Source organism: Seriola aureovittata, chromosome 12 (assembly GCF_021018895.1).
Source record: "Seriola aureovittata isolate HTS-2021-v1 ecotype China chromosome 12, ASM2101889v1, whole genome shotgun sequence".
NCBI lineage: Eukaryota > Metazoa > Chordata > Actinopteri > Carangiformes > Carangidae > Seriola > Seriola aureovittata.
The window spans coordinates 11485666-11607053 of NC_079375.1; the positions used below are offsets into that span (position 1 = coordinate 11485666).

The window sequence follows — 121388 nt, forward strand, 5'->3', positions numbered from 1 at the left end:
TGGCATTCCTCTGCCACACCACCTCCCCTGACCCACCTTCTCTTCATCTCTCCTGCCCCCCCCCCCGTCAGCCCCACCATCCGTCCGTCGCCTTGGGTCCTGCTCTCTGTCCCAGCAGCCCGTGCGGCCGACTGGTGTCTCATCCATTGGAGACAGCCTATCAGGGGCCTCACGTCATCTGTCTCCAGGACCTGACTGACAGGTTGACCTCAGAGATTACTAGCTACTATCGGTGGGGGGATGTCTGCCCTCCCTAAGTGGATGCTCCTTTCTCTCACCATACACACAGTGGTTGGGAACTGGAACCTGCTTTAGGTCTCTGCAAGTCTGATGTGGCATTTTATCTGTCTGGTAGCTGCCCTGTTGATTCGCTACAAGGTCTGCAGGGATGACGTGCCAGACAGTGACAGATATCATCTATCTTGGCCAGCGGAGACTCAGAAGGGAGAGAAAACTTCAAGCTTGTTGGGCTTTGGTGTAAACACATAGCCAGTTTCTGCTGTCCAACAGAGGAGTTTGGAATAACAGTACAGAAAAGTGCCCGGTATGCTATCAAGCTCCAGATGCTGCATTCCCAGGCTGCATGCTGAGACCTTCAGTAATATTAACAGGGTGTTTTTTTTGTTTTTTTTTGGGGAAGATTCTTCCAGTGCAGGTTGAAAATATTCCATGAAAATCAATATTTTCATCCCTTATCTCTTCTTGATTGAGACACAAAGCACAAAGTAGCTTATCATAAAAACAAAACTGATAATTGTGAACAAAAAGTAATTTATTATAGGAATAGTTTGACATTTTGGAGGATATGTTATTTTTTCACCCTATGAGTTATATAAGAAGATTATTCATCTTTGCAGTCTAAATAATTAAGCTACAACCAACAGCCTGCTATCTTAGTTTAGCTTATCTTAAAGACTGGAAATGGCTAGTCCGTCTCTGGCCAAAGGTAAGAAAATATCTTAACTCTTATTCAGTCATTTCAGCTAAATTAAAAGGCGCTACATGCTGTTCGTATAGTTGTTAACAACACTTTTCAAAGCATTAGCCGGAAGCTACAACTTCACATTGTGAAAACATGACAGGAGCTTTTGAAAGATAAAGTATTGGCTTTTTGCTCTCTATAAGACCCATGGATTTCAAGCTAGCAGTGCTCTTTCTACATGGACTGTCTTCCAGAAGCTTCTGGCCTTTATCATCATCAATAATCTGACAATTTAAAGCTTAATCGCTTATTCCTTGTCTGCTTTGCAGTCTTCAGTTTTTAGGCCTATGCTCAGATAACCGGCTGCTCGCTGTAGCTTCATGTTGACCATACAAATATGAGAGTGGTATCGATCTCTCAGTAAGAGAATTAATATATTTCCCAGAACGCCAAACTATTCTTTTAGCAGTTGTTTTCCAGGCAATTTATCCTGGTAGGTTACAACCTTCAAACTGTCAAAACATGACTTGAAACTGTTGAGTGTTGATAACATCTTGACTTTTGCTTTCTGTGGGAGCACTGACATATATTCTGGTCTCACATTTTCGACATTGAATCAACCAGAAGCTTCTGGCCTTTTAAAAAAAACAAAAAAAACCTCCCTCTGCCAGGTGGTGTGAAGCTGGCTAACTCTCAAGCACTCGTCATCGCTCTCTGTCTAGAACATGGAGCCCTGGGATATTTGTGTATCAAGTATTGATTTGGAGGTAGAACCCTTGGCTGTAAACCAAAGATAAAGAAGTTAGGCATTAACTATTTTTCCAGGGGTCACTCTGAGCCTGTTTCACATAGCTGGAACCCACCTGGAAAGAAAGAAAAAAAAAAAAACACACCAAAATGCCTGCTCGTGTGATGGACTCTGGAATATTGATTTTTCTCTTGGAACAAAAAAAGGCCTTTGCAGTCAGTATTTCCCTTTGAGCTCAGATAGGGCTGCAACATTCCTGTCTACTCCCTCCAAGGTTACTGCCTGCTCAGCGGAGGCGAGCACCTGTCAGATGTACGCTTGTTTTGTTATACAACGTGTCTTTGTAGCATTTGCTGTCTCCATAGAACCCCCTTCTTTTCCAGTAATGGAAAGAAACTGGAAGAAACAGAAAGGAGCGCTCAGGGGAATTCAGTAAACTCTGGCTTGGGGACTTTCCTTGTTGTCTCTATTTTACTTTACAAGGACTACAAACTGTTGAACTCTCTCATATGCGGCTTAAATACTGAATCCTAAAAGCAACCTGGTTTAAAAATCATTACCTGGCCCTGTGCAGGAGGACAGAGCCATCAACACTACCTTATTTGCTTAGTTGAGTGTGATGAATGTGATGAAGTTTGCACTTTTTGATTAAGTATGTCTACCTCATTGTTCTGCTCACTTGTAGTGGTGTGAAACTAATCACATCTGAAGAGAGCTCTAGTGCCACTATTGGTTAATTATTTGAAGAATTTACTAGTGGCTCTTCTGGCAGTAATTAGTGTTTTACTTTCAGAAAAAATCATCTAAAATGTGAAAATACTTCACAAGTTTTACTTTGTGTGTATGCTAATCAGTTCAATCACTAATTCTTTATGTATTTTTAAGCATTTTGGCTTCACGGGAAATTACTGGTCTGTTAGTGTTTGTAGTCTGCCCTGTAAAATTAATAGGTTGCAGTATTTCTAACCCTGTCAGGAATCTTTTCAATCTCTGCATCAAAAGCACTTGACAGTTTACTGCCCAGGCAAAGGTTGCACCTCCACCATTTTATAGAATTATTAAGTAAGCAATTATGATAACCCACTGTTTTAAAGATAATAGGATGATAAGGTTCTGCCAGACTCACTCTGTAGTTTGCCCTCACGCTGCTCTTCCTGAGGAGAAAATCAATATCTTTTACACTTCAGGCCAAGTCAGGCCACTTTGTCCTCTCGACATGCCAGGTGTTTATTTTACCTGTCGAGCATTAAAAGTTCCAGATGTTCCACAGAAAATAATCATAATTATAATCTAAAAATTCACCCCATAGCCACACATTGCAATGACCCTGCTTGGCTAGTGGCATTTTATCAAAGCTCATAAACCTTGAATGACTATATATTGATAAAGACTGTTTAAAGTGTCATTGGAACGATAACATTTGCACTGTAAATGTGGCTTGCAGGCTCCAGCCTCCAATCATGCCGGGATGATAAGGACAGCACAAGTGGGATACAACTAATAGGTCAAAAGCCACAAACAATTTGGCTTGAAGATGTTAAAAGAAAACTTTTACTTTGTTGAAATATATAGAATATAATTAAATTAACTTAGGATCCGTGGGCCTCTAAAACCACATGGTAATTTAACCATGATAATAATCAGCAAATAGATTGCGATTGACACAATATGTCCTTAAACAGTGAACTGGAAAATTATTAATATTGGATAAGGAATACTGGGTACGGCCAAGTGCACAACTTGCAACCACCCTCCTGTCGTGCCACACGTGCACATGATTTTATGTTTGCACAATGCAAAATGTGATAAAAAAAAAATTACAAAGGTATTAACTTTCAACATTATAAATTGGTATTAAATCACAAAAAAATATTGCTAAAAATATATATTGGTTACTTTTTGCTTGCTTTACTAGAATGGGAACCTTGTTCACAAACACATACAGGACTTGACTCCATTTCCATTTCAGTGTTGTTTGTGTTAACCTCCCTCCACATGCATAAATAACAACCACCCACCACTGAGAGAGTGATGGACGAGTGGTTTGACACTTTGCCCTGATCAATATCAATAAAGCAATCAGCACACCAGGAGCCTATATGTTTTGAGGAGAGATCTGTGAGGGAGGATAGCTGAGTTTATGGCTTTACTGTGGGAGGTGGGGCCGCTAATTTCAGGTACACTCACCTCACCCACCCACACAAACACACACAAACACATGTGTGGTTATATCACATTTAGAGTCATTTGAATTACTTATATTTGTTTTACCATAATGTTAAGAATGACTAATCTCTACTAAAGTTTACCGTGTAACTGTAAATGAACATCAACATGCAGACAGTTTAGCTTTTGCTGAATGTAACTGTGGTTGAAATGAGCCAGTTTTCGACTTTAGTTTGACAAACGTCCAACTGCCTTCGAATTCCCCAAACTGTACCCAAAATGTGACACACACAGAAAAAGGCTCGGGCCACACGTCAGGCCCATCCCTCCTCCTTCTTCTTCTTCTGGTCCTTGAAGAGTCCGTCCAGGCAGCCACAGTGCACTTTGCTCAGCCCGTCTATAAACTGAGACAATAAATCCAACCAGACTTCTGAACTGAATGACATGAGAGAGGGAGAGAGGGAGAGAGGGAGAGAGGGAGAGAGGGACCTTCAGACAGTCAGTGATCAATTCCTCCAACATGGCAGGAAAGCTCAAGTGGCCCAAATAGATGGGAAGAAATGTTTCTCCCTTTTTCTTTATCTGTGTGGTCTGACTAAATCCAGGATAGAATTGATTTCTGCAGCTCCATGTTTTTTTTAATTTAAGAAAAAAAAAAAAACAACAAAAACAAACACTGACACTGAAAATTTGAGGCCTGAAAATTCCAAATAATGTTGTGTAATAAGAAATGTGTTGCAGATGGAAATGATTTAAGGTCAAACATACTAACTCTACCCTCTTTTCTGTTGGTCAGAAGCATATCACACCTAAAATTCCTTTTCCATTGAGACCTTATAAATCAATATATACAATTTAAAAAAAAGAAGCATTTTATGCACTTTAAGTAAACTTTTTGTTTTCATAGTTTGATGCATGCAAATGATCTTTGTCTATGGTTTTCTTTTGCTCAGACAGTTTAGCAGGAACAAAGCACACCTGGGATCACAACACGGTAAGTTCAAGTTCTGTATCAAGATGTGGTAGTAAATTTATACAGTTGTATTTCTTGCTGGCAGCCAAGGCCGAGATTAACAACTCTGTTTCAAAGTAAGCCTGTTGCTCTGGAACAACTACAGGATAACCTCTACATGAACGATGGAGTCCATAACTACCTGTCACACCAAAATAGAATACATGAGTAAGTGTCTTATTGTAAATTTTGTTGATTTGTCCTCTGCACCACAAATGCAGTTACAGGAGAGACATACAGTGTTTAGTCATTGGATGTACTGCCACCTTGTGATGTGCTTTGAAACCTGCATGTCCAAACCCTGTAATCAGAGCGTCACTTCACATTAAATGTGGAGAGAATATATTCATTTCTGTCAGGTCATAACTTCAGAACTAGTGCCAAGGGCAAAGCCTCGGGGGGGGGGGGGGGACAGACCCCCTGTGGCATGCTGACTCCACCGGCAGATGGATGCCACTGACCCTGCTCAGTGATCACAGCAGAGACTTGAAGCAGGGTCAGAGACATTTTCCTGATCGTGGTTGCCCGTTCTTCTCTCCAGGGGTTCAATTCATCTCTATCTGCTGCTCAGTCAAGCCTGCTAGTGCCGGGCGACCATCACTCACACTCTGCGGGGCAGCCAGGGGATTAGCTGACCCCCCGGTGTGGGAGTTAACAACCCCTGCAGTCCAGTCAGCAAACGCTGCAGCCTTCAAGCGACTGAAACCAGCAGGCGTGGCGGTCAGGGATGCTCCCCAGGATCAGGCCATGGCCAGGGGAGAGATAGTGTCGTCTCCGGCACCCTGACAGTCAGTCGGCATGGCAGCGCGGGGGTCTGCAGTCGGTCAGAGTGATGGACAAGCAGCTCGGTCCTGACACTCACCTCTGAATGTCTTTTTTCTGTTTACACGGATGTCATGGTTTTATGATTCTGTCCTAAACCAAAAGCACGTGGATTGTTGAATGTCTCATTCCAAAACCATAGGCATCCACTATTCTGGGATTCCCTTCCTCAAGTGTTTGCCACAAGCCACAAGAGCATTTCAGAGGTTGGAGTCCTATGTTGGGCAATAAAGCCTGGTCAAAGGTGTTGAGGTTGGGGCTCTGCGCAGGCTAGTTCAACTTCTTCAACACCAAACTCTCATCATTTTCATGCTGAAACATGAAACGGGCCTTCCCCAACCTGTTGTTACAAAAGTTGGAAGCACATAATTGTCTGAACTATCTAATAACAATTTGACATGTATATAGATACAAGTCTTGTTACTTATCTCTATCTTGCTGTAAATTTGTTATCTGAAGTTGATTCTGAAAAGTTATTGCCTCAATTGCCCAAATTATAAAACAACTGCTTCAGAACCAAACATCCAAGTGACTGGTGTCCACATACTTTTGAACACACAGCAAATATATGTTCCCCCTACAGAAAAGGGTGACAAATCGGCCTGCTGTCACTGTCTGACATTCTTAACAGGTAAACCATATGAAAGCCCATTGTTTTCAAGACAGGTACTTGAATGTAATATGACAAAGCACAATCGACATGACACCAGACTATACACCAACTGTCTAGGCCTGATGCCAAGTCACCGAGATCTGCGGGAGCATAAAAAAGTGTCAGCGTCCGCGCCACAGTCAGTGTGCACTGACGTTGTGAGAGGATGACAGCATGATGAATGCCTTGTTATGAGCAGCTGCATGTGAGCCCAGTCCACAGATGTCCAGGTTATGAATGGATTCGTCAATGAGCTGGAGCACAACTGGCCTTTGGTCATAATTTGGTAGAGGTGGGGAGATGTCTTGTGAGATGTCCCGCTGTCACACCTCTCACTGGAGGAGATGCATCACTCTGTTCATCTTTCTCTCTCTCTCTCATCTCTCCTGTGTGGTTTTCCTTTATTGTTGCTCTACTCTGTCTCTCTGATTAGCATAGCTGACCTCTCACACGCTGGCGCTGAGTCATTATTAGGTGTTAGCATTTTCAATTACCCCACACCTCCCATCTCTGCCACCCTGTCTCCTCTGTGAGGCAGACGCTGCACAGCAGGACAAAAGCAACAAAATGCTAATTTTCTGTTTATAAGAAGCTCACTACATCTGAGCTCAACGTGATAAACAAAACAAAACACAAAGCTAATGAACAATTCAGTCAAAGTTAGAATAACAAACAGCACTTTTTAATGTCCCATGGTTCATTTAGAACTTTATTTCAGCTATATGGTTGTTTTAAAAGCACTTTTTAGCAATACAGACTGAACGGTTTTCATGAAACATGTCGTACTGCATGTCAAACATTCATGCCAAAGAAAATACTACTGATACATTTCCAACAGGACAATTACAGGTATTGAAAATGAAGTACAAAATAGGCTTTTTCATAACAACCATAACAAGACAACACTACCATAAAGCGTATTAGTGCTTCTAGCTTGAAGTGTTATCATGATCAGTGAAAAGAATTGAAACTGTACTCAAAAAAGTTGCTTTCAGACCTAAAAAGAGAAAAAAAGATGCTTGTATGCAAAATCCCACATTGCGGAGCAAGCTAGCCACCTTGCCGAGCCTCCGCATGGGCAACTGCCTTTTAAAAGAGGTAAGGCAAGTTCTCTCTTTAAAAAAAAACAAAAAAAAAAACATTAGCTTTCCTCCCAAATAAAACACTGGTGAAAAGATACTTGACACTTTTGACAACAAAATGTCTTTTTTTTCTCCATTTCACACAAACAAGTTAGGCTTACAGAGGCCTATTTCAGAGGAAAATGCTTCTATCTTTCTATCTAGAAAGCTACTGCCAACAAAAAGCAAACGAAAAGAACATCACAAACGTATTAACATTAATATCAAAGCAGAATGTTTTGAGAGATTTTGAGGCTACATATTAGGAAGGCAGTGATACCTATAAATCCTATTTTTTTGGGCAGCAATACAAAATAATTTATTCTACATTTTTATCTTTAGTGTTCTAATAGATTGTACTTTCTAGCTCAATAAATGTTGATTTTGAGAAAAGGAAATACACTTAAATAAAAAAAAAAAAAAAAAACAGTAATACAAGATAAAGAGCACCTTATCCCCATACAAGTTATTTAACCAGTAGATTTTTGGAAGCAAATGGCACAGTCATCAATAGTAAATTAGCAATGCTCATTGAATTGTACAATTTTTTTTATCAGACAATACCACCAAGTCTCAAAACAGTCGAACAATAAGTTGTGACAGCGGACTCTTGTTACAGAAACGTTTGCATCATGTGGGTTTGTGTGCACAACAAACAGTTACAACGGTGGCTGATCGCTGGACAGAAGTTGAATAAGTTTGTGTGTTTGTCTTGAATCCGCAGCCAAACAGGGTGTTGCAACACCGCCGTCGTTCTTGGTACAGCTTGGTAAACAGAGTACGGGGTGTGGTGTGCTACCTGGCAGTCAGACTACTCTATCTGCGTTTTATCACTGACCTGGAGTGGACCTCCAAAGTAAGTGTGGAAAGGAGTTTTTTTTTTTTTACCCTGACTCAGCTTTTCTAGTGCAAAACTGCCAACATCTGGTCTTCAACTGCGAGGACAGTCGGCATACGGTGTGTGTCACGACAGCCAAACTCAACACATGACATGACGCCAAAAACACTCACTCAACTTTTAAATGGTGCAAACAGTAATGTGTCACAAACTTGCCGTACTGTAATGAAAAATTAGCTTCCGATACCAATACACTTGCATAAAGATTTACAAATACAATAAAACTTGACTGCAGCTGGCGTTGACTGCGACAGATGCATGAGAACTTTACATCAACTTTACACCTCCTCTACACTTGTGAATTCGCTCTGATGCTAAGAGCTGTTCCAGGGGGGAAATCCAGGCACGGGATTGACCCCTTAAGTTCATATCCAAGACTGTGAGTCTGAATATGACTCCACAGACTCTGAAGAGAGAAAAGAAGTTTCACATATAAAGTAAAAACAGATTAAGGGATGAGGAGAGGATAGTAAGAAAGAGAGAAAAAGAGAGAGACACAATGAGAAACGAAGGCGATGTCCGAGAGGCAAACATCTTTCTGGCTGCATTGAGGAAACATGGTGACAAAGCAGCAGAATTGAGTCAAGTCAACTCATATTTTTTCCTTGTTTTGTAACAGAAATTCCACGTGAACACAGTCAGAACATTAAGAGAGCAATTGTTGTGTAGAAAAAGACATTTGAGGACGCCCTTGGCTGGCTGACTTGGGTGCTGTGAGGATGGTCGAGCAGCGGCAGCAGCTGGTGTGGTTGTGGCGTTGCGCGCGTGAACTTTGAGAGAAGCGACAGAGTCTGTGTGGAGATCTAGTAGAGGAGGATGCGGCGCTCGATGGCCTTGCGGCAGATGGGGCACTCGCTCATTCGGTCCCCGCACAGCTGGCAGGTGCCGTGGCCGCACATGAAGATCATGTTCTTCAGCCGATCCAGGCACACCGGACACATGGTCTGCAGACAGACGGAGAAAACAATCACAGTTCATGTTTTGTTGTGACGGAATCATTTCAACCTTCACAGAGAATCGCTACCTTGGCCAAGCTCTACATAAAAACTTCATGACATTTGATCACACAACATTTTACAGCAATGTTCATCACCTCCCAGCTCAGCTCAGTTCTTCATTGATAGTTCATGATCCACGCCTGCCTTGTGTCTGCATGAAATCAGGGTGAGTCCAGCTCAACTATATTATGGTAAAGCTATTTTTTTTAACAGAAATGGTGGTGTACTGAAGATCCTGTTGGTACTAGTTGCTATTATTCGAGCTCACACGATGATAGCTTAATTAACCAGTTTATCAACCGCAAATTAATCTGCAACAATGAATTCATAATTGTCAGAAGTTGTAAATTAATTGTCGTTGGTTTTGAACCGCTGGTCACACAAAAAAGTGAAGACATCATGTGTGAACTTGTGATTGGCATTTTTCACAACTTTAATATTACTATACTGTATTACTAATGTTTAAGGCTAAATACTAATATAATTCTTAACAGTGGCAGTTGCAGCTTTAAAACTCAGCTCAGATTAAAGATTTAAATATAATACTTAATGATGCATGATGTTCCCCATGGTGCATTCGTGGCTTTTTGGAAACCCTATAACACGTGAACCTGTTCCTGTTCTGCTGGATATTCATCACATATGTTTTGGTTTACACCCGCGCCACAGCCACCAAATGGGAGCAAACGTATCTCAAAGGATGTTGCAAAATGTTGCACACTATGCAAACTTAGGAGGAGTATCACACCTGCTGGCTCCTGTCCTTCAGTACACTTTGGGCTTACCTGCTCCTTGATGTCTTGAAGCTGTTGCTGTAACTTCTGTACATCAGCGTTGACGTTGGTGTTGTCCTTGTCTCTCTGCAGGGCTGGGATGTTTCCGCTGGCTGTTTGAACACAACAGAACAACACGTTGAGGAGGAAAAAAAAAAAAACACTGAATTCAATTACCAGCCAAGGGACTAAACAAATTAACAGTTTGCACCAGCGGCCACATCAGACTTCACCTCCTCATAATGATAAACTATATTGCCAATAAAACAGAAATGCAGCCACACCAACACTGGCATTCTGAAACAAGCTGGGAGCTCGATTATATTTAAAACATGAGCTCTGTAAACAAGCAAAGATCACAAACACATGCACTCAGAAATTTATTATGTTTGGCAGATCAAACTCAGGCTCTAGCAGTCTGTGTTGGCGGAGCGCTGACTTTTAAACGACTTGATTTCAGAAATGCATACTTTCTAATTGTCTACATTATAGAAACTGGCAAAACATCATGCAGTGTTTTTGGCATTGTACAATCCACTGGATGCGAGTGTATAATGATGCAAGTGTGAAACTGCCTGGATATATTATTTGAGTGCTCAACAAGAATTAGTTGGACTGAGGCCCTGTTGGGGACTCCATTCCAGACTGGCAAACATCTGCCAGAAATAGTGATCAGCAGTGTGATTCTTGGCATATGGATCATTTACAGTTTAGGGTGTATGTATAAATGAAAGAGAAAGGGAGGGGGGAGGGGGGGGGGGGTTATGGGGAGGGGACAGGGGCCAGGGCAGCACTGTGGGGAGCTCTTTAAAAACAAGGCTCTGATAACGGACAGGATCATGGAGGTATACTTACACCAACTTAGTGCCAGATTGTTGGGCTGGAGAAGATCCTGCGATCCCCCTGCCATAGTGTTAGAGCTCCCTGCTGGGAATAACCAGTCACATTGTTACAGCAGGAGCCGTCCTCACCAGCTCAACAGTTGGCATGAGGACCAAAACTACTCAACTACAGCCTCGAAGGGAGGTTCAGAGAAAAAATTTAAAGAGGAAACTAGAAAGCTGGAAACAGTGATCAGGGAAAGAAAGGGAAATAAGAGTCACTTCTATGTGGAGTTGATAGTTAAAATGCATAGTGGCGAGTGTTTCTGTCTTTTTCTGTAGAAGCAGAGTAGAAGTTTCTGGCACAACTTCACCTACTTCCAAGGTGCATGGAGAAAAGAAAACGTCTAAAGGAGGTCAAAAGTCCAGCAACACTTGTATCTAGAATTTGAATGTTAGACCAAAGCGTTTTGGCTTGTGGCCTTCACCAGGGTCATACTACAAGTCAGTGTTGCTGGAGTTTTAACCTCTTTATTCTTTCTCCTTCTGCCATTAGCCGATGCTTAAGCGTGAGTCTAATGCCTGTTCTCACTGGGTTAGAGGTACTTAATAAAACCAAGTACCAAACTAGAGATGTGGGAGCTGAAATAATCAAAGTGACAGATGAATTTTGCTTTCGTAACAGACATCAACTTTCATTGTTACTGGGATGCTGCCCCTTGCGTGAGTGTCTGCGTGTGTTTGGGTTTGCACGTCGGGTTGTGACTGCGTGTCAGATCTGCACGCCATTAAAACCAATACGTGGATATATATATTTATATAATATATGTAATGTGATGTAATTAATACAGGGGTAAACATGAAGTTAGTGAACTTACAACAGTTTCCCTTTTAACCCAACATAAAATGTGGAAAACATGATAGAAGTAACCACTAGTGAGATACACACCACTAAAATAAAGATATGGACAATAAAACGGTTTCAGTAAGAGACAGGAAGATGGATTGTGAGTGAAACCAGAAATAAATAAATGTATACTCTATATTACATTAAGACTCATGGAATAGTTAAATCCACTGATGACAACTCATGTTCTGCGTCCTTATTTAGAAACTCACAAGGGAGGAATTCTAATTCAGGTCTTTTACACATTCATGTATTAATATACATATATCATAAGGACTACAGGTTGTTTAGCATATGACTACAAATAAATTTTATGCAAATGTGATTAGTCAAACTTTTAGAGGCAAAAATAATGTAATCAGGTTTTCTATAAACTTTATGGCTTCAGAGATCTCATTAATAAAAAATAAAAAAGAGTACGGTTTGTAACACAACATCCTTTCTCTCTAGAAGATCTATGTGGCAAATACCAGTCAGGACAGCTTAACATTAGTGAGGCCACAACAGCTGCTATCTAAATAGAAGCTAGAACAAATGACACAATCAAAGTGGATGCAGTGATTTGAGTTTGGAAAGTAAGGTTGGCTGATTGAAATTTCGGCCTACATTTTTAAATATCTAATGCGTCTACTAGTATGGGGAGAAAAAAAAACAAAAAAAAAAACAGCAAAACAACTTATCAGTGATGCAAACATAGGAATAAAATGCATAAGCAAGGCAGCAACAAAGCAAAAGATAAAAGGAGCTAAAGAAGATATTTTGAAAAGAGTAAAGAAATAAGAAAAAGAAAGGAAAGAAAACTAAAAAATAAAGGGGGATAATTAAAAGGGAACGTGTGGAAGATTCACTCACTAAGGTCATCATCATCATCATCATCATCATCATCAGCGGCATCATCCTCCATACCTTTCCCTCCACAGCAAAGAACGAAGGGGGTGCGGCGTTCCACTACAGCCCGGCACTGTACGCACTTCTTCATGAGGCTGGCACAGTCTGGCGGGAGAGAAAACACACGTATTGGGTCAGACCTGAACCTAAATACAGTAAAGTTATTTCTACAGAAGCTGGCTTCAGATTGCGCAGCGGGTGCCAAAAGTAAAGGATGTGGAAATGTGTCTAACTTACTCTCACAAGCGCACATGTGACCACAGGGCTGGAACAACACGGCTGCCTTTTTGTCAGAGCACACTACGCACTCCTCAATCTGTGGAAAATTTAAAAAAAAAAAAAAAAAGGGAAAAAAAAGAAAGGGAATAAAAGTGTCTATGCACTCCATCTATTTCTGGGTAGGACAGATAGTAGTAGTGTCTCTGATACCTTGGTTCTTGACTGGACCTGATCCTTGCAGATGAGACACTTCTTGACACGTGGCGAGCAGAGGGAGCAGGTGGCGATGTGTCCGCAGGGCCCGAACAGGGTGTCTCGCTTCATGTCTGAGCACACCATACACTCCTCCAGTGACTCGATGTTGCTGTTCAGAGACGGGCTGCGGGTGCCCACCTGGCCACTGGAAGGGTGGAGAGTAAAACAACAGTGTGTGAGAGCAGCAGAGACTTCAAGCAAGAGAGGCTGACAGAGAACAAAGAAAATAGGGGGAGACAAGAAGAGACTAAAAAAAAAAAAAAACAACCCAAAAACAAACAGTAACAGAAGGAGGAAAGGGCAAGAAAAGGAAACAAAGCTCTACATGAAACCTATTTAGCAAAGACAATAACAAAAACCAAATGTAAAACATAACCTCTCAAAAATCCACATACTGTTATTTTTTTCACTTTTGTTTCTGTACAGATTAAAAAAACAGGTTAATTATTGAGCTTTAGAAGTGTTAGCAGATTTTCATTGTAGCTAAAGCTGAGCGTCTCCTGGCTGTAGCTCGATATTTACCCTACATACATGAGAGTGGTATTGATCTTCTCATCCAACTCTTGGCAAGAAAGCAAGTAAGTGTATTTCCTAAAATGTCAAACTATTCCTTTAAGGTATAATGTTTACCTGCTCTTTTCTTTGTGACATTTGGCCAGAGCTTTGCAGAGGCTGGGGTCAGGACACAGGTCTAGAGGGGACTGGCCCTTCTTGTTACGAATGGTCAAGTCCGCTCCGTTAGCTGCCAGGAAGCAGGCGATGGATGCTGCACTCTTCTTCTCTGCCCCCTGGGTGCCCAAGCCCATGATTAACTGCAGAGAGTCAGACAGACACACAAAAAACAGATGAAATCAGAGACACGTGAGGCTTTTTGTTTTGATGCACTGGCACTCAAATGATTAATGTGGAGAGCAAAGAGTAAGAGGAATGAGGAATCCTGGTTTTTATTTTATTCAGATGGCTTCAGAGTTAAATCCTGATGAACCATATCAAAGTACCATCACATCACCCCTAATGAGCCAATCAAAGACATGCCTTAAGATGGCTGTCAGGCAGTGTAACCCCCTCAACCCCCCACCCAAAATCCCATTAACTGTCCCATCTCTCTCCCTCCTCCAGCTCATCACCTCCCTCGGTCTACCCCTAAGTCAAAGCCTCTCTCTCTCTCAAGCAATTTGGGCCTTCCATGTCTGATTGTCTTCAAGCAGTAGCTTTTACATCTCTGCTGATGGAGCCATCGGGCCGACTAATTCAATTCTCATCTTGGGGGGGGGGGGGCTATGGGAGAGTGACCCAACTGCACATATCTCAATTAGGCCCGCTGTCTGTCTGTTCCGCTCCTTCGCTGGGGAACCGGGGAGGGCAAGACGAGGGGGGGTAGAAGAGAGGAGGCGGAGGAGGAGAGAAGAAAGAAGTGGGAGGGAGACAGAAGGTGACAGGTACGGTAAGCCTGTCGCTGCAGCTAGGCACTCCAGCCTTAAGCACATCCCTGTAGGGATTAGTGATGTGGTGTTAACACGGAAATGGTTCAGGTCTGACATGTTGGCCTCTACAGAGGGATGAACTCATTCACGCTGGTCAGGAGGTGGCAGCGAGCTGGTTGACTGCTCCCCACTCACGTCAGGTGCTGCTGTCTGAATGATAGCCCGCTGCAGACTGGGCTGTCCAGTGATGCAGATGACAGGGGACTGAGGAGCACTGAGCTTCCTGTCTAGGTGTGATCTGTCATCATTTTTCACACACAAGGCAGCGAACCCCACACGCACACACACGCACGCGCGCGCACGCACACACACACACACACACACACACACACACACACACACACACACACACACACACACACACACACACACACACACACACACACACACAGGTGTGTGTACAGACCCTGCAGAACACTGCCCTAATAATTACAATCTCCCATAATCACAGATACTGAAAGTCATGACACGATTACACTTCTCTCTCATCACTGGGTGGTGTTGTTGACAGAGCAAGCATACCCTATATATATATATATATATATATATATATATATATGAAGGCTTTAAAAAACTGTGTATTTTTCCTATTGAGTGTGGTTTGTGTGTTCTCTCCATGTTCGTACAGTGGACGCATTTTGGTGTCGGCCCAAAGACAAACAGATCATATGAGTTAGAGATTGCAATATGTCTTTTGTGTCTAATAAGTCTAACTGTTCAAATCAATTCAGTAAACAGAGGAAAAGCCCATGTTTGTTGTCAGTCAGCAGGGGTCACACTTAACACTGTTAGATCCCCCACAGTTACTGCTGAGTTTTTATGGGATTACTAGAACCACAGTAAGTACTGGTAATGACTTCTTGCTCTCTCAACCATTAACTTTATTCTTCATTCTCGAAAAGACATAATAAAATCTTCAGTGGAAATGTTGCAGCAAGTCACAACATGTTCATTATTCTGCCTCACACACAGGGTTTCTGTATGAAGGTAGCATAAACTGTCCCTAGGTCTGTGCATCAGCCCTGCAATACAGTGACGTCCTGTCTTGGGTGTTTCCCAAAAGCAGGTATAAAACCCAGACGGAATGAGTGACATTTTAAAGAGCCCTGAGTGATGGCTGGTAGTGTGTCATATTTCTTTTATTGTGCTGTAGTAGTGAGCATTCTGCTGCTAGACAATTATATTTGGGAATAAATAATTTCACATCAGCCTGTTAGATAATGAAGAGGCACATTTCCTTATTTTTGCAAGTGACCTCCAATAAATATTTATGAGGAACCTAGAAACATTACTCATTATTATGAACCAAAATTAAAGATTTTTTTTTTTTGTTGCTTTTTTTCTGCTCTTTGCTCTTCCACTACAGCCACATGTGATTCACCCTTTTTCCAGTTCGCTGATGTTTTTCTTATTGCGTCTCTTGGCTGTTAAGATTTGCACACAATGTTGTTTTCATTTTTATGTATGAACACCTCAATGATGTGACGCCTTACTGTGTTCTTGGAGGGTTCCCAGGGCTCCACTTTGCTGACATCCTGCATATCTTGGAGTTGTCGCAGTTGGGATAGTGTGTGGTGACGCAGTGCCTCGTGAAGCGGTGTGTCCCCGTCCTTGTCCTGCACATCGAGCTTGGCCTCTGCCCGTACCAACAGCTGTTAAGAGGAACATATAAACAAAGAGTTACGCGAGCAGGCGGTCAAACACGAACTCTAGCAACAACCATAAAACAACTTTAATTTTATGCTACGATGCAAATGCCACAGTGCTGATTTATAAGGCTGCTGCTCACAATGAACTGCCTCTGTGTTGTGGTCCCCAAATATAGAGTGCATTTTTTCGTCAGTCCACAAGATGGCAACGTGGCTATCTCAATCCAATACTACACCAAATGACTCTAACCAAGACACAGCCTCAGAGAGCATTTTCCCTTCACAGCATCAATCTGAAGCAGGACCTCATTCAACTGCAGGACATCCAACCGTGGAAATTAAATGCGGGGCTGCACTGACGTTATTCTACTCCCTTTTGTGTATGGTCCAGAATGAGGGACTGACACAGAGATAACTAGAGACAGGATGTTCAGTTTGTGCTGAGAAGTGAAAGAGGAAAAAGGAGGAGAACAAATGAGAAAAAGGATGATGAGAAAGAAGAAGAAGTCCCACTAACCCGGACTATCTGAGTGTGCTGGCGCTCCACTGCCAGGTGTAATGCCGTCTGCTGGTTGACATTCTGGATGTCTAAGCTGGCGTTGCCCTGGGAGGTGGGAACAAGGTAGAAGCAAACACACACAATTAACATATGGGAATTTTTGCATACATTAACAACCAACCATAAAGTGTCACTCACATGTGCACATAGAGATGAGAGACAAGTGATAAATATGGACAAATAAAATAAATGAAATAAAATGATTGTTCAGCACATGAAAGACTGTAACAAGCTTTCTGGCTTTATGTGCCTCAAACAACCTTCCTTCCTTCAACCCTGCCGACCAACAAAGTATCACCTAGGGGGCTGGAAAAAAACGCATCCCACAATAACGCCGCATGTGATTGTCATTTCCAATTGCGAATACCTCAGCTGAGGAGATGTGGAGGGAAGATAAGCATTGTGATCAGGCAGTGTGTGAAATCCCCAAGTAATAAGACTGACTGACTGACTGGCTGGCTGGCTGGCTGGCTGGCTGGTTGGCTGGCTGGCTGGCTGGCAGGGAATCTGCAGTGCACCTTGTAGTGTGGTGCAATTTCTGAATAGAAAGCTGAGCCATCACTGCAAACCAGCCCATTGCAGGGACTTGGGAAAAAGGCCGTCCCCGCTGAAAGGTACATGCGTTGGAATGCTGCAGCAACATTGCTGCCTTGCACCATATCCTAATTAACCCAGTTCCCGCTTGGTCAGGTGACTTTTGCCGTACACTCCTGCATGTGTTAGTCCTCAGGAAGTTAAATCTGCACTCTCAGAGGGAAAAGAGAGCACAAACCTATGACTGCAGGAGGAGGAGGATATGAGGGCCCAGCAGCACTAAAGATTACCTCTAGAGGCCTTGTGAACCGTATGGATTCAATAAAAAAAAAAGGGCAGTTATAGCTGCTTCAACTGGTCTACAGCTTGCTGGCTGCAGGGAGTGCAGTGGAAGCTGCTCTTAATGGTCTGTAGTGAGGGGAAAGCCGGGAGTGCAGTCTAAGCCGATGCAGCTATGCTTTGGGCTAATATTTGCAAAATGGTAAGAGTCTCTTACAGAGCATGAATAACTGCATTTGTTGTCAGTTTGAGTGCTAAAGTATGCATTAAAATGAGCTATTTGTTTGTCTGTGAGTGCTGCTGCGTTGTCACCTGGTGCACCAACAGCTCAGCCACCTCCACATGGTTGTTGAGGGCAGCCAGGTGCAGTGCTGTGTAACCGTCATCCTTCTTCTCATCTACGATCCAAGGCCTCGGCAGTTTGGATAGCAGCACGCGCATGGCACTGCACAGAGAGGAGAAAGCGAGGGAGGGAGAGAGTGAGTGGATTTTGGATTTGGACACATAAGAAAAAAAAAACCCTAAAAAAAAGTCAAGACAATGCAGTTAAATTGATGAAAGGTATACATCTGTGATGTAAAAGGCCAAAACTCATATATCTGTGAATGAATGCTTCATGCACTGCATGATATCGTGGGGTCAGACTCAAGCTGTTGGAGGCAAACACATCACAGTGTCTGTACTGCTGATACACAGCATATTCCAATACACTTTTTTTCTTTTTACAGCAGAGCAGATCCCATTTTCACACATGGGGACAAGAATACTAAATCAACTTAGGGAGGAGTTGCTTTCCCAAGCACAGTGTTATTTACATCAAGCTTTGAGCGGTACAAGTGCTGTGTGTTATTTTAGAGTACCCGTCCCTCTACCATCTCTTCGGTTAAAAGGGGAAGCCACTTTTCCCTTGATGATGCGCAAAAGCGCCTATCATTGGGAGGCAAAATGGTAATTACATGAGATTTAGCTGCATTCACTCAGGTCTTCTCCTGGGGAAGAAACAGACAGGGTGGGAAGGGGGAAAATCCATTGTTTAAACAGCGCTGTTTAACACAAGTGGCCTGGTGTGGTGAGAAGAGCCAGTCAGTTCTGTGCCATTGAAGGTCATTTGGAGGATGTGTGCCACCGAGAGATGTGGCTGCAAAGGCAACTGTACAAGAGGAAGGCTGAAAAGGAGTCACAGTGGGGATAAAGAGGGAGGCTGACTGTCACTCCCCACAGTGCCACTGAAGAAGAAGAAAAGAGACTTACTGGTAAAAGGAAGCCACAAACATATTTCCATTCTTTATTAACTTGACTGCAATTACACGGAAACGACAAAAGGAGGCAGCAGATTTTACCCTGACTTTGATATGGCTGAACAGCCCCCATCCATACACTGGAGTATTTACATACACAATAGTCAGGTAAATATGGTCTGAAACAGTACAGGGTGGGGGGGGGGAGGCCACAGCCTGCACAATCAATGAGAATGGTTAACTATTAAGACGGGGAAAAGAAAGCAAACCAACATGCTGGCAGGCTTTCAGACTGAAGGTAATCAGGATGACTGGTTCTCTGCAGGTTTTTGCTAAACCTACAGCTTGTCTCCCTCCTTCTGGAGTAATGAAAGAGAGCATCATCAGTACACCCTCTTGAGGAAAGCAGAGAGAGAGGGGCAGAGAGGCAGGGGGGCAGGCAGTCAGCACCTCTGTACGGACAGAGATCCGGGGCTGGTGTACTGCTGCAGTGATGAACAGCGCAGCACACTGATCCCAGGCTCCCTCGCTCTCTCTCTACCTCTCATTGCACAGAGGCTTACGCACATACACCTGCATTGCTTGCAGCCATCTTCAACCACTTAATGCAGAGGAGCGCTGCTTAAATGATATAGCAACCGCACCCACTCTGCCTAATCTCATATTCATAATGTGTCGCCTTTGTTACAAAGAACTATTTGCTTGCGTATTGTAGATTTACCATCTCATGGGGGACTTTTGAGTAATTTCATCCATTGCACTCCCACTGGGCAGGAGTTGAGACTTAAACAAGCAAATTATTCAAGAAAAGACCTTGCCACATCAGATTCTTGCCTGAAGCTATAACATAAAACTTATTCCCAGCGGTGAAGCATAACACTCTTTTAGCTTTCTTTCAAGAAAGACTGATAGACAATACAGGAATGCAGTTTTTTTTTTTTTTTAAACTACCAACAGAATCAAGGGCGTTTGTCCCACATAAAGCCTTTGTTCTTTTTGCGCCCATGTTCTTCCTCCTATTGGTGCAATATAGAACATTTGTGCGATCTGGATTGGCTGGAAATGTCTCCTATATGTAGAACAATTGGCCAATGATTGCATGCCTCATACAGGGGCAGACTGGCGCCTTCTAGTGTCAAACACAGGCACTTGAGTGCTGGGCAGGTGTTAGCTGGTGTAGGGAGCCCCTCCAATAGAAGTCTAGATTGACAGGCTCCCTGCCATGCTGGGCAAAATGGGCGGACATTAATATTAATGCCCCATACTGGCACTGCTGCATTGCAGTTAAGTTATTTGCTGTAAAGGCAGAAAAAAAAGAGAGTGAATTAAGAACCAAGAAATAAATCCAAGATGTTTTCTAAATTTTTTTTTATCTCTTGGGTAAGCGATGTTAGCGGTGACTGAGGGGTTATGAGAGGAACTGGCTCTTGACGTAGGATGTTGAGCAGGAGGGAGACAGAGGAAGAGAGCGAGTTTGGCCAGCTCAGGCTGCAGACCTTTTACTGAGCAGAAGGCACAGTGTCGATTTGAGAGTTTACATTTGGACACCTAAAAATTTGCTATGAGAAGGAAGCATACTTAGAGTGCAGTGAGGATTTCCTTATGACAGCTGAACCTTAAAACCAATGCAACGGTCTGTGTGAATGCAGGAGGATGTGCAGCTGAGGAGGGAGGATGGTGGAGGAGAGAGGGAGAAGGGGAGACGTGATGGAACTGGGTCACCCTGTGAGAGATTTCAAGAGTCCCTCAGGAGAGCTACACCGGGGCCTGTTGTCTTGGGCTGCAATTTGTCATTGACCAGGACGCTCTCTGACGCCCTCAGCTCTGTGTGTGTTGGCGTTTGTCATTGTATGTAAGACAGTGAACTAAAAGTGTGTGCGTACGCGCGGGTGTGTGTATGTGTAGGGGTCGACAGGGCCCTTCTGCTGCCCTCGCCTGGCTGACAGCCATCTGTGTGGTGGTCAGTCGCCGCTATTACAACAGGAAGTGAGAGTCGAGGGACAGTAACTTGGGTAGGACAGGGCAAAACGGGAACAGTCAACATCCAGCCTGAGATTAATGGCTGTGCACAAACATATGGTTACTCTGATGTAGGAGACGTGTTTGGCATACCATCAGCCATTAACTAAGGCTTCAAGCTCAAGACAGGAGATCCAAATTCTGCATGGGAAATTAGTCGCCAAAAGGTGCCACCTGCCAAAAAAGCTTTATAAAAGTGATAATGACAGTGATCAGTCTTACTGTCAGAGTGTTTATATGATCAAATATACAGATCAGATCTATTTCAGTGGTTAAAAATACTCCATGAACAAATACCTTAAACAAAATGTTTAGAACCTAAATTAATTCTTGACCTTGGAAAAAAACCAAACTAACTAATTTAGTAAGTTTTACTGGAGCTTTCAACTGTGTCACACAGTCTTCATCTACAGACGAGGAGAAGATTTTATCCACACCATTTTCAGGACTTTAGCAAAATGTTTAACAAGTTTAACGTATAAACAAACATGGACAAGAAATCCTGAAAGTGCTATGGATTACATTCTGCTACTTAGCAGACATGCCAACAACTCCATCTCCATGACAACAGTCTCTATCTGCCAATGAAACCATTTGATATGTTTGTAAGCCCTTGGGGAAAAAAAGCTATTAAGTGGGCCTTAAGTTCAAATAGTTTTGTCAAAAATGTGTTTAGTTGCCTTACGTTATCCAAACTGCCTTCGTCAAACTTAGTTAGTCACATGAAGTGTGTCTCTATATTCCTTACCCAAAACTGGCAGTATTTTCTTCCCTGATGCAGAGTCCTTATTGGAGCAGCCCTTCCAGATGATACGACTTCAGACGATACATGAGGTGTCAGCTCATCGGGGACAGAATCAATACTTTCAGGTCCTTTGAAATAGTGAACCCTGTTCCCAACAAATCATTCATAAATGCAACACACCAACTCCAAATGGACCCCCCCCCCCCTTGATGAAGGTGCTCTTCATCAAGTGTGAGAGGTTTGGAAGGCACAGAGTCCCTAACTCAGTGGCAGCTGGGAGGGTTATAGTCATAAAACTGTTGAGGATTTCACTGATCTTAAAACATGCTGCTCTGAATGGGGTTGTTGGCTCTCATATTGCATTTTTTTGAAAATATGTGTGTATGACAGCGAAACAGTCACAACTTCAACGCAAAAAAGGGTTCAAAAAGTTCCATTCACTGAAATAATTCAAGCAGCCTATAATACCCATGCAAATGTAACTGGTTGGAATTCAGACCCCTCAAACTTCCCCCTGGCTGTCACTCCACCCCCAGAAGCAATTAGTTACCAGTTAACTTAAGTCAGGGCCGTCCCACTGCTACTGGCTGTCCTGCTGTGGACAGAGTAAATAAACACAGGTAGCGTCCAGGCCAGCAGTGCAGCAGAGAGCTGAGGACAAGAACCTAACTGGCTCCGCTCGATAAAAAAAGGCTTTCATTACCATGCCGTGAGGAGAATAATTTCCCCTACAATGTGACCTTCCCCTGCTTGCCTGTACCTGAGGCCCCTGAGTGAGCATGCTTTTATTAAGGACTATTTGCATAAACCGGGAAGGGAAAGACAGGAAAGGGGTGCATTTCTATGATGTTTTGGTTATCACTATGGCTATTGCTTCTGGCTTGAAGGTTGTTTAGGAGACGCCAGGTGCATTTTCATATATTCTCAGGTATAGTTGTCTGTCCGTTTAGGAAGTAGGTGCAAGCCTATAAAGGCTTAGCTCTAATTAGCCTTAAATCACCCGGTATTATGGGGTGTCCTGATTCATAGCAATTTATGAAGAAGGAGGCAGCAAGACAGTCAGAGAAGCCCAATGGCGCGTTAATGTCCCATTGGTTCGAGATGACCCAATTATTTTCCCATGCTACTCTTCCTTTGCACTTTATTCTCCTCAGTACCTTGAAAAAGTCTCATTCTCATTTCTGCACCAGCCATAATAGCTATAATATACATCCTTTTACCTAAAAAGTGAGAAATGGCATAAAAGAAGAAGCAAGGACATGCAGATTATATTAGAATAAAGAGACGCCTAAATCATACGTACTCTATAGAAGAATTCCTCAATAGCATCATTACCCATAAAACAACCATGTAATTATTGAACATCACTTTGTGCGCAAGCCTGGAACATAACATAATATGTTCTACATTGGTTTTTAGTCTAACACGAATATGAATCTAAGGAGGGCTGAAAAAAAAAAAAAAAAACTGAACTGAAATTAACCTGCTGTATGAAAAGGACTTACAAGAAACTGACTTGACAGAGTGAATACACTTTGACAATGTGCAAATAACCAACTTGAAAAGTGACAAAACCACACGACAGGATTTGGTAATAGCATTTTCAATGGCTGACTTGACGTAGGACAAAAGTATACAAACCGGAGCGCAGAAAATGAAAACTGTAGCTCACATCACTTGTCAGCCAAACATACAAACAGACTGGAGTACGCTGTCACTGGAGCATCCAAACTCACTGGCCTCTCTTGCCTATTATTACAGTCATTGCTTCTCAAACAAGCTTCTAACAGAGCAAAGAAAATCATCTGTGACCCCTTAGACCTGCTCACTCCCTTTTCGACAAACTGCCCTCTGGTAAATGTTACGGATCAGTGCCCCCCCTCATATGACCTGCAACAAATACAGCTTTTCTATGTCCGTGATGCAGAATTTAAATCCATAAAAATGAAACCTACAGGTCGATACGTATGTATATGTAATATTTTTTTATTGATGAGTGTGATGTCTTTGTGTCCATCCTGTATCTGTTGTGAGAAACCTATTAAAATACTGTACTTAATGATGATGGTGATGACAAAGGCTTCAAAGCATCCCTCCAGGAGCCTATGGGTAACATCACACATGCTCCATCGGTGTTTTTCTACAGTGCAGAGATGCTGTTAATCAATACTTTTCGAAGCTATGTCACAGTCACTAGAAGGAACTCCTGTACTGAAGTTACAAGCTACAGCAAAACATTTTGGTGGCTTTGGGGTTGGTTTTTGTGCTAGTGGACTTCCTCTTATTTACCTACTTGTTATTTGAATGTTTTTCAGGTTTTCAGGCATGAGCTCACTCATCTAACATCATCTAAATAACCTCTGATCTGTGAAGCCAATGTGACTGACAATGACTCTTTTATTGGGACTGCGATACTGGCCATTTTGTGATTATATAGTTCCTTTCTTTGCAGCAAAACTAGACTTTTACTCCTGCCTGGTGAAATTAACTGCAGGTGTTTCCGCACAGAGGTACGGAGCGGTAAACAGAACCGAGGGATTGACTCTGGGCTTTGCAGAGCGGCAGAGAATTCAGCCGCTCTGAAGGTCCTTCGATCGACAGCCACTCAGCAGCCTGCCACACTGTCACCATATGGGCAGACAGTCTGAGAGGCTCCCGTGATCTACGATCTCACGGCAAATCTACCACTTTAAATCAACCCACACTCCCTGGACTGCCTCCCACCTTCCTGCCCCCACAAACACATTACGCTCACACACCAGCCTTAAATGTTCCATCTCTGTATGTTGCAACTGCGAGGGTCCCTTTACACACACAAAGCCAGCAGTAACAGTATCGCCCCTTAAACACAGCGGCAAAACGAGGATAACACATCATCAAATGCTCTGCCACAGTAATTGGCAGACCAGATCCAAAGTGACACAAACAAGCTGCCATATTGCAGCTGATGAGTCTGACTTCTTTGGCAGTGCACTTCTAGGCACATATGCAGAGGAAGAAGCTGTGGCTGAAAGAGCGATTTGGTAATTAAAATCCATTGTTTGCAGTGGGAAATAATGGGGATCAAAGGGCCTTGTATCAGCTACTGCCTCCTCTAAGCACTGAGACAACAGGCCATATGCCCCAGAGCTGAAGAGAAAATGTCTAACAGCCAACTTGTTAATGGTGGGGGAATGGAGCTTGTATGAATGTACTGTACATTACACAGATAAGGCTCCATAGAAACTTGAATGTATTCCACACGGACCCATGATTCTACAGATAGCACAATGAAGGTTTTCTCCTGCATATTTCCCACGTAAGCTATTCTGCCTAATCCCAATAATGTAATGGCTTTTTACAAAGCAAGTGCTTTGCTGTCGCCAACTTTCCTCAGTATTCTTTACATGTTTGTACACAAGAATCCACACACACTCGGGCATGAGCTCACCGACAGACACAAACACAAATCCTTAGCCTCTCTGACCTGTCATAACTCATTTACGTGGGAGCCATTGACATGGATGTCCGTACGGGTTACCAGGGCAACATGGCCTGCATTATTCAGCAGCATAGCTTGGTTTAGATGTGAACGTCGGCCTGAATGTGTCCCTCAAGTACATTAAGGTACTAATACCCCTTTCAGTGACAAAAATTGTAGATGACTGGACATGGGACAATAAGCATGGGTTCTGCCCACATTTGATCATACATATCACACAGTCTGAAGTCTGAAGCTGCCCTGGTCCCTTGGTCTGCTGCATTTTGACAGTACCAAAAAAGGATATCTGCACTGTTGTTCTTACAAATTCAAAACTGCTGAATCATCTGTGTGTGCAACCAAGTATTCCTTAAATTATTTTGTCACTGTATTAAAAATTTATTCAACTACTTGATATGTAAAGTCTGATTCATTTCCGATGGTTCTCTAAAGATTGCTTGCTCGACAATCTCATTTAAAAATATGACATCTCACTTGGTATTGATACTCAATATGTGGATTAGGATCACAAAAGCATGACGGCATGGGATCACAAAAGCATGGCGGGATCCCTAACAACCCAGGATGACATTAATACTTATATTATGCTATCAGTCTTAGATTGATATAATAGGAACAAAGCAGGAAAAAGGCGGTGATGTGAGAGTGATGTCATAAGTTTTGTGTTGAGTGAAACCATTTTAAGTATACTGCAAGGTTTGTAATGAGGTTTTACATGAGTTCACTCAGCTAAGAAATATGCAGCAAGCTTCTCAGTGTTAAAAAAAAAAAAACACAAACCCAACTGCCATCACTGACGTTAAAGTCCCATCCAAAGCCCAAACAAATTCTATTACTTATTCGAGTACATCAAGTAAATAGATAAACTACATTTGTTTTTAAATAGGGGGAGAAAATATTAAAGATGCCTGACAGCTGTGCTGTGGAAGTACATCACCTTGCTCTGTCATATTTATTACCTGCATTGCTGAGGCACTTAAAGTGCCACAAATAAATCCTGCTCTTTCTAGGTTTGGCAAGTGGGCGAAAAACATATTATCAGTGCGTATGGCGGCTTCACAATGCAAGCTTTTCTTTTTTGCATGCTATAGTCACTTTCCCAAAAGCTCTTTATGTCCTTGAGTCCCTTCAGTAAGGGATGCACCCCTCCCTCTCCCTCCCTTCATGCAGCCATCCCTCGATCCCTCGTTCCCTCTCTTCCCCCTCTATCCATCCATCCTTGCCTCCCTCTGCTACCCCCACCCCTCCCTCTCCCAACATGTGCTATAGCAACATAGCAGCCAGGACTCAATGTTTCAGCATGCCACAGGACAGACAGAGCATTACAGCATGGCTGAGCTTATCTATTGGCTCAGAGCCACTGTTGGCCCAGCCCTAGGAGGAAGTGTGGGCGTTCTGATTGGCCACAGGGGGATTGGGGCTTGTATCAGCTTGTCCTCTGGCTGATCTGTTGGACTGGTCCCAGCTCATAGAGAGGTGGACACTGGGAGGGATTCTAGGATTGGGGGACTTTTCAATTAAGTCACAGCGCATGCTGCAGCAAACTGGTACTCTGGCTCACTGAATGAACCTGTCACTGCACTACATCTTTAATGAGTGCACTCCTCAGTCAGTAATTTAACTAGAATAAGCTACAGCAACATAATGCAGAGTCTAATTGAACAACTGAAGATGATAACAACAAATAATACTAAGGAGACATGTAATAATAAATAATAAATCAGTGAGATAAATCTCTCCAGACTACATAGAGCATGTTATAATAACTGTCCAATATAAGGTTATTACCTCCCATTGTGGGCTACAGGAACTCTCTTAGTGAAGTTCATCTGGATTCCAAAGGTTACTTTGACATATCTCTGCGATCACTTATCTTTTAATGAATTACAACAGAGCACCTGTGTATACCATTTCCTCTCACCAAGTTTATCGTGTCCACCTTCCTGCCATCAGGAATTATCATATATTACTCAGTAAACATGGCGCGATCACACACAGTGGCTAAACACACAAAAACTAATAGCCAAATCACTCTGCCTAAGTGATGTCATTCCTCAGTTTTACCCTATAAAACCACAATATTCTACCATCACGTATTGTGCGAATGTGTGTGTACGGTGTGTATCTGCATATGAGCATATGGTGACAAGGAGGAACTCATACATTGTCCTCAGCAGCTACAAAACCTTTCCTGTCACCTCTCTTTATTTTATCGATAGGTTGCTGCTGGTCGGTGCATCTGGCTGTCCTCACCCATGTTAACTTCTAAAATCTGGAAAAATTAAAACTTCAAATCATAAAAGATTAATTCAGGTTAAGCATAATAATTAAATCTGTGCACGAGCATGCAGCCATTTACTTGAGTGGCATGTGAATAAACAGACTGCAAGCAGTGTGCTGCGGGTGTGTGTGCGCCTCTGAGAAAATGGTCTGGCACACACATACGCGCCCCTGCAGTGCATAGGTATTTGTGCAGTTTGGGAGTCACTTAATGGTAACATGCAGCGCCAGTAAGGCACGGTAAAAGATCAGAGGCAGCAGAGGCAGAGGAGCTTCCCCTGCAGTGAGGCTGGAGGGAACAATGGGCTGCTGGATCAGAGAGCCTGACAGCCACTGGCTTCCCCCTCCAGCACCCAGGTAGGCTGGCCCATTCATAAATCACTTTTATTCCTCCTAGTGCTCAACAGCCTCACCTCTTCAAATGATGCACTGTGTAAAGGGATGAGGAGAGAGGGGGCGGCGGCGAGGGGGGTGGGGTGGGCGAGGGACAGGAGAGTGGGGTGTGGGGGGAGGGAGAGGAAAGGAACTGACGAGAGAGATAAAGTAAGCACGAGGAATAGCCGGGCTGATGGAAGAGGAGCATGCAGATTTTCTCAAAAAAAAAAAAAAAAGCACAAACTGGACTCATTAGACGTAGCTCTAATCCCTCTATGATGTTGACTGGTGGGCAGGCACACAGAAAGGAGGAATTAAGACAAGCTGAAAGACCGACCAAGACTTTACCAGCAGGCTTGAAGCTCAAAGAAAAAACAGGGGTGTCATCACCATCTAAAGCTAACCAGAATTCCCTGAACAAACCTTTTACCTTTTCAATTCGAAAGGAGACTTACCTCTCAATTTAGTAAACTCAGAGGGACGAGCTCTCACTAGGACTGCTTATCAACCAAGAATATATAATGCTTCTTAAAAGATATCCTCCACGCCACACCTGGGCTTTCCCATATTTTACACTTATACAACTTCGAATCACAGCGGAAGCAATCAGGCTTTTTGAAATTAATTTAGAAATAAAAAGACAATTTAATGTCAAAGTGAAAACAAATCACTACAAATTCATCTTAATTAAGAACAAATAAAAAAAACAAAGTAATTGATTGTATTCACCCTTCTCAAGTCGATATTTAGTAGAGGCACCTCTGGCAGCAATTACAGCCTGAACTCTTTGCGAATTGCTCTGTGTGGACACTGCCTCCCCTCATCCCTGCCCATTCTCCTTTGCTAAACTGCCCAAGCTCTGTTATGCTGCATGAGATCCATGAGTAACAAGCCACTTTAAAGTCCTGCCACAAATGTTTGATTACAATCCTTCCAGAGGCTGCTGCAGACAATCATCGTCACAGCATAATGCTGCCACCATCGTGCTTTATGGAGTTGCTGCCTGTGTGAAGTGTTTGATTTCTACCGATCACAACATTCGCAGGTTGATTAACCAGTGCTGGGCCTTCTACATAGACTTGTGTTTGATCTAACATCACTTATCATACACTGATGAGAAATAAAAAAAAATCAAAAATTGGTGATCTCTATTTTCTTTTGTAAAACTTCTACAAAGAACTAGCTTCACCACTGATGGCTTAGAATCAGAAAAAACTGTATGTGGAGGGTGAATACTACTGCAATCAGTTGTTTTCTATTTGTACCTAATTCAGATCAGTTTGGAGGACAATTCCTAAATAACAACATGAAAAGAATAGCTTCAAATATTCTCCAAAAAACCTGAAATGAGCTGATTAATGTTGAATTTGTTTCCACCCACGATGCATCTTCTGAAGAAGATAAAACATCACAAAAACTTAATGGTTGATTTCACGCCAACCTGTATCATTTATTTATTTTTTTCATTTGAATGGGGGTACGTCTTAAGCAGCACTCATAGGGGAGAAACACCCATTCCACCCTTCCATCCAGTGAAACAATGCACATCCATTAGTAGACCCTTTTCTTATTGATCGATTAACTGCTCAGCTAAACATTCAGCCCCGCGCTATTCATCATGGAGGGAAGATGTAAGCCATGCTGCTGAGTTTCAGGGGCAGATGGGATGTCGGGTTGTAATTGAGATTAAACTGGTGGGTTGGGTGGCTGGAACAGTGAGGGTGGAGACCCACACAAAACACACAAGGGCATCCTCTATGCAGACAGTTGGTTATGGTTTCTGTGGCCTATAACAGAGTAGAGAATGAACACACAACAATTTCAAATGTGCATGCACAGTGAGTGCATCCGCTGTGTGTGTAAATTTACACACTACATGAAAAGACCAGGTTCAATTTTAAGCCGAGTGAAAATGTAGAGACTGTAGTGCAATAACAGGTGGACATTTACAGCTGCCATTTATGCAGCTGCAAATCTGCACTTTGATTGGCCATGTAAGGTCAAGTTTTGAGCAGACACATTAGCTGGGAATCCATTTTATCTCACAAATGGTCAATTCTTGTAACAGCCGTAAAGATAATGTAATCGAAAAGCTATAAATTGCAGTGACAATACATTAATTAAATTGCACACTTGAATCTATGCAGAATTATCTCCACCGCGAAGGCTTGAGATATAACTGTGAGTGAGGGCAGAATGACTGTGAGCTTCTTAAAAGGCTTATCAAATCAACGACCAGAGAAGTGCGTGACATTTTTCTGGCTCATGAAAATACACTTTGATAAATGTTCATGGTGCATTCAGGGTGTTTGTGAGTTTTCACAGTCTCATTCATTACAAGTGAAATGCCACAGTCTGGTTTCCACGTGATTACCTTATTAAAAAGCATATTTGGTGTGCAAAACCATAGGCTTACACATCCTGGGGCTTTCTGCAGTTAAAATGCAGGTGGGGTAAGTAAGAGGACTTGTGTGCTGTCATTGAGGTATAAGAGGAGAGAAGAGGAGAGAGTGAAAAAGAGAGGAGGGCACAGAGGACATTGCTTCCGTACAGTATAGATGTGCCCCGTGATGAGACCAACTAATTAAACAGATTCTTCAGTGGCCGCGCCTCGGGAAAGCTTGAAAAAGACACTTGAAAATTAATGAGAGCTCAAAAAGGAGAGAAAGCAGCCCAAACTTTTCAGTGCCTCAGAGGTGAGGCTGCCACTTGTCTCCCTGCATTGCCAGAAGCTGCATAAATAAATAAATAAATAAATGGGAAAACACAATAATATTTCCTGCTGTCTAACACCCTCCTTGCTTCTCTGCGCTACACATTCAGCCTTACTCTCTCCTCCCTTTCTCGCATATACAGTTATTCTAAGTATAGAGGTGAGCAGACGGAAGCTCTACCATAAGCAGCGTGTTCCAGCTCTATTTAAAAAGAAGAATGATAGAGATGGGGGGGGGGGTCAAAAGGACACAGAGAGTGAGGGGGTGGTATCAGAGGAGGTGGTGGAGTTGGTGGTGAAGGATGTAAAGCAGGGGAGGGGGGAATCAAGAATATACAAGTGGAAGCACGAGAGACCACTTTATTTGGAGCTACTAAAAATAGCGCAGCAAATGGTAACAGGGGCTAGCTGGCCTAACTCTCCTCTCTCCTTCCAGACCCGTGGAATCGATAGGCAGGGAGCCGTAGGGAAGGCTTCCCGGAGCCTGTAGCCAACAGTTGCTGAGGGGGGATATGGAAGAAGAGGGTGGGGGCGAGGCAAGGAGAGGAGAGGAGCAGAGTGGAGTGGAGCGGAGCGGGAACTATTTTTTGCACTGCTTGACTAAATATGGTCAGGGAGGTGGTGAGACAAGACACAGGAGCAGCCCGGCAACAGGGGCCTAGGCATGTTTCACATGCTTGGCTTCCCACAAAGTGCTAACCGTTTAGCTTAGCCCTCGCACTGTGGGGTGCGAAGCCGCTGGCTGGTTGGCCTCTTGTTCCTAATTTGCTGCCACTGTGTTTGTCCTGTGCTCTCTGCCCTCCCAACTGCAGCAGCATCTCTGCGTGATCTCTTCCGAGTAAAAAGGTGACCCTTGGTAGTGCAAGTCAAAGAATGCATAAACTGCATACTGAAGACGTACAAGTGCAAAAAAAAAACAAAACAATCTAAACACCAAAAATACCAAAACGATTTGCAATATCCTTCATCTCTAGTCCCTGACAATGGTAATCAAATTTGCATGGATCGCGAGGGACTATTAAAAGTACAGCTGTCTTCTACCGCAGAGGCACAGACACCTCTTTTTTTTTAAATACCTCTATCACAATTCTGCTCTCAAACATTCAGTAAACTCCCTCTTCTAAGCTGCTGTATAAAGTTCCACTGAATAATAAAAGCGCATTTTAGGAGCAGGATAAAGCTCTGGGGCTGCGTGTGTGTGTGTGTGTCGAGTGAATAAGAAAAAGGCAGGGTGGGAGGACGGTTGGTATACTTTCTGCCTCCTCCACCGACCAGGGCATCCTCCCAGCTCTCTCCCTCAGAATGCACATGATGGAGAGGAGAGTGCTGCAGAATTTTTTTTTACCCCTCCTTCTCTTCCTCTTCTCTCTCTGCCCCCCCCTTTTTTCAAATGGCAGCTCTTCATGTCAGCTCTACATCTTCCTCTTCTAAAGGTATGACTTGTGTTTGTGTGGGAATGTGTGGGAATGTGTGCGCATGTGTTGTGCGTGCATATGTGTGTGCGTGTGTGTGTGTGTGTGTATGTGTGTGTGTGTGTGTGTATGTATGCCCGCTTTCTCTCCTTTCCCCATCCTCCCCTCCCTGACTCTGGCACTCAACCCGCCCGCCACCACCCCTCCTCCCCCCAATCATAGAAGCTGATTCAGCGAGTCAGGCGTGCACCCGGCACACACGATGGCTGCAGCAGCTGGAGCGCTCTCTAGGTCATTATGGCTCTCTTCACTACGGGAAGAGGATGAGAGGAGGGGAGGAGCGGCTCAGATAAGAAACTGATCTGACAGGTAATATATGCTCTTCCTTGGCTTTCGGACGGAGTTTACCCCCTGACGGGCCTTGGCGTCTCCTGTCCCGTCTCTTCCCTCTCTCTTCTTCGGATGCGATCAGTTATTAACCGCATGGTTTGCCTGTGAGTCGCGTAGTCGAAAGGGGGAGTGGAATGTACTGTTCTGCAGCAGCAGCAGCAGCAGCAGCAGCAGCAGCAGCACTGGGACAGAACTTAACCAGAGAACACCTTTGGGCATTTTTTCCCTCCCTCTCTTGTTCCTCTTGTCTTAGAAGAAGGGAAGAAATAAAGGCTTTACAAAAAGAAAAAAAAAAGTATGGAGAGGAAGAGGATGCAGGAGGAGGTTGAACAGGGGAAAGGGAGGCTGGGGAGTTGCTATGGTCCACATGGATTTTAGCCCTGTTTTTTGCACTCTCCACTCTATCTCTCTCATCTTGTTCTTTCTCCCTCCCTCCCTCTCTTGTCTTGCTCTTGCTCTCTCTCTCTCTCTCTTGTGTTCCTGGCACTGGCCGGACATGCTGCAGCAGCAGAGCTCTTTGGCTCATTAGGCTTCATGGTTGCAGCCCTGCCGCTATCTAATGACGGACTCGTTAACTCAGACCTGCACTGGTGTGGAGCGACATTCCCTTATGCACAATTCGCCCTCTGCATCCAACCACTTCCGAGATGTTTTTTGCCACCATGACTAAGGATACTATAATTACTGGGACTTTTTAATGTGTTATTTTTGTCTTTTTTTTTAAATATCTTTTCCCTTCTTTCTTGGTCTTACCAGACCACTTTTCAATTAAACTGAGGGGCGGGGGAGGTCACTGGCATTCTTAATTGATGGGAGGTAAGTTTGAGGACACGTCGCACTTTTAAACTCAAGGCTGGCTGATTGGGGTGGAAGGACGGAATCTGGCGACCAGAGGGATGACGAAGCATCAGAATAATGAACAGCGGGCAGGTCGGGAGTTCTGAACAGGGGGAAAAGCGGATTGACGGCACACAGCTGTGAGAAGTGTATTAACACAGATGTGGGGTTGGGGGAAGGTGAGGATGGGTGGGGGGGGTGTTGGGCAGCAATGGTTGGCTGACTAGATGTGTGTCACTGGCTGAACCCACAGCACTTAGGGTAGTAACCCAGTTTCTTCTCTCTCTCTCTCTGTAACAGATTGCTATAGGCTAGGCAGGGCATGCAGGGCACACAGTACTGCAGTACTATCGCCCAAACCAGAACAGACACAACAACCACTGAGCTAATTCGCTGGTTCATGTTCCCCAACCTCCATTCCGCTAAGTCTAGGAAGGAATTTCACCCCCTCTCCGTCCTATTTGCTCACCCTCTCGGGTGGCTGTGACATTTCCTAAACAGGACGTCACACCTTTAGGACCCGGCTCATCCACCTGCCCAACCCTATCTTTGTGCTGAGAACAACTGTCACCTCCAGTTCAACCTCCCCTCATTACTATTCCAAACCCTTCCACTGCAAAAACATTGCACCACTTTTCCCATTTACTCAGTTCTCTGCCACCCAGTCTCCAAACTCAAACCTAAGCTGGTCTCCCCTAATCCATTTTTCGATTTACACCCGTTGCCTCAGCATTCAGCCTACTGGCTAGCTTAGCGTGGTTGGAAGCAGTGTGGACTTGTGGAATGTGTTGGTCTGGGGCAAAGATTCATTAGAGGCTTGCTGAATAATTCTCACTACCATGCAAATGGTTATTGATCTGTTCCACCCCCTCTGCAACAGAACAGCTGGCTTCACTGTAAACACAGACAGGTGAGGTTTGATCAGAGGAAAGAGGAAGTGAGAAAAGATGACCATAAAAACAGTGTGGGAAGCGAGAGAGAACGATGGTAGAGAGAGAGAGAGAGAGAGAGAGGGAGAGAGAGAGGTGGTTTTGATGGTGGGTGGGGGGTATGACCAGGACCAATCCACAAGTGCTGAGTGGGCATTAGCGCCTTCATGTGACCTATGGCCTGCCTCTGCGCCTAAAGCCCAAATCCTGCTCACAATAGCTTCCTGTTCCACTTGGATCACCCTCATTTTCAAACATCAGCAACCGCTCCAGCTAGCAACTGGGGACGTCGCTGACACAAGAGCAACAGGCAAGAGAGGGGTACATATTGGTCGAAGTGAGAGGTGGGAAAGGAGAAAGGATACAGGGGTGGGGGGTGGGGTGGGAGGTAGGGGGGTGGGGGGGGGTGAAATAAGAGAACGAGATGGTGTGAGGGAGACTCACTGAAAGAGCAGTGGGAGGAGTGAAGTGAAAATGTTTAGTATGTCAGCGGGGCCATTCAGCTTATAGGTGCACCTCTGCTCCCAGGACACAGCAAATGATCGTCACACAAGACGAGGTGCACACAGAGGCACCTTACACCAAGGACTTTCTATCAAGGAGAAAACTCTTCTCTTCTTTGCTGCTGTTTTTTGTCCAACCCCTTAATCTCAACGTTTTTCATGGAAAGAGAAAAAGACCACCTTCTAACTGCTGTAAAAAAAAAAAAAAAAAAAAAAAAAAAAAAGGGGAGCTGTATTCCTCCCCTGATCCTCCTGGTTTCTCCCAGTTGTCTGGAGGACAGCGGGGGTCATTGTAACAGTCGACTATGGTATGGACTGCAAAACTTTTGTTATGTTCAGGGGCGGGGGGACTGGCTGTTCAGCCTTACATGGCAACCAAAGGAAAGCCTTGAGTGTTGAACTGAATTTACACTCAAAGTCACCTTACGGTGCAGACTACCATACTTGGGAGAGAGAACGGTGAGGAAAAATGTTCTGCTCATAACTTCCTGACCTTGGCAAAAGGTGAGAAAATTTCATACCTAAGATTACCTCCTTGGTGTACATACTTCTTTATGTACCCATATGAACATATGATAGCTATGGAATGTAAAGAAGTATGTATTCTTGGTGAGGTGCGAGTCCTCGCTCTGGGAAAATGATGCTGGACAGCACTGTCTGAGGATATGTTTGTGCTTTGCAAATTGTTAATATGGCTGTGATCATGGTGTGAGAGAAAATAGCAAGCAAAGTAAAGAGAGAGAGGGAGGGAGAGAGAGAGAGAGGTAAAGGGAGCATGAATGTGAGTGGTGAAGCTCATACATTAGATATACTGTCTCTGGGCAGTCTCACTGCAGCAATAATCGCTGTAGGGAACTTACTGCTTTCTCAAATTGGCTGACTTGGCCAATAAAAATCTCTCATCCAAGATATGCCAGCAATTGAACAACAACAATTCAATCCAACAATTCATTGGACAATTATGTAAGTTAGCATAAATGATAACAATCATGTTTTGGGCTCGCTCTGAGCAGCATGAGTTTAGGACAGTACTTTCGCCACCTACACCAACTATGGGCAAAGGGGTCGCCTTGTGACATTGCCATATGAACAGGGCCTCCTTTCATTATTGGGTGATTTTACTGCATTACAGCCCTTGAAATTCAGCCAGCGGCAACTTAGCACCAACTTCAGCAAGCAGAGAGCGGTATGCTGGAGCTGCTCCTGTTCATTAATACCATAATCTTTTCCAGTACTTCCACATGGCTCAAGGGGAAAGGAAAGCAAAGTGAAGTGGACCAAAACTCTGCCACTGTTGCTGGCTTTTTTTTTTTTTTTTTTTTCTTTAAACATGCAACTGAAAGAGCAGGAAATAGTTGCTGAGTAGGCAGAATGAAGAGGCACTGAGGCTGCTGCTGCTGCTGCTGCTGCTGCTGCTGCTGCTGTTGCTGCTGCTGCTGCTGCTGCCACAAGCTGGCTCTATCCTACTGCTGTATCATATGGCTTCCGTGTTAACAATCTTGTGTGTTTAACTATGACTGCCCTGCCTTTATGCCGCTGTCCTTATCCGCACCCCCACCCCACATCAACCCGGCTGCCCCGTGCTCCCCTCCCTCCCCCTCGATTCCTGCTCTCATTGTTCACGTTTGCTATGCTTGCCAAATGCTTTGCTGGGCTGCATGGCAGTCAGATTAGACCATCAAAAAGTGACAATGCAGGATCAGGGTGAACTCTGGCATGTCAGCTGATTCCAATTGTCGACTGCTTCAAACAAATAAAGGCAACAGAATATGGACAGAGGCACAGAGCGAAATGAAGCCAGGGGGGAGGTGGGGAGCAGTTTGCATGGCGAGCTATTCATATCTAGCACTTTCACCTATTCTGACCCTCTCTCTGGCCTGACCATGGATCATAGATAAGGCCTGTACCAGTTTTAGCACAGGTTTACCTCTCTTTAAACCCCTTTAATATAGAATCACCGCTCTGCTAAAGGTAATTTCCCGACTCCAGCTTCAAAAAGCACACGGAAGAGATAATAAACATTAAACAAATGAGACTGTTAATACAAGCAAATAAGCTGCCAGTGTATTTTGATACTTCTACACAAATTAGCTCATCAGTGCCTTAACAATACTGAATACAAATTTATAACAGTAATTTCACTGTACACTAAACCTTGTAAGGATGATCAATGATATTGTGAAACGAAAACACATACAGTGCCTACATATATCAAGTGCTCCTTCATCAAATTAGATTTATTTTCCTAAATTACAATGAATGCTGTTAGCGGCTGCGGGCTGGAATGTATCCGTCCCTACAAAATTTCTCCCGCAGTGGAGCAATTAAAAAGTCTACGCATGCCACTCTCGTAGGACAGCTCTATTCTACTGAAATACAAGACACTTCGTTCTGGACTGATAAATGTGCCGAGTGTAGGGCTGACTTACTCCTTTTGCCTTGAATACAAGAAATATCTGAGCTGAGGTGACATTAGTGACACCAATACTGATTCGTTTTTTTTTTTTAAACCCAGTTTGCTGACATTGGTGAAAAACCTTCAAGTTGTAAACAAAAAAATAGTGTGTAACTTATAAATCCTGAATTCTCTAAAGAAGTCGTATTTGATATATGAAGAATAAAACAAAAGTCCTGCTGAAATGTTCTAAAGGGAAATACACTGGGCTTGAATCAAATTCCCAACAATTTACACAAGGCTGAATTGATGAGTTATTGATCCCTTAACAGCTGCTAAATAGGATCAAATCAGTTTATAATAATCCAGCTTTAAAAATAGACAAATAAGAAAAGGTCACCTCAGTTCAGATCTGAGGTGGAAAAATCTTTTTTTCCCTTTTTTTTTTTTTGAGAACATCAGAATGAAGCTCCATTTTTAGGCATCACTTCTTTCATTTTTTCCACCATTCAGACCCATCTGCATGATATTCTGTCTATCTATCTCTTTCCTGTCAAGACATAAGAGGCGTGTAGGAGTGAATGGCTTGCACTGCATGTTTCTCTCAGGCCCTCAATAGCAATGACCTGCTGTCTGAGTGACAAACACAGCAGATGCTGACATTATCAAATGCTCAGTGCCTGTCGTCCCCCTTTGCTTTTGCCCTGTTATGGCCCTTAGACGAGGTGAGCAGCCTGGCCACCTGACTCTGACTGACTGAGAGACTGTGCGTGTGTGTGTGTGTGTGTGTGTGTGTGTGTGTGTGTGTGTGTGTGTGTGTGTGTAAGTGAGCAAGCATGAATGTGCATGTGTATGTTACAAATAGACCTGCCTCTGGTGTGCCATATCAAGCTAGCCCTATGTTGACCTCCATCCTGTCTACAAGCAGTGCTGTATATCCCTCAGCTGTTGCTGGCCACTCTGAGAACCTCTTTCGTGCCTTGGCAGAAAAGAATTCAATAATTATAACAGCTGACTATGTTTCAAATCCCCCTTACAAAATAGTATCAAAAGAACATTTATTAAGATTAATTAGAAATGAAGGCTAAAAATAAATGTTACTTAACCGTCTCTTAATGCAAAGATCGACATCGCAGGACAGTTGCTTGAGAAGCTCACCGCTTTGTGGTAGCAATATAAAAATATTCCAGCAGTGAAATTAAAAAGAAAAAACTGTATAACAGCACTATGTATGGCTAAAATATAGGAAAGGTGGTTTGGATTTTTCTAATAGCTGAAATAGTTTAGTGATCTTATGATTGACTAAAACTACCATAAAAAAAAAATCATAATCACAATGTTTGTTACACGAGTGCTACTGTGATCATTTTTGTATTAGCACTGGTTGGATTTTTAGCAGAAAATGTTACAATAGTGTATTGCTGTAGAGCGCGGAAAGAGACATAAAATAATCTGCCCTCAGTCTCTGTTCAAACACTACCCTCTGCACTACAAATCAGTCTCCGGGACTTAAATGACTGGTTTAAATTAATGTTGTGCCTTGAAGCCCCAGAGTGCTACAGTAGGAGTATGAGTGAGAGGGCTTGTGTATGTGGTTGTGCCTCTGCATTTGTCTGTTGGCCGTCTCGGTGACCGGAGCAGCAGCGTGCTTGCAGCAGGGCCCATCTGTCAGAGCCTGTAATTGCTTCATGACTCCAGGACATTTGACTCAAGTGCACTGCCACAGATTATTATTATCCTTTTCTCAGGGAACAATTTTTCTCACTCTCCGGGAGGGGGGCAAGCATAAAACTTGAAAAGATAGCGAGGAGGATAAATAGGCTGCCTGGGAGGCAGCAAAGGAGAAAGTTAGGTAAGGTTGATCAACTGTACCTGTGTGTTATTGGTGTGGTGGTAAATGGGGTGTAGTGTGCTAAATGTACCTGCGTGTCTCACAGAGTGGGTGAAGGTGAACAGGCATAAGAAAAAAAGCAGCAGAGAGAAAAGAGATACAGCACTGTCTGTTTCAACTAGTGGGTGGACATGGTGTGATGGGCCACATCTCAGATTTTAATAAGACGTTCAAATGCAACATGGCCTTTCTCGCTTTTCTGTTGCTCTGGAGCTTTTTGGATAAAACTTTACTTCAGTACGGCCTTTCAGAAAACTCACTTCTCTTCAGCAGTTTTCCACGTTTGCCTCTGAAACAGTGATTCCAAAATGCTTTGCTAAAGCTGGTAAAATGGAACCAAATCACCTCTTGAATGGATTTGGTCCCCTTCAACCAGCTGTAGCTATGCTTTGATGACACCAGGAGCTGAGATGGAGATGCCTTCAACACAATCACTGCAACAACAGCACGCCACTACTTGATGAAGGCTGGCTTATGGCTTCCCTCTACCAACAACATCTGGAGTGGTTCGGAGATTGTCATGCTCAATGTTAAATATGTCTAATTTCTGACTAATAAAAAAACCAATCCCTGGTTCAAAACTTTGGTATGGTCCCCTTTCCTGACTGAGTGTTGCCTGTCTCTGCCTGTGGAGGGATTGATATTCTGACCACACTATCAATGGCTGTTTCAAAAATAGCAGGGGGTAGACTGCGTGCGCTATTTCAGAAACACAGCACTCACATGTCTGTGTGAGAATGTACGGCTGTCTTGCTACGACACCTCCTAAACTGACTGTCACTGGATGCTAACAGTCAATTACACTGTGGGTGGGAATAGGCAAAAATAAATAAATAAGGAGACAGCTAATGCAGCTCAGCAGGGGTAAAATGGCAATGTAAAGGATTTTAAAGAAGAAACACGACAATAAGAGTACAAGAAATAAATAAGGGGCAACATACAGTTGTTTAGAGTGCGCAATACACACAAACACACACTCAAACCCTTTTCGCCTCCTTCCCCTCAAGCCTCCTGCAGCGATGTTGGACAAGCCGGGGCAGATGAGAGCCAGATGCTCTGGAGGACAGGAGTTGAACGCACAAATCACAGGAGCAGACACTCGCAAACAGTTACAGCCTCACACATTCACTCGTCGTTACTGCGGAACAAGCAGGCAGATAAAAACCAAACTCCCTCTCCCCCACTCTCCCTCCCTCCCCCCCTCCTTCTCTACTCTCTCTTTTTCATTTGGCTTCCTAATTTGGCGCTTAATGCTATGTCATGATGACATGTTTTCAAACTCAGACAATATACAACATAACCACAAAAAACACACTCCTGAATTATGTGTTCCATAATTGGTCTAAATTTCTCTAATTACTCAAATAGATTTGAGGATGTGGGTGTAACATATAGAAATTGACTATCAAATTCATTGTGAACAGCTTGGTATTCTACATTTCTTTTGAATTTGAAGTGTTTTCCATTGGACCAACAACCATGAAATCTATTCACGTAATGTCTTACTCAATCACGGTAGTCTGACTTGATTAGCCTCGTCTGAAACGAACAAGAGAGAAGGTGAAAATTGAATGAATATATTGGCAAGCCCCTAGAAATGCAAACATCTGACCCATCTCACAGATTTATCCCCATGGACCCACAACACTGTTTTCTATCTAAGTGTGATCCCCATTAGGACACTGCCATTACGGTGCTGCCTATTAGTCCTGACATTATATTGGAAATACTTGTCTGCATACTGGAGGACAGTGTGAATGCTTGGAGAGCCCTCCGTCTGCCCAGGTGAGGCGATTAACATATGGGATTTGCCTGTATGTTGCCATATTAAAGGAAAGCTGAGCACTACATGAGAGAGGGAGGAGGGCAAATATTACAAGGAGGTGACACGTAAAAAGGATACAGACCGCCGCTGCAGGGCTTGTTTGGAGCTCGTTTATGAGTCATGGGCTATTAATCGTATTGTTTACAGTATTGTAGCAGCTACTGGCTTCTAGCAGCCCGAGGGTAAGACACAGAGACGAGCCAGGCTCTCCTTGCAGGCTGGGGCTGCAGTAAACACACACAGGGAGAACACACAGTGTGGATGGCCGAGAAAATCCTTTCCCGAAGATGTTACTGCTGGTTATACCAGCACTTTCAATTTACTGGCAATTGTAAAACATAACAACTAGGTCTAATTTACGAGGGAATGCCTTTACACGCGCTCTCTGTGGTGTGTGTGTGTGTGTGTGTGTGTGTGTGAGTAATGAACAAGGTGAAATATAGTAAAACTCCCCTGTTCCCGCTGCACCCCTGTTGGTAGAGTTGATTTTTCTCAGTGTTTGGGACTCCAAGTTGAAAGATTCATCTGTCACCCACAGCGCTCTTCCTATGCGTCTCCCTCAAACTCTCTACTTGAACCTGAAAGCTATTGACGTTGGTAACTTACATCACTTACAAAGAGAAAGCATAAAAGAACACAAAGTGGAAGCATTTGTTTTTTCCCTGTTGTTTTGTTATAGCGTCAATGAAAAATTATAGATTAGACTTGTTTAAGCCCCGAATGCCAGAACATTCTGTGCTGGTGCTCAATCTAAACACGAGGAGACAGAGCAGACCCAATTCTTAAAGTTACTATCAGGAAGCAATCGTAACATCGATCATTAACCAGAAAGACTTCATGTCACACTCTTCATCTGAGGGGCTTCTGATTAGCTTCCAACTTCAAGCACTTCTTCATGACAGTCATCAAGGGCACTTTTTTTTGAGAAATATGATTCTTTAGTGGGAATTCCTCTAAGCACTCAATCGAAATAACTGCCTCTCCACTAAAAACACACCAGACAAGGTACTTTCACTTCAACCTAGGGAGAGATTTTCGAGGGCTTTAGGACTTGTGGACTGTCTCCCTGATATTGCAGGAGCTCGAGCGTGAAATAAAAGTAAATGGGCAGACTGGAGAAGGCGACATATATCTTTGTTTCTGTGAAGGCAAGGGGACAGAGCGTGGACCGAAGCAAGCAACGCGCACACAACACGACAGGGGCCCGCGATACACAAAACACTGTGCTACAGCACTTTTTGCCTCTAAATCAATGAGTTATACAGTGGACCAGCTTTCTCCTCCCCTACATTCTGAATCCTGGTTTAATACATTACACACCCACTGCATTTTAATATTTATAATTTAGAATATTTAGAATAACAATTTTGTTTAAACTGCCAGTTTGTGACCTTCCCTAAATAGATTTACTATTATTCATTAAAGTTTAAAAGCTGTGTAATAAAAGACAACACAGTAGCCCTGTAATATTTCTTTTTTCCTCTCGGACTACAAAGTCAGGCTGGGACTGCTGACCATATGGCCATTTGTGTGTGTGTGTGTGTGTTCTACAAGTGATTTTTATTTATTTATGTAATTTAATGGTATAATTTGAAAAAGAGTCAACGTGGATTTCAATCAGATAGACCTACATCTATATAATTACATTTAATTAGAGAATGTCAGGCATCATCAACTCTGGAACGACCTTCCAAAGAGGATCGGACAAAATACTTTGGCATCTTATTGCAAATTTAATTATTTTATACTCTGCGTCTTTCTGCACATTTATAGATGTTCATACTTTGTCTTTATTTGTTAATTGTACACTGTATTCCCATCTGGTTCATTCAGTGTCATTTTGTCTTTTAAAGCAGCTGTATTTCTTTTACATAATTTGTTTTTGAAAAGTCCTAAATAATTACTGTTATTAATACCATCGTCATGACCCACAATCTATATGTTACTTAAATCTATCTGCCTATGAATTTTCATCAATCCCCAGACAACTGATTTTTAACCTTGATGAGCAATATTTTTTGCTTCTATATGTTACTCTTTATGTCTATTTCAATCTGCAAATCACTTGATCAGTGTACCATACAGGGAACAGGCCCTGGCCTATTCTGCATTGTGCCAGAGGTGGAGGGCTGGGTCTGGCCAGGCTTGTGGCAGGTGGCAGGTGTTCCAGAGCCCTCTGACCTCAATTCCATTTGTCCTTATGCCAAAGGAATGAATGCCAGTGAAGGGGAATGACATTTAGCCGAGGATAACCACGCTCATGTACAAACATACACATACACACCCAAAACGCACGGCAAAGGAAGCAGCTGTTAACTTTTCTAGAAATCGCTCCAGTCTATAACGCTGACCATGTAACGTCAATGTCCATCACCTTAAGAGATCCTGGATGATCAACCTGATACAGACAGCCGTCTCTCTGAGCCATCTTTAATGTGCTCATGGTTGAGAGACAAGAATAAAACAGCCAAAGTGCGGAGCAGCAAGCTGCGGCAGCCAGAAATAGCAGTGGCCAAGGACAAGGCGTGCTGCTGCTGCTGCTGCACGGGCCAGCAGCTGCACGCCAGCCTCTGCTCACAACACAAGGAGATGGACAAGCATAACAGTAAAAACAAACAACAAATGAACTTCAAAGGCTATTAAGTTTCACTAATAAAAAAAAGTCAACATAAAACAGATGCTTTCAGGGCCTCAAAGGTAGTCTAATGTCAGTTGAGACCATACCATCTGTTGGGGAGATGAAGCCTATGGGCCCTGCTTCAGACGTCAATCAATGTCAAACTAAATTAAGTGAAGATTATGGGTGGATAACATGTGTAGTTTTAACGACTTTTTTTCATTTAAGTGGAATCTGTGGAGGAAATATCCACATCAGGTGGTGAGTTCATTTTAGATATGCAACTCTTTTAAACTTGACAGGAGAATTTGAAGAGAAGGCACCACACAAGGCTGCAGTAGTGTATTACATAACATGGTTGGTAGATGCTGAATAGATGATTAATCCGTGAGTTTGATCTATAGGTTTTTGCATATTCATTTTAGGACACATGACTGAAAAATCTTTACAACAAATACAACAGCTTGTGAAATAAACACACGTCGTGAACTTGCCATGCTTTTAATTGTCTTTCGCCTCAATAGGATCCTCCGCCAGTTATCTAAAATGTTTCATTTTTTGTTTGTCAATGACTGAACATAGTCTGCCTCCAAGTTTAGACCTGTAGGTGGTGAGCCTGCATCTTTCATTCCAACGGGGGATGATTAAGTAATGGATTAGTAGCAGCAGATTAGTGCGTCTGCCATGGCCTCTGTCCTTTAGCTGCTAAGAAGCAGAATATAAAGCCTGGTGGTTCTGGTTTTGACAAATATTTTCAAAAGTTTAATATGGCTCAATCATAATCACACTCTGACATTCCCTTTTTTTCTCATGTTAAAGCTCTTTCAGTTGTGCTGCGGTGAATATTCAACACCAAATAATATATTAGTTAAAACATTATTCAGTTTAAATAAGCAAACTAAGGCGAGTACTGAATATATTTGTGGAATTACTACCAAATGTGCAACCTAATACAGTTTATCTGGTGCCCATTCATTATTAGGGCTGAGGAAAGCTAGGTTAGTCCAGTTTGGTTTTGATTAAGGGTGGTGAGATTCTCAGTGCAGCTCAATCTTTTGATTTCCATACTTTTGTTACTTGTTACTGAGTTCTGTGCATCAATGCTGAATCATTCAACGATCAGACTGCATAAAAAAAACCAATTATTTTTCCCACCTTACTCATTATCTATGAATTCAGAGTGTGGATAATAGAAATGTACACAGCTTTTTTGAGGCAAGAATTTAGGATTCAGCGTGTCTGTATCTAATATAAAAGGCTTTTCTCAAAGCATTCAGCAGACATTTATTGAGATCCTGAGGACACATTCTTCACAGATTCCACTTAAACATACCCTGGTCCCTCGTAGACACCAAATAAATAAGTGTGACAGCTAGCGGCGACAAGCGGGAAGTCGAGTGTCTCATACCTGGGATTTCCTCGCAAGGCAGCATGATGCAAGGCATTGAACCCGTTATTGTTGGTGATGGTAACGTCAGCGCCGGCCTCCAGCAGCACTGACAGCATGTCGTCTCGCTTCTTGCTTATGGCATCGTGCAGGGGTGTGTCACCCTCTGAATCCTACATGGGAAACTTTGTGTCACTTATTACTGTCTCACTAATCTGACCTCTCTACTAATGTATTATGACAAACAATAGCAGCAAAACTACAAAGTGTACAACAGTAATCAATGTGGACTGATCTTTGACAGCGCTGTTGTATATACTTGTTTCTGTTTTATTGTTTCTTCCTGAATTGCCATCATTTGTGTCACGAGATAGATAAATAAGACGTAGCGGCAGATACCTGGAGGCTGGGGTGGCATCCAAAGTCCAGCAGGGTTTTGACCACCTGCAGGTGGCCTTTGTTGACAGCTATATGTAATGGAGTCTGCCTTCGCTTGTTCCTGGCGTTCAAGTCGGCACCGCCCCTCTGCAGCACCTCAATGACAGAGCCCTCATCACCAAAGGCTGCGTGGTGCACCGCCCGGTCTCCATCTTTGTCCTGGGGACAGTAACACACCGTCATCATGGCTCAGTGTTGTGTCTGCTACTATATATTTACCTTTTGCTATATTGTGTGACATTCACTAAAATAAAGAGATGCATGTGTGATTGGGAAGAACGTGGATGAGAGAGATTTTTTAAAATCATACCAACCTCAGCCTCCAGGTCCACATTGTGTTTAAGCAGCAGCTTTAGGACATCCACGTGACCGTTCTGACTGGCTGCCTGCATAGCAGTGTGTCCAGCACACTGCCCGTTCACCTGCAAACACATCAAGAGTCAGAGTGAGACTATGAGTTCGCTACAATGTCGTGTTTCATGTTTAGCTCTGCATTTACTGAATTATCCGATCACCTGAGGGGGCTATGAGATCGGTGAGGGTGTGTTTAAGTGTTTGTATGTGTGGCTGTGCATGCGCTGCTCTGTGTGCATGTTTCATCACCAACTGCAGCACTGCAAAAACTTGGAGCATAAATATTAATGTGGACTCCTTTGGGAGTCTCGAGACATCTCTTGTCCTGGCAGGCGGATCACTTGGCCAGGCTTAGTGTGCTCAGCTTTAAGCAAATAATTCCACTGAAAGGCAGTAGGGCATCTGGCCAGCCTTCACCACTGACACACACACGCACACACCAGTCACACACACACACACACACACACACACACACACACACACACACACACACACACACCACAGACACACACACACACCAGACACACACACACACCAGACACACACACACACACGCTGTGAGTGAAGACAGTATTGCAGACTTGGTGTAACCAGCTCTCATAACCTCTACAAGGCACAGACTTCTGTCCTGTGGCCAACGGGTGTTTTCCCTGGCCTATAGCATGTGTCAGAACACAGTCTGTAACCATATGGGGTTTATGGATCTCCACTTGATTCTGAGAGTAAATTGGGTCTGTGCTGCAGTGCACACCAATGGTCCTTGGTGCCTCCTCTGGGCCCAGCTTTAATGCTTTTCAGATTGAGAGAGGTGCAGGAGTGGGAGGATCTCAGAGTCCTTTCCTATGAGACTCTCAGCCTCCTCAATATACTGAGAGCAGGGCAGAGCACAGCCGGGAGTATTCCAGCTCCAATTATCAATGTACTCAGATCATCTGTATATGTTTAAGGGCAAAATCATTTGGTGTTCATCAAGAACCCGTATCAAAATCCAGCAGGTGCTCTTATCAAAATACCAAAATGTTGGGGCACTTACGTCTACATCTGGTCTCTTAAGGATGTCCTCCACTTTGGCCAGGTCTCCATTGGCTGCTGCCTTGACCAGTTCCTCGTTGATGTCTCCGGACTCTTGTGTCTCAAACAGTTTCTTCAGCAACTGAGACAGACGCTCTGACCAAAGAAGGGGAGACAGTGTTTTGAGTGTGGGAGTCAGAAAAGAGGGAACAGTGGAGATAAAGAATTAAGATGACACTCTCTCTCTCAGCGGTGCGTTTTCACACATACCTCCAGAGGCGTTGCTGACAGCAGAGCCAGAGGGGGCGATCTTGGTGACAGCAGCAGGATTGTACGTCCAAGAAGTTCCACAAACCTCGACCTTCAGGTCACTGTCAGAGTAGATTTGCTGCACGCGACCCACCTTGCCTAAGGTCTGTTGATAAATGTTGCACAAACTCATTAGTATATGGGGGGTTGTTGTCTTTGAGCTATGTTTTGTGTAACGCAGTCTGTATGTGGCAGGGGAAAAACGGCGCAGTATTGCGAAAAACAGCAAAAAAAAAAAAAAAAAAAGCAGAGGTGGGAGGAAAGAATAAAGTGGAGAAAATACCCACAAAGCAGTTGTTGGACACGGAGAAGAAACAAAGCTCGTTGCGAAAATGAAAACTGACAGAAAAAACAAAATATTGTAGATTAAAGCCGCTTATTCAAAGGACATTCACTTGCACGAGAAGGAAGATGGATATGAAAGAAAGAGACCGCTCTGCTTGCTAGTCTATTCCTCATCTATACAAGCAATACAGAGAGCGCAGAGCAAAATGCTTTCCAATTTTGAATCATATCATCTCGATCCAGGCTATATGAGAAAGAGGCACTTTGAGTCTGTCGAGCCGGGTCTGGGGCTGTCCTGGAGGATGCCATCAATAATGGAGACTGCTGCAGTAGAATCAGCAGCGGGCGGCAAACAGCCGTGGTTAGTGATCAAAGCTACAACCCATCTCAGGGTTTTAAGGCTCATTAGTTGCTGAGGGGGGCCAGTTTGGCAGGGACAAGTGGCATATTGGAGTAGACTGGAGTTACATAACCTAAGGCGTGCTGGGCAGCAATGAATAAACTTCATAATAAGGAAAGAATAATGTCTTGTTGAGACTGAAAAAAGATAAATTAAAAAAAAAAAAAAAGAAACATTGGCAGCAAAACAGCCATGGACTGATTTGAGGGGTGAAATTGTGTCTCTGCATGTTAATAATAATAATACGGCAACGTTTCTTTAAAAGAAGATGAGGGACTGGCTCTGCCAAGTGTGAAGGGAACAGCAGAAAATTACACAGACAGTTAGATGAACTGAGCCTAATTCATAGAGGGTTCTTGCATACAAATTTTGTGCCTGCGATGAAGTGCAAGTGAAAATTCTGATTTTAAAAAATATGCCAATAACAGCTCTGATTTTCCAGGTAACAAACATTACACAGACTTCACTCATTGGGTTTAAATTAAACTATCTATCGGTGTGTAGTTTAGATTTGATGATGTTTTGTTACATACACACCTTTAGAGCCACAGTCCAGTGGATGTTTTGATCTGACAGAGGCACATTCTTTGAAAATCAGTAAAACCATCATGTTATTGAAAAAAGGCTATTTTTTAACATTTATAGACGTTTATGTAAGAATTAAATTTAAACTGACATCTACATAAATAAGACCCAGTGTGGTTACATTTGCACAAATCGGTGTGAACATATTTCAAACTCTTACAGGCAGCATCGCCTCAGCCCACTCTCCATGGCCTCTCTGTAGCAGCTTGATGCGGTCGATGTCGTAGCAGATCTGGACCAGGTCTCCCACTAGGAACTGGGAACTGCCTCCCTCTGCCCCGGCTGCAACTTCGCCGCTGCGCACTACATTGGCCTTTGTCAGCACTGCTGGATTAAATGTCCACCTGAGAATAGAAAAATGAACGGGTTACAGCAACACAGACTAATTTGTTCACAATTCATCAAACACAATATCTGACCAAGTATAGATTTTGGGCAGTGATATGGAATATTTGAGGATTTGCAAGTTGCGATAAAGGGGGATTTAAAAATAAATAAATAAATAAAATAAAGTAAAATGCTGTTTCGAAAATCCACCTTTAACAAATGTCAGACAAAGTGGTGAGATAAAATTTTTATGAACAGTGATAGTAGACTGAAAAATTTGCAGACTAAAAATATTTTACTACAAATGGACCACTAATTTTTAGAGAGTCTCTCCTGCCAAGTGTTACAAACTATAATTACATCTTATGGTGAAGATGTACTGTGAAGTGTTTTGTGGCTTTTGACTGAGCTGAGGTGAAAAGGGATGTATAAAACTTGACAGATGGGAATGTATGCTGAAGAGATGAAGCAGGCTCATTGGTCTTATTCACTGGAAGCCAGTAAATCTGAGCCAAATCTTTCGAGGGACTCACCTGTTCCCACTGGGGTACTGAACCACAATGTCGTGATCCTCGTCGATGCCACATACTGTGCCGGTGGTGGTGAGGGTCTCAAACATGCCGTCAGTCCACCCACCATGGCCATGTTGGAGTGACTGGACAATCTCCAGGTCTAAGTCAATGTTGACCAGATCTCCAATCTGTAGACCACCGGGATTTCTGTTGCCATTCTGCTCACCTGGGAGATAAAGGTCAAGTCTATTAATAAAGCTGTATTAGTACAAGTGTAATGAAAACTGTGCTCCTTTTGCACATCAAGATTTAGAGTCTGCAGGTGATTTTAAACTCGAGTACAGAGAGACAAATAGGAAAATATGTTTTAGATAAATACAGCCTAATAAATCTGATAAGTGCATATGTGTTTGCAATTTGCTAACAAAACACAGATGAAGCATTAGTACTTGGACTACACATAAAAAGTGCGTCTACCTATGAATAATGACTCTATTCAACCTAATGAGAGGCTTCCACTGCAGTGCTGAATCCAGAGAGACAAATAATTCCTGGAATTCTTGGAATACTGTAACTGCATGACCTGAGCCTGCGACTGGTTTTGGCAGCCTGGTGACTGGGCAGTGCTGCCATCTAGTGGCCTGACACGATTAACTGCAAGTGAAACTCCCCTAATGCCCTTGAATTCACTGCACCAGAACGGTAGGTGAGAGAATTGGTGCAATAATGACGGTGGACACAGATCACTGGCTTACTTACCTAAAACGGGACAGTGGTCTCTGTAAAACGAGCCTCCTTTGGCATCCTGGACACATTTCAGGTCCGACTGAGGGAGGAAAGAGGGAATGGGGTTAGATAATTACCCAGGGTGATTCCATTAGATGAGGGGCGCGATCATGAATAATGAAACTGAGAATTTACACACTTCAAGCTGCAGCGACGGTGGAGTTGTCTTGAATACCAACAATATCAGTGCCCTAAGGGTAAGGCAGGACAGCGAATCACTATACTGCTACAGAGAGGAAGCGCCATTTGTGATGACTCAGATGTGCAGAGTTAGAGGGCAGAGTGGAACGTGAGGCAGAGCAAACGTCCCTCTGAACTGATGGAAAACTTAAGTCCTGTCTACAACATGTCTCGACAAATTAAATAACTCTGGTCTATCCTACTGCACCCAGCCAGCAGGACATGTTTGATCTTATGATGGTTCGAGCAGAAAGCAGTCATTACGAAAAGGGAAAGGCGTTGACTTCTCGTTCTGCATTTGGAACATTCAGTAAGCTGGACTGCCTTTGTATTTGTTTGGAAGATTTGCCCAGTGTCCTAACAGGAAACAAAGCCAAAATAAAACAGTCAAGATGGGGGGTCTAATCCATGATTTATTTAATCCAGAGGCAGATGCCGTCTACCTTCCTTTCAACCTATTAGAATAACAAAGGACAAATCTGTTATGCAACCAAGACACCCGATTGGCCTCTTTCATAAAAAGGCAAGGGCAGTCTCCACCAATGAGGAAGATGCTTTTCATTTGAGACGCGTGTGTCGCTGCACTCGCAACAACCCCAAGACAATGTCCCCCTCCACTAAAGTTGACCTCCATGTTCACTCTCTCCCCCTAAAAAAGCAGAAAGAACAGATTGCCTTTATCATGCAGATACCTTCCCCTTCCAGCTGCCTGTACAATAGTGCCTTACTCATGCTGGCAGCGTGGCTCTCACAAAGGCCTGGCAGCCATAGAAAGAGCCTCAACCCTGCGGTCAAACACAAAAGCCACCTGACAACTGATCTTTTGTGAGGCTCTGTGTGTGTGCGTGTGTGTATGTGTGTGTGTATGTATGTGTGTGTGTGTATGTGTGTGAGTGACTGGGCTTTAGGGTCAGACTGGAAGTTTGCTCACCATTCCCTCAAAGCCAACTCTGTACAGGTTCTTGGCCCCATTGTCCCACAGTACGTAGGCAGCGCTGTGAGGGCTGGCTGCACTCCAGTCCTGGATCTCTGTCACCTGTGGAGCAGGAGGAATGAGATGAGAAACACACACACGCACACACACACACACAAAAAAAAAAAAAAAAAGGACACAGCATAGTGTTTTGAGGTTCACATCATATTTACATTTACATGAAAATAAAAGGTTTTAGCATACTGAATGTGAAAATATAATACTGAACAGCAGGAGTTTTTCCATCTTCAAACCTCATAATGATAGAAAATATGATACTTTATTGATCCCTGTTGGAAATTAACTTTTATCTCTCACTGGCTGCCTTCAAATGGAAGGTCAGAGTCAAGGGTGAACTACAGAACAGCAACCCTGGAGTCACGTAAGCTCTAAGACGAGGAGATGTCTCACACAAACACAAAACTTGAACTTGGGCTCATCTAGGTGAAGTGTCCAGTGACAGTAAAGGGTGCCAGTTTGCACTTTGAGGCTTAGAGTATTAGCTTTTTGTGGCACTTTTTTTTTTTTTTTTTTTAACATGGTGCATGTGACAGAGGAGAGCAAAAGTCACTGGCAAGAACATGTTGAGTAAACCTATACACTGTAGTATCAGATGCACCATCACAGTTTTATTATTTCTGCTGAGAAATATTAGGTGTGGGACTTATCAAGAACAAATTTGATTAGGTTTTGATTCCTGGGGTTTAATTCTCCCTGCGTTGCATTTTTACAGTCAATACTAAACCTTTTATTGTTTTACTTTTTTTTCTCACCAATTGGGAATACTTGTGCAATCCGCAAGAATGTTTTAATTAAACTTTTGCAACCATCACCGTGTTTATTTGCAAGGGGAAAACAAATAAATTAAAAAAAGACAAGCCTAGTTCAGCCAGACCACAGAGACAGAGCCTGTGGGAGATATTACTTATCAGAACAAGGAACCTTTGACACATAATGTTCCATCCCAAAAATGTACAACAGTTTTGTTCTGCTAAAGGTTTCAGGGGACTAACTCTTCTTCCCCCAATGAAAGGGAATTAGCTGCTTTTCCCCCATGTGCGTAATAAACAAAGCTCTGAGTATCCAAATTGGCCAGCAAAATCATCTTTGATGAATTCAGGAAGTTGCTAAAATCAAGAGCCATGTACTTTTCCACCACTGAAGGGCTGGAGACAAACAGTGGTTTGCAGTTATGCGGTATCCTTAAGTGAGTCTGGGAAGCATCTTCTCTTCATGATCGTGTCAATTAGGTCTCCAACATATATTTAGGACATACATTTTTACAGACTTTGCAAACACTCGAGAAACTGCTCTAGACACATTTAGAAGATAATTTAGAAAACACTCCTATCATCATGGAAACAGCAAAGATGATTAATTACTGTCACCGCCCTTCCTCCAAAGATACAAAAATTATTATTATATAAAAAGGTAAAGGGCTAGTAGCTGCTTTCTGTATTTATTTAGTTTTTTCATGGTGGTTTGGGCCATTAATCTTATTTAAACCACGGTTCTCACCTCGGCTCTATTGTACCCCTTAACAGTGCACAAACAAATCTGCCCCCAAGATTTTACACAGGTTTTTCTGGAGTTGGTACTTGTACTACATTATGACTAATGCCATACTTGACTTTTATAGTAAGTAGCAGCTCACAGCTTTTCTAAAAACTTTTGAAGGGCACTGTAAGCTGAGGAAAATGGTTATAGGGGTAAATAAGCAATGAGCTATGAATGGGGGACTGCTAAATCTATTTAAATTTGGAAGATAAGTTTGGGATTTTTTTACATTAGACAATTCTCTCATGATCACAAGCAGTGCAACACTTTCATAACATTGAGAAAGTGTCAAGAGAAGAGCTGTGGTGGAGTAAATTAATTCTTTAATTAAAAGCTGTGCCCTAAGTAAATACAGAAATCAAATTGTTAAATTATTTTCAGGTCCCTTCCAGAGGTAATTGATTAATGGGCCTTAGGAGCTAATATTCATGCTAAACTAAGGCAACATCTAAGCTGGAGGACATGTAATAGCAGTTTTCTGGAAAGCATATTGCTTACAGCATCATAAAACCGTAATGAGATATGCCATTAAATAACACAGCAAAATGAAGTCTTAAATTGCCTGGAGGGGCTCTTAAATTGAATACTCTGGGGTCTGGACCATAGTCAAAATAGAAGCACTTTACAGCACAGTTACAGTATAAATGTAAATAGGGTATGCTAAACAAATGCAACCTCATCAGACATTGTATTACTTTCTAATGAGGTATTCAAGCCTGGAATAACCTGCAGCAAGGAAATCTGTTAATAGCCTCAGTAAAGATGAATAGGGATCAGTGGAAAGCAACTAAGGAATAAAGGTTTTTCAGTTCATTTCAGTACAAATTTAGTAATTACATTTTGATAATTCCCTAAACTCTGTGCACAATATTAGGAATCCTCCTGCAGAGTATTTGGATTATTTGCCATAGCTGTATAAATTTAGCAAAACTGTGTTTGCTAGAGAGAATCACAATCAAGAAATATATTTTCAATTAGTCATTTAGGACAATGTGCTAATTTTGGTTAATGAATGCAATACAATGGATTACAGATAAATATAATTTACTTAACTTAAAAATGTCTGCAAAATGATAGATATGAGATAGTGCTGTACAGTGCAGCAGACCTAGCTGGGCTTTACAGGAGTGAATTGTTTGTGCACTCTTTCGCCTTTATATGTCCATACTACCAAAATGTTGTGTCAGGCAGTGCCCTTCCTGTTTTGGTCGAGGCTCCTGCACACTTCAAATCAAATCATATCCTGGGATGCAAGATTGTTTTTTCCTCCCTAGCACTGTTTAAGGCAAGGGATCCTTGTTTTTTCACTTATACACAACCCTCCCGGGTGGTCATGCTCCCGTCAGTGGCACACACGTGGTTCTGATTGCCTCTGGCACGCTCACCAAGCCTGCCTTACCTCCAAGGATTTATTATCCACTTAACTGTGCTGCTCTGAAATAAAGTTGGGACAAGTTTGGCCATATTTTTTCAGCAGTATCTTTCAGCAGCAATGTTCATTCAGCAAAATTTTGAAATGTATCTGCACGCTTAAAGCTCACTTGGGAATTGGGATTTATTGGAGACAAATGTTCTTTCTTTTTATTACCACTGAACCTTTGCATCAAGCGCCGTTTACTTTTACTTAACACACCTGGATGGGACTGGGACACAGACAAGCTCTTGGGTAATGTGAAAAGTTATTTGGAAAAAAATAATGGCAAAGCAGAATAGCAAAGATAATAAGCTAGAAACCACTGATGACTATCCACTGATGACACACACACACACAGACAGACACATATATATGTGTGTGTGTGCATGTGTGTGTGTGTGTGTGTGTGTATGTGTGTAGATGAATGGGACAGTGTTCGCTGTTGAGCATTTCATCATATCAATATTGTACATATTTACAGGTCACAACTGCAGGTTTTTGCTTGAGGGGCTGGTACCCTACCTTTCCTCTCCTCCCGTTGCCTCCATCCTGGTCCTCCCACTGCCAGTCCACGCCTCTCACCACCCGGCCACCAGTGAAGATCCCTCTGGCTGTGATTTTCTTTGACTTGCGCCGTGACTCCAAAAGTACTCTGCACAGATAAAAGGTTCAAATGCAAAGACAATTACTTTCATTTGGACTAAACTTTAATCACTCATATCACAGTGTCAGACAAAGGACTCAACAGCAGGTGTTTACAGGGGCTCTGTTTACATGGATCAATTGATTTGTTTTTTTTTTTAATTACAAGCAAATGTGGATTGCAGAGGGGATGCTTGTGCCTGCTCCACAATAATTTTTAACTGAAACTGATTAAAAATGATGCCCTCCCTCCTGCTACCTCGTGTCCTTAACTGCCCTTCCCTGTGTGCCTACTGTTCTGAAGTCATGGTGTAAATTTCTTTTAGAAAATGGGACATGGCTACAGATGAAAAATCTTACTGTGAGTGCTGGGTTTTACCAGCATCTAATCTGCTGTATCAACAACGTAGCCCCCGACAGTCATTATAACTGTCTCAGGATTGGGCAACTGATGACAGGAAAACAAATCAAACTAAAAATATTTGGTGTGTGTGTGTGTGAGCAACACATCATTACTGGCCTGTCTTTTCAGTTCTGTGAAATCACCATTTATGAGACACCATTTCAGAGTGGCCGGAGCACAGAGGATAGTTTTCTAAAAGGTCAAAATGAAGTTTTGGCTTTCTACTGCCTTTAGGAATGCCACTGTAATACAGTTAAAATCACTGAGTGTGTCATCGAGTTGCAGGTGTCAGGTCGTAACATTACGAATAACAATCATTTTTGGAACAGCACGGCTTTCACACCTTACTGACAATTCCTTCCCTTTTCATCCATACCTGACAATCATTGCACTGCAAATAAAAGCCACTGGATAAGTAGACAATTGGACATATCTGACTTTTTTTTTTTTTTTTTTTTTTTTTAAGTATATTTTTTGGGCTTTTATGCCTTTAATGGACAGCACAGTGGAGAGTGACAGGAAACAGGGAGGCAGAGAGAGGGGGAATGACATGCAGCGAAAGGTCGTCCGATGCGGGATTCGAACCGGGGCCGACTGCAGCGAGGACTGTAGCCTCTACACATGGGGCGCCTGCTTAAACCACTACGCTACACGACGCCCCCATATCTGACATTTTTAATTCACTACAAAACTGTGAGCTGCAGTCTAAACTCCAGCATAGCTGCAAGCCTAACCAATGACAAAGGTAATAGCAAATAAACCATCCAGCTGAGTTCTATATCAAACAATGTGAGCTTTGATGGTAGACGCGGCAGCTGGACAGTGTACGTCTAACCAGCGCAAACAGCTTGTGGCTTCCAACCACTCCCTCTTCAGCAGTTAGTGAAAGAATCTAATGTGGTGTAACAAAACACCCCACCACGCTGTCGGAGCAGTGCGGGCTGGGGAGACCTCCAGCACCCATTGTGCATTATGTAATGTCCGTCTCCGGGGAAATGAAGTCGTACTCGGTTGAAAAGGCTGCCAGCTGTTGGGCCATGTGTTCATTTAGTAAAATATGGTGTTTGGGTGAAATAGTCCTGAAATGGATGAAGTCTCATCACTTCATGCAAGTTGCGGAATTTAGCACGCATGCATACACACTATCCCAAATATTGCATTTAAAGTATTGATAGTAACCAATCAGTAAATTATTTGATTGCTTCTTTTTCCTACAACACATTAGCCAATAGCAACCTTAATCTCTCTGTAGAGCATCTCGGAATGCACAGACTAAAGCGTCCTTCATTTGACTTGATCTTGTCTGTACATGCAGTAATTGGTAACAATGTCTCCACTTACCACACCCCATGCCTGAAACATCGTTTCCATTAGTGATTCTTTCAAGAGTGCTCAGGAAGGAGGGGGTCATTGTTTGAAATTTTTTTTGACATTAGTTTGAAAGTTTTAAAATTGCTGAAAGCCAAAGTGAGCTGCCTCATGCAAATAAATCCATCTGTAAACACCTGCTAATTTATGTGATTTTTTTTACCTGAGGGACGGGATACATCAAATGCACATACTCTCATATGTTAAACACACACAGTTCCAGTGGTATTTTGCACAGATCTCTTGGTGTGCTTACCATTGATCATACCCCAGTTTGAAGTTTGCCCAAACTTTAAAAGCCGTAACCTGAAAACTCGAAAAATGTCTAATTCTAGTTTGATCTAAACTTTTATAATTTCCCCTTTTAGTAATGCCAGATAATTATGCTGACAATGTCAACACTTCCACAGGAGGCTTTACAGTAAACCTCCCATTGCCTTCACAGTTCAGCACCTACGCACTAAAATGCATTTATTGCTGGTCACATGTAGAAAGGGCTGATTTCCTGTAAGTGCTAATTTTACACATCAACATGAACTTCCAGCTGCAAATAAAGAGCAAACAAGAAAACAATGGGACTTCCACTATGACACTGCCATTTGAATGACAGCATGACTTCAGAAAAATAGTAATTAATAAAGCAGTATCAAGCAGAAGGAATTTCTGCAACTGAATGAAGCAACAACAGTGGGCTGTACATGTATAGTGTTATTCTTTTATATTATTTTTATATATTTATTAACTTCCAAGACAGATATTACACACTTATAAGTCTTTTCAATTAACAGTAAGGTGTCTTACATAATGCAAAATGTTCTCTGCAGAGTCAAAGCACTAAGTTCTGACTGTGAAAGTCAGCAGGAAAACAGACTTTTAAAACAAGCTGCAGGGTTGTTCCATAACCATGCCACCTTGTGAAGACATAAATAGAAAAACAAAAACAAAAAAAACTTGGAAATCTGCTTGAATAAATTCTATAAATAGGATGAACTGCATTAATAAAATTTTTAAAAAGGTCTGACTGGATCCTAAAACGAGGCTGAGTTGTTGCCTGGCAACTGAGGGCTGGGAGCACAGAGATAGATTCTGTCTGCCTGAGAGGCAGGGTGCACAAAAGACTTCTCAAATGTCACACACACACACACACACACACACACACACACACACACATATATATATATACACATATACACACACACATAAAGCAGCATAAAGCTAAACTATGGGAGTAAAAGAGTAAGCCAACCAATCACAGTGAAGTACAGTGATTACCTGGCTACCTTGTGTCTATGTCATCATTGGTGGGTTTAAGGTAAAGCACAATGGCATAATGGCAAATGTTGCTGGGTTAACTAACCTCTCACTGCCCGGGGTGGTGATCCTGTAGAACCGGTGTCTCAGGTGATGTTTGTCTCCATGGTAACAGGTTGTGCAGAGGTCGTAATTGGTGCACTCAGCACATTTCCAGCGAATACCAATGATGGGCTGTTGACGGCAGGTGTCACACATGGTTCCGTCATGCTTGATGCCTTGGGGGCAGCAGTATTAGTCAAAGTTAATATATCAGTGTGATAATACATGTACATTGTAACTCAGTGATGCTACTTGAATAACTGTTCAACATTTTGCGATCAACAATATGTATACAATCTGTGCAGAAAAATTACTCCACTTACTAAGCAGTCACAACTCTGCATATGGCACACTGAAATGTGTTCATATTCTCATTACCTATTAGGAAGGCTATATTAATTGTCATGAAATCCTACACCTGTTAATGTAAGCACTTTAGACTAACTTTGGCTTTATGGCCTATCACTCTCTTTCCAAGATAGGGTTGATACATCAGAATCATGAAAAGAACTACAAAAGATTCCTTCCTAATTTCATGCCTGCATCATCAAGTGGGCATGTAAAGTGTAACTGTACTGGTTTGTAATGATGTGACTAATACAGAGAAGGATCAAGCTAAAGGATGGTGAAGCAGTCCTTAATCATATATGTTACACAAATACTGTACAACCTACTACTGTTCTGAGCAAGGAAAATGTTTTTCCTCTTACTGGGCAATTTGGAGAAGCAAGTTATGTTGACATATTCTAACATGCATATCTTGTATGTCTCACACAGCTTTTTTCCATATCTTGCACACAATGCTGTCTGCTACACGCATCTGCTCAGACAGGATGCAATAAAATAGACATCTTGATTTTATGCAAATTGGGGAGAGCCATGCATATGTCGTCTGCATTCATTACACAGAATAAACTAGCCATAACTAATTTGCTGCCTCCAAGAATTTTCCACACTAAAAGTTTCTTTAGGAAAACAACTATTTTATAAGGCTGAGATTTTGCGTCACAGGCTCAATCTAATCTTTTAATTACAGCAACAATTTATTCTCGCTGTCTGGTTGTCTAAGCATTCTCACTGTATCCCCTCGAAACCCCCCAAATTACAGCCAACAAAACAACATCTTCTCTGTTGTGCGTAACCCTGTTGCATGGGAAGAAGCGTGTCATCAATTAATCTGAAAGTGCTGACAAACTAGCTGATGTGAAGTTACCTGTTGGTGCGCTGTCCAGTATCCTCACGTCGTATGCTCCGGAACAACGGTAGTTGGCAGCCGTTCCATTATCCCAGACCACCACCACCTCCTCTGGACTCTCAAAACTCCTAACCGTTCCAACGTGTCCCTCTCCACCATCCTGCTTCCCCCACTTCCAGTCTGGTCCGCGTACCACTCTTGCTCCCACTCCTTCCATCATCGCTCGGTTATTCCTGCCGGTGGTCATTTACGAAATATCTCACAATGCCACAACGATTCTTACAAGTTAGCAAGCTAGCAGTCTTTGCTAGCAAGCTATCGGTGCGCTGGTGGACAGTTTCCTAACGCAAGTGGGAGCAAGTCCTAACAGGAAAAGGACTGGAACAATCCACAAAGCTAGCCTGCTAGCTGAGTAGCTAAGTTAGCTACCTAAGGAGGCTGCTGGACAACTAACTACTCCCACAAGCTAACGTTAACGTAAGCCAGTGCCTCCTCAGTGTTGCCTGAGAATAAGAAATCGATCACCTTAAAAGCGTATTAAGTAGGCACATTGCCAGCTTAGCCAGATCTCGCTACTCAGCAAGCTCCCTGTTCCTCTCCTCCACTCCACACACAAGAATACCACCTCTTCAACTTAGCAAGCTAGCGAGCTGAGTTGCTAGCTATCGCAATGCTAGCAAGATAAACCTCTCTTGGCTAGCAAGTCGTTCTCGTGTTAAAAGAGTCGTTCTGAGGGTGTTTATCCTTAATGGTGTTGTGTATGGCGCCGACCTTCCATCCAAGATGTTCCCTGGAGTCAACTCAGTATGACCGCGTCGCCATTATTGTCAATCATCGTTCAGATCTCAGACGAGCAACAACTAGCTACGGAGGTAAACGATAATGCCCGAAGACGCGAGGCTTGGAAAACAAGCACAAGTTCGGCCCACGACGCGCGTGCGCATCTGGAACAAATTTATTTCCATAGAAAATGTGTATTTCGTGGGAATATTAACAAACCAACACTGGTGAAATGAATATATGACATATCCATAGGCCTACTGTAGCCTATACATAAGTATATATACTCACGTAAATGAATACATCCACATAGGCCTATACATTGTAGACATACTGTATTAGATAGATAGATAGATTTACAACAATTAGCAACTTGCTTTGTTGAAGTCTGTAATGTTTTGCGGTGGCAAATCCAAACTCCATACAAATAGGCTATAAAGGTAGGATACAGAATGACGACCATTGGTACATTAACAAATACTAGGGATGTTACAATGATTTGAAGCACTTATTACTTAATGGGAAGTGACTCCAAAGACCTGGCTGAAGGAGAGAAAGCCTCTTGTAATTTCATTTGTAGTCAGGATCAACAAATTATGTATAAATTATATTAATATTTACCTCAAATGCAAATCTTAATTGACTCACCAGAGACTGCATGTGCTTTAATCTGATAACACCAACACAAGTCTAAGGTAGACTGCTTTCGAAATAAGACTACATAAACCTCTGGTGGACCAGGAGTAGAATAGCCCACTACAGGGCCCTGGGGAAAAAATGTCCTGCGAGCCCCCATTGAGCCCCTCTTCATTGCTTTTTGTGCATTCTGTGAGTATTAAGTATTTACCTAAAATGCACCATGTAAGCAAAATATAAACTGTAATTTAAAAAGGACTTAAAGATACATTTTAACTCAGGGCCCCTCTCTACAAGATATGGCCCTAAGATTAGGTAATAATGTATATTAAGTGTTGCTTTAAGGCTGCAATTATTATTATATATAAGTTTGTGATGTGCATTAGTGGTGCACTGCATACCTAATACTATAAACAAAATGTTCAGTTAATTAAATTACCACAAACTAAATTCTACACTGTGAACTTGGATCCTTTGGGCCCCCTGTGGCTCTGTATGCAGGCTTTTCCTGGTGGTTAATGCAGTTTTACTGTGCACTACCACTGCAGTAAAACTATGATCATTTTTTAGAGGCTGAGGGTGTTCAGTGACGCTCATGTTTGCCTCTGCAAGTACTGTCTTTTGGCTGAGCTACTATATGCTGCTGGATGTACAGAGGGTAGAGACTTCCAGGCTCACATCAGCTCTTTTGACTGCAGGGGGCGACTGTGTGACTGTGAGCGGCTCCATTGATAACTGGTCAAAGAGCGCCACCGTTCGCTGCTACATTTATATGCCCACCCCCACCCCCCCACCCCCCAACACCCGGTCCCCTTGACTGTCTCCTTCACAGTGCGCTCACAGGCAGATACAGCTGAATTTCAACCGAGCTGGCCACTGTCCTTGCAGTACGGGGGAAAACAGGGACCTTGCAATGATCTCGCTGGACTTCAATTTCAACATTTTGACAAGGGACCTGTCATATTATCTGGAAAATCAAGTGAAAGTTGGGCTGTTCGGCTCGGGAGTAGGACTGTCTCTGGTGCTGGGCTTTAGCGCAGCGTACACCTGCTACTATTTGATTTCAGTAGCGAAGGTAAGTAACGTTGACACATGGTTTATGACCTGAGCGGCTGCTTGTGCAGGGACTCGTTGCGCCTTATAGCTCGCATGTTCAAGTTAAACCCGACGTGTGTGTTTTTCAGGCGGGGGCATCATCAACGCGTGTGATGATACCCGACCCGGTGCATTGGATGATGGAGGTTTCGATCGCGTTGCATCTGTGCACCGGTGGACTAAATCTTACACGCCTGCACATGTGGGACGGATCTCAGGCAGCAAGACGCGCTCTTAATCAGCATCCATACCTGATATGAATATTTTCTGCGTTCATGAGCAGCACTTATATAACTGCATTAAATCAACCGGCAGCAATACGGTTAGATGTCGGCATCGGCGAAGCTAAGCTAACGTTACTGTACGTTAGCTAAAAACGCCGGTATATGGTTGTATGTATTGCTGTTCAGTCGCTGTAATTTTTACTGGATGGCTAGGAGAGACTCAAAATGTGTGTTCCATAATTATGACTTACCTGTTGATTGAGTTCATCACGTGCGTGTTCAACATTTACAAGGTATGAATAAAGCGAAAACCGAGTTAGAAATGTTAAACGGCAAGGTGTTTGAATCGATCTCCAATGGCATGAACTCGATCGCATGCTACATGACCAGTAAGGCCAACATTTTCTCCAATGGGATGACTTAAAAACAAAATAAGTAGTTAATAGTCCAAATTAAGCAACACATGTATATTATTAAATCTACATCTCAATATATATAACATGTGTATGGCTGTTCATTTTAATTATGCAAAGCTAATGCATGCCAAGCGTTTATTCTCGGTCTATCCATGTGTAATAAAGGCCTAAACTGCAGGTCCATGCAGATGTGCTGTGTTTATCTCATATACTTCACACTCTGTGGTCAGGAGGCTGTTCTCAGCAACAACCCTGCTCCCCGCTATAGTTGGATGTTTTTAGATTTTAATCATAATATCCTCTGTCAAGTGTTATTTTTGCATGTTTAAACAGTTTTGATATATGCATCAGAAGAGTTGATGTTCAGTTTAAAGAAATCGATGTAACCATTTGAAAAAATGATTTAGATGTGTTAGGACACATGATGGAACAAAACATTGCTTAGAGCTAAAATAATGTTTTATCACAATGATGGATCTGTTGTGATTTTAAATAACATCACAGTAATTAAAAGACATTTTTTAACTCACAACCTGTGACACACTTCATTCACTCTTATTTTTCAGAAGCCACAGCTCATCTCAGGGGGTAAGAAGTTCTACCAGTTTCTGAGGGAGCAATGTCCGGTGGTGTCAGAGACCTACTACCCCACCTTTTGGTGCTGGGAGAGCCGCATCCAGACTCTGCTGAGACCCTTTGTCACAGCCAAACCTGGGGTGGTTTACAGAAAGTAAGTCCTCACCATGACTGACATACTGATTATCCATTACACAAGATGTTTCTTTTCCCAAACTGAAAAATGGGTTTCTCCCTGCGAGCAGACAGACATCACGTGCATTTGAACTCATAAAACGGATTAAGTCATAGAGGTCATATCCAGAGAGAGATAAACGTGAAGCATGCAAGCTAGAAAGTTCACCTTTGACACAGTGCAATAAATGTGTATTGAATATGACAGCTGTCTTGCTCTGCCACTCTAGAGTTAGTAATTGTGAGGGAAAACATTCAGATTTTTTCCATGCCCACTGTGCACAGCTTTGTTAAGAAACTTCTAAAACCTAGCCTGGCCTTTGAGAAACTGCCATTGTCTGTTCCCTGATTTCTTTCTTTCCAGTTTCACAACTGGAAACAAATCCCAGTCTTGTTCTAAACCAAGACTCAAAAGCTCAGAGGAGAAAGAGATCTTTTGTGCCACGATGCAGGCTTGGGCTGCCCGGCCTGCTGCTCGATAATGTACATTCTGTTGAAGATTAATTGGCGCTGCATTCTTTACCCCCTGCGTATAAAGGAGATTAAAATGAATTAAGAGAGCCTTATTTTTCATTATTACTATTTATTATTTATTTATTCTTGTTACATCCTCATGTAATTTGTTCAATGTGCATTCCCTGACATTCCCTAATTGACATGGCCATGCTTTTTGGCTAAGTGTGCGTGTGTCTGTATTTAATATAAATTGTACATATATTATGTGATGTGATTAAGTGTTATGTATCAGCCAACCATTTGGGGTTGGACTGAAATAAAAAATCAATTTCTGTAAATGTAGTTTTTGTTTTGTTCTGATGTGGCCCATCAAACTATTTGTAGTTCTTGCTTTGTTCACCCTTCACATACAAAAATAAATCTTAACCTATCATAAAAATAGGATTAATACATTTAAAATCAATTAAGACTCTAGTATTTATCATTAATATTGGTAATCAGTAGAAGAAATCAGTTATTTGGCAGTTTTGAATTCTTAAGTTGAATTATTAGTCCCGTAATTTGCCTGTCCCAAGGACCTTCACGCTGCCTTTGACTGTCTGGTGTCCCCCTGAGTCAAGGAGATAAATATTCCCATAATGCACAGCAACTATATCCAACCCAGTCCAACTCTGTTATCAAACATGGTAAGACTGATGGTCACGATGGCTGAAGTTATTATCACATTTCCTCTGGGGACAACAGGACATCCACCCCCACCCCCCACCCCCCATAATGAAGTTACACAAGGTCGACCCAAGGACAAACGCCATGAAAACTGTCCTATTTGTCGTACGCTGTCTGGGGTGAAATTTCACTCATCTTCTTGTCCCAGCAGAGGACTGGCAAGAAAGTCCCCTCCTACTTTGAGCGCTGGACACTCTGGATTGGCCCTCCCTGACTTTAAAGGCTAGCCTCAGGTGCATATTTCATGGCGGTTCTGTAATTTCATGCTGATGTCTTTACCACTGGTCGGGCCAAGTCGGCTCACGGGCTGCTGCGTGTGTCTGTGTGCAGTGCAGGTTTTCAAATACACTGGCACTGGGAATGAATTACCTCATCTGCCAGGCTGGGGTTGTACAGCCCAGAAATTGATTGACCATAAGAACCCACTGGTGCAGTGCCCTCCTCCTTATCTTAACTTGCTGTGTGTTGCAAAGCATACTGACAAGATGATCACAAGGGAAATGAGGGAGCTGTCAGTGAGCATTCTACTCACATATCCAGTCCCCCTTTGGCAGCGTGTGTGATGGATACAATGACACAGTTTACCTGGAGCTGAGCAGAAAGTATTAATTGTGCAGAGAATTGAGTATTGTATCCTTTTTAAATGACCATTTAGTAAGAAGATGTGAACTTAAACCCAAATCTAATATTGATTTTAGTACTTTTTCTCATCAATAATGTGTGTGTACTTGAGTGTGTGCACACGTTTGAAACAAACAAATCAGAGAAATAAATAAATAGACACATAGAGATACAGAGAGAAGATAATGTTCAGAAAGACCCGTGTTGCTGAGTTGCGTGTCCCGCTCGTCTCTGCAGTGAACTTATTAAGGCAGCAGATGGAGGACAGATCTCTTTGGATTGGTTTGACAACGACGACAGCCTCTCTCATCCCGACCCCGCCACCAGGCCCACAGTCCTCCTTCTCCCCGGTCTGACCGGCACCAGCCGAGAGTCCTACATCCTGCACATGGTCCAACAGAGCCGGGATCTGGGCTATAGGTGGGTGGTCTTGGCTGGATACCCTGGCTGAGGTCCAGCGCTGAGCACACATTCAGGACACTGAATCACAAAACTGACGTTGTATGTGCTTCATGTTCTAATTTGATATTCATCTAGAATACAGATTTCTTGTCCAATCAGAAACGAAATACCTTCCGCAGTCATACCAATATTGATTAAATTGTCTTGTAGTGATTTTACAACTTTTATATAATGGGTGCATGAGAGAGAGGGGCTAGGGGTTATTTCAGGCGAAGTGCACAAATAAAGTTAGACAGCTAAACTCTGTGTCAAGAGCTGCTTTTGTAAATAGCCAAACGTAGCACAAGCTTGAAGAGTTGCAGAGGAAGCAAGTTTTTTTTTTCCCCTCCTCTTTTCTCCCTCTGCAATAGGTCCTCTCTGTATTCTCTGCACTCATTCTTTCACCCAGATTTGGGAAGGCATGGGAAGAGAGCCGGCAAACTCAGCATCTTCCACCCCTCACCCCTGTCTGTGTAGCTTAATGAATTACAGCTTATCCCGGTACAAGCTTTGCAGCTTAGCCCAGACCAGCTTCCGAGTATATGCTGCAGTGTGTGTTTAAGCACCCCACCACCACCAGATTCCCCCCTCCTCTTGCCCAACACCACATCTAGCCCCTCCCTGCTGCTGAGTTACACAGATAAAAACAGCAGGTCTGACTCCACCAGATAATAGATGACTTGCGGTGTGGGGCGAGGAGGGGATGCTGATGCCTTTGCTCTACAGTACAAACAGAATGGTCCTCACACAGCTGTGCCTCTCTGCACGTCTCATCATATTCTCACTTCTGCTTTTTTTTTTTTTTTTTTTTTAAGCACGAAACATTTGGGCCACTGTGTTCCTTTGTGCATGGGGGTTGATAACTTGTAGTGACAAGAAAAAAACAAGCATAAGCCTACTGGAGCTTTTACCAGAGCTTTGAAATGTTGTTGTTTAGGGCTGCAGTCAAATATTTTCATCACTGCTTAACCTGCCAGTCGTTTTCTCGATAAACTGTTTGATATGTAAAAAAAAAAAAAAGATTATTCCAGAGCCTAAGGTGACAACTTTAGATGCCACCATCCAAAAAAAAAAAAAAAATCTAAACTGATTTACATGTGAGAAGCTGGAACTAATGATTTTTTTTCTCCATTTATGCTTAAAATTGTTTTTAAAATGTTGGGATAAATTTTCTGTTGTTCAAACACTTGATTAATTGACCTGCTGTGTCAGCTCTTCTTGACTTTGTTTCAGTTAAAATCAACAGATGATGTGATTAAAGGAGTCATTAATGAGACTATAATAATTTAATAGCGTATATGATTTGTGTATTTCAGATGTGTGGTATTTAACAACAGAGGGGTTTCCGGTGAAACGCTACTGGTAAGAATCTACAGTATCACAGGTTTCAACCTGACATTTCATTTCGTTATTTGTTTTTGTCCATATTCAGGAAGTCAGACATGTAAACAGGGTAAACAGGACTGTTAAGGACGAACAGTTTTCCCATTTGTTTCGTATGAAAGCTTCCCAAGCAGAGTTGTCCTTTTCTTTGCTTCAGCCAGCCCAGAGTATGTCAGTTGCACACGTGTCACGGAGCCTGCAGGGAGTCCGAGCAGACGCCGCACAGACAATGTTGTTGCACAGCAGGGATTAAGTTGCAGGCAGATACTGTATTTTAATGCAGATCCACAGAAATATGACCTCGTTGAGCACGTGCTGTTCTGACACCTGGCTTAATCTGTCCTCTTGCACCCGGGTATATTTAGCCAACAAAATGGGCTGTGATAGTGCTTAGCATGCCCACTGTGTTTTATGTGTCCCCTCTCTGTCTGTATATGTCTGCGCTTTGGAACAGGAGGCACGTTCTTTATGGACGACCGTATCACCCTGATCTAATCATGCCATCACTACCATACAGAGATCTCATCCAAAGCACAAATGGTGTTTCATTACAGGCAGGGATTGCCCACAATCAATCTAATGTTCCTCTTAGTGGGTGTAAATCTGAATCAATGGCTGATGTGTCCTGCTGCTGTCTACTCTGTCTCAGCTGCAAAAAAAACTATAAATGTGACACTGAAGCAAAATGTCCAGTGTCACTCAGATTGATTTAAACCTGTATTCTAGGTCATATCCAGAGTTTGGTTGGCTCAGCTGTTCTCAGATTTAGAAAAAAACAGAAGTTGGACATTGTAACCTTGGCGCTGTACCAAGAGGTGGTGGTGAAGAGGGAATTTTCTCCCTCATGTCAGAGGGGAATTATATTCTATGCAAATGATTTAGCAATTGTACGCTCCCGTGAGTGTTTTCTCTGTGTCCAGTTAGTGTGAATATCCTCCATTGTTTAAATAGGCCAGTGCTTTGGAATGACCCACTGTGTGAAAGATGCCCCCTGCCTCAAAAGATGTCCTAAGTACGTTTTTCCCTATTTCTGGATCTTGTAAAAAAGCCCATTACGTTACACTTTCCTGTGGAGTGGCTTTGCAGTGCAGAAGTTTAAGTCTGCTCAAATATTCCCCCATAACGATATGTATTTTATTTTTGCTTTATATAACTTCATTTGTTATAATTCAATTTGTAAGTTGTGCTCTTTTGCTGCAAAGTCCAAAACCTGTGCGTGCCTCGTAGAGGAACCATAAGAGAGCAGAAAAACAGGAATTTTCTTTGCCTGAGTTTCTGCTTGAATCTTAATGAAGGGCCTTGAAGAGCTGGAGATTCAACAGCCTCCTGAGAATTTAGGCTCCTTCAAATTAGAGCTGCTTTGTTTTATAATGTTAAGTAACCTGCTGTGTCTGACAACTGTGTCTCAAACTGAAGGGATTTTTACCTCTTTCCCTAAAAAAAACTTGGACAGTGTTTTTTTTTAATTTTTTATCAGAGCCAGAAATACACAAATTGAACATTGATCACATGGTATTTGTCAATATTAGCTGGAAAGCGGCACCTTTGCAACATTCAAAAAAGAATTTAATATACAGTATGTTATACAGGTAAAAAGTAAATGTGCTTCATAAATGGGACAGAGCAAAATATAGCTTTTAGGAGAAAAAAGAAAAACAAAGCAGAATAATCATAATCATAATAACAAAAATTACCAATTGCATAATTACTTTTTTAAGGTTTAAAGCTGATTTAGTGAATCATGTTGATCCTCATACCTGTTTCCAACAATGGTTTGGATGTTTGCCAATTAATCAGTTTCATTGTTTAGTCACAAATGAGTTAGTGTTTCCATAAACCTTAGATAACATCTTTACATGTCTTGTAAAGATCTACAGTCTACAGTTTTGTTTTTTTTTGGAAAGTAAGTAATAGTGTCAATCCATTGAATTCTGGTTTTTGGACCATGAGGTCTATGGATTTCTTGTTGCTACACACCCCAGATGGGACTTGAACCCACAATCCCTGGCTTAGGAGGCCAGTGCCTTATCCATTAGGCCACTGGGGCTACACAGGGACAGTGGGGGGGGGCTATCTAGACTGACACTGACACTTTAATCCCTTTATGTTCATTTTCTATGGACAGGAATGGCAGCCTTTGTGTGTGAGTCCTGAAAGAGTTCGCTCCACGCCTGAAGATGTCCACTGTAGCCGACACTGCAGGCTAATTGTTCTGTCTTCAGCTACTGTATATTTATTTTCAAGTGATGCTTGCCTGCTTTAGCTAGTTGTTTTCCTCATTTGATCACATAACCAGAGAAAGTGGTTAGATACTGTAGGTGGAATATCTTTGTGAAAAAAGTTGAGTGTGACTGATATCTGACAAGATAAAGTAGCCCTGATAGAAAATAGATAAACGGCATGTAAATCTTTTGGAGGCAAGCATCTTACAATTCACCATTTCTTCATGTTGAGTCCTCGTTATATTTTAAATAGAGACAGAAACAGGAAGAAAAGAGTGACTGTATTGTCTTCGTGTCCCATCCAGACCCCGAGGACCTACTGTGCGGCCAACACAGAGGATCTGGAGACTGTTATTGAGCACATCCAGAAGACCAATGAAGCTGCTCCAATCATGGCTGCTGGAGTATCCATGGGCGGGTAATGAAGCCACTCACTATCAGCTGACTGGACATTTCAGTGCAGGCAACGATCCAAACAAATCTTAAAGGTGTAGAGGTCAACATCACGCATTTGTTGGCGACTCAGTGGTAACTAAACCTGCAACTAAAATACGTAGTAATACCCAGAAATAGGCTGACATAACATGTTCCAACATTAGTTCTGCAGCAAGTCTGTGATTGGTTTATGCCGAATGCTACCAAAAGAGAGGCAAAGGAGCTGTAGTATCACTTCAGTCGTTCAGTGCAGCATGCCAGAGAAGGTTTTTTCTTTTTTTTCTTTTTTTTTTTACTGCACAGCTCTAATCCCATGAATTGAAGGATTGGTCAGAAATGGAACATCTCCCAGTCCCTCTCTTTTTCCCCATCTGCCCTCTCCTCTCGCCCCTCTCCCTATCCAGGATGATGCTGGCCAATTATTTGGGGCGCAAGGGCCGGGAAACCTGCCTGAAAGGTGTTGTAGTCTTCTCAGCAGGCTGGGACGTATTTGAGTGCACCGCTTCGCTGGAAAAACCCCTGGACCGTTTCCTCTTCAACTCCTACCTCACCAGCTGCCTACAAGCGTCTGTGCACAGGTCAGCCGAGGCCAGAGCGGGATTAACACGGCCGCTAACTCACAGCTTGTGCAAGGGGCTAAACATTTCATGAGCTTGAATAACTGGGTTTTATATGCTGATTTAAGGTTTGGTTTTTGCAGTGTTAGGCAGAACTACTTAAGGGCTGTTTTTTTTTCATTTGTTAGCTGCTGGAAAAAAAAAAAACATATTTGTAACAATTATAATTCTCTCAATGTATTCCGGTAAATGATACAAATGCACGGTAATGCTTTTACTTTGAAAGTTGAGCTTGATTGTTGTTTCATTAGGTGCTTACAACCTTGTCGGCATCCTTGAGGGACATCTTCGAATGCACATTATTTCCCCTAACAGCAGTGGGTGACAGTTTTATTTTTAATCTCCCCTCCAGACACAGACCAGTGCTTGAAAAGTGTTACGACATCGATCATGTCATGAAGGTAGGGATTATTTTCAGTGACACCTGGCTGCAAATGCTAATCTAATTAAATGAGATGGCCAGAAGTTAATGATGTTACCTGACCCGCTACAGGCAAGGACCATCCGAGAGTTTGATGAGAGGTTCACCTCCATAATGTTTGGTTATCCCACCAATGACGACTACTACCATGACGCCAGTCCTGTCCACAGGCTGAAATCTGTTCAGGTGCCAATGCTGTGCCTGAACGCTGCTGATGATGTCTTCTCTCCATCTCATGGTGAGTCCCGGCCATGTTCTGCAAAATAAGACTTCCTGTACAATCTTGACCTCACTACGGAGCTTTCGTTATGACAAATTTTTTTATTTCCTCAAAACAAATTATAATAACTGCTCTCAATGTACTAATAATGGTACTCATAATACATAATAAAATAGTAACCAGTATGTGCTGGCTGTCAGTACGAATGGAGTAGCTTTAGGAATGGAAACTAGTCCACTGTAGGAGAAAATAGACCTGAATGCTTTGTTTCCTTTGCAGCCATTCCAGTGGAGGCAGTGAAGCAGAATCCCAACCTGGCCCTGCTTATTACCTGTCATGGCGGCCATATTGGCTTCCTCGAGGGCCTGTGGCCTCGACAGAGCACTTACATGGACCGTGTCTTCAAGCAGTTCGCTAAGGCGGTCATCGAGCAAGGCAGCGGACTCACAGACCTCTCCTGATAAGAGAACTTAACAAAGTGTTCCTCTACTTTTACTTCCTCTCTCCTTTTTCTTTCTTCTTTCTTTCCTTTTATCTACGCCGTCCATCCTTCCATCCTTTATTCCTTCCATTTCTAATTCCTTCCTTCCTTCCATCCTTCGACCCTTTTCCCTCTTTTCATCCTTCATCTTTTTCATTCGCCCTCCATCCCTCCTTACCGCATTCCATCCGTCGTTTATTCCCTCCCTCTCTACCTAATCCCATTCTGCCTTTTCCTTCCTTCCATTCACCTTCTTTTATCTTTGCTCTCCATCCTTCCGTCCCATTCTTCCTCCACAAGCAAAAAACAATAATTCTTTCTCATCTGAAAGGCACATCTTATTGAATGCAGAATTTGTGTTGCATTCAACATCCATTTATTCATTCCATTGTTAACAAGTCATTGTATGTAGTCATGCTCTCAATGGCATGCTTATTAAAAAACAAGCATAGCTGTTCTTGTCACTGTTGAGAAGCTGAATCTTTGCCCATCTGGTTTAGTTGCATTAGCTAGCTAAAAAAAAAATTCAGCGATTACCTTGTGCAATCATAATTTTAAAGTACTGTACATGAAAATCCAATCATCTTTATTCTTGAAACGTCCTTTAGTTCAGTTATCAGTAGGATTTTATCCCTCAGGGATTTTCTTTATTGACTCATATTTCTTTCTTTCCTGTATTTTATAGTTTTGTCAGTCATTCTCCATCAGTTTGTATTTTCTTCATTTAAAAGTTGATGTTTCTTATCAGTTGACAAAAAGTAGTATTTTTTTTTCTTTAAAGGAATAGTTTTACATTTTTGTGACCTACACCTTGTTTATTTTCTTGCTGAAAATTAGATGAGAAGATTGATACTGCTTTCATGTGTCAGCCAGCTAAGCTAAGCACATTAGCACATTAGCTCAGCTTAGCATAAAGACAGGAACCAGGGAGAAACAGCTAGCTTGTCTTTGTCCAAAGGTAAAAAGAAAAGAAATTCCTACCAGTAGGTGGGTTTTGTTACTGTTGGACCCAGCTAGCTGTTGCTCACTGTTTCCTGTCTTTATGCTAAACTAAGCTAAGCTAAACAGATGCTTCATATAGACAGGAGAGGGGTATCAATCTTCCCATTTAACTCTTTGCAAGAAAGCACATTTCCCAAAATTATTTCTTTCCTTAACCTCCTTCTGCATGCACTTTTATTTTCGCACATTCTACCTTTACGCACACCAAATAGTTCTACAAATGTATAATATGGAGAATAATTCATTAATGACAAGGAATGTGAAATTGCACTATTTTAGTTGAAACTACCATGCCTCTAATTCCTTAATGCAAGGCACTTCATTTCATTCGATATATGAAAGTATTTCCCAAAGGCTGAACATAGAAGTATATGAATTCCATGAGGTTTTCTATGTGAAAATGTTGGTGGATAGATCTGTTAGTAAGTCTTAGGGTGCTAGATACAGCGGTGTGAATGAAGTAATGCACATAGGAAGACAGATAGTGTATATGTTGGCTGTTCAAAGTGGTGGATGTTGCTTTACGAGATGCGTAGTATCGTTAATGGGACCTGGCTGTCAGTCTTTTTTTTTTTTTTTCTTTTTGTTTTGCCAACAATGATCAAGCGGCTGGCTACCGTGTATGAGTTGGCGTCGATGAAACAAGCAGATCTGACTGGCGGCCAGGTTTTCAGTAATGCACTGCATGAGGGATTTTTGGACTTCCTGTTCCTGTGGAATTTTGGTGTCTGTTTGTTCTGCCAAGTGTCCATTGAGTAGCATGTGTCTCATCAGCGTCATCATGTCCTGAACCTTAACATCACCTCGTAATCTGTAGCACAAAGGACATGTTTGTGTTTTTTTGTTTTTTTTCATAGGATGCTGCATTTCATTTTGTACACTACTTAAAAAAGAAAAAATGTGCAGCAATAAAATTTTAAATTAAAGAAGTGTCTCTATAGTATAAGTACTAGTATATGCACATTATCAACATGAGTGTAATATGCTGTATTTAATAAATTATTAAACAGAATCTAGGTGCATGTGTCTATTGTCTCCAGTGCTTTTGCTTGTAGTGCATTTTTTTAACAGGGTGTATTAGGTTGCCACTGACCATGTACTCCAGTTCTTTCTTTCTTTCCTTCTTTCTTTCTTTCTTTCTTTCTTTTTATTTTCTTTTCTTTTGGGGGTTCACATCTGTGGGTAAATACTGATAATATCCAGATCGTATGGTCAGACGCTCGTCAGCTCACGCAGGACCTCACCCTTGGAGGCAAGACATTTGACAGTCTACCGCTGGAGCAGGCTTTGCTGCGTGACCGGTGTGTCACTGCAGGGTCACACTCCCTCTCCTCTCACATCACAGTATTGGGTTTTCGCTCCCTGGAATTGACTCACTCCACACTCACAGGCTTAGCCGCTGATAGGATATGCATCGCTGCAGTAGTGGATGTGATCCACCAAAGGCAAACTGTAATCCCCCGGCACTCCACTTACCTTCACCCCAACCCCCCAATAAGCACACAGACAGATGAGCTTTGGTTTTAGCTAGATGGTTTGTGGAAGCCTGAGAGTAATTAGAGTAGACTGCCAAGAGGGATGAATGATATACTCTTGGTTACCATCTATGAAAATTGATATTATGTTGCAGGAATCCCTCTGTTATGATTGTGGCTGATATCCCTGCTCATGTGAGAATGTGCTCTGCATAATTCTATAGTTATAGATCTGTAAGCAAACAGTGTTTAATGCGTTATGGTGATATAAAATATTTCACAGTAGCATCAGTGATATGTTTAATCATGTGTTTAAAAGTAGTTTAATATTAAGTACTGCATTGCCTGAGGACTCAATATCTGAAAGAAATTGGTCAGAGGGAATTATCAGGAGACGTTTTCTTTTTCTGTCAAAGGCATTTGCTGAAATATCAGCCAAGAGCACAAATCAAACAATGACATCAATCTGAGAAGCAAAATCACAGCATAATGGAGATCTGTACATATTGTATAAACAGTCAATTAACCCTTCGCCCTCTTTGTAAGCATTGGACCAATGAATCACTTTAGGACATCCGAAATCTTTAGAGACAAGCCTCTCATGAGCTTTGTGCACAATATCTTTCTGCTTTTCCCAAAAGAGCAATTATGAGGTGCAAGAATCAGCATGCCAGCCGCTTTGCCCTCCCTTCCTTATCCTTTCCTGACAGCAGCTGGCTGAAAATAGCCTTGTGTTATATCACACAGGGGCTGTAGGTTGATGGAAAGTGTGCTCTAATATTACCTCGCAGGAGCTGAAATAGGACTGTCCCTGGACCAACAATGCCCCTGCGCCCTTACAGTGAAGCCAGAGAAGATCCTGGCATCCATTATGAAGCCATATCTGCCCTTGATAGTGATAAGGGTCATTGTGTATGGGCACAGCATGGTTACAGAGGTGTTAGGGAAAGAAGGGATGGTGCTTAGGAAATGAGCAAGGGGCCTGGGATTTTACTCTTTAGCAGCATAAAAAGATCTGGGATTGAAGGCAGAGGGGAGAGTGAGAGGATTATTAATCACAGGCTGGAGACAGGGCTGCACATGCATTTCAACAACACTGCTTAAGTTTTGCATTAATCCACTTTCAAAATTCTGAGCAGATACACAGGAAGGACATTGAAATAATGACCAAAAATCTGAGTTTAAAGGGGCTTTAAAGCTTTTCAATTTGATAGTACAAAAAAAGATTCACCCAAATCAGTGTCTTTGGGTGAGCACAGTGTTTTTTGCTTCTACAAAGTTTGATTAAATAAAAAATGATCTTTAATAAATCACTGGAATTCAACTCCAACCACTCAAAACCATGTTAGAGGCTCTGTGGTGACTTCGACACAATACATGCTTGTGTTTTCTGGAGTTGCGCTCACCTTTTCTGCTGTGGGTATATCAACAAAACCATAAAAGACATTATTAGATTCAAAACAACTGCACTGTGACAGAGTTAAAGACAGACACTTTCAGTATTATATTCAACTTTTAAAGTAATATTATTGCCTGTGACCTACTCTAACCCGTTTTATAGCTGTGAAAACATCTTAGATGTCTTGAGTATCATATTATACAGTTTTCCCATATTTAAAGATGTTCACTAGAATTTAAAATACATTCCAGTGAGTTGAAATAAGCTTTGTTTGCACAGGGTGAGTTTGTAAAAGCTCAGGGTTAAACATGGAAAACAATGATTTCAGGTTTAATATTTACACCTGACTGCTGATGTCTTCAGATTTCCAAAAATAAAATAAAAATAACCCACACAGAAATTAATTTAGAAGTCCTTTTTAATACATTCATAAATTTCCAACAACAATCACATGGCTCTAATATGTTCACAGCCCACAACCACAATGGTAAACATGAGGTAGATCACCCAGACACCAAGGCTACCAATGGTACATGGTTCTCAAACATATTTCAGTGAAGATTGTGAGAGCAAGTTGCATATTAAGTGTTAAATTATCAAAAAAGAAAGACACATTCTATGGACCATTGGAGTTTGACAAAAACGTTTTGATCACCAGTCTTATAAGTGGAGCAATTCTGGGGGATTGGGGAACTTAATTTAATTGTTTTTGCTTATATGGAAATATACTTTTATTTTTTTCTTCTGCTGGCAACTTGTATAGTGCAAGTTCACATTTTTCTGTCCCCCAATGACATTCAGTAAATCTAAGAATCATTCGTTAAGGTCTTGTGCAAAGCCTTCATGAATGGTTTTGAAGAGGACACACTCCCTTGGTTTAAGCGAGCTCAGCATGCAATCAAATATTACACTTCAATATGATTATCAGTCCAAAACGCATGTCAAATAAATAAGAATCCCTAATGGACCTGATTTTCATTTTCAATAAAAATCCAACACAAGAACAGGAGGGGATACAGACATATGGTTAAGGACACATCTAGGTAGATTCTTCTTGCCTTTGCAACATAACATAAATTGCAGAAAGACATTATGACCAAAATATACGGGCAAAAGATACACAAGACTAAAAAAACATCAGTAACCCTCAGTGGTTAAGGGGATGATACAATATATTAATAATGTAAACAAAGCTTTAAACAGTACAGTAGTCTGAAATCAAATTATTCCATCTTGCTTCACTCTGACAAACATTTCTTCTCCTCACAGTTAAATGGTTTCTTCGTTCTCATTGGTCCGAAAAATGTGTGACTTGAGCAGTGACTGTATGAAACGTCACTTAAGGCATATTCTTTGGACAACCCTGTGCAGAAAAAATATAAAAAACATTCCACTTTCAAGTATATAAATTGACCTGGTCAGCTGCTTTTGACACTGTGTAGCCTTCTCTTTGTGATTACCCTTTGTTTTTTCGAGGGAGAACGGGTTTAAGGTACGTGGATGATGAGCCGACGATCATCAACATCCAATCTGCCTCTGAGCTTTACAATGGGAGGTGAAATCGTCAGGCAGCAGCAGGAGATTTGGCAATGAGGACGCTTGTTTATTATGTTGCATTTACTGACTGAACATAATTCTTGAATGAAAACACCCAGAATTTAACTCAGTACATGCCTTAATGCAAAATACATCAGTGAGAACACACGTCCATGTTGCACCATCCGAGTGGAATTACACACGAGCAGACGAGTTGTACAAATACAACTTGTACTTTTCTTTAGCTGTGAAAATATTCTTTGGATAAATTCATGCGAAAGTCATTTTGGAAACTACCACCACAGCTGTTTGTCAGAGGGATTATCAATGCCACAGAAATATTTTAGAGGCACGAGAGAGAGAGTTTAAATGTGCTAGCTCAAACAGAGGTTGATTGTTTGAATCCCTCTGGTGTTACAGTAGAATTTGATACTCAAGATGATAGAAATCCAAAGCAGGTCAACCTCTATGTTTATATTTGTTTGATGTAATGGGCTGATTTTCTTTTTCTTTTTATAGCCGATGAGTGTCGTGGAGTTTGAGAGGCAGAGCAGGTGGAGAAGGGACAAGGAAAGCGAAGGAGAAAAGGCAAGGTGCAGCTGAGGGTGTCTTTGGTGCCAGCTAACATTAAAGCCAAAAATACACAGTGAACAGGGAGAAAAGCTTTACCCCTTTAAGCGACCACCCTTGGATCTCCCTTAAAAACCCTAAGATAAACACATATGTCCTGGGACATACTGTAGTCACAGTCCATGTACACTTACAAATCTTCGAATAGTCACATTATCGATCAGAAAGCGTCCATTTTTGCCAAATACAGTACAAAACAACAAAACAAATAAAGTTCAGTTTCAGCTGTGCTTTTTTTTCCCCCCACAGCAAAGTGTTTTTCAGTAGAACAAAAGCTGAAGTGGAGACAAGCCCAGCAACAAGCAAGAGTTTAAGACATGCGCTGACCCTCTCCAGAGCCAGCCATAGTGCACTGTGGTAGTACAGGTGAGGAAAAGCCACATTATAGGTGGCCTATGTGTCCACTTGTGGGGAACTTCAGGTCTTGTGCTCCAACAAAATCCTCTCTGACCTTCCAGTGGGATGCCAAGAATTGTGATTGCTGGCTGGTTTGGAATCGAACCTACTCCTCATTCGTGATTGTGCTTCTGCAGCAGAGCAGTCCGGACTCAGAGCAGTTACAGGTTTCAAACATGGCGGCCAGTCAGAAAGTAGAGGGGCCGGTCCTCGGTGCAGTTGGCTGTCTGAAACTCGTCGCGCAGCCGGAACTGCCACTCGTCCTCCAGCTCCAGCCGGACGATGGTCTGACGCAGCGAGCTTCGGTCCTGGCAGATCACGCAGAGGGTGGCACCTGCGGACACGATCACGCATCAAAACTTTGATCAGAAAGTGTAGATCAAAACTAGAATACTAGCCTAAAAGCCTGCTTGTCCTGATGTTTCGTCTTTTATTCCCACAATGGCAACATAGAGTCACATACAACTTGAAATAGATGATATAACAACAGACTACAGAGGCAGCAGTATCATCTACAACTGCTCTAATGGGTCACCTTTGAGGAAGCGGAATTTCTTGAGGAGTCCAGAGACGACAAAGGAGTCACAGAGGTAAAGCAGCAGGCCACTGAACACCAGGCCCTGATGGTTCAGGTTGGTGGAGTGTGGACGAGAGTTGATGTAGCACACAGAAATCTGCAGCAGATGATAAGACAAGTTAAACTTTACTAACCCCACTCAAATAAACTAAAGGAAACATGAAGTGCATTCATTTTAGGTTAGAATTAATGAAGTAATCATTGTGAAACTTTAATAATCCCTATAGGAAGCTGTTGGGGACGTCTTTACAAGCAAATTTAACTGCTTGAAATAAATCACGATGCCATTGCGCATTGTGATTTATTTCCATTCCAAACACAAGAAATGTGTGTAGGTATGCAGATAATGAGGCTGTGCAGAGTGTGCGGACTGTTAACACCTCATCTGCACAAATATGGATGGTTGGCATTCATTGTTTGCACATGTGCGTAAATGCAGGTCGGAGTGTCCTCAAGCAAAACAGATGGTGAAATCATGCAACATGCTTCTCTGTGGGTTAAGAAAACTCAACAAACTTTGGCTTATGAGAACATTCAAAAATAAACTCAGTCAGCAAGTTTCACTTTCTTTTTCTTTTTTTTTCTAAGAGCGGTTCCCCTGAAACAGTTTGTTCAAATATATGAAATTCAGCATGAGCCCTTTATCCCAGAAGAGAGGAATCTGGCTGTTAAGTCTTCCTGTAGGTTTAAGTTGCAGGGAGGATGCTAATAGTCCTCTCTCTTGCTTCCAACTGCAAACTCCTGGGAGCTCTTACCTCCGGGCTGATGTTGAGGTAGCTGTCGATGGACAGAACTGGGTTGTTTCTGTTTTGAACAGCCTTTGGAAACAGTCTGTGGCTGCAGCTCTGCAGAAACCTTTCCAGCAGGAACTGGGCCGGGGCATCCAGGAGGGTCTGCTCGCTGTCTGGGGCGCAAACGTACTGGGACGGGCTGATCGGAGCGGAGTTTTCTATTTCCTGGAGAGAGGAGAAAGTAGTTAAGTGTTAGATGGTGTTTCATATTGTTAGAAGACAAAATATATTCAATATTGTCTGAGTAGTGACACCTACCATGAGTTTAGGTTTGACCTGAAAGTCTTTGCTTCCCCCAGTTGGAATGTGTTTCTTCATCAGGCTGAAGTAGTTGAAGCGACACAGCAGCAGCCCACTACTGTTCACCCTTAGATTGAAGTCCACCTCTTCACAGCTGTACCTGCATTAAAATAAAAACAGCGCGACCAAAAACATCAAGACACTGCACACATCACTATATTTGCGTGACTGGCTACCGTCTTCTACTCACTTACCGATTAAGGTCATACTGAACATTCTGCGTCAGGTCTACGTTGAGCATGACGAAGTCGTGGAGATGACACCGGCTGAAGGGGCGGCTGGGAGCCCTGCGAGCCAGGCCGCTGCTCCACTTGCGAGTGCCGCACATTGCGTACAGGGAGATCTTCGGCGTGGATTCCATATGCTGCAGCACCGCCTTCAGAGACACGTTGGTGAGGGTTGGACTTCCATCTGATGTCTCGCTGAGAGACAGAGCAAAAGGAGGACAGGGTATACAAACATGAGAATGTGATTTTGGGACAATACAGTTTAAAAATGTTGATTTTTTTTATAAATAAATTATAAATACGAACTTTAAACATCATAAAAAATTAAAAGCTAAAAGTTTTCAAAAGTGAATAATAATTCGTGTGAATTACGGTCAGCGACTCCTCTCTCTGCAAACTTCACAAATCACAAACAGTTACTACCTGCCGCCTGCCGACTGGTGGACGTTCCACAGCACGCAGGAGTCGTCCATTATGACGATGAAAGGCCATACATCTTGCCTCCTGACACCTTGCTCCTCCAGTCGGTTTCTCTCCAGCTCCAGGTTGTGGTATGACAGCTCTTTGATCATGAAGCGAGCGGCGCCTTAAGCAGACAGGAGCGAATGTGTCAATTTTTTCATTTATACTTTCTCAAAATTGTTACACCTACAATGCCCTTCAGCCAAAAAAACCCCAAAAAAAACAGAGCTGCAGGAGGGAATAAACAGCGCAAATTAAATTGAAATGCTGAACATTAAATTTGAAAAGTGTGTGCACTGGATGCAATACAACTTTACAAGTGAACTCTTAAAGTTTCAGGAAAGACAGAAAAGTCAACACTGTAAGGTACTGAGCATAAATGTTTAAATATTCAGGACAAAGTGTACTGGGTCTATCCTGACAACATATATTGCATGTGGCCACGTTGTCACTAGACAAGGGTGTCTTAAACTCACTGACCCCTGTTGCCACTTATCTGAGAGCATTTTAGTTTAGTTACACCCATTTCAGACAGGCCATGCATCTGATTGGCTTCCTCACAGATCAGACTACTGCGCTGCACATTATGACTCTCTCCAGTTGGTCAAGACGATGTTTAACGTTTTACCTCGTGTAAACAAACCATGAAACGTGACCGACTGCAATAAATGTAGGACCGTGTATGATAGATTGCAAGGTGACGTCAACTTAAAGCTACCACAAAGGAGTTTTTTTGACCACCTGTAGTGCTATGGAGCAATGTTTTTATGAGTGGGTTCCTGTTTGGTCTGTATCATGCGTGCATGAGAAAATGCAGGTGCAAAAATTCAAAATATTCAGTGAAAAACACCTGATGTAAACAGAAAATTAGTTTGTTTACAACAACATTTTAAAGGATACCTTTGACTTTATTCAAGTTCACCTGCATAAACAGTAAAACACTGGGGGGATGTGGTTTATTGTGTTTGTGTGATTGATCAAAAGTGCTGGACATTGGTATAAGTTTATTTTACTCCAAATGAAGCCACAACATTTACAATTTCTATGTGTTTATAGCATCTTTCAAACAATCCTGATGGCATAAGTTTGCTGTTTGTAGTAAAACGATACCCATCCTCCACAGTGCATCCGTGGAGACTTCAATACAAAGATAATTCAGTTCAGTTAAGCCAGTAAGTTGCTTACCAACTCCGGCGTTGTTGAACATAGCCGGCAGGACGAGCAGGATGTGGTTGGGCCAGTACTTCCTGTAGTGAGGCATCTCAAATTGCTTAACCACAAGGATGTGCACATGGGTGGCGCCCTCAGTGGCGTGAAAAATGTTGAGCAGCCCGTGCTCTTGGTGTCCCGTAGTCGGGGTGAAGATTGGGCTCTTTAACAGATCGGGGTCCTGGAGACAGAGACAGACAAAGATAAAAAGAAAAGTAAGAGTGTGAGTCAGCTGAGATAAAGACTGCAGAACGACTCAAAGGAGTCATTTCTGACGGATGCCTCCAGGTTTAAACTTTAGCTGTCTTTAGATATATATACTTACCTACATATTGAAACATCTGTGTGCTTTTTCTTATACACGGGGAGGGAGTGGTAAACTCACCTTGCTGGAGACCAGAGGCAGGCGCATGCTCTCCAGGTGGCTGCCCTGCTGACTGAAGACAAAGTGCTGCTCCTTGGCTTTGGGAATGACGAACTGGAGCTGGACCTCTTCCCCCAGCATGGACGAGCAGAAGGTGAAAGCATGAAAGGTGCACTCCGACAGCTACAACACACACACACACACACACACACACACACACACACACACACACACACACACACACACACACACAGATATGCATTATTAACACAGAGAGGTCACCATTAGACATGACTTCAGAGAGTAAAAAGCTTTCAACTGTCAAAGTATTTTGACAGGTCAGGATATACAGTATGCAGGTGCATTTATAAACCTGCAACAAGGTTTATGTGCCTCAGATGTTTGATGTAAGTCTGTGGACTGCACTCACCTGTGAGGCTGGGCCTGCTTCACAGTAGTGGTGACACTGCTCGCAGTGATGAAAGGCATTGTGGGTGGCAAACCTGCTCAGACGTATAGACTTGGTCTCTCGTTTGGCTGGTGTTTGGCTCTCTCCTTCCTGCTTAAAATCTGCAGATACGAACATAAAAATCAAACACATTCACGAGTGTTTCAGTTAAATCGACACACATGTACTGCACAAGTTTATTTACAAAGGCAGATTAAAACGCTGTGTTTGCACATTTCTGCTGACCTTTCAAGAACTTTAGTATCTTGTCAGAGAAAACAGGGCTGGCCTTCCTGAACTTAGGGTCTCGGGGATAGGGGTCAAAGGGCAGCTTTCGAATTTCCTCAATGTCAGGCCACTGGGTGTTTACTGGAGTTGTAACCTCTGATGTTTCTGAAAATGAGAAAAAAACGGGATGAGAATCAAAACTGAATCACTATTCTGTCACTACCTTCCATACAACGTTTGCCGTTATTATCTGATAAATTTAAGAACATGTGAAGTCAAAATAAGTGACACAGGAAGTAAATGCAATCCTCACCCTGCTCCTCTTCCTCTTCCTCATCATACACATCCACCTCCAACAGTCTGATGAGCATCCGGAACAGGAGACGGAGAAACTGCAGGTAGGCACCAGTTTTCCCCACCTAGCAAAGGACAAAAAAAAAAATCCTCCCTGTAATACTGCAGTGACTGAATTTTGCATTTTCAGCAGGAAGAGTAATAGCAAATCAGCATTATTGATCAGTCATCCATCCTCAGCTTATCCGTTTTTCTATCTGTGAATAGCTGATATTCATTCAACAGGTCATATGATGCAGGGGAAGCAGTACTTGTGTTTTGTTACCTGCGGTGGTCCACTGAGTAACAAGCGTCTTGGATGCGACATGGTTGGAGCCTCGTAATCGGCATGATGCTGCCTGGCGACGGTCCACTGGCGGTAGTACATGCTCTGCTCTGCCCCCTGCAGGTTGTGAGTGATGAGGGGCCTCAGCGGGCTGCTCCATGCCACATCTGCATGAGGCAGCAGGGAGAAGGAGCTCAGCTGACTGCCTGACTCCCCCGCCAGCAGGTTGTACGCTGCTCGTGACATGATGACCGTCCGCGGTGACACTCGAGTGGGCTTAGAGTCTTGGCCGCACTGCGTGGACTGGCTGGGCCTCTGGGTAGAGGAGGAAGATGGGGAGGGGGAAGAAGAAGAGGAACCGGAGTAGAGGGAAGGAGGGGCCTTGGAGGCTTTGGAGGGGTTGGAGCAGAGCTGGGAATCGCACTCTTGCTTGAACACTTGTGTCACCGTGCCCACGTCTGCGATGGCGGCACCTTCAGGGGGGCAGGTGGAAGTGGAGGGCTTCTGGAAAGAGTCTGCAACATCAGATGAACTGACTCCGTTCTCTGCCAAAGAACCTGAGTGAAGACATGAAGAAAGTCAAATGTGAAAAAGATAATAACAAATTTTGCCCTGTAAAACCGCAGCACAGTAGGTTGTTGTGTGTTTGCGTCTTTAATCTTAAGATTCAGTGTCTCAGTGAGGTTAGGGACTAACCAGAAGCTCTGGTTGCAGCGCTGCCGTTGCTCTGAGGTCTTTCCAGCTCGTCTCCATCGTTCAGGCTGGAGGTGGCCTTCTCTCCGTCTGATTCCCGAGGGACCATCGTCTTCTTGGGCTCATGTACAACACTCATGGACACGTAGGTGCAGGCCAGACCCACCTCCTGCTCCAGGGCTGTACGAGTCAGGTAGCTGGAGTCTATCAGACGCAGGTCGCTGTATTTCAGAGACCTAGAAGAGCACAAGCACGAAGAGGAAGATAGCTGCTGAGAAATGTTCGTATATTTGGGATTTGCGTTCATGTATATTTCCATGTTCTCTCCCACAGATCTTTCATTTTGAAAATACATAGCCGAAAGCTAGAAGGTGTTATAAATTTACTGATACTAACACAACACCAATACACGACACGGGACTGATGGACTGGGTGCAGCACAGAAAGTAACAGGACCTCTCTTGTAGAGAAGATAAGACACACTGAGTGAATGCAGATGTGTAAAGCAACACTCGCATAAACAAAAGACACTACAACAGCAAGAGCAATAATAGATGAGTTAAAGGGAACTGTCCTGCACCCACCCCCACCCCCCCGCCACCGAGAGAATCTGATATACTGCCATGTTGAATGTGTAGTGTGGTATTGTGAGGTATGAGGCTACCTGGGGAAAGTCTCTCCGAGAGGGTCTTTTCCCGTGAGGATGACGATGCAGGGAAGCCCCTCCAGATCCTCATAGGTGTGCGGTACCCAGTCTTCATTCTCACAGCCTCGCCACGCCTGCAGCAAAACGCAAAACACAATTAGTGCATAATGTTTGCTCATGTTTAGTTTTAGACACTGATAATATGGTATTATTAAACAATGTTAAATATTTAGTAGTCTATTAGTAGTCTAAACTAAAAGGTGAACACTGAATGCTGTTCAGAAGATGAATAAAGCCTAAACACATGATCTGTCAGCGTTTCAGTGGAGAGGTTTTGGTGTTTCTGGTGGTTTAAATTAGGTTTGAGATATCGATAGTCTGAGAAAAAAGTCTGAGAAAATAAAATGAGACAATTCTGAGAATTAAGTCAGCTCCCTGATAATTACTTCAGACTTCTCTCTAAAACCCAGTTTCATCCAAATTCTATCTATTTAAACACTGATGTACTTGAGTGATTCAGTCATGGATCTGATTTCAGAAACACATCTTGCTTGAATAAGCCAGAGTCCCTTTGTTTAAATATCTAAAATTTTAGTAGAAAGCATGTTGAAAAGAACTGACTCATGTTTTCACGTCATTCTCACCCTGAGGCGGCTGGTGAAGTTTCTGGGCAGGTTGAGTTCAGAGGCAGGACTTCCCAGAAGCACAGCGAAGCACAACTGGAGCCCCAGCTTATCCCTTACATCCTCCAGTCGTTCCCGGGCCAGCATTGCTAGTTGTAGTGAGGGGACACGGACCAGCAGCATGTGGCCCCGCCCCTGGGAGCCCTGTCTACTCGGGGCATTGATCAGGTCCTCCACCATAGCCAGAGTCTCTGGGGTTATGTGGTCTCTCAGAGACGGGGATGAGGTCAGAGCCATCATGGCCTCACTGTACTGCTGAATCAGCAGGTAACTGCGTATCACCATGCTGTGTAGGTGCGGATGTCTGGGACAAGAAACAGAAGATTATTGTGAGCTTTTCAGGTCATTGTGCTATTTGTTATGATCACACTGACAGTTTGGAGTTTCTGAAAATGACTGAAACTCCTTCAGTTTTCAGTGAATGTCATTTGACAAAAGGCAAGTGTAAAAGATTTAACGTTGGATGACAACAACCCATACTGACCTTTCCAGGAGAGTGTGGACCATCTTCTCAAAAGCATCATCACAGCGCAGAATAGGGCTGGCCACGCCCCACTGCAGGGAGCTGCTGTAGTCCCTCAGGCCAAAGTAGACCAACTCACTGGGAGACTGCTCCCCCTGCTGGAGGAAAAGTGTACATGGCTGAGTCTTCATAGTAAATTACTGCATCCACTAAGAACATGGCATATTCTCTTATCAGTGCAATTTGTCCTCAACATTTGTGCTTCTAAACCTTTTCAGCTTGGGACTTCTTCAAATGACAAAGGCAATGTTCAAGAAATCAACCTAATTCTGTGCAGTAATTTTTGTCTGCTTTCCTTTCCTGCTAATTGTCTCATGACCACGTAGATTCGTGTAACCGTAAGTCTGGCCTGTGATGGTAAATGATAATAAATAATACAGAGTGACAATAACATTCTTCTGCTGCTATGAAATACAAAACTGAATTTGCATGCGCTTGAATTATTATAGAATTATTATATTTTTAGTAATAGACAGTTTGGACAATTTTTGGCATTAAATGTAAAAGTACTGCAATTTAATGTACAATGAATTAAATCCATGTCTGATATCTTTTTTTTAAGATTGAGCGGTTATAGCGCAAAAGATTTGTCATATGATCAGAAATATTGGCAAATCTGAAAGAGCAGCGAAGCTCCAGTTCACCTTCCTGTTAATGTAAGTGCATTTCCGTCCACCAGGTGGAGTAGCAACACCACCACATTTACAAATGGCATCTCTATGTTACAGTAACAGTGTAATTTGACAACATTTAGAATTACAATGTCTTAGATGTCAAACTATCCCTTTATACCTTTTACTGAACCATACCTCTTTACATTTGTTTGATTTTGACACCTTTTAACTTGTAGGCTTTTTGAATATAGATTCAAAATTCATGAGGATCAAGCAGATAAAAAAACATGTATTTAGATTCTGGAGTTCCTCCAGTGAAGATGTGCATCACAGACCGAACTGATACATTACACCTACAGCGAATTAGGTTTACCTTGAAGGATAAACTGAAGCAATTTAAAAAAAAAAAATGCTCACCATATATTTCTTTTGTCCAACAACGCACAAATGAACACAAACTCAATAATTCTAAGTAGTGCTGGGCAGGTGGGTGAAAGGGTAATTAGTCGGTTATGCCTTCCTTTTTCCTTTTTCTTCTTCCTTTCCCTTTCTTTTTCCTCTTTTTTATTCTATGACATGTTTGTGAATTAGTGTCAACATTAAAGGAGCCCCCGAATTTGTCTAAATTGAAAACAAAACCAATAAAAATATTTGATATAAAATTTGTAGAGGCTACTCTGGTGTCAAAATGAAAGTACTTACCAGACTGTTGTTAGAGGGCCAGTGAACTTCGTTGTGGATGCTGATGCGCGACTGGCGGGTCTGCAGTGTGTATGGGAAACAGCTGACCTGCAGGACCAACAGGTTCATGGCATCTAGGACTTCCTGGCAGTTCACCACCCGGTCAGCGAGACCCTGCAGCTCCCCATGGCACACAGAGCCGGACAGAGCACTGGACAGAGGGTGGGGCAGAGTGTTTGAAATCTGTGATGGTTATTTTTAGATTCCTGCAGGAATCCTACCATAGCTGTTAAAAAACATTTCACAAATAAGAACTCATTTAGGGGCATCGTTTGTGGAAAAAGCTTTTGCATTTGCTCCTCTAACTACCTAGTGCATTGTAGGTCATTCTCAAGAAAAAATGCACTGGAAAACAGGAAGTGATCTATTTTATGTTTCTGGCAGGGAAAACAGCAGTTTGCCTGGAATAAACAGAGGGTCTTGGCATGAGCAGCAAAAAAAAAACAAAAAAAAAAAGCACAGGCATCCCAAATGATGTGGCCTACATTTTTACCAAGATTCAAGGTTAAAGATGTTCTGTATTTGTTTTCTCTTGCTTGCAGCTGTTCTCCTCTCTCCCCTTTAATCAGAGTATAAAAAGGGACAATGGCACCGTCTGCAGCCACAACAACTCATATTTTCACACAGCCTCAGATTATCAACAGAGCAAAACAATGTCAGCTCTCATAATCTTTAAGTGGGACTTCCTGTGTTTCCGTACCTTGTGAGGTCAACGTGTGAGTTGTCGTGAATGAGGACAAACAGGGTGTAGGGGTTCTGTTTGACTTTCTTCATGAAGGCCTCCATCCTGGCGTGAACGTCACCGTCCAGTCGCACCACGTACTTGTCTGATTTCTGGTGGGCTGAGGAGATGTCTTCGATTCCCAGGTCCACAAGCACCCCTGAGCAAAGAAAAAAAAAAAACAACAAAAACACAAAGAATCAACGACGAGACTCACCTGGTTTGATATGATATTGTCGCCACAACATAATGAAACAACACTGGATTGGACTCCATTACTCTATAAAATTCATCCTCGAATCTTTTGTTAGTGTGGTTGTTGTTGGACGCAAACCTGATTGTCGGATGCGCTGTGCCGTCTGGTGCACCAGAATGTGAGAGGGCGGGACCAAAACGAGAAAGTCCACTTTACAGAAGCGCCCCAAGTCGAGGTTCTGGGTCCCTGAGTCGGCGATGGAGCACACTTGAGAGAGAAGGCTGCGAGCCACACTCAGCTGGTTCGGATAGATCTGGAACACCTTATTTAAAAGCTCTGCTGCAGGAAAACGTAGAAGAAGAAAAATAACTTGATAGCATCAATATCGTTGTTGATTTAATGTGCAACAAAATAATAAATTACCTGAAGTAATACAGATATTTAAAATGTGGAGAATACTACTATCAAAGACAAACATTGCTATAAACTTGTTGTAGTTTATAGAGTGAAGAAGTCTCACATTAGCAGCTGACCATTACAATGAAGCTATATAGCTTTTGACTAATAAGAGGCTGTGATATTCCTGAGTGAAACAGGACTATGGCCATGGTCTGGACTTTACACCCACATGTGCCAAATGCCAGTAAAATGTTGAGTTCACTAAAGTGGTTCAGGAACATATTGAGCCATATTTTGTTTCCGTGGCGTTTGCTTAGTGTTTGGTCTTTGCCTCACTTTTCCTCTAGTGCACTCTTACTCGGACCATGAGCCACTTGATTGGGTGACATAATTATATGTCAAATAAATATTGATTGTTTTGGTTGGTAAAAAAACCCAAAAACTGGCTACTGTGCCAAGCTGTTCAGTTTTGGACAGTGAGTTCGATGGAGAGCAGTCAAACCTCTGTCTGAGGGCGGTGACATACTGGCAGCCTCCTGAGAGTGGATGTGGTCAGTGACATCCCCCTGAAAGGGCTGGATGACCTGTCCCTTCCGTCGGCGTTGGTATCGCACCAGCTGCTTGTCCAGATTGTCCCCTAAAAACAACCAATCACAACAGTCATGCAAAGACACGGAGCCAGAGATGCGGGTTACAGCTGCACCCAAATATTCCCTTTCACATATTGTGCAATCAATAATGATTGCGTGACACCACATGCATTCACTTTATTTCCTTCATCAGACAGCAAGAAAAACAAAGAGCGCATGTATTGCGGATGCAGAACTCACCTAGTGACGTGGTTTTAAAGTGAGACGCCAAGATGCTGACTTTCCCTGTGATGAGCTCATAGCTGATTTCTTTCAGAAACTCATTGGTTGTCAGCATGCCTTCAGCTAAGGCCCGTGCTTGGTATTTTCCTGTGTTCAAAAATTGATTTAGATTTCATTACTGCAAAGTCAATATGGTCAATTAGTCAATATAAGATATGAACAAAGTCCAAATGATGATGAAATGGGTCAGCCAGGCTACAAAACTCACCCAAAACAAGCACACAGAACTCGTTGCTGTTCATTTTAGAGGCACATATGATGACCACATAGGTAGGCAGGCACTGCTGGTGCTGAGGACCATCACTGAGAGAACGTAGTGACTCAGAAATGCCCTCTCCCAAGGAGTTATGGGTAACCACGACATGGACGCTGCCTCCAGAGACGCTGGCTTCCAGTCGAGCCAACCAGGGCAGCTGGGACGGAGAGATGGCGGGACCCCCAGGACAGCACAGCATGGCCTTCAACACTATCTGCTCCAGCTCCTCCCTCAGTGGAATCTGCTCGGAGCCTGCAGGAAATATTGAAATATCAAAACCATCAAACCACTGATGAGTCATTTCGAGAAAGGTGCACCTTAGTTCACCTGGGGTCATACGTATGCCAAAGTTAGATATCTATTTTGCCAGGGATGTGTCTGTGTTTGAATAAGACACCAGCACCCACGGTCATCCACCCCCGCTGCCCTGTGTGTTTGATAAGAGCCACCGTGCAACATTCTGGTAAAAACAAATGAGAAAGAGATAATGTGAGGTTGTGTTTGCTGCTTACCTAAACGTGCAAGATACTGCAAAGTGAGCAGAATCATCGTCTCCACACTGAGTAGCTGATTTCTGTTGACGCCCAAAGTCTCCAGGGTTTTCTCTGTCAGCTGGCTGCTCTTATAGCAGCTGACCAGCAGGGGGCTCACCACTATATCCCCGACATTCCCATAGAAATAAGGTAAAGTGCCATGCCCTGAAAAGAGAAGTCTTCATTAGACATAACTGAAACATATAGAGGCAAGAAATATGTAATAACAAGTAAATATAATCTGTAGCTTGTTCTAAAAGTAGTTAAAAGTTCAGTTTAAAGTTTGATTTTTAGATACTTATTTTTTGAAAACAAGTACAACAGGTTTAACATCAGAGTTTCAATTGGGGAGTGATACAATACAAAATACAATGGGCATCCATCTCATGGAAAATTGTCAGACTTCTGGATCAAATCAAAATATGAAACAAATCACAGATATTTTTATTTTTAAATAAGTTGTGTCATCTGAATATGGGCTGAAATACAGGAAATGCTAGGCATGCATCAGTGTGATAGGTAATAAGCTGAATGTGGGAATATAGCACAGGGTAAACTTATCTGAGCTCAGCTTTCACAGAAATAGAGTTGAACTATCTTATATGGATGAAACATTGTTTCGTTAGTCAACAGTATCAGACAGCGATATGATGAGAGACATCTGCAGCAAAAAAAGTGACCCACTCATATGTCTCTCTAACTTCGCACTTCTAAAAGTGGCTGATTATCATCACCTGCAATACTTAATTTTCAATTTGCTCTGAAAACTTATTCTGAAAATGTAAGATTCTGTGTTTCTGAGATTAGTAATGGTTGTTTCGATGGGTGCTGTGAGATGGTGCTTAATTTTCAGTATAAAGAATGAGCAGATCACTGAAATAAAGCTTGTACCGATGAGGATGACAGGGCGAACACCTGAAGAGGTAAGCAGGTTGTCGGGGACGATGACCGTCTCTCCGGCTGTGACAGGTTGGGGCTGAATGACTCCAGCTGCCGGTGGCTGAGGAGAGGAAACTCCTAATACAGAACCTGGATGGAATTAAAGGAATAACATGTCAATACTAGGATTAGTCTTAGGTTAAGCTTTACCATATTAGCTTTTTTAGATTAGCCAGAAAACACTGTATTAGTATTTGTGGCTGTTGTACTCTGATGACAGAAAAAAATTTGGACAGACAATTTATTTGAAATAATGGTGGTATGTATAACCACAATTACATGATGTGGCAGAAGTCTTTTTCAATCATGCAATTTTTAAAATAATTTCTGCTACAAACTCTCCATCTCTATCTCCATGGAGATACTCAGTGAATCATCCCTAACAACCAGACGTCAGGGATGTGGTATACTTGTCTCCAAACCAGAGGGAGGGAAGAGGGGGGTTGTAAACAACATAGTCGGCACAGAAACACACCACACACATATACACACACAGCGAAATTAACTAAAAAAGGAGATACATGACATATGAGCTTCAATTTACAACCCAGCTCTGACTGACTCATGTTAAATACATTAGAGCTCAAACAGTCATTTTGACAGGGGGAGCACGAACTGACCTGGGGAACAAACAATTGGTCGGATGGCTGGAACAGGGACTGCTGTTGGCGGGACCGGCACTAACGTGGAGGGATGCCAGCTCCGGTGGCGCTTCTTCGGAGGGCCCGAGTTCATGGCAGAAGATACTGAACATGAAAAACAGACACAGAGAGCGACATCAAAATAAACAATAGAGCAAAAGCACCAGGTAATGAATATATAACATGTTGTGCTCCAACAGATATGTGAGTTGATTGTCAGAGAGAAAAGAGAAGGGCTGACCTGGACTGTCTCCTAAGTCAGCTGTGCGATACCCCTGACCCTGAGGCCCTAAGGAGACCTGGGAGGGGCTCAGTAAGGGAGGACGCCCATCAACACCCAGACCATTGGTCGGCCCGTTCACCCTCAGAGCTGTGGGTACTGCAAACACACACACAGATGCACACATTAAAACACTACACACAGTTAACACTGTACATTTAACCATGCACAGATTTAATTAATGTGGAAACATGACTAAGAGGCTGTGCATAGCTATGACCAAAATGCATACATCTTGCATACATCTTCACAATTACAATGCTAGCAAGCTGATGTTTAGGAGGTATGATGTTTACAATGGTCACCATCTTAGCTTAGAGTGTTAGCATGCCAACAACTGTCAATTAGCACTTCACACAAAGTACATCTGAGGCTGCAGTATTTAGTCATAAAACAAAGTTTTGGACAAATTCAAAATTTGACCTAATGGTGGTGCTAGAGGAAAATTCATTAAATCACAGCACTAATAAAGTTGTCTTCTCTGCGGATCATGACTATCTATAAGAAAATGTATGGCAATAGCAGTTACTGAGATATTTCAGTCAAAGTGATGGACCGACCCCCAGACAATCACCGCCATCCCTAGAGCCATGCCACCGATGTGGCTAAAACAATATTAGTGGCTAATACTTAAATAAAATGTACATCTAAAATATTGTCATAACTGTAATTGTCTGCAGGGACAGAGCAATACATAAAAATGAGTCAGTACTAACAGTGGCTTATTGATTTCCTATACATGATTGTCTATTGCCAATGACCAGATTGGACTTTTTCCAATCTCATATTCACTGTGTATGCAATACACCAAAACATTGATTGGTATGTGTAGCCTTTGCTTGTCAATATCACAACCTTGTAAAGGGGCTAATGGATAGCAAGGCCTTAAAAAGTCATTACAGCATTCCTTCTCCCAGTATTGATTGGTGTGTAAATACTGTATAAGAGGACACACACTCATGTGTTTGGGTGTACATGTTACATCCGTGTGTGTGTGTGTGTGTGTGTGTGTGTGTGTGTGTGAGTCTGAGCGGGCCATAGCAGAGGTTAATCTTGACTCCATAGTTAGCCTCAGCTCCATCTGCCTTATGTTGACCCATGTTAAAAAAACAGAAAAAAAGAAAAACACCTGTAGCTAAGCAACCCCCTTTCAACATAAGGGCAAGGCCATTGAGATATCACTCACATAAAGGCAAAGGCTTATCAGCAACTAAATCCTTGCAAATGCCAGTGTCAAAGCATGGATGCAGCTAGGAATGTGGGAGTGTGACTAAAATTTATGCAGTGTATGTCATTATGGTTTTTTTTTTTATATCATGCATTGTAATGCAGAATGAAATTAAATTGAAACCATGCAAAAGCTATTGGTGTGCTGAAAAAGAGCTTCACCTATTGGTAGAGTCTTGTTTCCAGGTGTGGAGGCCAGAGGTTTGAGGAAATTGCAGTCTCTGCTGAGGTCCTGACTCCCGAAAAACACAGAGGATGTTTGTGTCGTTCTCGTGGGTGGAGAATCTAAGAATGAAAACAGACGTGTAATATTATAAAATAAAACTCGTAAAACTCTTACCAACACTCCGTCTGGTGCATGGTGCTTGCTTGTGCACAGACTGGCTATGAATCTTCTGAATAGCTCAAAACCCTCCATTCCTCTGATTGGTCATTTTGTTGCCTTTGGACATCATGCTATGACCTCATGCTAGTATCAAACAAAGGTCAAATACTAACTCTTCTGCGTCTGTATCCTTTGTCCATTGCACAATACAAACAGACCATAACTCTGCTTTTCATCACTCATTTCAGGATAAACAGTCATTTGGCTCTGAGAGGTGCACGTTACGGTATCTAACCGCTTGGCTTCCTAAGCGAGTGTCAGTGACCTCACAGTGTACCTGAAGGTCGCAGTCAGGCGATTTTAGGCAAGAGTTATCCCAACAACCAGCCCCACAGCTCAGCTGTCTAACACATTAAAGTGTGAGATCTCTGCTGACAGGCAGCTTCCAGGTTCAGAACAAATCAATACCGTAAGCCCAGGAGCTTTTTTCAATCAAAGAGGGAGCAGGCAATGTGTGTTGTGACAGGTCAGAGAAGAACAACATCTCCTTGTGGAGAGGCAGAATCTCTCTTGCAGTCATGATGATCCAGGCTTATGTTACATTACACTCTTGTTGAAGTTGGCGTCACTTCTATATAGGCAACTCATATAAGGCAGTGCTTCAGCTAATTCTAATAACAATATATATTGTTTAGTTTTGATAAATAACAGAATAAATATAAAAGTATAATTGCAACAAAATGGGATGAAACCCAACCAACACAGCCCCCTGTTTGTCACCAACTGAATCATAAACAGCTAAATGGAGTGTTGTGGTTCAAGAGTCAGGCTGCGCTTACCTCATAAACTTCAGGGCTTAGCCAACACAACCTGTCTCTATGGCAACAACATAAGCCTGTCAGCATATACCCACAGATGCAATGAGCCTTTCCGGTGAAATACACAATATATATTTCAGATCGTCATTTGAGAGGGAATACAGGCAAAACATTTTGTGTAACATCAGATTATTCTGTAATAAATGCTCTATTTTGTTTTAGCTTGAATACAATTTAAATGTTTTTCTTCACATGAGTAACTTAATGTCAGCTTGACCTGGATCCTGCAATATTTGCGCCTGTGGTGTGTGCAGTCTCACCTGAGAGGGAAAAGGGAGAGGAGCTGTGTCCACTGGTGCCTCCGTTCTCTTTACTGCTGAGAGAGGAGGACGAGCTGGGTTTTGAAGTTGACGCGTTGCTGGTTAACTGACGGGTTTTACAGTCTGAGAAGGCAGAGAGAGGAATGAGAAAAGCTGGGACATACCGTATGGAAAAGCACATCGTCAGGGACCACATCTGTACACTGTAGGGCAAAAGTTTTTTTTTTTTTTATTACCTTTCCAACAAATGAGGGGTCCTTTGCACAGAGCACCCTGAGAATTCTTCACCAGGTAGTATTTTAAGTGCTTCTGCTTCTTGGGCTGGGTGGATAACTTCAGGTTGATGTGGTTTGAAAACTCAGTGAAGTATCTGAAACCTTTTTCACCACAGCCCACACAGTTTCCTGAAAAACCTGCAGGTAACGTAATAAAACCAAAATTACTGTGTGTTAGTTTACAAACTAAATTTCACATATCTATGGTCCAATCCAGTGTATGACCAGTACAAGCTAACAACAGAATATATTGATATACATGATAGCTGTCTGTCTGCTTCACTCCTATCTCAGACCATGGGAACAGACTGACCTAAAAGTGCATTTTTCCCATTCTCGTCAGGCAAAAAGCGGCGGTCCACGGCGCACACCAGAATGTGCTCGGGGACACTGGGGGACTTGGCACCCACTAGCTCGAAGCCTGCTGGGACTTCGATGGGCTCCGTTGCTATGGAGACCAGGCGGAGGTCTTTGCCGGCCTGACAGAACCCTGAGAGAAGAGGAAGAAGCAGATTTGGAAAAATAAAGATGCTGTTAATCTTAGCAACAAGCTTAATGGCTGTATTTTCTTCTTCGATGCTTTGTAGACATATAAACGTGCTGAGATTTTATAGGCTCAGTTAAGGCCTGTGGGTTTGGGAGGTTACCGTCCAGTGTGCAGCAGCCGTCTGGTGCAGGTGCCTGCAGGTAGGGAAGTGGAGGGCTGCTGCTGTCTGAGTCATCGTCCTCTTCCAGCTCCTCCAGATCGTTGGAGGAGTGGCCGTTCATGTGCTCGTGGCCTGGTGTCTCCCCGCCATGGAGGTCGGCCTTCGACTTTATGTCTGATGGAGATTTTAAATCATGTTATTTTCACTAGAGGTGGATTACAGTTGTGGGCAGCAATGTCTTCTACAAATTCAGCATTGATGTAAAGAAAAGAGAAATCTTGATAAAGCCCTATTGCAATTAAAAACCACGGGTCCAGGGTCCTACCTTCCATGTTACCAGGATATTGCTCCGGCTCTAGGTAGAGCTGTGTGAAGATGGGCTGTGGGTCTCCACTGCTCGAGCGTAGTGAAGCCTCAATTGAGTTATGGAGAACCTCTTCAAATCGAGCAGACTTCAGCTGCCCGGCGTATGAATTCCCCATTATCTGTGGAAGCACAGAGGAAAGATGCACAGTCACGATGACGTTAATCTCTGTTCATTGATTAGTTCCTTACAAAAGAATAGCAGGCTCGACAGACTGCGACTCAGCAACTGGTGTCTCGCACAAATATATTCACATTTTCAAATGAGCACAGCTGTATCTGTCTGAGGGGTCAGCCAGTGTTGGTCAGTGGCCGTCTATTAGAAACTCTGTATGAGCCTATTTATACTGTAGATGTCTCGAGAGGAAAGGACTTATAGTGCAGTCAGAAATTTAACCCCTTCAACTGTCGTAGCAGCAGTGCAACATCAGACTTATGTGTTTTGCATTATCAGCTGTGCTGTACATTTAGACCTGAAATATTCACGTTTTATACTTTATGAAAATGATTGAGAAGTTATGCTTGATCACAAAATGAAAATCTGTCCAATGTTAATGCAAGAAAAAACAAATTGAGTAGCCCCACTCCTTCTTGTGGTGTTGAAAGGGTTTGTTAATCAAACAATATACTTTTTTTTATTAAAAATGCTAAAATGTTGCTCATTTCAGCTTCTAAAAATGAAGATTTGCTGCTTCTCTTTGACTTATATCATAGTCAATTCAATATTTTAAAATTTTGGGCTGGTGCTTGAACAAAAGAGGAATTTTGAATACATTATCTTCGGTTCATGGAAACTGTGATAGGAATGTTTCACTATTTTCCAACATGTCATAGAACAGACGCAATAAAACAGGGAATGATCAGATTAATGAATAATGAGAAAAATCATTCACTGCAGCCCTTTAGTATGTTCTATATCTTTTGTCTTATTTCATAACAAACAATTACAACACATGTGCACACACACACGCACGCACGCACTCACACGCACGCACGCACATGCACACGCACACACACACACACGCACACACACACACACACACACGCACACACACACACACACACACACACACACACACACACACACACACACACACACACTTTCTCTATGTCAGACCAAACATAATGGCCAAGGCCAAAGGCTTTTTCCTATCTTTTTTTGGCTCTTTCTCCTTCTGTCTGTTGTGTCACTCTGCCTGCTCTGCCCCCGTGCCCCCTCCACCCTAGTGTCCACTCTGGGACATCTGCCGGGGTCGGCTGTGTGGGCCCGGGGTTGGCTGGCTCTCTGGTGGCAGGTGGCAGCTGGACAGAGGGCTAAGCATGTGGTCTCAAAAAAGAAAGCAAGAGAAAGGGACAGAGAGCAGGACGGGCAGAAAGCACTCCAAATGTGGTGAAAAAGCAGCACTGACCAATGGCTTCGCTTCATCATTGTGTCCATTCATCACATCAAGGCACTCCCTACTCAAACTCCCATTTTTTAGTTTGTCAAAACATGTCACCAGATCTGTTTTCAATATACCGAGCCAGCAATCAAGAGTGTCCAAACTGTGTGGGAGGAAAAGTTGAAAAAGAAAATAAAAAGGAGGTTTTGGCTGCTTCCCTGACACATAAGTTTAGCCTGAAATGCTTTTCATGTTTGTCCTTGGACTACTTTTGACTGGCGCAGACCAGTGTTGTGGTTCATGAACACTACAACAGCCAAGTGGAGGCCCAGGTTGCAGACTTCAGCTGTTTGGAGAAAGCTCAGACTTCCCATTCAGGCCTAACATAGATCATTCATAGCTGATGAAGCACTTACATGATCAGCTCACGTGTATCTATATTCTGTTATTGAATATTGATATATATGTTATAATATCAATATAACATCATATATTTATGTATGTTATAATGTAAATATTGTTGAAAAAGTAAAAATATAGTTCTCTTAAGTAACCATGTCTTTATTTATACATCATCTAAAGCAGGAACATGGAGGTAGGGGCTTGTTTGCACTAACCCAGTTTAAGAAAAAAAAAGGTTTTATTCTTTGCTGCAATAAAATCATTTCTATGTTTGTTGTACCGTGAATTAATATCGACTAGATGTGCAGTGTCTTTTATTTTATGACTGGTGGGGAGGGTGGGAATCAAGCTGGAGTTGCCTTTCTTCTCCCAGATCTCATTTTGTCCACGCCTGGACAGGTTCCAGACCCCGTGTTTACCTAACAACCTTCCTGGGGAGGAATATGACCAACCCAGACAAAAGACAAGATTAACAGTGCCTGACTGTGCTGTCAAGGAGATAAGCAGCTTAACAGAGTGAAGCTACAGTATTTCTTGCTTAACTGATGGAGGGAGGTGGCTGCATCGAGAAACAATGAGAAAAGGGGTTTAAAAAATAAAAAGAAAGAGAGGGACAGAGAGAGAGAGAGAGAGAGAGAGAGAGAGAGAAGGAGAATGAGTGCCTGAGGGCGTTTTTAAGCAGCCGCTGCCTGTTTCGATTGTGAAGTCAAAGGAGGCTCCGGAGGCCTGTTTGGCCGGCTGACCCTCAAGCCTCAGAGGACAGGTTTGTCATTAACCTCGTACAGGCCGGAGGTGAACACAGAGAATGACCTTTTATCACCTGCACGACTTAAAACAAAGCGTGACTGTGGCAAAGGTCGCCTAACGGATGTTTCTGGGGTGTGACTCCGGTGGTTGCTAAGGTCATCTGTAGTGGCAGAGGGCTATTTCAGGTGAGTCAGCGGCTGCAGTCTGCATGATAGATGAGTGGATTCTACCGCGGGAGAAGCAGTTTAATGTTCAAAGACTAATGGGCTAAAAGTGGAGTTTTCATGTCAGTGAGCGGTGCCGGCCTCTCAACCAGTCAGACGCTCAGTCAAGGCCATTCCTCATCTCCTGGGTGGCATCAACAGATTGCATGAATATGACCCCAGGTCACAATAAGCTAGACTAATCTCCACTCAGTGGATATGAGAGGACCGAGGCAAAGAAAATATGAGAACGCAAAACACTCTGATGTAACAGCTGAATTGACTGAGAGATAACACACGAGCGAGGAGTGCATTCAAAAACAAAAGGTGACTTACGTTGTCAGATCGTTCCCAGGCGTGAAGGGACTTGTTCACCTCTGCTACATGCTGGGTCACTACCACTCAACAGAAACGTTCGGCAAAGACTGAATTTCACTCAGGGCTTCGGGACCTGGGGGAGAGCAGTGAGATATCTGATTAGTTCACAGACTGTCACTGTCAATGAAACAGTGAGACACAAATTTAAAGCATAAAAATTTAGGGCTAAAATCCAAACAATTCTCATTTATTGAAAAGACACTGACAGATTAAAGCAGATTGCTGAAGTATATCTCAAATTAATTACAATTTATCCTGGAAAATTCTTGAAAGGGCATTTTTTTTCTAAGTTTCAACACATAGGTGAAATAATTGTGACAATTGGCAGTTTCAGTTTTCACATCAAGAACATATGATTGTGTGACTACGTAATGTAAACAACAGTTTTTTTTTGCAAGATAAAAAACAATGTTGCGGTAAAGCACCATTGAAAAAAGAATGCAAGAGATAATCTGGTACTACAGGTCACCACAGTCCAAAGAAAATGCCCATTCACAAAATGAATAGGTGCTCTTATGGCCACTCAAACACAAAATGCGGCTCAAACCGTGACATATGTACTCACTATCAGGAGGCTAAAAGGGTGTTATTTGATACCACGGGCCCTGGGGCTATTTTCATGAAACACAATTGGGTGTTTTAGTTTGTAGCTGCACTCACACACACACACGCAAACACACGCAAACACATGCAAACACACACAAACACACACACACACACACACACACACACACACACACACACACACACACAGTCACTCTCTGAATGGATTTGCCAGTTACTTTGACCCTTTGACAAAGTATTGTTTAGCCACTCAGGCTCTGATATAACGGAACTAAAGTTCCCTCTGAAACATTGACTGTCACAATCTACCCAGTCATCACTTCTGACCGTGTGCTGCTATTCTGTAAGAGGGAGGCCGGTCTGGGGTCCAAGTCCTTCAAATAGCAAGTGTACACAAGCTGGTTCAACTTGCATTTACTGACTGGAACTTATTTTGTGAATGATTAGCCAGCTAGATACAGCTAATCAAACTTAAGAGTAAAAAAAAACGTCAATACGTCAGACAGAAACCTATGCTGCTCTGCCTCCGGGGGGGGGGGGGGGGCAACTGAATTCCTTACTCCAAATAAATATATATATGTGTGTCAGAAATCGACTTAGCATTGATCATATGAAATCTGCTTTCCCAGCTTATGCAAGTTCATGCTTTGCCTTCCACTGGATGTTCTCACAAAAGCTATGAATCTCAACATAAGCTTCCACACTCATTTCACAGGGAGCAGAGTCTTGAAATATTTTGATGCTTATCTAGTTCTGAAAGGTAGACGACACAGAGGGAGACGCAGATGGCTCCTGAGATGAAGACGAAGGTGCCGTAAATCTAGACACTGACGAAAGCCCAGCCCGAGGCGCTTAATAAGGTCCTGGTTTTCGAGTAATGACATTTGAGGGAATGTTCAGGTTGACGGGCTGCTGTAGTTTTCAATGGATTCAAGGCGATGGTTAAAGATAAATGCATTTCTCGCATACACACTTTAATGCAAGTGCGACTACATGTACATATATATATATATATATATATATATATGGTACAAAAAAAGGATTTCTTTCTTTATATATTTAATATCTATTTTTTCATTATTCCATGACCTTTCTTAAAATACTGTCTTGTGTACCTCCATCTGTGTTATCTGTAGTAGTATGATTGCTTAGATTTCACATTGGGAACTGTGATCAACAATGATCTGAAATAACAAAACTATTCCAATGTAAAATATGGCAATAATAGCAATTCCAAAAGCACACATTGGAGTAAGTAAGTAACACTTACTGAAGCATAAATGTTTATATTCTCTTACATTGTCTGGAATTGGTTTGGTCACAGTTTTGGTTTGCTTGGATTAGAGTGATTTAAAAGTCTGACTTATATCACATGCTAATATAACCTCAAGATGATAATTAACATTTATCCAAACCCTGCCTTTTTCTTTCTCTCTCATCCCTTTGTTTCTCCCTCAGCTGCATAATAACATTACAGTGTTTACAACAGAGGGAGAGAGGTAAGATTAAACTTAGGTCCCATCTTCACTCGGTTCGATCACATTCTGAATCGGTAGACGCTCCGTGTCAAAGTCAAAAATATTCTACAGTTAATACTGTCCACACAGATAAACTTGACACTTCATCATTGTTTTAAATAAGCTAATTAAGAAGCTACAGGTAAATAAACCTGAGTTTATCCAGGATTTACTTAAATTAAAATTAGCTATTGAATTTTTTTTTTTTTTTTTTTCCAGTTCTAAACTTGACAGCAGATAAGATGTTAATGGGAATTTGGATAAATATCTCAGTCGTTTTCACTTCATTGTTATGCTTCAGCATGTAGAAGTCCATACCAATAGGTGAAATGCGGGAAAGAGCTCAGCACACTCTTAACATTAGAAAAGCTGTGGTAAAGAGACACTGCCCATCAGACATGAGAGAAAGGGGGATGGGGGTAAGAAATGAGTAAAGAAAAGACAAACATGCCTCCATGTTCTCTAAATTAGGTGCTAAAAGCCCATCTCATTAATGCCACATCAGGGCCCCATGTGACACACAGCAAGCAGTTTAAAAAAAGCTTCTCCTGTACCTTCCATGACTCCTCGACCAGCGGGTGAACCCTTAAAATCCAAATCAAATGCAGTTAATCCCAAATGTGAAGGCAGCTTTTTTTTTTTTGTTTTTTTTTTAAATACAGTCCATGTTAGATAATAAATCCTTTTGGGAAGAATTTGTTGATATCCAAGCAGCATATGGAGTTTCACTCTCCTCTGGTAGTTCTCAGGTCACCTTTGTCATGATCCTGTATAGAATGAAATGGGAATCCCACTCTTTCCCTCAGTACAGCAGAAACCCTCCCTCTCTCAGTCACATGCAAACAAACTTACACACACACATACACACAGACCCCTCCCCCAAGTCCCCTATGCCCTCCTCTGTCCTGTGCCATTTGCCAAGGAGGGAGGGAATCCACCGGGGGCTCATTCATCTTGGCCCTGCTGACCCCCTGTGGTGACAGATGCTCTTGGAGGCCTGTGGGGGGAAACAAAGAAGGGGAGCCGCATCTCCCCACTGCCACACGGCCACGGCGCCCTGCCACGCGTGACCCCCAGCACGCCGACACATCTGCCGTGGGCACTGTGTCTTGTGGAGGTATTCGAGAAAAGGAGGAAATCTTTAAATCTAACTTTCACTCTCACACTTGAGCTCAGTTCAGTCTCTCGCTGCCACACCCGACTTTTTTTTATTGGGGGCCAATTCAGAGACAGGAGAATCCGTCTTAGGTCAGCTTGAGCATTTTGTCTTCGTAGCCTTGCCCGGGATTGACCCCACACTGGGGTTTTACTCCCGCTATAAATACCACAGGCTCATCTGGTCAAAATAAATAAACGGAAATGCACCACAAATCAACAGGCGCTGGCAGATGTTGAGAATTATTTGTCATTATAGCTCAATGATCAGCCGTAGTACCTTATCACGATGTTTCCAAGAGGAGAGGGAGCTCATTTTGAGGAAATACCCAAGGAGTTCAGGACTGATGATATTGTACTGTATGTAGGTGAGTGAGTGAGTGAAGTCAGATATGTGTCACATCACCACTGGGAAACATACACATCTACAACAGTTGAGTAAAACATTAAATTTACTTGGGACTACATCGAAATGTAGGAAATCACTTTTTTCCTGTGAGTCAAGTTTCCTCACAGGCTGCCAAATTCTTCAGTTGAAAGGTTTCAATGTCAGTGATTACATTTGCAAAATATAGTTTAAAAAAAAAAAAAAAAAAAAAATCTTTTTCTATTCAGGTTTGCTAAAATGTTGGACTATCTCCTGGCACTGAATGAGAAACACAACTAGCTGTCAGATAGTCAAGTCTAACTGTACTGCCAGGATCTTATTTTGTTTTTAGAACAAATCATTCATTCTTCTTCATGTAAAAAAAAAGAAAAAAAAAAAAAGAAGTTATCTATCTATTGTACAGCACCCTTAAGCTTCTGTGTTTGTTTTCCTGACAACTAATTAATGTCAAGTAAAGTCAGCAAGAATTTGTCAGGTAAATATTAAGGTCTAAGTAAACTCACATCTACTTGATAACAGGGTAGATGCACTCAACACTCAAGTCTCTCCTTATTGCCAATATTTCCCTGCAAATAAGTTGATTAAATTCATTAAGGCAGATGAGAGCAATAAAAACCTAGAATTGTCTACAAATTGGGTTTTGGTTTTCACTGAAAATACTCAGTGAAAACACAAAGTAATAATGGTAAGTAATGTCCGAAATAAGCTCTGGAATCACTTCTGTTGTTGTAAACGCTCACTTATTACCAACATCTCCTTTTACTGGCCCAGGTGTCTTTCTTCACTGAGCCGTGTGACTGATGTTCCAGTTCATTACCACAGACACAGTCAACAGTTGTTTTAATCAGGTTGTGTGCAGCTCTTCTCACCTCCTCTCCAATGGTTATATTAGGGCGCAGTCAGTGTGAGGGCTGCTGTAAACCACCACATGAGCCAATCAGGGCTCCCATTAGTCCTTACGGGGCTTTCATGCGCTCATTTCTCTCAATCAGCCACATTTGTCTAAACATTGGGCTTGAGTTTGACTGTGAAATTTGTCCAGCTATTGCTGACTCGGACCACACATGGTACATATTAGCTAGTCTCAAGCAGTGCATCGGATTACATTGGACAGTTTAATATTGTTAATTAACTGTTCGCTATCAGGTGTAGCAAAAGTGAAATCTTTACAGCGATCCATCTGATGCCAGCGCAGCCAGAAGTTCAACTGGGGGAAAAGAGCTGTCAGTGTGATTTATGTCTAAGCCCCTGACTTTGACATGGCCAGTCTTAAATAGCCCATTTAAAACGGAGATAATGAGTAAACCCGGCATTTTCTTTGGCCTCAAAAGACACTGTGCAAAAAACAAAAGAGTGTGGATTGAATGGTTGCCCGCCCCTGAGCCCATCTTTCACCGCTGCATTGAGCTCCTGCTAAAATCCCTGACAAAGGGGAAGTATCCCTGCCACTGCCACCTGAGGAAAGACAAGTCACATGATCAGCTATGGGGGGGGGGGGGGTCCAGGGAGAGAGAGAGAGAGACTGAGAGAGAGAGTGGGGGGTTCTTCCTCTCTTAGGATTCCCAGAGGAACGCCACAGCTTTGTCTTAGCTGACTCAGCAGCTGCCCAACACATGATGGTTGTTTGGAGCAGCTTGGAGCGAGCTCCAGGAGAATCATCTACCAAAAACTTGCAACTGCTACTGTTCTTACATTATTGAACCATCCTAATCAACCTATCTAACCCAGCACATGAGAATGGCTTCCATTTATTGCATAACAAGGCGGGCTGAGGGTCTTTCACTGCTGGAGAAATGAAAAGTCATCTGCAGATGAGGTTCGACCGACAAATTGAGAGATGAGAGGCGAGTATCGGGTGAGGAGGAAGTGCAACGGCCATGGTGCTAATTAGCACGTCTGACTCTTATAATAAGAAAACAATCCCGCAGTGTAACTGTCAAAAAACCAAACAAGAAAACAACATAGCTACCATGTGAAAATTCCCGCAAGAGAATTCCCTTTTCTGCTCGCTTCATATGGGCTACCTGACGCCAAGGGTGTGAGGACTCACACTGTTGTTTACTATCCGGGTGGCAGTCCACAGCTCTAATTTCCTTATAAAAGCCCCACAACCTTCTTCGAAACCATCCTCCCCCTCTCCTCGGGACTACCTGCTGGGCCCTGAAGTGCAAATCGGTGCTAGTGAGGATAGCAGATGAGCTAAGGTCATTCATGGCTTTCCAGTAGGCCACACAAACAAAGGCAAACATTCCAGCTGAATGCCATTGCTGAAGTCGGCAGCAACAGAGAGAAAGAGAGGGATAAGGAGACAGAGCAGGGCTCAGTGGAGATAATAGCCTGAGGGTGTGTGTGTGTGTGTGAATCCACGTGCATGTGTGTGTGTGTGTGTGTGTGTGTGTGTGTGTGTCTGTGTGTTTGTGTGTGTGTGTGTGTGTGTTCGAGGGGATTATCTGTGGAACTATAAAGTGGGGTGAACCAAGGTTTAAGGCCTGGTGTGACCATAGGGAACGGGGGCAGGGCCCAGGGCCTGAGGAGGGGCGGACAAAAGGAGCATTTGGGCAGATGAAGAAGCCATCATCATTAAGCCACTGGAAGTTTACTGTCCAGTTATAAAACTCATTTCAAAATTAGGGGCTAGGGGGTGCGTGTGAAAGGGCAGCAGGGCTGGGAAGGCCTGTCGGGCTGGAGGTTGGTGTAGCGACTCATGAGGAACTGTAGAGCTAATCCATTAGGGGACAAGCAGCCTTTGTGTTAACACTAGGTTGATTGGAGTGGTGACCTTGCCACACACTTTGGCCCAGCGGATGAGTTTAAGGGCAAGGCATTTAACCTTAAAATAAATCTAAGCCACGGACAAAGGCCAGCAACATTTAATGGCAAGGGCCCACTGAACAGATGACTGATGCAGCACAAACGAAAAACAAACCTTGTTAAAAGCAGCCAAGTCCTGGATGACACAGAAGGCTCTACCTACATGTTCACAACAAAATTACAAATATCATAACTAATATTTCATCTTATTGCTTGAAAAATATTTCTAAATATGTAGCCTCGAGATGTAACAATTAGCCAATTAATAGATTAGTCAATCAAATTCTAATTTATCATCAACTATTTTAAGAATCAATTATTTATTGAAGTCATTTTTTAAGCTTCATAACTCGAAGTATTTGCTGTTTTTTTTTTTTTTTTTAAAGCTGTTTATGATAATAAATGGAATATCCCTAGATTTGATTTGTGTGATTTATGTTGTATGGTACGTTTTGATCAGTATGCGTATGGTTAAAGTAGCAATCTCGAAGATCTCTGCTTCGTTATCTTTGGGAACACCTACAAGGTGAGTGCAGGTTTGTTTTTGAACCACACGTTATTAACTTTCTGTTAGTGACTCGTCTTCCTTGTGGTTTAGCGGATGGGTTACACTAGACACCCAGTTTGTAAAAATGTAAAATGCAGCGACTTCTATATAATTTCACCAGTGGGTCACAGGCTCAATCACCATTGTGTTACCTCAATATAGTGACTTGTTTAAATGAAAGTCTTCAAGATTGCCACATTAAATATTTTCATGTATTTTTACATAGGCAGTCTCATCTCACTGATTCTGATCCATTTTGACATTCAGTTCCATTAAGGACAAACAGATGGATGACGTGGCTGACCTCCATGCCACACGAACAATTTTGTGATCATGTGGTACACGCAGTAGACAGATACCGGAGAGATGAGAGAGAGAGCATGATAAAAACATCCAGAGAAAGGTTGCTAAACTGCAACTGGGTTGAGCTGCAAGTGAAAGAGTAGGCAAACCCACCACAAAACCAACAGAGGGGCGACATGGGGGTCAAATTTATGATTTCAGATAAACCTCGAAGATTAAAGCGGCAGTTCACTCCAGATGACGAAGTAGAGTTAGATGCGATAGGACTGCCAGCAGGAATCCCTGGTGAACTTAAAGCACAAAATGAGTTGACATCAGGATTAGAGTCCATATTGCCCTGGATCAATCAACAAAAATGTAGCCTGGATAAATTATATCTACAATAACCAACTGAGATATATCAACTACTAGGGGAATGCTGGTGGGGGAGGTAGCCTGTCTGTGGATTGGTTGGACCAAAAGTTAGGAAAATGGGGAGCCGCTTTGGCAAAGGCAGCCATGAGTGCTGTCATAGTCCTAATTTTGATTTCTTTTCTGGCATGTTGCATCGTTCCTATGCTGAGGAGACAGTGCCTGCAAGCCATGGACAAACGAACGGACATGATGATGAGCCTGCAGGGAGCTCAGATGATAAATGTGCTGGCAAATGGACAACTTTGGTACCTGTTGATGGACTCAATGGACTGAACTTTAACACATCACACAGAATTATGCATATGTAATCACCAATGTTCTTTAACCAGCAGTGTACTCGAATAATGCTTACATAATGATTAATACTTACATGATTTGCATACATGCGCACTTATAGGTCTACATACATATATAAATGCATTCATGTAACCAGTAAGAACTAGAAGAACTATTGGGTAATCAATGTTTTCGTTGTCTGAGCAATAGCCAGGTTAACTCGTTATCTATTGTATATGTGCTGTGTTGACTGTGCATGGTTCAAGGTGTGACTTGTGAAGTCGGTCGCCTGTGGGGAAAGGGGCCATGGGAGAATTTTCCTAATGCAGGTTTTTTGCTCCCATACATCTTTGAACATGCAAACTGTCCCATGTACTCTAATTGCATTATAGTGAAAGATACTATTATCACAGTAGTGTTACAGTCATAACTATATCCAGAATATCATATAGTTTCACTGTCACCATTTTTGCAATGTAATGTTATCCATCATTCATATTTCACACGTAGTTTAAATCACGATAGTGATTTCAGGGGGAATATGTAGGAGCGTGAGAGCCAGAATATGGTTTCGCAGCCAACAGAGTGGGCCAAGACACTTTGACTGTTTGGGAAAAACATGGAAAATAGGAGATTGGGAAATAGGAATAAACATAATGTCGAGGCACATTGCCAATGAGAGCACAGTGACCTGGATGCGCGCCAGGAGAAAACATAGTTGGTTAATAGTTAGGCAAGAGTAGTACGACGAAGCCAAAATGATTGGAAAACAGGATGCACATACACACACATAGCCATCTGAGGTATAAAAGAATTTCACGTTCTGTGTTTGGTTGTTGTTGTCTCCGTCTATGGCTGCGAGTAGGGCCGCTGTGAATAAAGAGACTCCCCGCTCTGACACCTGTGTCTCGACTGTCTGATTCCTTTTTCTCCCAATCTCCTATTTTCCATGTTTTTCCCAAACAGTCAAAGTGTCTTGGCCCACTCTGTTGGCCGCCAAACCATATTCTGGCTCTCACGCTCCTACAGTTAAAACAATGGCTTCCCAACAGTTTCTCACAAGACTGTTTAAAACAATGCAACTGAACATGACTAGTAACAAAAGGTTTTGGTGTCATTACGATATTGTTAATGGATGTTATACTAATGAACAACACACAATTTCGTCCTTTGCAAAGTTAAATATGATAATACTAATATAATAATACTTTGCGCTTCTCAGCCATGAATCATAAGATCCATAATTTCAATTTACAGCAATTAAAAAGATCAAATAGCATCATCACTTGCCAGAAATGCCAGGTCTTTGATAATGTGACGAGCATTCAGTGGGATCTGCTCCCACGGCTGTTGCCCCTGATAGAATAAGTGAATGAAAGTGAAGGACGAGGGAGTTTACAATGCTGTTCATGACTGTGTAATAAAACGGAAGGCCTGTCAGTCAACCCAATCTGCATTTTACAACGCTGCTGGGTTGAACACCAGTTCACCCTAAGTCATAACAACAGGGAGAGACACAGGACCCTAATGCATTTATGGACTTATTCAGGGAAGCCATATTGAATAAGACAACAATGAGTTCTATTTCATACTGTAAAGCTGTCACTGGCAGCGGTCAAACTCTGGTCAATGGTAAAGGGCAAGAGGAGGGAAGGAGTAAAAACAAAGAACAAAAAACAAAAAAAACATGAGCAGTTACAAGATTCACTAAAAGTTTATATTTTTATCCTGCAACAGCAAAAATCATTCCTGACCTTTTAAGTAAAAATGCTTAAAAGTAATTTGGGAAAAATTAAATATTATACAGAAATTAAACCACTTATATTTACCAGTTCTTTAACTGCATCCTACTCTCGTAGACAGAAAACAATCCTCCACCATCACCATGGCTTCCTCCAACATCTGGTCCACACCTAATGGCTCATCCCAGAGTATATCTTTGATGATGGTTGACCAGGCCTTGTCCTGGCCATAAATGGTTGTTTAGACAGCCCTATTTGTTATGGGGTGTAAAAGGTGAGCCATGGAGAGGGCCAGCACTATCAAAACATTGGCTCTTATCAGATGACACAGCTAGCAAAGGGGTCAGGTTCTGCTGCCAGGAGCCGTCCTGAGCTCTACATCACGTCAGTCAAACTGAGGTGGGATCTCACGTGACACCAATGATGAGATGATGACCGTGTTCTATCATCTTTTAAAAACTGAAAAGTAAATACATAAGCATCACTTGGTATTCTTTGACTTGTAGAGTGGTGACAATACACCTGAGTTTTGCCACCAATACCGACACATACAGTATGTGTGACAAAACACCCTCAACTAATGATCCACTCACTGGATTTTTCTGTATTAGCCTTTTTGTGTGTATTTAAAGGTCTCAAATAGCAAATGGAACTGGCTCAACTATCATCATAAGTCAGAAACACATCAATCCCATGATTACAACAAATCAACTTAGTACTAATTATTGGGAAAACTCAAATCAAGTAAAATATTAATTAACCCTTCATTTATTACTGGAAATGTTGTCTCTGTATGTGTTGAACTGTATGCTTGCATGTAGACAAGAAGTTGGAAAAAGAATTTCCCTTGTAAAAAATATAGTGTAAAATGACCAAAATTATTCTTCAAATTAGGGATAGATATTGAATTGATTGTGAATCTGAACGGCTTAATGCCAGATTGGGGTGTGAGATGGTTCTTGATAGTCTTTTGGTGCTTCAAAAGCAGTGAGATCAGATTTGAGGTTAGACAATTAATCATCAATTATCTCGATAATCAATACATATTTTAGAATCCTTTTCACGACAATCGTTCCGGCTTCTCCACTGTTGAGCGTGTGCTGCTTTTCTTTGTCTTATGTAACAGTCAACTGAACATAGTTGCTGACAGGACAAAAAAAGACAATGGAAGATGTCACACTCTGAAATTTTTCATTATTTTAAAGGCGGTTAATGAACTAATTGAGAAAATGATTAGCACATTAATGTATCGTTAGATGCAGCCCTATCTGCTCTACTCATTATAAATATTGACGGCAAGATGAAGATAAAGAAACCTTGTGTCTGAGTCTAAAGATCTTCACATTTTAGTGATTAACTAAAGGTATATAGATAAAAGGCACCGATACAATAGACAGGCGAGCCACTCAACCTTCCTCCCTGAAAAGTTCACACCACTGACACACTAACTTAATTTAGCCATGCAGATGTACTGAGTGCCCATGGAGAGGACATAAGAAAGAGGTCTGTTGTGTTTATCAGGCATCCAGAGAGAGACCCACTTTTCACAATAGGACCTCTCCTTTCTTTTCCCCCCTGAAAAAAAGTCTCAGCCACCTTGAATCCATTTGAGTGACACCGTGACAAAGAGGCTTCTTAATGTCCTGACGAAGGAGCCTCCTCTCCTTTCTCTCTAAACTTCCTTACCGGGCGATCAGCTGTATCCATTATGCCCCTCTTCCTGACCTCAGGCGGCACTGCTGCATCAACAGCGCCCCACCCCCGTTTACCCCTCTCCCTCTCTTGCCACAGCTCCTCCATTACCTCCCACCCTCCCGATTAATAAGCACCAGGTTGCCCTCGGTGACGGGACTCACACTTAAATCTCATCAGTCCTCCTTACTTTAGCAAGAGCCACGGCATCAGCAGGACTCTTTTTGTCTTAACGGGACAATGGAAGCAGGGCCATCCTTTGTTGAGGGCTTGACCTCACACACAAACCTTGCTGATGAGAAAAAGTGACAGTAAACCTATTCAGCACTGGTGCCACTTCATCCTGCATTGATCCCCCTGCGAGATATAGATAGTTTACCAACTGGCAGATGTGACAGCTAAGACAGGGAGTTTTGGAAAATATGGTGTAAAATTCTGGTTAATAAGAAACTCAGGTGCACGCTGATATGAAATTTCGAATGAAAAGATGCAAAAAAATCTATTTCAAACGTGTTCCTTTCTTCTATCCAGCCATGTTCCACAATTTAACCTATGTGGTGCAGCTGATTGATAAAAGGGCCATTTAGAAGCAAATTTTAAGATGTTCTCTCTTCGAGATGGACCCACCAAAACATGGCTTTCTTTCATTTAACAGTGATACTTATCAAAAATAAACACAGAGAAAATTTGGCCACAGTAGATTTCATTGTAACCCTGATTTAATACAGGGCAGCATTCTCCATTCACTCCGATTTGTGGATTATAAATCACAGTTTCTCTTTAACGAACATCAGTTTGGCAGGACAGTAAACACCCCAACTTTACTCTCTCTCCCAGTTTTGCTGTTACACCCATTACTGTAATACATACAACTGTAAAGCAACAGCAGAACTACATTTACCCCGAGGCAATCGGTAGAAACAGCTAGCCTGGCTTTGGTAACATATTCCACCTACAAGCATCATCGTAAAAAGCTCATTAAATAACTCTATATATGTCCTTTGCTTAATCTGTAAGAAATTTGAAGTGAAAAAAATGAAAAAGTTCACCATTTTAAGGGCAGCTGTGTTTTTCCTATACAGTACTTATACAGAGCCCGAGTGGACTACCACACTACAAGCACAGCCGAGTGTTGCTTGAGCATTCCTGACTTGGCCCTGCTACTCTTATCATAGTGAACAAAGAGAGAGAGAGAGAGGCGAAGAGAATCTTTGTAGATAAATACTGTATGTCCTCAAGTATTTAGTATTTTTCTTCTTAAAGACGGGAGCTGAGATTGAAGGTTCGCTGCAGTCAGGAAAACATTAGACGAAACAGCCAACGTACAGACAAATGACAAATGAAAGGAAAATCTGATATTAAGTGTCTTAGCAACATGTTGAACCACCACTGGCCAGAAAAGCTTCAATGCTCCTTGGCATTAGGTCAAGGATATCAACTTATTTAGTGTTTTTCACATGTTGATACAAACTCCCCCTCTATTCAGTCGGGTTGAGATGTATTGACTGGATCATAAAGCCAAAGCATATCATTCACATCACTGTTATCCAACCATTCAGTCATCACCTCATCACCTGTGTGGAGGCACCGTCCTCACAGCTCAGCATAAACTGAAATAGAAAAAATGTCTAGCTACAAAACAGGTTGGTATGGTTACACGTGAGTTAATGTGATTAAAAAAAAGCAATTCCTTGTTTTAATGCTAATTGATTTCATCAGCAAGTCAATACACAGATCTACTTAGAAAATCAATGAAGAATTCTACCAATACTTTTCTATTTACTGCCTGTACTTTCCAATTGTTCTTGAATTGTACGTGCACAAGCAGAGAGATTGAGAGAGAATGAAGAGAGATTGAGATTGAGAGAGAGAGAGAGAGAGAGAGAGAGAGACACACACACTCAAAGAGAGAGAGAGAGAGAGAGAATGACCTCCCCTGCCACAGAGGAACGTTGAGTCCTCGGAGCAGAGGGCTGGGTCTTGGTCACCGTAGCCTTGGACAAGCTGTGACAGCCTATGGCAAAGCCTTCTGCTACAGGCAACCCTCTCCCCCACGAACCCTGGCAACGTCAACACACAGTGACCTTGTGATTCAATTTGTGGAGGGAGGGAGAGTGACAGAGGGTGAATTGTTGGTTTGGGATAGTGTTTGTGTATCTGTGAGTGAGTGCGCGCGTGTGTGTGTGTGTGTGGGTCTGTGAGTGGGCAGGGAGATTTGGGACAATATATGTGTGCAAAGGCGAACGATGCTGCTGTGGAAATCTGGCTACAAGCCTAAGTGTTTCCAGCTGTTGTTAGCACACGTCCTGCAATTCACAGCAACAATACAGAACACACAATACTGCAGGATGCTTCCAACTTTTTGTGGAAACAAAAAAAGTGGATGAGTAAGATGCATATATAAAACTACAATAGATTTGGGTTGCAACTAATGATTTTTATCTGATCTATTGATTTTTATGATTAATCGATAAAACGGTTAGTCTATAAAATGTCAAATAAAAAACATTGAAAAATCTCTGACCCACAGTCCAAAACCAAAAGACAACAGAGAAAAACAGTGAATCCTAACATTAGAAAAAGCTAAGCTAAGCTCATTTAGTCATCGACTAATGTGTGACAAGTCTAAAATTTGCCAAAGCTGACATAATTTATTGTATTTGATTATGTTTTGCACAAATATATAATTTTGCCTGTGCACTGTCAGTGAACCACTACAGTTGCCTCAGGGATATTAGATGCGGCATATAATCAAAAGCAGAGCACTTGTGAAAATGTGAAGTGGGCCTGTTGCAGCTGGCACAGAACAAAAAATGCAATCAAAGTATAATAATGAATGTAGATGATCACTGTCATGTGCATAAAAAAAAAAGAAAAAAGAATCTGGCACTTGTAGCAAAAGGCCAGGACAATGAAAAGCAAACTAAAAACCATTAACTTCCCTCCAGACTATTGTGCAATGATCCATCCCATGGCACAGCACATACTGTACTCTTTAAAAAGAACATGTAAGCTGCAAACAGTAATTTCTGGCCGCAGGTACTGTTCCACTGGGATTGGCATCTATGCACAGAGGGGGGTGGGGGTGGGGGTGGGGGGTACGGCGGTACACCCTGTGAGAACACACTGTTCCATAACAGCGCTGTACAAGAAGGGATTCTCAGCTGGATGATTTCCAGGTTTCAGTGGCAAGAATGAGGATATATTATTACTAAGTGCTCTCCACAGAGCCGCACACATACTTTGCTCTACATGAGCTCACATCGGTGTAATGGAGCCCACAAAAAATCCAAGAGATTGATCTAAAAAGTAGGAACACTGGAGACACGAGACAAGCACTTCATGCCACAGCCATGCTGTGATGTGATGTGATGTGAAGTGATGTGAGATGCAAGGTGACTCAGGTGATAGGGTTATTAACCTCATTTGTGTTTATTGTGGCTGCAAATGAAAAGAGTTCAACTCAAGGAGCAGACAACTGAAACTCCTCCTTCAAGTTGACATGCCACCACTCCCTTGCAAACACACAAACACACACACGCACATGAATGCGGTCACGTTTAATGGCGACCCTTTGACTTTGCCGCGGACACGCTTCCTGACGAACGACTTGGGAGCATGTCCAGATAAGTTCCATTCATTTCTGTCAGGGAGGCATTTCGGCTTTGATCTAGGGGTGGAGTGGGGTGGGGGGAGAAAAAGAGGGCAATCGAGGTACACATTTGGAGCTTTTAACTTTTTATGCTTGTTGTAGCTTTATATTCCGATGCTCTGGGGGAGTGCCATGAAAGAGTTGTTTGTTGTTATTATTGTAGTATTATGTAATAGAGACAGAGAGCTAAAATAAACCAGGGAACGGGTTCATGCATTTAGTTGGTTGGTAAACCAGGAGATCCAGTGGTGACAGATAAGAACCTGTCCTGCATGTCAGAATCAAGAGATAACCAACAGGACAACAGGAAGTGCCATCTACTGGGGTCATGTTCCACTCATGCATGAACACACACACACACACACACACACACACACACACACACACACACACACACACACACACAATTAGCATCAGGAGCCTGCCTTGCAACAAAGAGCAGGATGTTCAGGCCAGTCTTTTTGGCTGTACTCCTACGTATTGCATGTCCTACCTTCCTGACTGTAAGTTCCTTCCATCCATCACTAAAAGCCACATTCTAGGACTGCGAGAGAGGCAAGGTTTTTTTTTTCTTGGCTCAGAAGAATGTCATATACACACAAGCTTTCCCTTTCCCCTTCACTCCTGAGCAGGCCATAAACACCGGGGCATTAAACACACTCACACCCAGCAGCACAAATTCATGGTCAAACATTTAGCCAAGAGTGATTTGTCCAAGAATTACGTTAAATAGATAATTAACTGCAAAAGTTTCTTCACATAATGCACTACTTTAACTCAACAGAGTCAAAGACGATGAGAACATTTGCAACATTACAGAACAAGCTTGTATGGGCTTTAGGCCTAAATTCGTGTTTTGAATTCATTAAAGATAAAAACGATTCGGCTTAGCCTCAGGTTTAAAACGTGCTCTTGATTGGATGTTCATTTGAAAAGTTCATCACTATGCTATTTGTTCATTGAAAAGCACCGTAAAACTTTACATTTTATAACCTAACATTCCTTTTCCATAAAAACATAGGCTTCAATATTCTAATGCACTATAGTGACTTTCATTGAATACATTGTCACTGATCTGATTTGTAATTAAAGGATGTGATAAATGAGTCTTGCTGACAGACACAGAGCCAAATTGAGACTTTTGAAAACTGGTAACAAAGAGGAGAAGAGGAGGCGATATTCCTTTTTTTGTGCAAAATGTTCCTTGAGCTTTATCAGCTGCATCTACAATGTAGTTTTTGCTTTGTGCTCTGCATTGTGGAACAATAGCAGGGCTGCAACCAGCTAACTACTGCCAATTTCAATTTATTTTGTCGATTAAGTATCTAGTTTATGAAATGTCAGACAGTAGTGAAAAATGCATATCACATGTTCCCATAGTATGCACATTTACCACTGGAACACACTGGAGATAATTCTAAACATTTAAAACTAAATAAAATAAATAGAGTTAAAAGAAGAACAATTTATGGACGTATAAAATATAATACAAAAATAAAATAAAATAAAACAAAATAAAATAATTTTTCTGCTTCCTGCAGGTGAAACTAAGATACAACAGCTAATGGTGGAGGGCTTTGAGGAGGATGCCCCACCCCCCGCCGGGGGATCAATGCACATAAATGGAAGAGGTCACAGACCTTTGACATCTCCTTTCAGCCGGGGGAGGGTCACAGGCCTTTGTGAGATTGGCTTTAATGATCCAATTGTCAACTGCGTCATACACCTTCATACAGTAGTGCATACAGTTTGGCTCACATTTCACTCCACCCTTATGTCCATTCATCATCCTAAACCAGCTACAAGTATGAGGTCTAGATTAAAAAAAAACAAAAAGCATTGCCCTGTATCTCCCTTTTCTGTCTGCATCCAGCTGCCTTGTTTCGTTCTTTATCACTCCCACATCTGTCTGAACCTCTTCTCCCATCTCAACCCCTCTTCAGCCTACCCTGCTCCTCTCCAGACCTTATCTGTGCCTTCCCTCCCTCTTCTTTCATTCTGCATTTTTGAAGAGAGATTTGGTCACTCAAAGGGCCATGGCAAGAGAAGATGACCACTTCCAAAGATTCTTTGATGCATTTGGTTCTATGGAAACATTAAGAATAAAATAGCAAGAAGCAAGACCTTAAATAAACATAATAATCAGATGACAGAAGAATGGATGGATGAGATGGAAGATGGATGAGGATACACACTCAACTCAAACCACTGCTTTTCAGTGATGGAACTTAATTTAATTATATGTAGATCTGATTTCCTACAATGGCAAGAAAAACCACCCAACCCTGACGGTGCCATTACAGTCAGCGAATGTTTTTGCTCTTTTTTTATTTCTACTCAGACACTACCAGTGAACATGGTGTTCCTGGCATTCTTGACCCTCAATAAAAAGGACAGGTTAAAAGTTTACAAGCATCCATGTGGAACACATTTGGCTCTGCAGATCAGCACCGAGATGCACTTTTAATTCTGATGTTTAACTGAGAAAAACGGTCTGACATTAACTGATAAGGACCTCACTGTGGCTCACTGTGGTAATTAGCCAATTCTTTCTATTCTGAGTCTAATAAACTGCCTGTATAATTAAGCTGAATGCTTCTTACTTACACTGGACAGTGCAAAAAAAAAAAAAAAATATATATATTTGGCATAAATGTGTGAATTAATCCAGTTTTGTATGAACATCTCTATTTGACAGTGGTGGAAAGTACTGTTCTGTTACATTTTCAGGTACTTAATGTGCACTTAAGTTTTTCAATCTGATTCTTCTATTCTAAAACATTTTACAGGGAAATAATGTATTTTTTTACTCCACTACATTTATTTGAAAGCCACAGTTACTACTTTGCAGATGAATATTTCACACACAAAATATATGATCTACATTTAAAATATGATGCATTGTTGCAGATTACACTACCCAGTTACAATGAGCTTCACCTCCAAGTGCTACAACATTAAAATGCTGCTCAGACATTAAAGCAAATGTAATAATAGTTAAATAATATGATACATATAGTAAAACCTCACAGAGGCCATATTTTATGTAATGAATATATTGACTTTGAATACTTTAAGTACATTTTGTTAATAACGTACTTAAGAATGTGAATACAGGACTTGCGCTTTTACACTGTGGTTTTGCTATATTTATTTAAAGATCTGAACAGTCTGAACACTTCTCTCACCACTGATATTTGATTAGCTATGCTCAGATCATAGTGTGTGTTTTAATGGAACGATCACCTCTCTCTGTGTCAACATAAATATGGGGCATAAGGAACGTTTTGAAGAGAGCCTCCTGACTCCTGCCTCAGCAGTTTGAGGAATGATAGCTATTATGAGGACCACCTGTTTTCTGGGTCCTGTCACATCACGGTCCAAAACATGGGAAACAAAAGCACTGATCTCTCTATTTGGGATTTGTATCATCTGCAATCAGGCTCAGAAAAGCCCCTGTGAGAGGATCAAGAGAAGCGTCTGCCTGCACTGCCGACTAGTCCCCAGTGATGGGTTTGTGATCTAAACTGGTGTTACGAATGATCTGCGAGGGTGTTTCATGTTAAAGATTTTGACTCATTAGATCAATATTTAAAATGATGATTCTGGAGCTGCTCTGAAGCCACAGCAGAAGCAGAAACCTCTGTCTTACTGACCCGATTGGTAATCAATTGCTATGTATACATTTTTGTTATGACACTGGATAGAAATCTGAGTGATCTCTCACACTCTGGTTTGTCATAACAGTGTGCAATAATTAGAAAAATTGTTGGCTTTCAAATGAACATGCATCTGCTTTCTCCCCAAAATATAAAGAGAGAAACGCTGAGGGACAACTGAGCACACACAAGGCACAAACAGTCAAAGAGGAGCCATGATGTGCTCCAAATGATGGTGAGGGAAGAATGAGAGAAAACGAATCAATCTGTAACCCTGGTGACAATTGCTTTATGTACAAATGGATGTAAAATAGCCATCCATCCACAGCTTGGTTGGGCTTTTTATGAGAGAAATGTCATGTTGCATTTTTTGAAAAACCTCTTTGCCTCACAGCAGGTCTTCTGCACAATAAAAAAACTGCGAATGAGAGATGGGGCAAAAAATAGAGAGGGAGCCATTATCATAACAAGATAAAAGCCTAACGTTCACAGCGAAACTTGTTGTGAGAAGGGGGATAATGAGGGTCTGAGTAATTTGGACTACAATTTTCGGTTTTCAAAAAACTCCATCCAACTCATCCGCAGTATCACGCCTGTTTGTAAAATAAAAAGTTAAGATCATCACACAAACAAAATGCCCAGAGCTAAACCTCAAAGCCTTTTGCAAAGCAACATGAGAAAGAGACGTCTCCTTCAAGGCTAAAGAGAGAAACCTGTCCGAGCACAGGAGTGGTGTCACGGGGGGGGCCTTACTTATCTCCTCCCAGATTAAGTCCCAATTGTTCAGCAGGAACAAAGACAGCCAGTGAGGAAACCAGCCCCCCAAGGGCCAGATGGTCAGTGTTCAGAGCCCCCTGACCCCTCCAGCACTTGCCCTCTCTGACAGGGCCGCGCGTGTTCTAGTCAAGACAGGCCACCCAGCAAATTCACAATGCACACTGCTCATACAGTGTGTGTGTGTCTGCTCATGTGACACTGCACTACCTGTGTGACTTTAACGGATGTTTTTCTACAGTAGAATGCTTACTTTTTATATGATGTATAGTACAGAAAACAAGCTTGATTGTCACATATGATGACAAATCTATCAGCAGCAAGAATCAGGATTTTAGAATTTCTAGTCATGTAGCTGAAAATGTAAATTATAGTTGACTGGTCTAGAAGTTGCTGGATTAAAATGAGGCTTTAAGATGAAACGTAGCTGTTCAGCATTTGAGACTGAAGTGCAGCATGACCTGAAATGAAGTTGCCATATTATAATGGCCTCTCTCTGCACCTGGTAAAATGAACATCCCTCCTCCACTATAGGATCTGGAAATGTGCAAGTAACTGCCCTTAGCTCTAATTACATTTTTTGGAGGTACAGAAGGGGGGTAGTGGAGATGTAAGCAATGCAACCTCTGGGACATCAAACATAAGAGGAATGGAAAGACCAGCTGTAGTCAAGACAGACTGGTTTGTCTGTAATTACAATGACAAACCACTACAGACATCATGTTTATCTGATATGACTTTATCTAAGCTGCTGAAGCCTGTTTCAACACCAAGCCTTAGGCAACTGTAACAGTATACAAACATGACAAACATGTGAACTATGGTAGCCCAGTTCCACATATACTTGGCATGACTTTGTTAATGATTAATCAGCAGAGGAGACTGATGCCCAAATATCTGAATATCTATAAGATAAACTAATTGACTGCTCATTTGAAATGAAGTATTTCTAAGTTCTAAAGTTCTATAGACACTCAGATGACACTGCAAAATACGTTAATTACAGACTAATAAGGCTATTATATGTAGGTCTGTGACAGGCATATGTGCAGCCGACCATCAATGACAGCCACAAAATCAAGTATTGTTCATTTGTGCAAATGTAAAGGAGCAAATAAAATAATAAAAAATGGTTTAAAAATGTTGATTTAGTAGCTATTCTCGAGCATTCAAACAGGCTAACTGTCAGACTTTGCGTGTCAATGAATTACCTATCTGCCCCACGTCATTCTTAAATTTCCCCTTTCCAAAAAAAAAAAAAAAAGACCCAGCCTGCACTGTGCCATCACTTGGTGAAATTTCAGAGGAAATTCACCGTTGAAACAAACTTTTTGAAACAAAGCTAATGTTTCAGCCTCGTCCACGGAGCTACAGGCTGCGGAGTGACAACCATCACCCGGAGAGCGTTAACGACCCGCTGCTGTTTAGACTGACTCTCGTTCTTTCGTATGACTTGATACTGAACAGGTGTTTGAACGTGAAGGGACAGAAACGTACTATACGTGCATACATGCTTACCTTTATCAACACGGAAACGCGTTATATGCGGCCATGTCCATGTAGAGTCCCCAGCACCGCTCACCGCTGCTGCTGTTGCTGGTTGTCCGGACGCTCCGCTCCACTCCGCTACAGCTGATCTGATCGGATCTGCGCACGGTGAAGGAGCCGCCAAGTGACGTCAGGAAATTTCTGTACGTACCTTTTGGTTGAGTTCAGCTTGTTGCTGTGATGGGAGGAGGAAACACATTAGCTAACTGTAATTAGTCAGGTGGTATTTTCCTCGTTATAGCTTTAAACTTTGATTTTAAAAACTTAACAAAATTGAGAGATAGAAAATATGGTAGTTTCGTAGATATGACAGCACAAATAAATTAATTAGAAAAGGAATTAACAATCAAATAGTGAACAAAACAGTTAAGAATGAATAAATATGCAAACATAGTAAAAAATAATACAAAATAATAAAATGCCAAACAATGCGATGCCTACATAGGCCTACATCTGCATGCATTCAAACCTGCATAAATACATACATTAAACTGCATGTTACAAAGTTATCATTAGCCTGCCTAAAGGCTACAGTGCCTGTGTCAAGTTTCTTGGCACAACTCATCAAGTATGTATTTCTCCCAACTATGGGTTTTCAAGTTATAACATATTCATCTGTTTGCAGCAATACAAAGTTGATGCACAGTTTATTCAAGTCTCTGAACATATGTTCAGAGATTTGAAGAAACTGTGCTAAGGTTCTCACCATAGGTGGTATAGCAGCGCCCTCTGTTGGGTGACATGATGAACAAACAGACAAAACAGAGGATCCCTGCTGGAAAGGTTATGGGGGGGGGGGGGGGGGTTGCCTGTTTTATTTTTTTATTTTAAAGTATAACTGACATTACTTAAACTCACATGCTTGAAAGTCCTTGCGGTTCTTCATGTTATATGATTACATTAAAAACTACTGATATTATGTATAAGAGAGAGTGGCAGGCATTTCTAAAATGTGAAACAAAAAATAGGAACTTCATCTTTTGGAAATCACAGTTAAAAAATTCATGCATGAGTCCAGCTGCCATTCTCTAGGGAGCAACTGACAGCAGGTCCTAAGCATTTCCTGTTCATCATTTGTTCATTCGCAGAACTGCAAGTCCAATCACAAGAGAAAAATAAAAGGGGTAAAAGTTGAGATGAGCTTTTAACTGTTGAAGCCAATCTCATCTTGTATAAGCCCCAAAGAAAGAAAAGAAAACGTCAAAGTGCCTATAATCATTATGGTATAAATCTCTGTGACATTAAGATAAACTTTAAAATGCAGTATGGTAGAAAAGATGATGAGCTTATGGTGACTGAACCTTACTAAATATCTATTTCTACAGGGGTTCAAGTGAGTTAGAGTGACCTCATTGGAGCTGGTATTCCTGCACCTTAAACATGTCATCACTAACAATCCTATTATTCATATGATAGATGATATTATGGAATGAGGGTAGCAAGACTTTTGCAACCATACAGAATAGCATAGAATAGATGAGGCAATCATAATAAACAATCATCACAAACACAAACACGTGAACCATAATAATTACAAATATTATTCAAAGTATCAGTACGTAGAACATTGAATTCCCACAGAGGAATGGCTGTCTCTAGCTTCAGTTTATTTTGCGGTAGTAAGGTGTAATGGAAACCAGTCTTACTCAGTTCAGAGTTGGGTGAGGAATTTTTAAAGCAAACTGATCCTGTGATCTGGTGTCATGATCGTTCACTTTGGAACTCAACCAAGGATGTTAAATATCTGTGCAATTGAGATGTCAAAGCCTTAAACGAAAACACAGGCATGCTGATGCTGTCGAGACATTAGTGATGACCATCTGACCTTTTCATGCAGCTCACAGAGGTGAAAGTGACAGCTACATTGGGTAATGAATGGAACAGCACTGTAAACTGGAGTAAAAGAATAGAATAGATTAAAATAGAATAGGCTAATAATGATTAAACACCAAGAACATCAGTAATCCATAGAATAGCATACAATTAAACAGAATCAGCCATTTGATTATAATCCAGAAATAAGAGCATCTATAACCCATATTGAACTATAGAATAGGCTAATTATGGTCCAGAACAAAGTGCATCTATAACCAATACTG

At 42.2% G+C, this 121388-nt stretch overlaps 3 protein-coding genes, 1 long non-coding RNA gene and 1 other non-coding gene across 13 annotated transcripts; 2 read left to right on the forward strand and 3 right to left on the reverse strand.

Annotated features, from left to right (window-relative positions):
• Window positions 1–7013: 7013 nt before the first annotated feature.
• Window positions 7014–61981, reverse strand: mib1 (MIB E3 ubiquitin protein ligase 1). Of its 5 annotated transcripts, none has more exons than XM_056390693.1 (23): window positions 61823–61981; window positions 58855–59069; window positions 57646–57817; window positions 54398–54527; window positions 50863–50967; window positions 49725–49791; window positions 48987–49191; window positions 48287–48470; window positions 46818–46962; window positions 46570–46703; window positions 45497–45604; window positions 45144–45341; window positions 44766–44917; window positions 18020–18152; window positions 16853–16939; window positions 16180–16338; window positions 13833–14014; window positions 13158–13347; window positions 12966–13044; window positions 12747–12833; window positions 10968–11036; window positions 10125–10225; window positions 7014–9285 (listed from the first exon to the last, which is right to left on the reverse strand). In XM_056390693.1, the coding sequence occupies exons 1-23, from the start codon at window positions 61855–61857 to the stop codon at window positions 9145–9147; spliced, it is 3078 nt and encodes a 1025-aa protein (XP_056246668.1). In that variant the 5' UTR covers window positions 61858–61981; the 3' UTR covers window positions 7014–9144. The 5 variants fall into 5 exon arrangements, with proteins under 5 accessions (XP_056246668.1, XP_056246667.1, XP_056246664.1 ...); XM_056390692.1 differs by having other exon boundaries at window positions 10968–11039; XM_056390689.1 differs by having other exon boundaries at window positions 10968–11039; window positions 12693–12833.
• Window positions 34518–39499, forward strand: LOC130178453 (uncharacterized). Its single transcript, XR_008829168.1, has 2 exons — window positions 34518–35133; window positions 39189–39499. It is a non-coding gene; the product is annotated as an uncharacterized LOC130178453 (long non-coding RNA).
• On the forward strand, window positions 61062–72790 carry abhd3 (abhydrolase domain containing 3, phospholipase). Its single transcript, XM_056390695.1, has 9 exons — window positions 61062–61327; window positions 62554–62717; window positions 64778–64960; window positions 66298–66343; window positions 68892–69004; window positions 69426–69599; window positions 69991–70039; window positions 70132–70297; window positions 70559–72790. Exons 1-9 carry the CDS (start codon window positions 61166–61168, stop codon window positions 70738–70740), a joined length of 1239 nt encoding a protein of 412 aa, XP_056246670.1. The 5' UTR covers window positions 61062–61165; the 3' UTR covers window positions 70741–72790.
• Window positions 68339–68411, reverse strand: trnar-ccu (transfer RNA arginine (anticodon CCU)). The gene has a single exon. It is a non-coding gene; the product is annotated as a tRNA-Arg (tRNA).
• A 2246-nt stretch (window positions 72791–75036) lies between the features above and the next one.
• On the reverse strand, window positions 75037–119389 carry greb1l (GREB1 like retinoic acid receptor coactivator). 5 transcript variants are annotated; one of them, XM_056391961.1, is made up of 34 exons: window positions 119260–119389; window positions 98206–98320; window positions 95098–95257; window positions 94773–94946; window positions 94439–94615; window positions 94087–94263; window positions 93851–93973; window positions 92550–92672; window positions 91122–91259; window positions 90860–90985; window positions 90192–90329; window positions 89280–89465; window positions 88720–89019; window positions 88470–88598; window positions 88142–88276; window positions 87379–87579; window positions 87024–87204; window positions 86285–86474; window positions 84930–85066; window positions 84407–84749; window positions 83781–83896; window positions 83120–83352; window positions 82424–82980; window positions 82118–82223; window positions 81823–81969; window positions 81559–81698; window positions 81150–81311; window positions 80741–80945; window positions 79517–79679; window positions 79061–79288; window positions 78825–78966; window positions 78531–78731; window positions 77734–77872; window positions 75037–77532 (listed from the first exon to the last, which is right to left on the reverse strand). In XM_056391961.1, the coding sequence occupies exons 3-34, from the start codon at window positions 95252–95254 to the stop codon at window positions 77369–77371; spliced, it is 5838 nt and encodes a 1945-aa protein (XP_056247936.1). In that variant the 5' UTR covers window positions 95255–95257; window positions 98206–98320; window positions 119260–119389; the 3' UTR covers window positions 75037–77368. The 5 variants fall into 5 exon arrangements, with proteins under 5 accessions (XP_056247936.1, XP_056247939.1, XP_056247937.1 ...); XM_056391964.1 differs by lacking the exon at window positions 119260–119389 and adding an exon at window positions 100883–101590 and having other exon boundaries at window positions 84930–85063; window positions 87379–87576; XM_056391962.1 differs by lacking the exon at window positions 119260–119389 and adding an exon at window positions 100883–101590 and having other exon boundaries at window positions 87379–87576.
• Between the last annotated feature and the right edge of the window lie 1999 nt (window positions 119390–121388).

What these genes read in the sequence shown, in the direction of transcription:
- abhd3 (XM_056390695.1), top strand. Translation starts at nt 61,166, where the DNA reads ATGATCTCGCTGGACTTCAATTTCAACATTTTGACAAGGGACCTGTCA. An exon ending in ATTTGATTTCAGTAGCGAAG is followed by an intron (nt 61,328 to 62,553) that starts GTAAGTAACGTT and finishes CTTATTTTTCAG; the next exon opens with AAGCCACAGCTCATCTCAGG. An exon ending in TGTCTTCTCTCCATCTCATG is followed by an intron (nt 70,298 to 70,558) that starts GTGAGTCCCGGC and finishes TTTCCTTTGCAG; the next exon opens with CCATTCCAGTGGAGGCAGTG.
- mib1 (XM_056390689.1), bottom strand. Translation starts at nt 61,857, where the DNA reads ATGTTGAACACGCACGTGATGAACTCAATCAACAG. An exon ending in GCAACGGGAGGAGAGGAAAG is followed by an intron (nt 50,968 to 54,397) that starts GTAGGGTACCAG and finishes CCTGCTCCACAG; the next exon opens with GTGACAGAGATCCAGGACTG. An exon ending in CAGTACCCCAGTGGGAACAG is followed by an intron (nt 48,471 to 48,986) that starts GTGAGTCCCTCG and finishes TTCTATTCTCAG; the next exon opens with GTGGACATTTAATCCAGCAG.
- greb1l (XM_056391961.1), bottom strand. Translation starts at nt 95,254, where the DNA reads ATGGGGAATTCATACGCCGGGCAGCTGAAGTCTGCTCGATTTGAAGAG. An exon ending in GGAAGAGGAAGAGGAGCAGG is followed by an intron (nt 81,970 to 82,117) that starts GTGAGGATTGCA and finishes TCTCATTTTCAG; the next exon opens with AAACATCAGAGGTTACAACT. An exon ending in GATACTAAAGTTCTTGAAAG is followed by an intron (nt 81,699 to 81,822) that starts GTCAGCAGAAAT and finishes TCGTATCTGCAG; the next exon opens with ATTTTAAGCAGGAAGGAGAG.